We start from the raw sequence: 144179 nt of genomic DNA, 5'->3' as shown, positions 1-144179 counted from the left end.
GTCCAATCCTGGGTTTGTCTAAATGACTTTATGTACTGTGTGTTTGTGTGAGAGTGAGCTACAATTCCTTAGTATGTTACTACACTCTTTGAAAAAAGGGATCCAAAAGCATTCTTCAGCTGTCCCCATAGGAGAACCCTTTTAAGTTCCAGTTAGAACCCTCTGTAAAAAAGGGTTCTACATGGGACCCAAAAGGGTTCTACCTGGAACCACAAAGGGTTATCCTATGGGGACAGCCGAAGAACCCTTTCAGGTTGTAGATAGCATCTTTTTTTTAAGAGTGTAGGGATGTATAGAGACAGTATGGGACTAATTCAAGATGTGGGATGTAAAACACTTGAACACTTGTGTGTTTTTCCAGGAGCAGTATCAGCAGCATTGTCTCCATGTAGTGTAAAGGTTTCTATTATTTTGGGAATGTATTTTCACAAACTAAAGAGATAGTGTGTTGGAGTGTTGAGATTCACGTTTAAAGACTTGGCTACTTGCTGGATCCATCTGTTATGTGTCACGATTGTGCACCATACACACACACACACACACACACACACACACACACACACACACACACACACACACACACACACACACACACACACACACACACACACACACACACACACACACACACACACACACACACACACACACACACACACACACACGCCCTCTGCAGGAGAGAGAGAGCACACTAGCCATGGTGGGGGCCATTAGGCTCCAGTAAAATCAGTGTTTGTTTAATAATGCAACCCCATTAAAGACTGGAGCGGGTCATTACTGTGGTGTGTCAGAAAACCCTACACTCTCGATGTCCTCACAGAATGAGAAAATAATTCATCTGTATCTAAGGCTTGTAATGACCGAGAGTTTCCCCTGAGCCTGGACAGTGTTGAAACTAATCTGAGACCCTGTGTGTTTCTGTTTAACGCTTTAACCCAGCTTTAGGTAATGATGTTTCTGTTTAACGGTTTAACACAGCTTTAGGTAATGATGTTTCTGTTTAACGGTTTAACCCAGCTTTAGGTAATGATGTTTCTGTTTAACGGTTTAACCCAGCTTTAGGTAATGATGTTTCTGTTTAACGGTTTAACCCAGCTTTAGGTAATGATGTTTCTGTTTAACGGTTTAACACAGCTTTAGGTAATGATGTTTCTGTTTAACGGTTTGACACAGCTTTAGGTAATGATGTTTCTATTTAACGGTTTAACACAGCTTTAGGTAATGATGTTTCTGTTTAACGGTTTAACCCAGCTTTAGGTAATGATGTTTCTGTTTAACGGTTTAACCCAGCTTTAGGTAATGATGTTTCTGTTTAACGGTTTAACCCAGCTTTAGGTAATGATGTTTCTGTTTAACGGTTTAACACAGCTTTAGGTAATGATGTTTCTGTTTAACGGTTTAACACAGCTTTAGGTAATGATGTTTCTGTTTAACGGTTTAACCCAGCTTTAGGTAATGATGTTTCTGTTTAACGGTTTAACACAGCTTTAGGTAATGATGTTTCTGTTTAACGGTTTAACACAGCTTTAGGTAATGATGTTTCTGTTTAACGGTTTAACACAGCTTTAGGTAATGATGTTTCTGTTTAACGGTTTAACACAGCTTTAGGTAATGATGTTTCTGTTTAACGGTTTAACACAGCTTTAGGTAATGATGTTTCTATTTAACGGTTTAACACAGCTTTAGGTAATGATGTTTCTATTTAACGGTTTAACACAGCTTTAGGTAATGGTGTTTCTGTTTAACGGTTTAACCCAGCTTTAGGTAATGATGTTTCTGTTTAACGGTTTAACACAGCTTTAGGTAATGATGTTTCTGTTTAACGGTTTAACCCAGCTTTAGGTAATGATGTTTCTGTTTAACGGTTTAACCCAGCTTTAGGTAATGATGTTTCTGTTTAACGGTTTAACCCAGCTTTAGGTAATGGGTGTTTCTGGGGGAAAAGACTCTCTCTCCAAGACCTTCCAATTACACTGACCACATTACTTATACTTTACTGACACACGCGTGCACACTCATGTATCCTTTATTGAGAGAAATACGAGCTGACTGTTATTATAATGCTGGGAGTGGGCCAATAAAAATCTGTCTCCTGTAGGTAAGGGCCTGGCAACACACACACAGACGGACGCACTACACACATAAGCACGCACACACATGTACATACGTAAGCACGCATACATCCACACACACGCAACTCTCTCACACACAGTCTATAGCTTTGCTATAAACATAATTAAATCAATTAAATCCTCTACATTGATATTATTCTCTAAAATACAAGAATAAAAAGGATAAATCATGTTTGAAGTTTGATCTAATTTTAGTTGTATGTGTTCTTCAATGTACTTGTGAGTGCCTGTATACCTTAGTAACTACAGATCAGAGAGAAGAGCGAGACAGTGTGTGTTTGACCGTGACATACCTGTGAGGGCCTATATAAGTGTAGTAACTTTGTGCTGCCAGAGCATTTAAAGGGTTTCCAGATCTGTGACAGTACTACTGTAACTAAAACAAACAAAGTACAGTCCCTCTAATGCAGGCCTGGGCAAAGGCCAGCCCCTGACGCTCTTCAATACGGCCCGCGGAATCATGCTCAGATCACATAAATAATTAGTGATAGTAAAGTTTTGAAAAACATATTTGTTATTCAAATTAAAAGCCCAATGAATACTCGCCTTTGTGTAATGATTTAACTCCCACCGCTTGTGGGCATTTATTTTGAAGGCACTTATAAATAACAACTGAACGAGGACAGACAGTGATTGACAGGCTGACACACGTCATAGTTACAAATAGTAGCTAGCTAGAAATTGTGCAAAAATGAGTTTTTCAAAGATTTCAAAGAAAAGGAAAGTCGACAATGAATGTAGGGTGTTCCAGCAAGAGTGGACGTCGAAATATTTATTTATTGAGATATCAGGTAAAGCTGTGTGCTTAGTGTGCAAAGAGAGCATCGCTGTTTTGAAAGACTACAACTTGTCCTGACACTTCCAGACAAAACATGCAGAGAAATATAGGAATATGTCTTCTGAACAGAGGGCATCGAAAGAGTTGCTTTCTCAGTTGCAGAAGCAGCAAGACTTTTCACAAAACTGCATTCAGCAAATGACGGAATTGCGAGAGCTAGCTATGTACTGTCCTACACAATTGCTAAACATAGCAAGCCATTTGCTGAGGGCGAATTAATTAAATAATGTTTAATTGACTCTGCAGCAATACTTTGCCCCAACAAGAAATAGCTGTTTGAAAATGTTTCCCTGTCAAGACGAACAGTGACACGGCGTGTTGAGGACATCGCAGAGAATATGGAACAACAGTTGAAAGACAAGGTAAAGGATTTCACCTTGGCCCTGGATGAGAGCAGTGATGCACGTGACACGGTGTAATTGTTGATTTTCTTACGAGGCATAACCCCAGACTGTGAAATTACAGAGGAGCTTGCTTCAGTGCAGTCAATGAAGAGCACAACCACAGGGAAATATTTTATTGGAGGAGGATAATAAGTGTGTGGCAAAGCTGGGACTGAGTTTTGAAAGGTTATCCAGTGTGACCACTGATGGGTGCCCAAACTTGACAGGAAAAAACGTTAGCCTTTTGAAAAGGATACAACATCAAGTAGCTGAGCTGAACCCAGATCAGAAAATAATTTTCCTGCATTGCATTATTCATCAGGAGGTGCTCTATAAATGTGTTCTGAAAATGAGCCATGTTGTGGATAGTCACTAAAGTGGTAAACTTTTTAAGAGCAAAATCTTTCAACCACAGATAGTTTGTCTCACTGTTGGAAGAGACCGAGTCGGGTCATGCAGATCTCCCCTTCCACACAAACGTGAGATGGCTGAGTTTGGGGAAGGTGCTTAAAAGGGTGTTGGACCTGAAGTCGGAGATTGCTGAGTTTTTGCAAATGAAAGGAAAATGTGGATTTCCCTCAACTGCAAGATAAAGAATGGTTGGCTGATTTTGCCTTCACTGTGGACATCATGGCCCTCATGAATGAACTGAATTCCAAACTACAAGGGAAGGACCTTTTTGCACATCAGATGTACAGCCTTGTCAAAGCCTTCAAGGGAAAATTACTCATCCTGACCCGCCAAGTAGAAGCCAACAATCTCACCCACCTTCTGACACGACTAGTCTGTTCCCTATCAGATGACCAGTGGGAGAAGTATACATCGCTGCTGCGTGCTTTGAACGGTGAATTTTGAGGATTTCAAAGTGTTGGAAAATGACATGCTGTTGGTTTCCTCTCCTTACAACTTCAATGTGGATAATACTTCTACTGACCTGCAACTTGAGCTGATCGATCTTCAGTCTGATGCAGTGATTGGAGAACTATTCAAAACAATGTCACTGACAAGGTTCTATGCATCCCTCGATGAACAAAACCTTCCAAAGATTAGGAGTTCTGCTCAGAAGATGTTTGTACTGTTTGGGTCAACCTATGTATGTGAACAGAATATAACACGTCAAGGCACAGAATCTCTTACTGACTCTCACCTCTCAGCAATCCTGCACATAACGACGTCAGAAACTGTACCTGACTTCACTGCTCTAGTCAATGCCCATCAGAGAGTTGATTGAGTAGTTTAAATGTAATGTTGAGCGCGCTCTCTCTTTCTTGTGTTTTTGTACCCGTTGACAAGAGTTCTGTCCGTGGTGCTGAATGCACAGTGTACATTTCCCTCCGTGTAGTTCATTGCATGTTTAATAATGAAAATACCTACCAAAAGGAGAACATGGATGTGGTTAATTTCTGTGCATGTTAAAAAAGTAAAATAAGTAGCATATCTGGACGTATTTACAGTAGATATATCTGTCAACACAGTCATACACATGATGTATAATCCTGTAATATGATTCTGGCCTGTGATGGCAAAAATATATTCTAATGTGGCCCTCCATGGAAAATAATTGTCCAGGCCTGCTCTAATGACTGGTTACCCATAATCCATCTGTGTCAGAGAGGTGACGAGCTGATCCTCTCCTCTTCCACCAGGCTGCTCTCCTTTCACATACTCCCTCTCTCCCACTCTCTCTCCTCAGTGACTGGCAGCTCTGATAGGGGGATCATTAATGATCTCATCACATCAGTAGGGCAGAGGAGTAACCTACAGTAGAGAACAGTATCACCTACACACACACACACACTCAGTCAAGTATAACCCACGCAAATGATGACGCATAGTGTGTGTGTGGATCAAATGTTTATGAGGAGTGACAGCTTTCTTAAGCAGTAGAAGACTTACCACAAAAACAGCAGAGGGGACACTGCTGTCATGAGTGTATGTATTTCTGACCCTCTTACCCCCCCCCCCTCTCTCTCTCTCAGGGGAAGGTGAGAAGATGTTTCAGAAAGGAAGTCATATAGAGTCCCTCTTCCTCTGTTTGTTGTTGGTGAGTATCTTTCAAATTACATTACTCCTCCTCCTCTCCTCATCCTCACCCATCTTCAGCAATGAAACAGTGTAACAGATACACAGACGCATGCGTGAACACAAACACACTGAACACACACACTCGTACAGACATAACACTGGCAGAGGTACAGCCAGACTTTAGCAGGTCTTTGCCAGAGGTTGTGAATCATCACAGGTTCCTCCGTGGAGCTCTAAGAGAGCAGTTCTAATCTGGGCCTGAATCTCTCCTGAATCTCTCCTCTCTTCCTCTGATGTTGAAACCTGTTGGCTGTGTGTGTGTATTGGCTGTATTCTCAGGAGTTTAACTTCCCTCAGAGCTCAATTAATGATCCCCACTAAAGCCACTCCTGGAGGGCTGGATTAGAGAGAGCGAGAGAGAGAGAGACCTCTTCCTCATCCCATCTCATCTCTTCCTCCTTCTGCCTCATCCTCCTATCTTCTCTTCTTTCAACCTCTTCCTCACACCTCATCCCATCTCCTCTTCCTCCTTCCACCTCTTCCTCATCCCAACTACTCCCATCTCCTCTTCCTCCTTCCACCTCTTCCTCATCCAACATACAGTACTCCCATCTCCTCACATATCCTCTTCCTCCTTCCACCTCTTCCTCATCCAACATACAGTACTCCCATCTCCTCACATATCCTCTTCCTCCTTCCACCTCTTCCTCATCCCAACTACTCCCATCTCCTCTTCCTCCTTCCACCTCTTCCTCATCCAACATACAGTACTCCCATCTCCTCACATATCCTCTTCCTCCTTCCACCTCTTCCTCATCCAACATACAGTACTCCCATCTCCTCACATATCCTCTTCCTCCTTCCACCTCTTCCTCATCCAACATACAGTACTCCCATCTCCTCACATATCCTCTTCCTCCTTCCACCTCTTCCTCATCCAACATACAGTACTCCCATCTCCTCACATATCCTCCTCCTCCTTCCCCCTCCTCCATACACAGTGTATGACAGCCTCAGACTCACATGTCTTCCTGTCAGATGTCTCAGTTCTCTCCAGCTCCCCAGCTGCTGCTCAGTCTGTCTTGTGTTTGTATAGAGTTTGTCAGTGGTGTAAAGTACTTAAGTAAAAATATGTATATTTTTTACTTTTACTTCACTAGATTCCTTTTACTTCTACTTTTACTTCACTACATTCCTAAATAAAATAATAACTTTTTACTCTACATTTTCCCTGACACCCAAAAGTACTTGTTGTGTTTAGAAAAGGACATTCTTGACCGTGAGCTGGGGAGAGCTGAGTGTGTGCTTGTTTTATTTGGGGGTTCTGATGGATGGATCTGCACAGCAAATCTGTGTGAGGAGAACAGCCAACGGAACACACACACACACACACACACACACACACACACACACACACACACACACACACACACACACACACACACACACACACACACACACACACACACACACACACACACACACACACACACACACAAAGAGCCTGGCAGGCAGGTAGCTAATGGTAAGTAAGTTACTGTATATAATGTTACAGTACACCTATTGTAATTTAAATACGGTATCAAAGCAAGGACTGTGTAATGACACACGGTACAATACCGTAAAATTGACTCTATTGTACTGTAAAACGTAAATGCTACAGCACCCCCCCAACCCAAAACATCTTCCCACAGCCATGATTGAGGGGATTGGGGTTTGTATTTGACTATAATTACATGGGATTGGTGCAAGCAGGTTGGCTGCTAGGTCATGTGTTTCCACATTACAGCATATCAATTCATATGTGGTGATTTATATCACTTCCATTTCTAGAGGCCTAACAAAGGCTTCCAAACTGACTACAGGGAAAAACAGACCAAAATGATATGGCAAAATACTTAACCATTAACAGTTTAAGACTTGCTACCGCTCCAATCTGTCCCTTATATATTTTAAATTGATGGGGCACTACTACTACATACCAGTTAAATCGGTACAGCATTCTCACTAACGGGTGCAACAAATATGCAGGTTGACATTTATTGTCATGAGTCTTTCAGGAGCGATTTACCATTATATTGTAAAAATTCATATAAGCAAAAATGTGCTTTTTGGTCTTAATTTAAGGGTTAGGCATTTGGGTTAGCAGTGTGGTTACGGTTAGGGTTAGTTTTAAAATGAGATTTTAAGACTTTGTGGCTATGCCAGCTAGTGACCACTCTGCAGAGCTGCCACCAGAACAAGATTCATGACGAAAAACGCTAACCTTCAACAAATATAGCCTTTTACAAGGCATGCCTCAAAATATGTTAATGAGCCAGAAACAACAAGACCATGCACCCACTAGTGGTCAAAAGGTTTTTGGCTCCAAAAAGATGGTACGGTACTGTATTCTGTAGGATGGAATTACAGTACCATTCGGAATACAGCAATTATTCTCCTGCCCACAACATTTTCCCACAATGCACCATAATTTAATGTATGCTGCAGTAAAATGTTTCACAGTATTTTACTGTTGATAATACTCCCAATTACCGTATAAATTACAGTTTTCCTTTACGGTGCACAAACAAATGCCCACCAAACACACACACTTCAGCCACTCGATAAATCAATTATATGCACATTTAAACAACTATGGTCAGTCCCTAAGTTCACTCTGGCACACAGCGATTGCGGTTTGGTTAGTATGTTATTGTGTGGGTTGGATGGTGGGAGAGATAGTGATGTAACTCTCTCACTGGCTGACAGATTTAGGGCTACATTAATGACAACGTCTTGATTGGTCTCTGAAAGGTTCCCGGGGGGATTAATATAGTCTCAATGATTTTAATTAGAGTTATTGAAAGCTGTGGTAAAACTAAGTCTACAAGCATAAAGGCTATATACTGAAGAATCCTGTAGTGAGTTGAAGCAGAACAAAAAGATTCATCCTAACCCCTTACACTCGTAGAAATGGGCCTATATGGATAGGGCCGATTTCAAATGTTTCTAACTGAAGAACTATAAAAAGGATATGCATGACCATGTTACCAAAACTTTGGAGATTATGGGGAAATTATCAGACCAAAGGACACAACAGTTCACCTGACACAAGACTGAATCCAAACGTTACACTGTTGATTTTATGTGCATTTTACATTGACTGTGTTTTTCACAGCATTTGTCAATAGCGACATCTGAAAACACTTTGGATAAATTCAATAACATAAAAATATTAATTGAAATTTGGTGCAAAATAGGAAAAAAACTAAGGTTTGAGTGAGAGGTCTAACTGGTGTCTCCAAGTGGCAACACATCTCTCCAAACTGCACAGTTCCTAAATAATGTCAACGCACTTTTATGACTCAAGGAAAGAGCCTTCAACTATAAGGTGCATTTTTGAGCTCTCCTAGCGTTGCCATTGAGGAACTGAAGCAAGCACAAAATATGATCTTACAGTGTTAGGCTTTCAAAAGGCACTTCAGATAAACAGATTGCAATTGTGGTGCGCATAGAATGGGATCATGAGTGCATTCAATTGTGTGTCCTGCGGTTAATTGTCTTCACAATATGACACACAGCCTCATTCTGTTCAGGACAACCCAGGGTATAACACATGTCATCCTTGTAACTGTGGATCAAATATAGAAATCCTAAACATTGATACTGTAAATGACATGAGTTTTGACATGAAGTGCACATTTGGACTCATGGGTTTGTGGTTTGCTTGTATGACATCAAAGCAGTATTTATTCTAATCCCCAACGTCTCATCTGTCAGAACACAGTGACTCCTCTCAATCTACAGCATTTCCCACACTGAGACGACAATAAATGTGCAAAAGCAGCCCAATTAGCGGGAGGGATGGGTGCATCTTCTTGTCGAGCACGGTGCTCAAGTTTATAACGGCTGTCAGTCAAAACCCATACAGCGCTGGGAAGTGGAGAACCCTGAGCTCTGACGTCATGTATAAAATGTTACTGTACAGCAGATGCGTTCCAATTTAGGCGATTATCAATGACAGAATATTCAATTTTCAACCTGCATACGACTGCATATGACAGGGGCTGTGAGTGGAAAGGACTACCGTATAACCAACAACCTGAATAAAAAATACATTTAAGTTTGACTCTGCACGGTTTTATATTTTAACTCTCCCCCCTCTCTCTCAGGTGTCCTGTCCTCCCTGTCTCAGGTCAGAGTACAGTAGTTGTGGAGAGTTTGAGTTCTACAACCAGACCTTCAGTAGCTGCTGGCCCTGCCCCCCATGCCAGCCTGGACAGGAGCCCCACATGGTGAGACACATACACACACTTTTCCCTGTGGTGAAATTACTTGAGTGTCCGTATCGTGTAAACCCTGACCCCTGCTACCTACCTCCCAGCCATACTTATCAGGTAAGACCCGGATGCAGAATGTGTTGAAGTAACAATGTTTATTACAGCAACAGGGGCAAAGGTACAGGACGGCAGACAGGCTCAGGGTCAGGTCAAGCAGAGGTCGGTAATCCAGAGGTGGGGCAAAGGTACAGGACGGCAGTCAGGGTCAGGTCAATCAGAGGTCGGTAATCCAGAGGTGAGGCAAAGGTACAGGACGGCAGGCAGGCTCAGGGTCTGGGCAGGCAGAGTGGTCAGGCAAGGTGGGTACAGGGTCAGGACAGGCAAGGGTCAAAAACCAGGAGGACGAGAAAACAGAGACACAAAACCGCTGGTTGACTTGACAAACAAGACGAACTGGCAACAGACAAACAGAGAACACAGGTATAACTACACAGGGGATAATGGGGAAGATGGGCGACACCTGGAAGGGGGGTGGAGACAATCACAAAGACGGGTGAAACAGATCAGGGTGTGACAATACTCTCTAGTCTGCCTGTCTGCTCAGACCACCCAGGTAGTTTACTTGACTCACTAGTATACACACAGGTACATATGTAGGATCTTAATTTGAGCCAATTTTCAGGAAAATAATCCTGCAGCAACAGGAAGCATTTTTGTAGGGGTTGATACATTTTTCATTAGGGCAAATAAAATCTGACATTTCAAATTGGAAATTAGAAAATTTAGAAGCCTTTTTAAAACTCAAATACACTAGAAGTTTGCATTTCCAAGTTTGCATTCTCTGCAACAAAAGAGTTATCAAATTAAGAGCCTACATCTGTACACCTTCCAGCTCAGAGAGAGTTACCACCTAAATCCCAGTACTGTAAGCCTGTTCAGATTCATAAAGGGGAATGAACAATTTTCACGGTTTGTCACACCATTTAGATTTTTTTCAAAATATTGAAGCCCCGTGGGTAGGAATGGTACAGTAGTCTGTCAGTAACCATGAGTCATCAGTGCCCCGGTCAAACCAAAAAGCACCTCACTGGGCCTTAATATGGAGGAGACGCACGCACGCACGCACGCACGCACGCACACACACACACACACACACACACACACACACACACACACACACACACACACACACACACACACACACACACACACACACACACACCTATAGACTACTTCACAGAACAACTCCAACAGGTGCACACCTTTTCCTCTTAATCTAAACAACAATCCTAACACATGTCTAACTGTTTGAATAGTCCGTTAATTAACCTTCTAAGGTTAAGTGATAGTTATTCAACTCTCCTATCTAATTACAGAAAATGACTATAATGTGACCTTGACAAGTAAGCCTATCATTGCTCATGATTGTCTATTTATGTAAGGACTTATCAAACAGAGCACCAACATCATAACTAACCAGGCATTCAGCTCTGTTCTCATCTCTCGTCTGTGATCAGTAGTAGTAGTTAGTCTGTAATCTAGCCCTGTGCTTTCCCTCTGCCTCCTTATAATCACTGGGATAATCTACACCCACCTGAGAACCCCCCCCCCCCCCAAACACAAACACACACACACACACACACACATACACATACACATACACATACACATACACATACACATACACACATACACATACACACACATCAAACAGAACTCTTTCAACTCCCACACAGACCTGCTGTGATCTGATAGAGCAGATCATTTTACTGCAGTGATACACACTGGTTTACCACAACTATGGAGACTGGAAATCAATTTGATCTGGAGAGTCTGGAGAAGGTTTATATGAACCAACAGAAGTAAAGTCAGCCAGGAGATCTGACACTGGGTTGATCCATCCTGACAGAATCCTACTGATCATTTTATCCAGTTTTTATCAGATGTCACAGTGGATATATTGGAAAAGCCAATAAAGTAGGACGTTGAAGTGAATATAGTGTTTCTGTAGTCTGTAGGACAGGCAGCAGCTTGGCGTCAAGATGGAGATGATGTAACAGTTTTAATAAAGATACGTCAGACACCTGCCTGTCTGTCAGACTGGTTGTTGTCACAGATCCCCCCCTGAGAGTAGTGCATCAGTCTGGGACATCCTCATTCTATACTAGAACATACATTTCCACTACCTCGCCACATCTACTAGACTATACACAGGCGCACACACACACACACACACACACACACACACACACACACACACACACACACACACACACACACACACACACACACACACACACACACACACACACACACACACACACACACACACACACACACACACACACACACACACACACACACACACACACTATAGATGTAGGATCTTAACTTGAGCCAGTTTGCTACAGCAGGAAAATAATCCTGAAGCAACAGGAAATTTGAATTATTATGTGGATTTTAATTAATGGACATTTTTGTGGTGGTTGATGCATCATTCGTGGAAATTACAAACTTTCATTAACCTTTTTAAAACTGAAATACACTATACATTTCACATTTCCTGAATTGCAAATTATCCCGCAACAGGGTGATCAAATGAAGATGCTACATCTGTAGACAAACTACACAAAGATCAGTTCAAAATGACTCATGTCCTGTTCTTGTTAGCGATCACATTTCACGTCTTTAGTCTCAGACTCGGACTGTCAGATCTAGGCTGGGCTCAGCAGAACACAGAAGGCAGCATTAGTATATACACTAACATACTGGTCTATGAACAGCACCACTCGTTTCAAGTGCATTGTATGTGTGTGTATGTGTATGTGTATGTGAGCACAACACATGCATAACACATGTCTAACATTGTTTATGTGTGTTTTGTTGCAGAACTGTGGCTATGGGACTAAGGATGAGGACTATGTGTGTGTGTCTTGTCCGGCGGGGAAGTACTCAAAGGGGAAGTATGAGATCTGCAGGAGACATAAGGACTGTGAAGGTCTGTACCGCGCTACAGTACTCACACCTGGGACACCAGACAGTGACGCAGACTGTGGACCCTGCTTACCTGGGTATGTACACACATACAGACACACACATATACACATACAAACACGCAAGCCTACACACTCTCACTATCAGAGTGTCATTGATAAGACAGGACCACCCCATAGGACATTTGTCCCGCACAACTCCCATATCACACACACAGCCTAGGCTAACCCTCCATTGGCCACGCTACCAGCCTCAATTACCCAGCTGCCATCTGGTCACCCACCAACATGGAGGCAGGAGAAGATATAAATTGTTACAGGACTGATTTAAAGGTCTGATCTCTCTCTCTCTCTCTCTCTCTCTCTCTCTCTCTCTCTCTCTCTCTCTCTCTCTCTCTCTCTCTCTCTCTCTCTCTCTCTCTCTCTCTCTCTCTCTCTCTCTCTCTCTCTCTCTCTCTCTCTCTCTCTCTCTCCACCATATGATATCATTCAGTGATTGGACCACCTCAAAGGCATTCTCTGGTTTCAATTGGGTTTAAAGTCAATATACAGACTGGAGTGTTTTAGCATAACATTACTGGCTGCTTTAATAGCTACTCTCTTTCAGCTGTACTGTATTGGGGGCAGCGATACTGAACACTGTCTGACTGCTGCTGTGATGGAATCGAAATACTAAAATCGTTTTATTAATCTCACGTTTAATGCTTTGTCGGTGTTCTAACCTGGAGATCGGGTGTTGGTGTTTGATTGAATTTGGTTTAATAGTCATCTCTGATTAATGATAGCCTCTCTGAGGAGGACGCCACGCTCTGAAGCAGCTTCCTTTCTCGTCCTCTGTCACAGCTCAGGGCTATATAATACCTTATCTAACCTAATGGTATACAGTATCACTCCTTCCCCTCTGGGCATCAATACAGCAGTCAGTTCAGCCTTTTCACCTCAGCTATTATTGAGACACTTCTCCTGTCAAATACGTACATATTCACACCATATCTAACATCTCTCTGTATATAAGAAGACAATACTAGGTACTGTATCAGTATTGTTCTCTAAAGGTTCTCTCTGTGTTTCCTTTCTGTCAGGTATTACATCCAGGAGAACCGGCCCAGGAACCTGTATGGGATGGTCTGTCACTCGTGTCAGAACGCACCGCGCAACACTAAAGAGTGTACGTTCTACTATACTTTACTACTTCTACAACACAAACACACTGTTTTACAGAATCACGGTCAGCGAGGGACGGAGAGCGATCACTGTAAGGTCAGGTGAGTGAGGGCTGTGGCCAGTTAATGAACACAGACAGACAGACAGACAGACAGAGCACAGTGCGAGGCAGCATGATGTTAACTCGTCAGCGTCTGGAACTGCTTCCTCATGGTAATGCTCAAACCCAGGAATTGTTTTTGTGTCCGTCGCTCAAACCAACACTCACTGGCACATTGTTTTGACCGGAAATGAATATATATGTTATTGTGTAATTTGAATGACTGTGTTTTGAAATATGAAAAGCTCAAACAGATTGGAAGCTGCTATGAGGAGGATGGGAGGGAGGGAAGGAGGGAGGAGGACAGATGAGTGTATACCAACAAACACAAACCTTTTAACAAGTGTCTAATTGTTTCTTCCAGGCAGGGAGTGAGTTAGGGAGGAAGAGAGGGAGGGAGTGAACGTGTGAGGGTACATTTTAATTAAGTGTTTTAAATGAAGTCTTGAAATATGTAGTTGAAGCATAGAGTTACTAGCTCAGGGTCAAGACAGGCTAGCACTCGCCAAGTAATCTGTCAATTACTCCGGCTTCCAGCTCAGTGTGTGTGTGTGTGTGTGTGCGTGTGTGTGTGTGTGTTACCGCTGAGCCCAGCTAGCTCCCAGCATGGCGCGGTGTGATAATTAAAACGTTTGGAGGGCATGAAAAAGATGATTAACATGTTTCTACATGCACTGGGTCTTCTCTTCAACAGCAGCCTGTCATACCACCTCTCCAGGCTATATACATCTATACATATCTATACCACCTCTGTCTGGCCTCTGTTTACCACAATCTACTGTAACAGACTGGGTTTAAACTTTGAACCCAGGTTTGTCTAATGTAACTGCAGCAGTCTCATACAATGATAGACCTCGTCAGTCTGATCTGATCAGTGAATAAATAAAGTCTGAAGCAGCATAAAGATGTCCAAAAGCTTTAGAGGAGATGATGTCTGTCTGTAGGGTTGAACGCCTTGTTCTATTCTGATGTCTGTCTGTAGGGTTGAACGCCTTGGTCTATTCTGACGTCTGTCTGTAGGGTTGAAAGCCTTGGTCTATTCTGACGTCTGTCTGTAGGGTTGAACGCCTTGTTCTATTCTGATGTCTGTCTGTAGGGTTGAACGCCTTGTTCTATTCTGATGTCTGTCTGTAGGGTTGAACGCCTTGTTCTATTCTGATGTCTGTCTGTAGGGTTGAACGCCTTGTTCTATTCTGATGTCTGTCTGTAGGGTTGAACGCCTTGTTCTATTCTGATGTCTGTCTGTAGGGTTGAACGCCTTGTTCTATTCTGATGTCTGTCTGTAGGGTTGAAAGCCTTGTTCTATTCTGATGTCTGTCTGTAGGGTTGAACGCCTTGTTCTATTCTGATGTCTGTCTGTAGGGTTGAACGCCTTGTTCTATTCTGATGTCTGTCTGTAGGGTGAAAGCCTTGGTCTATTCTGATGTCTGTCTGTAGGTTTGAAAGCCTTGGTATATTCTGATGTCTGTCTGTAGGGTTGAAAGCCTTGGTCTATTCTGACGTCTGTCTGTAGGGTTGAAAGCCTTGGTCTATTCTGACGTCTGTCTGTAGGGTTGAAAGCCTTGGTCTATTCTGACGTCTGTCTGTAGGGTTGAAAGCCTTGGTCTATTCTGATGTCTGTCTGTAGGGTTGAAAGCCTTGGTCTATTCTGATGTCTGTCTGTAGGGTTGAAAGCCTTGGTCTATTCTGATGTCTGTCTGTAGGGTTGAAAGCCTTGGTCTATTCTGATGTCTGTCTGTAGGGTTGAAAGCCTTGGTCTATTCTGATGTCTCACTGTAGGAACAATGTGGTCTCAGAGCATTTTGTATGATTCTGTACGTAAATCCGAGACACTCCATTTAGTATGATATGTTACGTTTCGTATAGTTTGTGTTAATTTGTGGAAGTCCATCATGAGATGTTTACGAATTACAATTCATATGATGTTACAAATTTGCTCATACTCTCTCTCTCTCTCTCTCTCTCTCTCGAGAGAGAGAGAGAGAGAGAGAGAGAGAGAGAGAGAGAGAGAGAGAGAGAGAGAGAGAGAGAGAGAGAGAGAGAGAGAGAGAGAGAGAGAGAGAGAGGAGAGGGGAGGGGAGAGAGACCCACTGAGGCGCTGAAGACTATTCTGTAGGGTATAAAGGTTGAGAGGGGCACAGTGTTGTAGACAAATCATCCAATCAAATTGCTTCGTAAACAACAGGTGTGGACTAACAGTGAAATGCTTACTTACAGGCCCTTCCCAACAATGCAGAGAGAAAGAAAATAGAGAAATAATAAAGTAATAATAGATACACAATGAGTAAAGATAACCTGGCTATATACAACGGGTACCAGTACTGAGTCAATGTGCAGGGGAATGAGGTAATTGAGGTTGTAAACAGTAGCAGCAGTGTACGTGACAGGTCAAAAAAGTTTGTTAAAAAAGGGTCAATGCAAATAGTCCGGGTAGTTATTTATTTAACTAACTATTTATCAGACTTATGGCTTGTGGGTAGAAGCTGTTCAGGGTCCTGTTGGTCAGAGACTTGGTGCATCGGTACCGTTTGCCGTGCGGTAGCAGAGAGATCAGTCTATGACTTGGGTGGCTGGAGTCTGTAACAATTTTTAGGGCCTTCTTCTGACACCGCCTGGTATAGAGGTCCTGGATGGCAAGAAGCTCAGCCCCAGTGATGTACCCTCTGTAGCGTCTTGAGGTCGGATGCCAAGCAGTTGCCATAGCTAGCGGTGATGTAGCCAGTCAAGATGCTCTCAATGATGCAGCTGGATAACTTTTTGAGGATCTGAGGGTCCTTGCCAAATCTTTTCAGCCTCCTGGGGGGAAAGAGGTGCTGTCATGCCCTCTTTACGACTGTGTTGGTGTGTTTGGACCATGATAGATCCTTAGTGTGGTGAACACTCGACCTGCTCCACTACAGCCCCGTCGATGTGAATGGGGGCGTGCTCGGCTCTCCGTTTCCTGTAGTCCACGATCAGCTCCTTTGTCTTGCTGACACTGAGGGAGAGGTTGTTGTCCTGGCACCACACTGCCGGGTCTCTGACCTCCTCCCTATAGGCTGTCTCATCATCGTCAGTGATCAGGCCTACCATGCAGTCGTGGGTGAACAGGGAGTACAGGAGGGGACTAAGCACACACCCCTGAGGGGTAAGGCATCATGGGGAACATGGCTTCCCTTAGATTAATTACCTGTGTAGTATCTGTGTAGTAACTGTGTAGTATCTGTGTGTTCCAGGCATGCTTACCAAAGTCCCCAGTGTCTCAACCACCAGTACTACCATGTTCCCTCACCCTCACAAAGACCCCACAGGACAGGGTCACCTAGCAACCGCTCTCATCATTGCCATGTCAACCATCTTCATCATGGCCATCGCCATCGTCCTCATCATCATGTTCTACATCCTCAAAGCCAAGCCCAGCGGACAGGGTAACAATCACACACACTCACATACACACACAGTTTCAGTTGGGTTCCCTCCCTGTGTTAAATGGGACATCAGTGTGCACAGTTACTAAACGTTCTCTCTCTCCATGTGCAGCATGCTGCTCAGGTCAGGTGGTGAAGGCTGTGGAGGCTCAGACCAACAAACAGGAGGACAAGAAAGATGTTCCAGGTGAGACAGTACAACACAGCTATACAAAATGATACCTCAGGGAACAGAGAACCACACGACAGTCAACTAACATAATGTATAGTACCGGCTGGGGCCTCAGACTTAATCTATAGTCTAGTCTATAACTAACATAATGTATAGTACCGGCTGGGGCCTCAGGTTTAATCTATAGTCTAGTCTATAACTAACATAATGTATAGTACCGGCTGGGGCCTCAGGTTTAATCTATAGTCTAGTCTATAACTAACATAATGTATAGTACCGGCTGGGGCCTCAGGTTTAATCTATAGTCTAGTCTATAACTAACATAATGTATAGTACCGGCTGGGGCCTCAGGTTTAATCTATAGTCTAGTCTATAACTAACATAATGTATAGTACCGGCTGGGGCCTCAGGTTTAATCTATAGTCTAGTCTATAACTAACATAATGTATAGTACCGGCTGGGGCCTCAGGTTTAATCTATAGTCTAGTCTATAACTAACATAATGTATAGTACCGGCTGGGGCCTCAGGTTTAATCTATAGTCTAGTCTATAACTAACATAATGTATAGTACCGGCTGGGGCCTCATACTTAATCTATAGTCTAGTCTATAACTAACATAATGTATAGTACCGGCTGGGGCCTCAGGTTTAATCTATAGTCTAGTCTATAACTAACATAATGTATAGTACCGGCTGGGGCCTCAGGTTTAATCTATAGTCTAGTCTATAACTAACATAATGTATAGTACCGGCTGGGGCCTCAGACTTAATCTATAGTCTAGTCTATAACTAACATAATGTATAGTACCGGCTGGGGCCTCAGGTTTAATCTATAGTCTAGTCTATAACTAACATAATGTATAGTACCGGCTGGGGCCTCAGACTTAATCTATAGTCTAGTCTATAACTAACATAATGTATAGTACCGGCTGGGGCCTCATACTTAATCTATAGTCTAGTCTATAACTAACATAATGTATAGTACCGGCTGGGGCCTCAGGTTTAATCTATAGTCTAGTCTATAACTAACATAATGTATAGTACCGGCTGGGGCCTCAGGTTTAATCTATAGTCTAGTCTATAACTAACATAATGTATAGTACCGGCTGGGGCCTCAGACTTAATCTATAGTCTAGTCTATAACTAACATAATGTATAGTACCGGCTGGGGCCTCAGGTTTAATCTATAGTCTAGTCTATAACTAACATAATGTATAGTACCGGCTGGGGCCTCAGGTTTAATCTATAGTCTAGTCTATAACTAACATAATGTATAGTACCGGCTGGGGCCTCAGACTTAATCTATAGTCTAGTCTATAACTAACATAATGTATAGTACCGGCTGGGGCCTCAGGTTTAATCTATAGTCTAGTCTATAACTAACATAATGTATAGTACCGGCTGGGGCCTCAGACTTAATCTATAGTCTAGTCTATAACTAACATAATGTATAGTACCGGCTGGGGCCTCATACTTAATCTATAGTCTAGTCTATAACTAACATAATGTATAGTACCGGCTGGGGCCTCAGGTTTAATCTATAGTCTAGTCTATAACTAACATAATGTATAGTACCGGCTGGGGCCTCAGGTTTAATCTATAGTCTAGTCTATAACTAACATAATGTATAGTACCGGCTGGGGCCTCAGGTTTAATCTATAGTCTAGTCTATAACTAACATAATGTATAGTACCGGCTGGGGCCTCAGGTTTAATCTATAGTCTAGTCTATAACTAACATAATGTATAGTACCGGCTGGGGCCTCATACTTAATCTATAGTCTAGTCTATAACTAACATAATGTATAGTACCGGCTGGGGCCTCAGACTTAATCTATAGTCTAGTCTATAACTAACATAATGTATAGTACCAGCTGGGGCCTCAGACTTAATCTATAGTCTAGTCTATAACTAACATAATGTATAGTACCGGCTGGGGCCTCAGACTTAATCTATAGTCTAGTCTATAACTAACATAATGTATAGTACCAGCTGGGGCCTCAGACTTAATCTATAGTCTAGTCTATAACTAACATAATGTATAGTACCGGCTGGGGCCTCAGGTTTAATCTATAGTCTAGTCTATAACTAACATAATGTATAGTACCGGCTGGGGCCTCAGGTTTAATCTATAGTCTAGTCTATAACTAACATAATGTATAGTACCGGCTGGGGCCTCAGACTTAATCTATAGTCTAGTCTATAACTAACATAATGTATAGTACCGGCTGGGGCCTCAGGTTTAATCTATAGTCTAGTCTATAACTAACATAATGTATAGTACCGGCTGGGGCCTCAGACTTAATCTATAGTCTAGTCTATAACTAACATAATGTATAGTACCGGCTGGGGCCTCAGACTTAATCTATAGTCTAGTCTATAACTAACATAATGTATAGTACCAGCTGGGGCCTCAGGTTTAATCTATAGTCTAGTCTATAACTAACATAATGTATAGTACCGGCTGGGGCCTCAGACTTAATCTATAGTCTAGTCTATAACTAACATAATGTATAGTACCGGCTGAGGCCTCATACTTAATCTATAGTCTAGTCTATAACTAACATAATGTATAGTACCGGCTGGGGCCTCAGGTTTAATCTATAGTCTAGTCTATAACTAACATAATGTATAGTACCGGCTGGGGCCTCAGGTTTAATCTATAGTCTAGTCTATAACTAACATAATGTATAGTACCGGCTGGGGCCTCAGACTTAATCTATAGTCTAGTCTATAACTAACATAATGTATAGTACCGGCTGGGGCCTCAGGTTTAATCTATAGTCTAGTCTATAACTAACATAATGTATAGTACCGGCTGGGGCCTCAGGTTTAATCTATAGTCTAGTCTATAACTAACATAATGTATAGTACCGGCTGGGGCCTCAGGTTTAATCTATAGTCTAGTCTATAACTAACATAATGTATAGTACCGGCTGGGGCCTCAGGTTTAATCTATAGTCTAGTCTATAACTAACATAATGTATAGTACCGGCTGGGGCCTCAGACTTAATCTATAGTCTAGTCTATAACTAACATAATGTATAGTACCGGCTGGGGCCTCATACTTAATCTATAGTCTAGTCTATAACTAACATAATGTATAGTACCGGCTGGGGCCTCAGGTTTAATCTATAGTCTAGTCTATAACTAACATAATGTATAGTACCGGCTGGGGCCTCATACTTAATCTATAGTCTAGTCTATAACTAACATAATGTATAGTACCGGCTGGGGCCTCAGGTTTAATCTATAGTCTAGTCTATAACTAACATAATGTATAGTACCGGCTGGGGCCTCAGGCTTAATCTATAGTCTAGTCTATAACTAACATAATGTATAGTACCGGCTGGGGCCTCAGGTTTAATCTATAGTCTAGTCTATAACTAACATAAAGGCATTCTCATGCGTGGTGTCTGTGGGTTTGACACTGAGTGAGCGCAGCATGGTGGAATGTTTAGATTAGACTGTGGCCCTAGCTCTAGGCTGTCAGTGTCAACAACTCTGAATGAGTTGTTATCTACCTGACAATAATACACCTACTGGCGTCTCACATACTGTAGGCCTACCCTTTTACCTCTGGTATGGTAATAGTTACACATACAGTCCTTTAGGTTTAGAAATCAACCTGTTTAGGCTTGCAAATTAAGAATCAAACATAAGTGTTTTATTCACGAAACTGAATGTATGTTTATATGTTCTAAGTGTATTGGTGAAAGCATACTGTATGTGTGTGTTTATGTATTGGGAAAAGTGTGTGTGCACACGCATGTCTGTGTGTATTGAGTAGCTGTTTCGTAAGTCTCGATGATTGAGATCTCCAGTAGAGCTGGGAACTATGAGTGTCTGTCTGATGTGGCGTCTCTGAGCCATACACCATCTAGGCTGGCAGTGCCAGACATTTACACACTTTAAACTTTGATGTGATTGCATTTGAACACTACAGTCCTGTTAATTGAATTATTTTGAAAATAATGGGACCTCTGTTCCCCTGGTTATTTTGACGATTGTTTCAGACTTTTACCCGCGTTCATGGAACTGTGTGAGAAATAACGTTTGGTAAACAAAACAAAAAAGACAACATACAGACACACACAAACATCAACGACATCACACCTGCCTAGACTAGAGGTAGACCGATTAATCGGAATGGCCGATTAATTAGGGCCGATTTCAAGTTTTCATAACAATCGGTAATCGGCATTTTTGGACACCGATCATGGCAGATTACATTGCACTCCACGAGGAGACTGCGTGGCAGGCTGACTACCTGTTATGCTAGTGCAGCAAGGAGCCATGGTAAGGTGCTAGCTAGCATTAAATGTATCTTATAAAAAACGATCAATCTTAACATAATCACTAGTTAACTACACATGATTGATGATATTACTAGTTTATCTAGCTTGTCCTGCGTTGCATACAATCGATGCGGTGCCTGTTAATTTATCATTGAATCATAGCCTACTTTGCCAAGCGGGTCATTTAAAAAGCGCATTCGCGAAAAAAGCACTGTCGTTGCACCAATGTGTACCTAACCATAAACATCAACGCCTTTTTTAAAATCAATACACAAGTATATATTTTTAAACCTGCATATTTAGTTAATATTGCCTGCTAACATGAATTTCTTTTAACTATGGAAATTGTCACTTCTCTTGTGTTCTGTGCAACAGAGTCAGGGTATATGCAGCAGTTTGGGCCGCCTGGCTCGTTGCGAACTGTGTGAAGACTAGAAGATTATTTCTTCCTAACAAAGACAGGCAACTTCGCCAAACGGGGATGATTTAACAAAAGCGCATTTGCGAAAAAAGCACAATCGTTGCACGAATGTACCTAACCATAAACATCAATGCCTTTCTTAAAATCAATACACAGAAGTATATTTTTTAAAACCTGCATATTTAGTTAAAAGAAATCCAGATGAGCAGGCAATATTAAACTAGGAAAATTGTGTCACTACTCTTGCGTTCATTGCACGCAGAGTCAGGGTATATGCAACAGTTTGGCCCGCCTGGCTCGTTGCGAACTAATTTGCTAGAATTTTACGTAATTATGACATGAAATTGAAGGTTGTGCAATGTAACAGCAATATTTAGACTTATGGATGCCACCCGTTAGATAAAATACGGAACGGTTCCGTATTTCACTGAAAGAATAAACGTTTTGTTTTCGAAATGATAGTTTCCGGATTTGACCATATTAATGACCTAAGGCACGTATTTCTGTGTGTTATTATGTTATAATTAAGTCTATGATTTGATATTTGATAGAGCAGTCTAAACTGAGCAGGGGTAGGCAGCAGCAGGCTCGTAAGCATTCATTCAAACAGCACTTTCGTGCGTTTCCCTGTGCTTCAAGCATTGAGCTGTTTATGATTTCAAGCCTATCAACTCCCGAGATTAGGCTGGTGTAACCAATGTGAAATGGCTAGCTAGTTAGCGGGGTGCGCGCTAATAGCGTTTCAATCGGTGACGTCACTCGCTCTGAGACCTAGAGTTCCAAACTGCCTCTGGAAGCAATGTCAGCACAAGAACTGTTAGTCGGGAGATTCATGAAATGGGTTTCCATGGCCAACCAGTCGCACACAAGCCTAAAATCACCATGCCAATGCCAAGCGTCGGCTGGAGTGGTGTAAAGCTTGCCGCCCTTGGATTCCGGAGCAGTGTAAACGTGTTCTCTGGAGTGATGAAACACGCTTCACCATCTGGCAGTCCGACAGACGAATCTGGGTTTGACGAATGTCAGAAGAACGCTACCTGCCCCAATGCATAGTGCCAACTGTAAAGTTTGGTGGAGGAAGAATAATGGTCTGGGGCTGTTTTTCATGCTTCAGGCTAGGCCCCTTAGTTCCAGTGACGACATTCTAGACGATTCTGTGCTTCCAACCTTATAGCAAAGCGAGGTCCATAAAGAAATGGTTTGTCGACATCAGCGTGGAAGAACTTGACTGGCCTGCACAGAGCCTTAACCTCAACCCCATCGAACACCTTTGGGATGAATTGGAACGCTGACTGTGAGCTTAATGGACTAATCGCCCAACATCAGTGCCCGACCTCACTAATGCTCGTGGCTGAATGGAAGCAAGTCCCCGCAGCAATGTTCCAACATCTAGTGGAAAACCTTCCCAGAAGAGTGGAGGCTGTTATAGCAGCAAAGGCGGGACCAACTCCATATTAATGTCCATGATTTTGGAATGAGATGTTCGAACAGGTGTCCACATACTTTTGCTTGTAGTGTATTTGTTGTTTGTGTCACTTATTAAGCATCCTAATTAAAAAATTGTATAAATTCATTTTTTCTTCATTTCAGACAACGTTGTGATTTTCTCTGAAAAGGATGAATTCGACAAACTCAAACCCACGCCTCCGAAGACGGTGAAAAGGTAAGGTATCATAATCACCAGCGCACATGACACATCAAACACACGCTGAACAGACAAACGCAAAAGATGTGTAATGGTTCCCAATATCGCTCAGATCATGTTTGGGTCTGTCTGTATTTGTTTGTGCGTTTGAGTGTGTTTGTGTGCTTGTCTGCAAGTGTGTTTTTGTGTGTGTGTGTGTGTGTGTGTGTGTGTGTGTGTGTGTGTGTGTGTGTGTGTGTGTGTGTGTGTGTGTGTGTGTGTGTGTGTGTGTGTGTGTGTGTGTGTGTGTGTGTGTGTGTGTGTGTGTGTGTGTGTGTAGGGGTTGACTGGGGGCCTCAGAGACAGAGAGGCTCTTTTATCTGTTTTTCGGGATCTGCCCATAATTAGACTACCACAGGACAAGTCACTGCAGCAGAGCATCGCTGCTAGCCCTTTTAGTGGGGAGACAGTGTATGTGTGTGTGTGTGTTTGTTTGTGCCCCTTGTGTGGGTCATGGAAAAACTAAAGATTTTTCTGAAGCAAAGTGATTCTGGTTTTGGAGGGCAAACTAGCTGAGCACAGATTGGCTCTGGAGGTGGGATGGAGAGGGGGGTGGGGGAGAGATATAGAGAGAGAAAGAGAGAGGGGAGGGTGGGTAGTAGAGAGAGAGGCAAAGAGAAGTGAAGAGAGAGGGGGATAAATACTCTATAGCCCAGCCAAACCCTAAACCCTTCCCTCTCTGTTCTCTCCTCCCATTCCCTCTCTGTCCTTCCCCTCTCTGTTCACTCCTCCCATTCCCTCTCTGTCCTTCCCCTATCTGTCCTCTCCTCCCTTTCCATCTGTCCTTCCCCTATCTGTCCTCTCCTCCCTTTCCCTCTGTCCTTCCCCTCTCTGTCCTCTCCTCCCTTTCCCTCTGTCCTTCCCCTGTCTGTCCTCTCCTCCCTTTCCCTCTGTCCTTCCCCTCTCTGTCCTCTCCTCCCTTTCCCTCTGTCCTTCCCCTCTCTGTCCTCTCCTCCCTTTCCCTCTGTCCTTCCCCTCTCTGTCCTCTCCTCCCTTTCCCTCTGTCCTTCCCCTCTCTGTCCTCTCCCCCTTTCCCTCTGTCCTTCCCCTGTCTGTCCTCTCCTCCCTTTCCCTCTGTCCTTCCCCTGTCTGTCCTCTCCTCCCTTTCCCTCTGTCCTTCCCCTCTCTGTCCTCTCCTCCCTTTCCCTCTGTCCTTCCCCTCTCTGTCCTCTCCTCCCTTTCCCTCTGTCCTTCCCCTCTCTGTCCTCTCCTCTCTTTCCCTCTGCCTCCTTCCCCTCTCTGTTCTCTCCTCCCTTTCCCTCTGTCCTTCCCCTCTCTGTTCTCTCCTCCCTTTCCCTCTGTCCTTCCCCTCTCTGTTCTCTCCTCCCTTTCCCTCTGTCCTTCCCCTCTCTGTCCTCTCCTCCCTTTCCCTCTGTCCTTCCCCTCTCTGTCCTCTCCTCTCTTTCCCTCTGCCTCCTTCCCCTCTCTGTTCTCTCCTCCCTTTCCCTCTGTCCTTCCCCTCTCTGTTCTCTCCTCCCTTTCCCTCTCTCCTTCCCCTCTCTGTTCTCTCCTCCCTTTCCCTCTGCCCTTCCCCTCTATGTTCTCTCCTCCCTTTCCCTCTCTCCTTCCCCTCTCTGTTCTCTCCTCCCTTTCCTTCTCTCTCCTCCCTTTCCCTTTCTTTCCTTCCCCTCTCTGTTCTCTCCTCCCTTTCTGTTTATCTGGCTGTCTGTCTCAACCCCACACTAGCAGACAATGAAGCCTTATTCTTTATGACAGACAGACAGACAGGTATAGCAAGGAGAAGATACATACACATTTACGTAAATATGGGTAGACACAGAGGATGAGTTTGTGTCATACACACAGTATCACAAGTCACATGTAGACACACTGTATATGGTCTGTATGACCTACTCACATCTCATCACACACATTAACATTAGCATTACATCACCTAGCCAGACTCAGCAGTGGTAAACAGTGTGGCTAGCTGCATGCCAGAGGATGTACTAACTCACCGTCTTAGCAGCCTGAGTGGGTGTAGGGTGACTAGGAAACAATGCCTGTGTGTGTGTGTGTGTGTGTGTGTGTGTGTGTGTGTGTGTGTGTGTGTGTGTGTGTGTGTGTGTGTGTGTGTGTGTGTGTGTGTGTGTGTGTGTGTGTGTGTGTGTGTGTGTGTGTGTGTGTGTGTGTGCGTCAGTGAAACATTGCTATTGTGTGCGTATCTCTGAAAATCTTTGTCAACAAGGTGTTTTTGGGAGAACTTCCCAGTCTTACACACACTGTTAATAGAATTCTGTGGATCTGAAGCTAAATATGTAATATAAAACATGAGTCTATTTGCAGTATAATATTAAGGATGAAGCTACAGCACATTACCATAACTAGACACTGCAAAATATCAGTTGAAAGGTCATGAAGACTGTTATTATGCTGACCGATTTTGAGTTTTGACAACTCAACTTGATTTTCTCTCTCCTCCCCAGTGAGAATGATGCATCGTCAGAGAACGAGCAGCTGTTGAGTCGTAGTATGGACAGTGATGAGGAGGCAGCCTTGGAGAGGCAGGGGGCGGCTGATCCTAACCCCAACCTCTGTCTTCTGAACCTGGGCAACAAGCCGGACCTCTGCCTGCTCTCTCTGGGGCTTCTCGACAGGGATAAGACTGGATCCAACCCCACCAGCCCTATCAACGCTAACAACATTAGCAATGGCAATGCTAACATCATCAATAACAACAACTACAACAAGGCTACAGGGGTGAGAGAGAACACAGTCATTCACATCCAACTATGTACTTTAACAATGTATTGCAATGTAATTACTTTATAACCTACTCTACCTTTCACTCTGTCTCTTCCTTCAGATTCAGAGCCGGAGGAAGAAGATCCTGGATCTGTATGCTAGAGCCTGCAGTGTGGCCGAGGGTGAGAACTCATACGTCCACCCCGGGCTTCAGCCCTATGGAACTACCCTTCAACTGTCTATCGAAGGACACTTCTATGCTGGACTCTTGCTACAACACACACATCCCTAACCATCCCTCTCCCTTCCTCTCCCCAGGTCTGAGTCCTACAGAACTACCGTTTGACTGTCTGGAGAAGGCCAGTCGGATGCTGAGCTCCTCCTACAGTAGCGAGGCAGCTGTGGTGAAGACCTGGAGACACCTGGCAGAAAGCTTTGGCCTGAAGAGGGATGAGATCGGAGGGATGAGTGACGGCCTGCAGCTGTTTGAGAGGATCAGTACCGCCGGCTATAGCATCCCAGACCTGCTCACCAGACTGGTGCAGATAGAGAGACTGGATGCTGTGGAGTCACTGTGTTCTGATGTACTGGGAGGAGGAGATACACACACTGTCCCTCTGTCCTCACCGCGCTGTGCAAGCGTCTGACTCACACACACACATGAACACACGTTTATGCACAGATGCAGTACACCCATGTGCACATACCCGCCCGCCCATACATTCACAAACACCCGTACCCCTCCACATGAAGAATGCCAGTAGGCCTTCCTAGATTTCAGATCTCTCTCCTTCTCTTTCGTCTCTCTGTCTCCCTCTGACAATTCACTTTGTGCTGGATGCCTCAACAAAAGCTTTTTATTTAAAAAAAAATATAGATTTTATATAAATTACATTTTGTACATATTAGAATATGAGATTTTGAAAAAGGCATAATGGACCTCTTCTCTGCCAGGATCCCTGTGGCCCCAGATCCCCCCCTCCCCGCTCCTCCAGCGGTCAGCTGCTACCGCTGGCTCTAATTGGTTGACTTGTGGCAGTCTGATCTAATAATGTTGTGGTTTACAGTCAAGACTTTCAGCACCTAATTAACCACTAAAACCAATGAACCAGTAAATACCAGATGCCAGAGACCATTAAAGAGACTGCTTAGCTTATAGACAGACTAGGCCTTCTGCAGCCTGAGAAATGCAGGAAGACAGGACACCAGGAGACCCAGCGCTGCACTACTCTATGGTCAGCCTGGCTCTGATGCTATGCTGGGTGATACCACAGGACGGCAGCCATTTTGTGCCATTCAGCACATATCAGCTAATGGTGATAAGCTCCTAGCTAAAGACATTTCAGGAACAAGAGAATGTGTGTTTGGTTTATATGGTTTAAATGGTGGCTTTCTATACCTCCATGTATATTGGTTCTGTTGAGTGACTGGGGAGGCACAATCCCATCTCTCGGTGTGTCTTCACTGCTCTGGTGTTTCAAGTTAGCCACGTTTAAAGGGTCTGGACTCCGGTAGTGTATATGAATCATAAATGTGCATGTACAATGCTCATCATTTAGCAGGTATCCATAATGGCTTCTTTTAGTTTATCCTTGTTCATTCCAATCCAAACACAGCATCAACGGATGGCTCATAGTTCAGGTAGGTCACTGAATGACAGAAGATGACTGGCTGTATGTAGAGAACCTGGTTCTCTTACCTCAGGATCACAAAGCTCCACAGATTAGACTACAGAAACAAACTCTTTTTCATGGAAACAAACGTAAGTGTATATATAACTTATTATTGTACATACTGTATGCATCAATAAAGAAGTATCAATTTAAAAGTCCATGTTTTAATTTATTTTGATGAAGATAAACAGATAACAGGATATTTTGATGGTTTAACAAAGGTTTTGTCAACAGTTATTCCAATAATAATACCACTTATTTTCCCTCTTGTAGTTAACATAAATGATGTAATGTGTTCTGCGGTCGATCAAACTATTCTGTCAAATAAGAGGAATCTGCTGGAACAGCCAATTACCATAGATTTCCACAGCCGGGCACTGGTGGAAATCTGGTTACTCGATATCTATTTGTGTGAAATCATGACATCAGACCTTGAAGCATCATACTAACCAGGCTCTGCCATGCTAGTCTGTCTGCCAAGATATCACACAGCCATCGTTTGTGATAAATCATGACGTCCATCTCTCTACTGACCTGAGATGTGAGGTGTACAGAGAATAGACGGTCTCCTGTGACTAGGCTGGAGGAGACGTGGATCATCAGATTACAAATAGCTCAGCTAGAGAGAATCCTCCCTGTTTAGGTGTGTGTGTTTCAGGCCCATGAGGGACAGTTATTAGCACTTGGCTTAGCGTGATCGTAGCGAGGTGAGACAGAGAGCTGGACTCCTGAGGGCAGGGAGTGCCAACAAACAGTCAAGCTTCATACAGCTCAGCTAGTTACTGTACCTGCTAACACACACGCGCACACACACACACACCTACCAGTGTGAACACCAACAGATGCTCACTAACACCTAACACAAGAACGCACACACATACACATTTTCCACCATTACATACTTGCTTACTCTTATTCCTCAAACAGGGCTCCAGCTTGTTTCATATCTCTCGTACATCCGATATCTTTATATTTCTAGTACAGTGACATCCTATATCCTAATGTTGGTACAGTAGTATATTATATAATGAAGGCCCGTTGCTGTCTAATCCCAGAGCATGCAGGGAACAATCCAACACTGTGGATGTCATTCATTATTAATCACTGTCAGACAAATATGGGCAACAATGTATTCTCCCCAGCCAACCAAGATATGCAGCAGCATAGAGATAACTATAGGAGGGAAAACATAACCACTACAGTCATTCACCAGATATAGAGCATTCTAGCATGCATGTTGCATAATCCAAACAAGCCTTTATCTGAAAATACAGCACAATGGCAGACAGCTTACATTAAAAGCAAAGGCAGCAGAGGACAGGGCATCTGAGAACTGTGTTAAACTAGTGCTGTATCAACATCTCATTCCAAAATCAGGGTCATTAATATGGAGCTGGTCCCCCTTTGCTGCTATCACAGCCTCCACTCTTCTGGGAAGGCTTTCCACTAGATGTTAGAACATTGCTGCGGGGACTTGCTTCCATTCAGCCACAAGAGCATTAGTGAGGTCGGGCACTGATTTTGGGCGATTAGGCCTGGCTCACCGTCGGCATTGAAATTCATCCCAAAGGTGTTCGATGGGGTTGAGGTCAGTGCTCTGTGCAGGCCAGTCATGTTCTTCCACACCGATCTCAACAAACTATTTCTGTATGGACCTTCGTCTAGAATGTCATTGTATACTGTAACGTTAAGATTTCCCTTCACTAGAACTAAGGGGCCTAGCCCGAACCATAAAAAAACATCCCCAGACTGTTATACCTCCTCCACCAAACTTTACAGTTGGCAATATGCATTCGGGCAGGTAGAGTTCTCCTGGCATCCGCCAAACCCAGATTCGTCCGTCGGACTGTCAGATGGTTAAGCGTGATTCATCACTCCAGAGAACATGTTTCTACTGCTCCAGAGTCCAATGGCAGCAAGCTTTACACCACTCCAGCCGATGCTTGGCATTGCACATGGTGATCTTAGGCTTGTGTGCGGCTGCTCGGGCATAGAAACCCATTTCATGAAGCTCCCGACTAACAGTTATTGTGCTGTTGTTGCTTCCAGAGGCGGTATGGAACTCGGTAGTGAGTGTTGCAACTGAGCACAGACGATTTTTACGAGCTACGCGCTTCAGCGGTCCCGTTCTGTGAGCTTGTGTGACCTACCACTTCACGGCTGAGCCCTTTCCACTTCACAATAACAGCACATACAGTTGACCGGGGCAGCTGTAGCAGGACAGAAATTTGACGAACTGACTTGTTGGAAAGGTGGCATCCTATGACAGTGCCACGTTGAAAGTCACTGAGCTCTTCAGTAAGGCCATTCAACTGCCAATGTTTGTCTAAGGAGATTGCATGGCTATGTGCTCAATTCTATAGTAGCCAAATCCACTAATTTGAAGGGGTGCACATACTTTGTATAAACAGTGTATAAGAAAGTAGAAGTAGAGGGAGGCACTGAATAGTACAGGGAGGTAGAGAGAGCTCAGGACAAGACCCAGTCTCCTTCATTAATAAGGAGTGAATACCCAGGCCAACAGGCCGCTGTGGTCATGCTCGCTCTCTCACCAAGCACTTTGCCAACCACATGGTTCCACTCACAGTACACTCTCTCAGGACTAGATTTACAGTCAAGTACATAACTGATGCACAATGCCTTAACTGCATCACCTTGCTGCCATCTTATGACTCAGCCAACTCAGAGAAATAATATACATTTGGTAGTCTGTAAATTCCAACATCATGGACTGACTTTATATCTGTGGTGAAGCGTAGCCACTAACATTAGACAGGTAAATAATGTTCTCATGAGGTAGACTAGCCAGATTGGAGGCCAGGGAATCTTTAACTGAGTTTCCACTGAGACCTACTCTACTGGGAAACACCAACATAAATTAGAGGGACCGCAGCTCAGGGCCTGACGCTGCGCAGGGGCTGTGTGTGTGTGTGTGTGTGAGAGACATATAGCAGGCCCACTGTGGCCCATAGTGAGTAATGAAAGTCAATAAATCAGTGACAGGTTCTGAAGCAGTAAGTGTTTAGGACTGTTATAGAGCCTTACTAAAGTAACTGGTTCATGCACCCCCACAAGACCGTTCTGCAGCGCTTGCTTGCCAACACCACACACTTATGCAGGACTTTTATTTTGTGAGGTGATGAAGAAACTAAGCAGCAGACCAACATTTTAGAAAAGTCTGTATAATAATAGGCAAACTATCCTATAAACAGTTTGCCTGAAATTCCAAGGTGAACAGGGACCAACACCCTGACGAACCAGCAAAGTTTAAATTATATTTTTTATTCAACATACTGACAAACAGGGCTCTTTACAGAGGAGAGATCTGAAATGTCTGTCAGTGTGATATTCTCCTCACCGTCACCAAACAGAACCATTCTGGACTCGTTAAACACTTCCAGCTTTAGTCCATAACAAACAAACTAGTTTATAGAAAACATATGTGACATAAACTAATGTATTTCACAACTATATGACAGAGAAATCAAACACTGTTTCCCATAATTTCTTCGTTTATTGCTTTTAAAAGCTTCCTAGTGAAATCATCTTTACCTCAGAATGCATGAGACAAACATTATAGCCTCTCCCAACATGATGCTCATTTCATAGCAGATGGTAAACATGTTCAAAACAATGTACAACATATAGGTTAAGATCATATAAAAACATATTACAAAACTAAAGAAAAAGAAAAAGTCACCACCACAATAAGGTTATACGTGTGTGTTATTTCAGATTGAGTAGTATAGAGCTAAGGTTCAATGACAAAAAGGTGAGTGTAGGGTCAGTTGTTCTGTGCATCTCCTGCAGCAGCAGATGAAGAGAGCAGAGCTCAAACAGCCGCCTGTTCTTCCTGTGAAAACCAGAAAACAGAGTATGTAACACTGGGTCTATGAATGATAGTATACCTAGCACCACATGTGCTACAAATGCACCGGATCTTGTAATAAAACGGTCCTATATTCTTTGGTCCTATATTACTAGATATTCTTTGGTCCTATATTACTAGATATTCTTTGGTCCTATATTACTAGATATTCTTTGGTCCAATATTACTAGATATTCTTTGGTCCTATATTACTAGATATTCTTTGGTCCTATATTACTAGATATTCTTTGGTCCTATATTACTAGATATTCTTTGGTCCTATATTACTAGATATTCTTTGGTCCTATATTACTAGATATTCTTTGGTCCTATATTACTAGATATTCTTTGGTCCTATATTACTAGATATTCTTTGGTCCTATATTACTAGATATTCTTTGGTCCTATATTACTAGATATTCTTTGGTCCAATATTACTAGATATTCTTTGGTCCAATATTACTAGATATTCTTTGGTCCAATATTACTAGATATTCTTTGGTCCTATATTACTAGATATTCTTTGGTCCAATATTACCAGATATTCTTTGGTCCAATATTACTAGATATTCTTTGGTCCAATATTACTAGATATTCTTTGGTCCAATATTACTAGATATTCTTTGGTCCAATATTACTAGATATTCTTTGGTCCAATATTACTAGATATTCTTTGGTCCAATATTACTAGATATTCTTTGGTCCAATATTACTAGATATTCTTTGGTCCAATATTACTAGATATTCTTTGGTCCTATATTACTAGATATTCTTTGGTCCTATATTACTAGATATTCTTTGGTCCTATATTACTAGATATTCTTTGGTCCTATATTACTAGATATTCTTTGGTCCAATATTACTAGATATTCTTTGGTCCTATATTGTTAGATATTCTTTGGTCCTATATTACTAGATATTCTTTGGTCCTATATTACTAGATATTCTTTGGTCCTATATTATTAGATATTCTTTTGTCCTATATTATTAGATATTCTTTGGTCCTATATTACTAGATATTCTTTGGTCCTATATTACTAGATATTATTTTGTCCAATATTACTAGATATTCTTTGGTCCTATATTATTAGATATTCTTTGGTCCTATATTATTAGATATTCTTTGGTCCTATATTATTAGATATTCTTTGGTCCTATATTATTAGATATTCTTTGGTCCTATATTACTAGATATTCTTTTGTCCAATATTACTAGATATTCTTTGGTCCTATATTATTAGATATTCTTTGGTCCTATATTATTAGATATTCTTTGGTCCTATATTATTAGATATTCTTTGGTCCTATATTATTAGATATTCTTTGGTCCTATACAGGGTTAAATGGAGGGTTCTGCTGGAAGGTGCTGTGGGTCACCTCTCATCTACAGCCTGACAACATTCATCACAACCTATACAGGAAACCATGACATCATCTACCGACACAATACCCAGGGGTTTCCAACTCCACTAATGGTGGTGTGGGGGGGGGTTCAGGTTTTGGTTCCAACCTTGCAATAACACGCCTGATTTAGCTAATCATGATTCTGAGTCCAGACTGAAGAACATGATCAGTTTGTCTCACCTGATCTTGGAGAGTTTCTGTAGGATGATGGAGAGTTTCTCCAGAAGAGGAAGTTCTAGTCTGGGGTTCTTCACAAGGAGAGCTGCAGTACGGAAGAACTCTTCAGTACTGCAAGCAGACAGGAACTCAGACAGATACCCTGCAGAGAGGAAACACCTAGATAGGTATACAGACTCTGAAGAACCTTACGGTAACTGTTAACTGAAGACGATGTGCGTGATGAAACAACGGAAGCCATTTATTTTATTTGGAGGGAGTGACGTAGGCGGGGGGACCGGTGGGTGATGTGAGCATGGGCGAGAGAGGGTGAACAGGGCGGGACCTAAGTTGGGGAAAGCTGAACTTCCAAATCAAATCAAATCAAATCAAATTTTATTAGTCACATACACATGGTTAGCAGATGTTAATGCGAGTGTAGCGAAATGCTTGTGCTTCTAGTTCCGACAATGCAGTAATAACCAACAGTAATCTAACCTAACAATTCCACACTACTACCTTACACACACACACAAGTGTAAAGGGATAAAGAATATGTACATAAAGATATATGAATGAGTGGTGGTACAGAACGGCATGGCAGATGCAGTAGATGGTATAGAGTACGGTATATACATATGAGATGAGTACTGTAGGGTATGTAAACATAAGTGGCATAGTTTAAAGTGGCTAGTGGTACATGTATTGCATAAAGATGGCAAGATGCAGTAGATGATATAGAGTACAGTATATATACATACAGTGGGGAGAACAAGTATTTGATACACTGCCGATTTTGCAGGTTTTCCTACTTACAAAGAATGTAGAGGTCTGTCATTTTTATCATAGGTACACTTCAACTGTGAGAGACGGAATCTAAAACAAATATCCAGAAAATCACATTGTATGATTTTTAAGTAATTAATTTGCATTTTATTGCATGACATAAGTATTTGATCACCTACCAACCAGTAAGAATTCCGGCTCTCACAGACCTGTTAGTTTTTCTTTAAGAAGCCCTCCTGATTCGTAGCACACTCATTACCTGTATTAACTGCACCTGATTTGAATCTCGTTACCTGTATAAAAGACACCTGTCCACAGAAGCACTCATTCAACCAGACTCCAACCTCTCCACAATGGCCAAGACCAGAGAGCTGTGTAAGGACATCAGGGATAAGATTGTAGACCTGCACAAGGCTGGGATGGGCTACAGGACAATAGGCAAGCAGCTTGGTGAGAAGGCAACAACTGTTGGCTACAATTATTAGAAAATGGAAGAAGTTCAAGATGAACGGTCAATCACCCTCGGTCTGGGGCTCCATGCAAGATCTCACCTCGTGGGGCATGCAATGATCATGAGGAATGGTGAGGGATCAGCCCAGAACTACACAGGCAGGACCTGGTCAATGACCTGAAGAGCAGCTGGGACCACAGTCTCAAAGAAAACCATTAGTAACACACTACGCCGTCATGGATTAAAATCCTGCAGCGCACGCAAGGTCCCCCTGCTCAAGCCAGCGCATGTCCAGGCCCGTCTGAAGTTTGCCAATGACCATCTGGATGATCCAGAGGAGGAACTGGGAGAACGTGTCATGTGGTCTGATGAGACAAAAATAGAGCTTCTTTGGTCATAAACTCCACTCGCCGTGTTTGGAGGAAGAAGAAGGATGAGTACAACCCCATGAACACCATCCCAACCGTGAAGCATGGAGGTGGAAACATCATTCTTTGGGGATGCTTTTCTGCAAAGGGGACAGGACGACTGCACCGTATTGAGGGGAGGATGGATGGGGCCATGTACCGTCGAGATCTTGGACCAACAACCTCCTTCCCTCAGTAAGAGCATTGAAGATGGGTCGTGGCTGGGTACTTCCAGCATGACAACGACCCGAAACACACAGCCAGGGCAACTAAGGAGTGGCTCACGTAAGAAGCATCATCAAGGTCCTGGAGTGGCCTTGCCAGTCTCCAGACCTGAACCCAATAGAAAATCTTTGGAGGGAGCCGAAAGTCCGTATTGCCCAGCGACAGCCCCGAAACCTGAAGGATCTGGAGAAGGTCTGTATGGAGGAGTGGGCCAAAATCCCTGCTGCAGTGTGTGCAAACCTGGTCAAGCCAACTACAGGAAACGTATGATCTCTGTAATTGCAAACTAAGGGTTTCTGTACCAAATATTAAGTTCATGCTTTTGCTGATGTATCAAATACTTATGTCATGCAATAAAATGCAAATAAATTACTTAAAAATCATACAATGTGATTTTCTGGATTTTTGTTTTAGATTCCTTCTCTCACAGTTGAAGTGTACCTATGATAAAAATTACAGACCTCTACATGCTTTGTAAGTAGGAAAACCTGCAAAATCGGCAGTGTATCAAATACTTGTTCTCCCCACTGTATACATATGAGATGGGTAATGTAGGGTATGTAAACATTGTATTAAGTGGCATTGCTTAAAGTGGCTAGTGGTACATTTTTACATAATTTCCATCAATTCCCATTTTTAAAGTGGCTGGAGTTGGGTCAGTATGTTGGCAGCGGCCGCTAAATGTTAGTGGTGGCTGTTTAACAGTCTGATGGCCTTGAGATAGAAGCTGTTTTTCAGTCTCTCGGTCCCTGCTTTGATGCACCTGTACTGACCTCGCCTTCTGGATGATAGCGGGGTGAACAGGCAGTGGCTTGGGTGGTTGTTGTCCTTGATGATCTTTATGGCCTTCCTGTGACATCGGGTGGTGTAGGTGTCCTGGAGGGCAGGTAGTTTGCCCCTGGTGATGCGTTCTGCAGACCTCACTACCCTCTGGAGAGCCTTACGGTTGTGGGCGGAGCAGTTGCCGTACCAGGCGGTGATACAGCCCGACAGGATGCTCTCGATTGTGCATCTGTAGAAGTTTGTGAGTGCTTTTGGTGACAAGCCGAATTTCTTCAGCCTCCTGAGGTTGAAGAGGCGCTGCTGCGCCTTCTTCACAACGCTGTCTGTGTGGGTGGACCAGTTCAGTTTGTCCGTGATGTGTACACCGAGGAACTTAAAACTTTCCACCTTCTCCACTACTGACCCGTCGATGTGGATAGGGGGGTGCTCCCTCTGCTGTTTCCTGAAGTCCACAATCATCTCCTTTGTTTTGTTGACGTTGAGTATGAGGTTATTTTCCTGACACCACACTCCGAGGGCCCTCACCTCCTCCCTGTAGGCCGTCTCGTCGTTGTTGGTGATCAAGCCTACCACTGTAGTGTCATCCGCAAACTTGATGATTGAGTTGGAGGCGTGCATGGCCACGCAGTCGTGGGTGAACAGGGAGTACAGGAGAGGGCTCAGAACGCACCCTTGTGGGGCCCCAGTGTTGAGGATCAGCGGGGTGGAGATGTTGTTACCTACCCTCACCACCTGGGGGCGGCCCGTCAGGAAGTCCAGGACCCAGTTGCACAGGGCGGGGTCGAGACCCAGGGTCTCGAGCTTGATGACGAGTTTGGAGGGTACTATGGTGTTAAATGCTGAGCTGTAATCGATGAACAGCATTCTCACATGGGTATTCCTCTTGTCCAGATGGGTTAGGGCAGTGTGCAGTGTGGTTGCGATTGCGTCGTCTGTGGACCTATTGGGTCGGTAAGCAAATTGGAGTGGGTCTAGGGTGTCCGGTAGGGTGGAGGTGATATGGTCCTTGACTAGTCTCTCAAAGCACTTCATGATGACGGAAGTGAGTGCTACGGGGCGGTAGTCGTTTAGCTCAGTTACCTTAGCTTTCTTGGGAACAGGAACAATGGTGGCCCTCTTGAAGCATGTGGGAACAGCAGACTGGGATAAGGATTGATTGAATATGTCCGTAAACACACCAGCCAGCTGGTCTGCGCATGCTCTGAGGACGCGGCTGGGAATGCCGTCTGGGCCTGCAGCCTTGCGAGGGTTAACACGTTTAAATGTTTTACTCACCTCGGCTGCAGTGAAGGAGAGCCCGCAGGTTTTGGTAGGGGGCCGTGTCAGTGGCACTGTATTGTCCTCAAAGCGGGCAAAAAAGTTGTTTAGCCTGTCTGGGAGCAAGACATCCTGGTCCTCGACGGGGCTGGTTTTCTTTTTGTAATCCGTGATTGACTGTAGACCCTGCCACATACCTCTTGTGTCTGAGCTGTTGAATTTCGACTCGATTTTGTCTCTGTACTGAGACTTAGCCTGTTTGATTGCCTTGCGGAGAGAATAGCTACACTGTTTGTATTCGGTCATGCTTCCGGTCACCTTGCCCTGGTTAAAAGCAGTGGTTCGCGCTTTCAGTTTCACGCGAATGCTGCCGTCAATCCACGGTTTCTGGTTTGGGAATGTTTTTATCGTTGCTGTGGGTACGACATCGTCAATGCGCTTCCTAATGAACTCGCTCACCGAATCAGCATATTCGTCAATATTGTTGTTGGACGCGATGCGGAACATATTCCAATCCGCGTGATCGAAGCAGTCTTGAAGCGTGGATTCAGATTGGTCGGACCAGCGTTGAACAGACCTGAGCGCGGGAGCTTGTTGTTTGAGTTTTTGTTTGTAGGCTGGAATCAACAAAATGGAGTCGTGGTCAGCTTTTCCGAAAGGGGGGCGGGGGAGGGCCTTATAAGCGTCGCGGAAATTAGTATAACAATGGTCTAGTGTTTTTCCAGCCCTGGTAGCACAATCGATATGCTGATAGAATTTAGGGAGTTTTGTTTTTAGATTAGCCTTGTTAAAATCCCCAGCTACGATGAATGCAGCCTCAGGGTGTGTGGTTTCCAGTTTACAAAGAGTCAGATAAAGTTCGTTCAGGGCCATCGATGTGTCTGCTTGGGGGGGAATGTATACGGCTGTGATTATGATTGACGAGAATTCCCTTGGTAGATAATGCGGTCGACATTTGATTGTGAGGAGTTCTAGATCAGGTGAACAGAACGACTTGAGTTCTTGTGTGTTGTTATGATGATCACACCACTTCTCGTTAATCATAAGGCATACCCCCCCGCCCCTCTTCTTACCGGAAAGATGTTTGTTTCTGTCGGCGCGATGCATGAAGAAACCAGCTGGCTGCACCGACTCCGTTAGCGTCCCTTGAGTTAGCCATGTTTCCGTGAAGCAGAGCACGTTGCAATCCCTGATGTCTCTCTGGAATGCTACCCGTGCTCGGATTTCATCAACCTTATTGTCAAGAGACTGGACATTGGCGAGTAGTATGCTAGGGAGTGGAGCGCGATGTGCCCGTCTCCGAAGCCTGACCACGAGACCGCCACGTTTTCCCCTTTTTCGGCGTCGCACAGGGTCGCCGGCTGGGATCAGATCCATTGTATTGTGTGGAAGGCAAAACACTGGATCCGTTTCGGGAAAGTCATATTCCTGGTAGGAACGATGATGAGTTGACGTTAATCGTATGTTCAGTAGTTCCTCCCGACTGTATGTAATGAAACCTAAGATTACCCGGGGTACCGATGTAAGAAATAACACGTAAAAAAACAAAATACTGCATATTTTCCAAGGAACACGAAGCGAGGCAGCCATCTCTTTTCGGCGCCGGAAGTTAGAGCAAATACTCTGTGATATCGCGGCACGATTTACCAATCGAAGCTCACTATAGCTTCCAGCCTCTACTGGATTGGCTATTGTTGCATAGCACTATCTAGCATGCTTGCTAGCACCCACATGAGGGTGAAGCTAGCGTGGCTATTCAAATGATTGATGATAGTTAACAGGCACTGTTACACACAGGCAGACAGACAGTTCCACTGAAGAACCCTACACAGTCCTGTCTACTCTTGTTAACCTGCTCAGTCATCCCATCATCGGGCCTATAACTGTACAACCAGCCTCTGCTGCGAGCAGAATGGATCAGAAACCCAGCTGAAGTGTTCCAGTCGTAGTACAGATGCTAATCAATTCCACTCAGCCAACGAGAGTAAATCTATATGATTTCAGGTCAAGCAGAGTCCATATTGTCAGTGTTAACTCTGTCTTACAGGGAGGCATAGATCTCAGCATGTTTCTCCCAGATAAGTCAAATCAGAGCCAGTCAGGCAGTATGGTAAAAGGCTGGACAGACTACAATCACAACCATAAGTGTACAGTCATGGCCAAAAGTTTTGAGAATGACACAAATATTAATTTCCACAAAGTTTGCTGCTTCAGTGTCTTCAGATATTTTTGTCAGATGTTACTATGGAATACTGAAGTATAATTACAAGCATTTCATAAGTGTCAAAGGCTTTTATTGACAATTACATGAAGTTGATGCAAATAGTCAATATTGACCCTTCTTTTTCAAGACCTCTGCAATCTGCCCTGGCATGCTGTCAATTAACTTCTGGGCCACATCCTGACTGATGGCAGCCCATTCTTGCATAATCAATGCTTGGAGTTTGTCAGAATTTGTGGGTTTTTGTTTGTCCACCCGCCTCTTGAGGATTGAGTTCTCAATGGGATTAAGGTCTGGGGAGTTTCCTGGCCATGGACCCAAAATATTGTTGTTTTGTTCCCCGAGCCACATAGTTATCACTTTTGCCTTATGGCAAGGTGCTCGATCATGCTGGAAAAGGCATTGTTCGTCACCAAACTGTTCCTGGATGGTTGGGAGAAGTTGCTCTCGGAGGATGTGTTGGTACCATTCTTTATTCATGGCTGTGTTCGTAGGCAAAATTGTGAGCGAGCCCACTCCATTGGCTGAGAAGCAACCCCACACATGAACGGTCTCAGGATGCTTTACTGTTGGCATGACACAGGACTGATGGTAGCGCTCACCTTGTCTTCTCCGGACAAGCTTTTTTCCGGATGCCGCAAACAATCGGAAAGGGGGTTCATCAGAGAAAATGACTTTACCCCAGTCCTCAGCAGTCCAATCCCTGTACCTTTTGCAGAATATCAGTCTGTCCCTGATGTTTTTCCTGGAGAGAAGTTGCTTCTTTGCTGCCCTTCTTGACACCAGGCCATCCTCCAAAAGTCTTCGCCTCACTGTGCGTGCAGATGCACTCACACCTGCCTGCTGCCATTCCTGAGCAAGCTCTGTACTGGTGGTGCCCCGATCCCGCAGCTGAATCAACTTTAGGAGACGGTCCTGGCGCTTGCTGGACTTTCTTGGGAGCCCTGAAGCCTTCACAACAATTGAACCGCTCTCGAAGTTCTTGATGATCCGATAAATGGTTGATTTAGGTGCAATCTTACTGCCAGCAATATCCTTGCCTGTGAAGCCCTTTTCGTGAAAAGCAATGATGACGGCACGTGTTTCCGTGCAGGTAACCATGGTTGACAGAGGAAGAGCAATGATTCCAAGCACCACCCTCCTTTTGAGGCTTCCAGTCTGTTATTCGAACTCAATCAGCATGACAGAGTGATCTCCAGCCTTGTCCTCGTCAACACTCACACCTGTGTTAACGAGAGAATCACTGACATGATGTCAGCTGGTCCTTTTGTGGCAGGGCTGAAATGCAGTGGAAATGTTTTTTGGGGATTCAGTTCATTTGCATGGCAAAGAGGGACTTTGCAATTAATCTGATCACTCTTCATAACATTCTGGAGTATATGCAAATTGCCATCATACAAACTGAGGCAGCAGACTTTGTGAAAATGTATATTTGTGTCATTCTCAAAACTTTTGGCCACGACTGTAGAATATGTGACAAAGTCATTGATCCGACATGACACAGTACTTCTCATAACCAACAGAGAACTGCCCCAAAATTCAGCCACATTTCTATTTTTACAGTCAACACATTTTTTATTTTACTAGTTCAGTTGACTGAGAACACATACTCGCACAAAAAAACACATACAAAAATGACCTGGGGGATTCAATTCAAACATTTATTTTCCCTGTGATAGGTTCAATAGGGAATAAAAGAGTAGAGTAATTGTGCGTGAAAAAGCAATCTGCTTTAGAGACAGCCTCATGGTGTTACTGTAGCTACTGTACTTTAGCAGACTGGCAGAGACCCAGGAGGTCCATCCCTGTTACTGTAGCAGAGAGCTAGACACCTCCATCTGGTCCCTAGCCTCTCCTCTCTTCAGGCTCTTTCAGCCTTACTGTATGTGTGACAGGGGAGAGAAACTTCAAACACTATGGGTCAGTGGTAGAACGGTCCATGTCCAGGCTGATTTAGGGGGGAGGGGGTTCTCTTTATGGTCCCCCCTGGTTCTCCCCCTGTCTCTATAGGACACATGGACTGGATTACTGTAATATAGCCTGAGAGAGTTATATGGGGGCTTTGCCTTGGGCACAGACACTAAGCAGGCCTACTGTAGGACAGGACACACACTGGGGAGAGGGTGACCTGCAGGTGTGAACCAGACCTCTGTGTGTGTGTGTGTGTGTGTGTGTGTGTCTGTGACAGACACTATGCAGGCATACTGTATAAAGGCGTCCGCATGCTTCCCATCCAAAACAGTTTGTGTACATACAACATTTTGTGACGTTTTTGTTAGTTTTGTCTTCGGCTGTTTGTGTCACAAAATGTTTTCTTGAGGCAACAGTAGGGGTTCTTCAATTAAGTGTTTGTTGTCATTCAACGAGAGACAGCATGTTTTCATGCAAACATTTTTTCTTGAGAAATACTGCACCAAACATCTTAGGCAAAAACTGTAAAAATCATGACATTTCTTGTGTTATCTTAGATTCATTCAGACCATTTTGAGGAAATGTATACTGGCTATGGCCTCAAGATGGACAAACAGTACTTTTGCCAGTTTTTTCTGATTATTTAAGCGAAAGTCTTAAGGGAGTATGCGAGGCACAGACGTTCACTTTGCCTAGCCGAGTTCTGCTAGGACCAAACCCAACCTAGTATGCAGGCGCCTTAACAGGGCAGCCACAGAGGGGGAATTGAGTTGACCTTCTGGTGTGAACTGCATGAAGGAACCCAGCCATACCGAACTGTACAGGGGTCGAGGAGGCTGCATTGTAGGCAGACACAGCAAGCCTGCAGTAGTACAAGACAGGGGAGGTGTGTGTCAGGCGGTTTAGTGGTGACCTTCAGGTGTGAACCCCAACTCTCCGTCATGGCCTCACTCACACTCACCTCATTACTCCCCTGTAAACCACGCTAATCACCAGCTCTCCCATAAATCATAGTGGGGTGCTGAGATCTCAACCTGCCACACTAGACTTTAGTGGACCAAGAGCTTAGCTCTGCTCAGTGTCTCTCTCACACACACACACACACACACACACACACACACACACACACACACACACACACACACACACACACACACACACACACACACACACACACACACACACACACACACACACACACACACACACACACACACACACACACACACACACACACACACACACACACACACACACACACACTTTGTTCAGTATCAGCCAATGACACAAATTAGTCAAACATAAAGCACATAATTGGAGCATACTGTAACTGTACTGTTATGGAGAGAGTATACTGTGGTGGGAATCTGTGGGGTGTCTCCATACTCATGGGTCTTTGAGCTGCACTGACTGAGGGTGGCAGGTATCTTAGTGGTTAGAGCGTTGGGTCAGTAACCAAGGGTTGCTAGCTCGAATCCCCGAGCAGACCGGGTGAAATCTCTCGATCTGCCCTTGAGCAAGGCACTTAACCAGGGTCGGCGTCAGTGGCCGTGACCCCACTCTCTGAGGGTGTCTCAGGGGGAGTGGGATATGCATTTCACACCACACACAGGTTACCTTTGATTAATAGTGAGAGAAGTAGTGTATCTATACTTACGTGACTCTGTGCTGAGCTGCATTAGGATGTCTACGGGGGTCTGCAGCCCCCCCTTCCCTCCTCGGAGCAGGGCTAGGAGGACAGACACTCCCCCGTACTGAAGAAACAGCCCCCGGACATCCACACACACCAGGTCACTGTGGAGGGAGTCCAACACCTGGGCTAAGATGTCAGCTGGAGGGAAAAGAGGAGTTAGGTCACACAGATAACCTGGACACTGCCACTGAAATCCAACCCCCATCTCTCTGCTACCAACACTTATCCCATCCCAGCTGGAGGCTCACCGAGACATGGGAGATCAGTGAACAGGTCTGTCTAAAGCCCCAGGGATAAATCACACTGGAGCTGACACTCTGAATGTGACCCTGACAAACTGCTGTTCTGCCCTGCATGTCTGCTTGCTCCTCTCTCCCCTAGTCAGAGCCGTACAGACAGGAGTAGTGGATAATGAACAACCCAGTATAAGCAGACAGCGTGAGAGTGGCTAGGAGAGACATCATGGTTACTGAGAAGACATCTTTATGGGGCCTGTGTCACTGATGATCTCCAGATACACAGCACTGTAGTCTGTAACTGGCCTAGCCAGGGGGCTGGAGGGGTACACCAGAACCCCCCTGACCCAAAGCCTGCCTGCCTGCCTCCCTCTCTCTCTGGTCCAAACCCATTAAGGCACTGTATTTCCAGAAAGCTTTGTTTTCTTTACACGACCCAGACCCACAGCATGAACAGCTACGTGCCTCATTCTAACCCCTTCTGTCTGTCTGTGTCTGTGTCTGTCTCTGTCTCTGTCTCTGTCTGTGTCTGTGTCTCTGTCTCTGTCTCTGTCTCTGTCTCTGTCTCTGTCTCTGTCTCTGTCTCTGTCTCTGTCTCTGTCTCTGTCTCTGTCTCTGTCTCTGTCTGTAGACAGGTTTTTATTAGTTCAGATGTTTTTCTGTAGACGGTTAAAAGCTTTTTGAAGCCTGATACCTCAGTCTGACATGGTACCTATTAAAGAACTAAGAAGAAATATTCTTCCTATATGAACAAACCAGTTTCATGTCCATCCAGAGACAGAGCTAAGCCAACCTGGCAGAAAGCTTGCCCTTTGGGGGTTTAGGCCTGGGTTGCTGTTAAGAACTTGCTAACAAATGTATTTGTGAAAAGCACGAAACAAATAACATTTGATTGATTGGGTGATTGATTGATAGCTGCACGGCACTCTATAGAGCACAGTACTACTGTGAGTCACACACTCACTAGAAAGAGACAATTAAATAAACCTGTATTCATACCCAATGGAAAACCACACTGCCCTCTGCTGGGGACTTCACATAACTACACCAAAAATGAATTGACAGACATATCAAAGGATATCCCTTGGATTTAGGAAGAATATAGAATTATTGGATAAGTGTTTGCATTAGACATTGTGTGTATATGTAGTGGTGCAGGGTTTTACCCTGGGTGATGGTCCTGAGGATGATGAGGGAGGAGAGGAGACGTGTGTGGGGACAGAGGCTCCTGTATAGAGAGGGAGGTAGAGGAGGGCCCCTGGTCTTCAGAGGGCCGCTGGGGTCCTGCTGCTGGGTCGGAACCCTGGACACCTCCTCCCCCAGACGCCGCAAAGTGGACGACAGAGCCACCGGCTACATACAGAGACACACGTACCCACAGTTAGTCAGTGGGAGTCCAGCGTTGTGATTATGTTTCTGGCCTTGTGGTTCTCCCTCAACACGTTGCTGTAATGCTACAGCATGAGATTCCAGTTTAAACATCAAATGGTTGCCCTGACACTGCCAGACAAACAAACACACTCCCCGCGTTTCAGTTCTGAGATGCGTTGGATCCGGGATGGCATCCATGCTTGTTGTTGACTATCTGGGCTGGGAGTTTTCATTGAGAACCAGACAGAGATTCTATCCAGTTGGGTCTGAGCCTCTCTCTGTCAGTGCGATGTCTGTTCTCCAGACAGACACACAGCCTGTTCTACATACGACTAATACAACTTGATAACTTCTAATGTACCCCACACTAATTAACCACATACTGGCCAGGCCAGCACAGGACACAGTCCGACACAAGGGATTCAATAACAATGTTTACAGCATGAAAACAAAATTCTACTTTCTTCTCACAGCTGGGAAGAGAATGCATTCTCAGTTTGTGTTGTGTAGTGTTGTGTTGTTGCGTGGTGTTGTGTATTACCTGCATGCTGTTGTCTATCTCTCTCAGGCTCCAGTATATAAACTTGATCAGGGACAGGGTACCAGAGGGGTCTGGTGACGCAGAGGACTGCTGCAGCTGCTCAACCAACAGAGGCAAAACCTAGAGACAGGAGGTCGACAACAACACAATATAAACAAAACATTATAAACTACAAAACACAGGATCAACACAAAGCCTGGGACATCATAACAAGATAAACACATAGCGTAATAAGCCAAAACGACCCCCTGGACTAGTCCAGTTCTCCCACCTTAGAGCACCTGTCGTGGAGAGAGACCACTGGTGACGTGTGCTGCTGACCCTGGGCTGTTCTGCTGTCTCCTGCTACTGGAGGAAACGTCTGTCTGTCTAGAATCCAATCCAATAGCAAAGCCAGCAGCCTGAGAGGGGCGGGACTTACACTACCCTGCAGAATGAGACAACCAGTAACCAGTTTGGTTAGAGTCTGGCTATACTAAATGGTGTGTTTTCCAAACAACCACATTGACAGGAAATTGGACTTTAAAAGGTAGTTAGAAACAACCACCACCACTGTTGATTAGAATAATTACGGTACCAGTCTATGAGTCTTCATCAGGGAGTATGTGTGGGGTTAGGGCTGCATTAGCTACAATCACAGTTAACACAGTAATAACACTAGTAGTCAGTACCCACCGTTCTCAGTGGAAATGCCATATACACACCTTGGCTGGCTTGGAGGTGGCTTTTTTCTCGGGTTTAGAAGGTTTGGACTCAATGGCCTTCTGACAAACGTTCTCTCTCCCTTTCTGTGCCATGGAGTATTCATACTTCCTCTAGAGAGAGAGAGAAAATCACATGTAAATGAACAGACAGTATGTATAGGGGTTGAGGGTCTGAATAACACAGGTCTATTTTGCTTGTTGTGTGTCTTCCTACCTGAAGGTTCTCTAGCCGAGCCTGGACCTTCCTGAACTGGTTCTCCAGACGCTTGTTCTGCTCACTCAGCTCATTCAGCTGAACACAATACAATCATACAACACAAACAGTTAAAACACTTTTACTCAGGGCAACTCACTACACAACGTTCTAACTAAGTGATCAATCAGAACCAGCGCCCTCCTGTGGTCAGTTGAGACAGTCATACAGTACCTTCAGAAAGTATTCACAGTCTTGAGTCAATAAGTATTCAACCTCTTTGTTATGGCAAGTCTAAATAAGATCAGGAGTAAATATTTGCTTAACAAGCCACATAATAAGTGGCATGGACTCACTCTGTATGCAATAATAGTATTTCATTATTTAACTAGGCAAGTCAGTTAAGAACAAATTCTTATTTACAATGGCAGCCTATCCCGGCCAAAAACAGACGACGCTAGGCCAATTGTGCGCCGCCCTATGGGAGTCCAAATCACGACCGGTTGTGACACAGTCCTGGATCGAACCAGGGTCTGTAGTGACGCCTCTAGCACTGAGATGCAGCGCCTTAGACCGCTGCGCCACTCGGGAGCAACATGATTGTTGAATCACTACCTCATCTCTGTACCCCACACATGCAATTATCTGTAAGGTCCCTCAGTTTGAGCAGTGAATATCAAACACAGATTCAACCACAAAGACCAGGGAGGTTTTCCAATGCTTGGTAGATGGGTAAAAAAAAAAAGCATGGTGAAGTTATTAATTACACTTTGGATGGTGTATCAATACACCCAGTCAAAGACACAGGCGTCCTTCCTAACTCACTTGGCGAAGAGGAAGGAAACCAGTCAGGGATTTCACCATGAGGCCAATGGTGACATTAAAACAGTTACAGAGTTTAATGGCTGTGATAGTAGAAAACTGAGGATGGATCAACAGCATTGTAGTTACTCCACAATACTAACATAAAAGTGAAAAAAAGGAAGCCTGTACGGAATAAAAATATTCCAAAACATGCATCCTGTTTGCAACAAGGCACTAAATTATTACTGCAAAAAGTGCGGCAAAGCAATTAACTTTTTGTCCTGAATACAAAGGGTTATGTTTGGGGCAAATCCAATACAACACATTACGGAGTATCACTCTCCATATTTTTAAGCATAGCGGTGGCTGCATCATGTTATGGGAATGCTTGTTATCGTTAAGGACTGTGAAGTTTTTCAGGATAAAAAAAATGTACTGAATGGAACTAAGCACAGGCAAAATCCTAGCAAAAAACCTGGTTCAGTCTGCTTTCGACCAGACACTGGGAGACGAATTCACCTTTCAGCAGGACAATAACCAAATGCCCAATCTATACTGGAGTATATATATACACATATATATATATATATATATATATAATTATTATTTTTCTCTTAGGGGGTTGATCAGGATTATTATTGCAGATAGATTGTAGCTTCCATCAAAGTAATTGTCTGCATCCTTTCCAATCCCATATACATTTTTTGTAAATAAATAATAATAAATATATATATATATATATATATATACACATACACAGTTTAAGTCTGAAGTTTACATACACTTAGATTGGAGTCATTAAAATGTGTTTTTCAACCACTCCACAAATTTCTTCTTATCTACAGTTTTGGCAAGTCGGTTAGGACATCTACTTTGTGCATGACACAAGTAATTTTTCCAACAATTGTTTACAGACAGATTATTTCACTGCATCACAATTCCAGTGGGTCAGAAGTTAAGTGACTTTAAACAGCTTGGAAAATTCCAGAAAATTCCATCATGGCTTTAGAAACTTCTGATAGGCTAATTGACATAATTTGAGTCAATTGGAGGGGTACCTGTGGATGTATTTCAAGGCCTACCTTCAAACTCGGTGCCTCTTTGCTTGACATCATGGGAAAATCAACAGAAATCAGCCAAGACCTCAGAAAATAAATTGCTCCCAAGTCTGGTTCATCCTTGGGAGCAATTTCCAAATGCCTGAAGATACCACGTTCATCTGTACAAACAATAGTACGCAAGTATAAACACCATGGGACCACGCAGCCGTCATACCACTCAGGAAGGAGACGCGTTCTGTCTCCTAGAGATGAATGTATTTTGGTGCGAAAAGTGCAAATCAATCCCAGAACAACAGCAAAGGACCTTGTGAAGATGCTGGAGGAAACCGGTACAAAAGTATCTATATCCACAGTAAAACAGGTCCTATATTGACATAACCTGAAAGCCCGCTCAGCAAGGAAGAAGCCACTGCTCCAAAACCGCCATAAAAAAGCCAGACTACGGTTTGCAACTGCACATGTGGACAAAGATCGTACTTTTCGGAAAATGTCCTCTGGTCTGATGAAACAAAAATAGAACTGTTTGGCCATAATGGCCATCGTTATGTTTGGAGGAAAAAGGGGGAGGCTTGCAAGCCGAAGAACATCATCCCAACCGTGAATCACGGGGGTGGCAGCATCATGTTGTGGGGGTGCTTTGCAGCAGGAGGGACTGGTGCACTTCACAAAATAGATGGCATCATGAGGAAAGGAAAGTTATGTGGATACATTAAAGCAACATCTCAAGACATCAGTCAGGAAGTTAAAGCTTGGTCGCAAATGGGTCCTCCAAATGGACAATGACCCCAAGCATACTTCCAAAGTTGAGGCAAAATGGCTTAAGGACAACAAAGTCAAAGTATTGGAGTGGCCATCACAAAGCCCTGACCTCAATCCCATAGAATATTTGTGGGCAGAACTGAAAAAGCATGTGCGAGCAAGGAGGCCTACAAACCTGACTCAGTTACACTAGCTCTGTCAGGAGGAATGGGCCAAAATTCACCCAACTTATTGTGGGAAGCTTGTGGAAGGCTACCCAAAACGTTTGATCCAAGTTAAACAATTTGAAGGCTATGCTACCAAATACTAAATAAGTGTATGTAAACTTCTGACCCACTGGGAATGTGATGAAAGAAATAAAAGCTGAAATAAATCACTCTACAATTATTCTGTCATTTCACATTCTTAAAATAAAGTGGTGATCCTAACTGACAGGGAATTTTTACTTGGATTAAAAGTCAGGAATTGTGAAAAACTGAGTTTAAATGTATTTGGCTAAGGTGTATGTAAACTTCTGACTTCAACTGTATATACGCACATCACACAGACATACATACCCACATATATATATATTTATATAAATATACATACATATACTGTGCCTTCGGAGAGTATTCAGAACCCTTGACTTTTCCCACATTTTGTTGCGTTACAGCCTGTTTATTTTCCTCATCAATCTACACACAATACCCCATAATGACAAAGCAAAAACAGGTTTTTAGAAAAATACATAAAGAAATTACATTTACATAAGTATTCAGACCCTTTACTCAGTACTTTCTTGAAGCACCTTTGGCAGCGATTACAGCATCGAGTCTTCTTGGGTATGACGCTACAAGCTTGGCACACCTGTATTTGGGGAGTTTCTCCCATTCTTCTCTGTCAGGTTGGCTGGGAACCATCGTTGCACAGCTATTTTCAGGTTTCTCCAGAGATGTTCGATCGGGTTCAATGCAGGAGTGGCTTCGGGACAAGTCTCTGAATGTCCTTGAGAGGCCCAGCCAGAGCACAGACTTGAACCCGATTTTTTACTACATTTGCAAAAATTTTGAAAAACATGTTTTTGCTTTGTTATTATGGGGTATTGTGTGTAGAGTGATGAGGGGGGGAAAACGATTTAATCAATAAGAATAAGGCTGCAACATAACAAAATGTGGTAAGAGTCAAGGGGTCTGAATACTTTCTGAATGCACTGTACAATGGAAGACAGTCACATGACATCATGACACATGATCTTAGGTTAAATGCAGCCAGCTGAAGCAGATGCTTGCCTGTTTCTTCATGTTGTCGTTGAGTTCCTTGATGGAGTTGAAGCTGGACTTTAACCTCTTGTTCTCCCTGGTTCTCTCGCTCAGCTGCTCCTGTAGCTGACTCACCTCCTCACTGCGGCTCTGACGGAATACACAGATGTTCAGAACCGCTAACACAACGCACTTAAAAAAAAACCTGTGAGGAAGAGATCATATTCAACCTTGAGGGATTGCTGAAGATGTGTGTTTACCTCCTCTTGCTGTAGCAGTCTGTTCTCTCTGTCCTGGAGCTGGGCCGACCACTGCAGCTGGCTCAAACGTTCTGCCTGTAGTTGTTGGTAGATGTGCAGCATCTCCTGGTAGACCTGTCCCATCACTGAGGGGCAGGAGGGGGAGAGGACAGGGGAGGACTGCTGCTGCCTCACCCCTTTCTCCCCCCTCACCTCCTCTTCTCTGGCCAGGCCTACGGTGGACTCAGTCTCTCGGGAGCCCAAGGTACGGGCCAGGCTGGAGGGCAGGGTCATATCTGAAACAGAAAAACTCATACACTGTTTTTTTGTCAAGTGTTTTCATTTTGAAGAAAGCAGTATTGGTATGATTAATATGATAAAAAATAATGCATACTCTAGCTTCATCTGTTGAGACATGCTGAATATAAGAAGACCCGACACACACCTGTCTCTGTGTAGTGGATCTGTGTGTCCAGGAGAGAGCTGAAAGTATAGTTCTCACTCAGGTCCTCCTCACTGTCACCCCGACTACAGTCACTGTACAACCTGGGTAAGCAGACAGGGACACATCAGTGGCATATGGTAGCTTGGCCCCATCAATTATAACACAAGGTGTTGGTCTGAAAGAAATGCTGGGAGAAAGACTGACCTGTCTGGAGGGTTGGTGACAGCCTGGAACAGTTCCTGTAAAGCTCTGTTGTAACCTCTCATCTCTCTGGTGGTGGTGCGTCTAGACCTGGGGGACGTCACAACTCTCTGCTGCCCACCATCGTAGTGTCTTCCACTCAGCGCAGGTGCTTTCTGCTCTGTAGATACCTGTCAAAAGGCAATAGTGAGCTATAGCATGTTCAGTCACTGCAACGTACGTGCACAACCTAGTACTAGTAATAACAAGCCAACTAACGTTAGCTAACTATTTAGCTAGCTAACTAAGTCGATAAGAGTTTGCTGGTTTGCTTGTTCTCTTGGTAACGACTCCGAGTGATCCAGCTAGCTAACAAACGAAGTTAGCTAGCTGGAACACTCGGGGTCGTTACCAAGGGAACAATCAAACCTGCTAGCTAAGGCTATCTACCTGGCTAGCTAGTTACTGTAAGCTAGCTAAATATTTAGCTAGTTTGCTTGTTAGATATATACACATTACTAACCCGTTTCCTTTCCAGATATTTCATTTTCAGCCTCTCAACCGTAACGTCCAACTCGCTCTCTGACGATTCGTTGTTCATCTTGAGGTTTCACACAGATCTATTGTTTTTCAACAAACTCCAAAAGCACAGTTAACTTGTTGTCTAATTTGTGTTGTCAGTTTGAATTATGTGCATTTTTCCTAAACCGGAAATGAAAAACCTGCAAATCTGCTGTCATCCTGAGGGCGGCGCCATTACACAATACATACATATACACATACCTATTCTGACATTGTGCTCGTGCTTACAGTGTGAGGGACCGTCACTGCTGTTGTAGCCTTCTGTGCTCAGTGCTGGGATGAATCTATCAACCTGTTCAAGAACCTGTTCCACATTCTGTAAAATAATACACTCACAAAAAAAAAAAAAAAATTAAATCATATAGTGCATGTAGTCTTTGATACGCAGGACATAGTGCATGTTTTGCAACATAAGATATTATATAAACAAGCACCAAATTACACATGCTAATATCGCTACTCAACAACTACTACACACATATACTATTATTAAGATACTGTTAAGACCAGCTATTCCTTGCCTCAGAATGATGTAAAATTGTATTAGTTCCTCACCCAGATGGTATTTAAATGCATATAGGTTAAAGGTGAGATATGATTCATACTGTATGAATCATAACATAACTCATCTTTAGACTGATATAGATACATAAATACCATCTGGGTGTGGAGGGAACCATAGTCTGAGGTAACAGAACCATCAGAGTGGAGGCATGTTCTGTTGGGGAGGCATCATGATGGAACTCTCCATAACACCATGACCCCTCTTTCTTGCATCGTATTCTTTTCAAGAGAACACACTGTATCAAATTAACATTTTGAAACCTTGTCATTGTGTTGTTTATTTCAAAAACAAATCTCCTTACATTTGCCTCACAAACATTGCGCTCTGTACTTACAGTAAGAAAAGCATACATACACTATTCTAAGTTTATGAGTGGGAGTAAAATAATCAGTATTCTAGCACCTCCTCTCTTAATGACACACTCATTAGCCTGCTGTGCCTCTGGATCAGAGCTCTCTGTGCTATGGGTGGATGACAATGGTGGAGCAACTTTCTCAGCTCTCTTTAATGGGCTATAGAGATCTCTGTATTAAGACACAGAATATAAAGTACCCATATGGGATATAACACAAAAGTTGCACTGTAGAAGTGGAATATCTAGCTTATTAACAACACTGATTGAGTATCATAACTTTAATCACTACTTTTGTAGCATCAACAAAAACAATGATCACAACAAATATTGTTAGGAGAATAAGTCAAAACTTTTGATATGTTATATTTCAGATATGTCTACTAGCTTGGGCAGGTTGATAGTTATATAACAGACAGAAACACCATGATCAGCTATTCTAAGACCTTGCAATGATCGAGGCTGATGGTTTAAGTCCAGAGTTTCATCCTACAGTTTAACCAGTTTCTGTCTGTTCATTTAAACATCGTCCCTTCAATGTCATTAAACACCATCCCGACTACAACAGTAACCCAATCAAACATCAAGGAGATGATGACCTCATGGCTCTCTATAAATAGACTCTTATGGATCTGAGGTCCTCTTAACTTTCCTCCAAAGCTCAGCAATGTGCCAGTCCCATTAGACTGACCTGGCTGGAGTGTCCATTATTCTTGGCAGAGTATTACAGGTAATTTCCTCCGGGTAAAGATTTAACGTCTCTTGTGTTTATTCTGTTGATAGTCTCTGATCTCAGGCAGTCACATGCTATCCCGGATCCAACACAACTCTGAACTGAATGGCGTGCACATGCTTGTGTGTGTGTGTGTGTGTGTGCGTGCATGTAACATTACAACAACCTAACATCGTTATTAACCTAGAGAAGTACGAGATAGCCATCCCTGTGACCGGGTATGGTAACTCTTGAAATTCCTTCTGTCACTAAAGATTTACAGTGCCTTCAAAAAGTATTCACACCCCTTGACTTTTTCCACATTTTGTTGTGTTACAAAGTGGGATTAAAATGGATTTCATTGTAATTTTTTGTCAATGATCTACCCCAAATAGTCTATAATGTCAGTGGATAAAAAAAAACATTGGTAAAAACTTTATAAAAAATAAAACACTAATATATCTTGATTAGATAAGTATTCAACCCCCTTAGTTAATACATGTTAGAATCACCTTTGGCAGCAATTACAGCTGGGAGTCTTTCTGGGTCTCTTAAGAGCTTTCCACTCCTGGATTGTACAATATTTGCATGTCATTCTTTTTTCAATTCTTCACGCTCTCTCAAGTTGGATGTTAGTCATTGCTAGACAGCCATTTTTAAGTCTTGCCATAGATTTTCAAGCAGATTGTCACGTTCCTGACCTTATTTCCTTTGTTCAGTCTTGTTTAGTTGGTCAGGATGTGAGCTGGGTGGGCATTCTATGTTATGTGTTTCTATGTTGGGTTTATTGTTTGGCCTAATATGGTTCTCAATCAGAGGCAGGTGTTTGTCATTGTCTCTGATTGGGAACCATATTAAGGTTGACTGTTTTCACTGTTTGTTTGTGGGTGATTGTTGCCGTGTCTGTGTTTGTTCGCCACACGGTACTGTTTTCGTTCGTTTACGTCGTTTTGTATTTTGTCAAGTGTTTTTCGTCTTCGTCTAAATAATTAAAGTATGTATTCAAACCACGCTGCGCTTTGGTCCGATCCTTGCTCCTCCTCAGACGAGGAGGATTACGACGAGCGTTACACAGATTTAAGTCAAAACTGTAACTAGGCCACTCAGGAACATTCAATGTTGTCTTGGTAAGCAACTTCAGGACATCCAGTGCCTTCAGAAAGTATTTACACCCCTGACTTTATCCACATTTTGTTGTGTTACAGCCTGCATTTAGAATGGATTCATATTATATTTTTTGTGGCCTGTACAAAATACTGTCAAAGTTGAATTATGTTTTTAGACATTTTTACAATTTAATAAAAAATTAAAAGCTAAACTGTCTTGAGTCAAAAAGTATATAACCTCTTTATTATGGCAAGCCAAAATAAGTTCAGGAGAAAAAATATACTTAACAAGTCCCATAATAAGTTGCATGGACTCACTCTGTGTACAATAAAGTGCTTATCGTGATTTTTGAATGACTACCTCATCTCTGTACCCCACACATACAATTATCTATAATGTCCCTCAGTTGAGCAGTGAATTTCAAACACAGATTCAACCACAAAGACCAGGGTAGTTTTCCAATGCCTTGCAAAGAATATTGCCTATTGGTAGATGTGTAAAAAAGCAGACATCGAATATCCCTTTGAGAATTGTGAAGTTACTAATTACACTTTGGATGGTGTATCTGTCACGGATCCCTCCGGAATTTTCATTAAGCACACCTGTCCCCTATTCCCACTGACTAGCACTTGTATAAGTGTGCGCTTTGGTTTGGGCTGTCCATTATTGTTCCAATGTCCGTTGGTGCGTGTGAGTACCTGTGCTGTGTGTTTTGGGCTTTTGTGCCATTGTGGATTGCGCAGATGATTACAGGTCTCATCCCGTGTGTTAAACATTGTGCGCATGTGTTATTTATTCGAGGTACTCCTCGCTCTTTTGTTTTGGGTTTCTACCCTGTGTTTTGTTACGTGTTTGTTTGGTCTTCGTTCCCGTGCCTTTACACGGCACGCCGTAATTTGGGCTTAATTTTAAAAAACTATTACGCATTCCTGCGCCTGTCTCCCGAATCTCTTCATACCAACGTGATAGTATCAATACACTCAGTCACAACAAAGACACAGGCATCCTCCAAACTCCAATACCAGAGAGGAAGGAAACTGCTCAGGGATTTCACCTTGAGGCCAATAGTTACTTTTTTTTAAATTATAGAGTTTATTGTTTTTTGGGGAGAAAACTGAGGATGGATCAACAATATTGTAGTTACTCCACAATACTAACCTAATGGACAGAGTGAGGCACTAAAGGAAAAGGGCAAAAAAATGTAATACAAAGAGTTATGTTTGGGGCAAATCCAACACATCACTGAGTACCACTCCTTATATTGTCAAGCATGGTGGTGGCTGCATCTTGTTATGGGTATGCTTGTCATCAGCAAGAATAGGGAGTTGTTTTAGGATGAAAAGAAAACGAAATAGAGCCAAGTACAGGCAAAATCCTAGAGGAAAACCTGGTTGAGTCTGCTTTCCAAGAGACACTAGGAGACAAATTCAGGTTTCAGCAGGACAATAATCTAAAACACAAGGCCAAATATACACTGGAGTTGCTTACCAAGACGCCATTGAATGTTCCTGAGTGGCCTAGTTATAGTTTTGACTTAAATCGACTTGAAAATATATGACTAGACTTGAAAATGACTGTCTAGCAATGATCAACAACCAACTTGACAGAGCTTGAATACTTTTTTTAAGAACGTGCAAATATTGTACAATCCAGGTGTGCAAAGCTCTTAGAGACTCACCCAGAAAGAGTCACTGATGTAATTGCTGCCAAAGTTGATTCTAACATGTATTGACTCAGGGGGTTTATACTTCGTTTGTCATTATGTTTTTTTGTGTGTAGATGTGTGAGAAAAAAATGTAAGTAAAATCCATTTTGAATTCAGGCTATAACACAACAAAATGTGAAATAAGTCAAGGGGTATGAATACTTTCTGAGGGCACTTGTCACGCCCTGATTTGGGTGGGCATTCTATATCCTTTATTTCTATGATTTGTGTTTCTATGTTTTGGCCGGGTATGGTTCTCAATCAGGGACAGCTGTCTATCGTTGTCTCTGATTGGGAATCATACTTAGGCAGTCCTTTTTCCCACCTGTGATTGTAGGTAGTTGACTTTGTTAGTGGCACTATAGCCCTCGGAAGCTTCACGGTCGTTTATTTTGTTTCTTGTTTTGTTGGTGACATTCTATAATAAAAGGAAATGTACGCTTACCACACTGCACTTTGGTCCACTTCTTTCGACGGCCGTGACAGCACTGTAAAGTTAATTTCTTTGCCACATTTTTTGCAGTTTTACTTTAGTGACTTGTTGCAAACAGGATGCATGTTTTGAAATATATGTATTCTGTACAGGCTTACTTTTTTTCACCCTGTCAATTAGTTTAGTATTTTGGAGTAACTACAATGTTGATCCATCCTCAGTTTTCTCCTATCACAGCCATTAAAGTTTCAATATGTACGTTTTTGGGCGACCCGACAAAATGCACATAGAAATGTGAGTTATAGACTGTCATTCTCATTGAAAGCAAACATAAGAAGTGGTAGATCTGTTCTGTGTTCTATTTCTATGCTTCCCGTTCTTAAGTATCGTTTTTGCGTCTTTTACTTTCAGTTATGTACACCAGCTTCAAACAGTTGGAAATATAATATATTTTTAAATATATATAATATAAAAGATTTTTCACAGCAGTTTAGATGTTGCAATGATTCTCTACACTATAAATTGCTTGTTTTGTCACAAACTGAAATTAGGCGAAGTATTAGAATTTTAGCAACCAGGAAATGGTGGAGTGATTTCTGAATATTGTACCTTTAAACTCTGTAACTGTTTTAAAGTCAGCATTGACCTCGTGGTGAAATCACGGTTTCCTTCCTCTCCGGCAACCGAGTTAGGAAGGACGCCTGTATCTTTGTAGTGACTGGGTGTATTGATACGCCCTCCAAACTGTAATTAATAACTTCACCATGCTCAAATGGATATTCAATGTCGTTTTCTACCAATAGATGCCCTTCTTTGCGAGACATTGGAAAACCTCCCTGGTCTTTGTGGTTGAATCTGTGTTTGATATTCACTGTTCAATTTAGGGACCCTACAGATAATTGTATGTGTGAGGTACCTTGGTCTAAATGGGACTCCACCCTGCCTAAATAAAGGTTAAATAAAATACAAATGTGTGTCCTCCCTGCCCGTGTCAGAGGCGAAGCCTACACCTGACCAGTCTCTGGAAGGCCTTCTTAAAGTCTTCGTTGAAGATAGTGTAGATGAGAGGGTTGATAAGGGAGTTGAGGTACCCCAGCCAGGTGAGGAAGTCAGCCAGCTCTATGGAGGTGTTGCAGGAGCCACACGTGTTGACGATCACCTCCTTCAGGAAGAAAGGCATCCAGCAGACCACGAAGGCCCCCAGTATCAGTCCTAACGTAGATGCAGCACGTCGCTCCCTGGTCCCTGAGATACGCTGCCGTCTCAACCCACATTCACGCTCCCGCCTCGACTCGCTCTGGGGACTTTTTACGGCGATGCGCACGCGGTCGCCCTCCGTGGAGGGGTCTGAGTAGGACTTTTCCGGGGGGTTCAGGGTGTCTGGCCTCTGGGGATCTCCGTCAGTGGGGCAGGAGGGGAGGGTGGTTCCGTTGACCATGGAGGAGTGTTGGCTGGCTCTGCTGGCCCCCCTGCGGAGGTACAGAGTCTGAGCTGCTCTGTAGATCTTATAGTAGAGGATGAGGATGAGGAGCAGGGGAATATAGAAGGCTCCCAGGGTGGAGTAGAGGGTAAAGGCGATGTGGTGGTGTATTATCAGACACTGGTCCTCCTCTGGCCCCCCACCATGGTTCCTCCACAGCAGAGGGGGAAGGGATATGAGGACGGACAGGAACCAGACGACGGCGACAGTGATGCCAGCTCGGAGGCCGGTGCGTTTGCGTGAGTACTCCACTGCGTCAGTGATGGCCCAGTAGCGGTCCAGAGCGATGGCTGCCAGGTGGAGGATGGAACAAGTGCAGCAGGTGATGTCAACACTCAGCCAAACATTACACACAGCCTCACCCATCACCCAGCTTTCCCTGAGGATTCAGACAGAATATTGATAGTGATTATGTTTGTGACTGCACTTTATTATTATTTTGATCACAAACTGTATACTTTGATAGCATGTCTTTTAAGCCTATATGGGCATCTGAAAAGCTGCAAGACACTTTATGCTGCAAGACAAATCAATCAATTGTGCAATCCTTTATTGAATCTTTGTAGCTACCTCTGTATGTAGAGGATGCTGAAGGGCATGACCAAGATGGCCACCAGCAGGTCCGTCACCGCCAGAGAGCAGATCAAGTAGTTGGCCGGGTGATGTAACTTTCTGGTTACGATGATGGCTGTGATCACCAGGGAGTTGATAACCATTGTAATGAGAGCGAGCAGGGACAGGGTGAGGGTGAGGATTATTTTACTTGGTGGGGTTATAGAACCCCCATCCCCCTCCCCACCCCCACCCCCCACACCCAGGGAGAAGACCCCCTCTGTACAGTTAGACAAGTCCATCCTAGAGAGGAGAGGAGACAAGAGGAAGATAAGGGTCTGCACCAAGGCTAGCAGTATAGATGAACGATGCGTAAGAGTTTAAAAGGTACTCACACTCAAACCACGTAGAACTTCAGAGAGACCAGGCAGATGATGAATGAAGCATAATCCTCCATAGCTGTATAAGCTGTGTGTACCTTTGTGATGTGTGTTCATTGGTGTGCCCTCTCCAGCAGTAACCTTAGTGTCAGTAGCTTCTTTCTGGTATCTCTGGACTCAACCAATGTCTCACACAGACATCTGGAAAAAGAAAGGGAGGAAAGGAGGGGGAGAGAGAGAGAGAGAGAGAGAGAGAGAGGGCGAGAGAAACAGTCAGTGGAAAAATAATCACCAATGAGAGTCCAGCCGCTGATTTCATAACACCCACCCATCCATCCATCCATCCATCCACCCACCCACACACACACACACACACACACACACACTCCTGATGCGATCTCTGATCAAAGCCGTGACCATCATCACATGCACGCACGCACGCACGCACACAAACAAGCATACACAAGGTGCAATCCCGGATCAAAGGCAGTACAATCTGCACAAAAGCAGACGCTCATCGGTGTGTGTCTGTGTACGTGCGTGTATACTTGTATCTCTGTACTCTAGCTACCACTTATTTGGAGTTGATCAGTTAAGAATTGAAAGGGAATTCAGCAGCTTTCATATGTCCCTAAAGACACTCATCATGGTAATTTCCTTGTTCCATATGATGTACTGTGCTTTATTGTTCATTTACATGGAAATTCATTTTGTGAAGCCAGCATACAAATACACAAAACACAATACACTTTAATACATTCAATATGGAAAACACTGGAAACATAATAATTAATGCACATATACACTGAGTGTACAAAGCATTAGGAACACCTTCCTAATATTGAGTTGCACCCCATTTTGCCCTCAGAACAGCCTTAATTCGTCGGGGCATGGACTCTACAAAGTGTCGAAAGCGTTCCACAGGGATGCTGGCCCATGTTGACTCCAATGCTTCCCACAGTTATGTCAAGTTGGTTGGATGTCCTTTGGGTGGTGGACCATTCTTCATAAACACTGAAAACTGTTGAGCGTGAAAAACCCACCAGCGCTGCAGTTCTTGACACACTCAAACCGGTGTGCCTGGTACCTACTACCATTACCTGTTCAAAGGCACTTCAAAATTTTGTCTTGTCCATTCACCCTCTGATGTCTCAATTGTCTCAAGGCTTAAAAATCCTTCTTTACTTGTCTCCTCTTCATCTACACTAATTGAAGTGGATTTAACAGGTAATATCAATAAGGGTCATAGCTTTCACTTGGATACACATGGTCAGTCTGTTATGGAAAGAGCAGGTGTTCCTAATGTTTTGTACACTCAGTGTAATTATCCAGTCTCTGCGGTCTACTGTCTGACCATGTACTGAGCCTACATCTGTTCGATGTTGTATATTTCTACAGTCAGCTGTGAGAAGTTGTCATAGAACAGTTGTCATAGCAACTCTGACTTTCTTTTTGTGAAGGACGGACTGAAGAAAAGCACAACTCAAGTCAGATAAACTCACACATCATTAAATGCATGCACATGCACGCAAGCACGCACACAAACAGCTGCATAGACCCCTCTCCTGTCTGTCAGCATATCAGCTGTCTGTGAATCTGTTCCTCCAGAGTTGACTCAAAATATAGAATACTTCTACTCATTTAAAGTCAAGGATCAACATGCACTGTAATCTATCTAGTAATGCACTGTATTTACGTATGAAGTGTTTCTCACCAGAGTGGTTCATTTAAACCTGTCAGCTTCAGTCTGTCAGTGTGTGTGTGTGTGTGTTTGTTGATTGACAGTCTTCGGTGAGGCAATCTTCCAGCAGCAGCAAAGGGAGAACCTGCGCCTCCTGCTGCATTCAAGTCTTTCACTTACAGCAATCAGTGGAGCACTACTCAGTCAGAGAGCGATACATGTTTGTGCATGGAGGTTTACAAAGCAGGAAATTATAGGGACCGATACCTGGTGCTGTGTAATTGGAATGCACCCATTTAAACGTCAATCTATGGATTGAAGCGCTAGGACTGGTAGAGTCACTGACATGTCCCTATGGAGATGCAAAGCTGAGTGGGACTATTTTAACAGACTGCAGATTGAACTGGGATTTAAACAGACCTGTTTCAGCCAAGGCTTGGAGAATGCACTAGTGCATCAATCTTTCAAAAATGTCTCCCCTCCCTCTCCCTGCCTCCCCCCATCTGTCCATCCATCCATCCATCCATCCATCCATCCATCCAACCATTAAAAACTGGAATAGACATAAAGCATCTATCTATCTGTCTGTCTGAGGGTGAAATCTTGTTATGTAAGGGACAACCAACAGGCAACAAGAGACAATTGAGTTGGGTGCAAATATTAGGGGTTTTATTTTCTCAAACTTGACGTTGATTACAAAGTAAGAGAAATCAAAACCATAGTGCATACAGAGAACTTAAAGGTCTGTAAATTAATACGAGTTAAACTGTTCTACCACCTCAAACATAGATACATATTTAACTGAGGTCTACACAGTAGAACAGGCACCACTCCACAGGTTAACTCAGGCCATAAGGTAAGCACACAGAATATAAAGGGAATGGCAGGTAGACTTTAATAAAGATACATATAAATGTTGGATAAACAGGATTTTAAGCATTAATATGATCATTAACATGATTAGTCATGCTGAGACCAAGGTCTTTTTACAGATGAGCACTGTATACACATCAATATACAATAAAGGTGTCTATTTGATATTTGAAATGAAGACTATGTGACCCAACATATTTGATCAGACATTAAATGTTTGGTGCAAATGAAAGGATAGGGATATTTAGCTGTGCTACGTGGACATCACTATAGCTGCCTCTTCTTTTTTGTTTATCAATAAAAGTGAAACTAAGCGCATTCAGCAGCTTTCATATGACCCTGAAGAAACTCACCACGATGATTACCTTGTACGATATACCTTATTGTCCGTTTACATGGAAATTCATTTTGTGAAGCCAGCATACAAATTCACAAAAAACAGTACACTATAATACATTCAATATGGAAAACACCGAAAGACAATAATTACTTCACACATAATTATCCAGTCTCTGCGGTCTACTGTCTGACCATGTACTGAGCCTACATCTGTTCTATGTTGTATATTTCTACAGTCAGCTGTGAGAAGCCATTTCAGGGTGCGATAGGTGTGATGCCATTACAGTACATTCCTTCTCCCATTCTGTAGGAAGGAATAAGAACAGTTGTCATAGAAACTCTGACATTCTATTTGTGAAAGATGGATAGAAGAAAAGCACAACTCAAGTCAGATAAACTCACATATCATTAAATACACACAAACACACACACACACACACAGTGAAACATTGCTAAAACGGTGGGTCGTTCCGAAACCTGCAGAGGGGAGGACAGCTCAAAATAATGGCTGGAATGGATAAAATGAAATGGTATCAAACACATGGTTTCCATTCCATTTATTCCTTTCCAGCTATTACTATGAGCCTGTCCTCCCCAATTAAGGTGCCACCAACCTCCTATGACAGTATTATAGTAATGCACTGTATTTATTACTGTCACGATCGTCGTAAGCATACTCAGACCAAAGCACAGCGTGAAATCGGTTCGACATCTTTTATTTGAAGTGAACCGCACAAAAACAATAAAGAATAAACAAAACGTGACGTTCTGGAGTGCTCACAGGCAACAACACAAAAACAAGATCCCACCAAACACAGTGGGGAAATGGCTGCCTAAATATGATCCCCAATTAGAGACAACGATAAACAGCTGCCTCAGATTGGGAACCATACCAGGCCAACATAGAAATAAACAACCTAGATAGGAACACCCCCCTAGTTACACCCCGACCTAACCCAAAATAGAGAATAAACTTATCCTCTGCAGCAGATATAACTCTGGGTCTTCCTTTCCTGTGGCGGTCCTCATGAGAGACAGTTTCATCAAAGCACTTGATGTTTTTTGCGACTGCACTTGAAGAAACTTTGTCTTAAAGTAATGATGGATTGTCGTTTCTCTTTGCTTATTTGAGCTGTTCTTGCCATAATATGGACTTGGTCTTTTACCAGATAGGGCTATCTTCTGTATACGACCCCTACCTTGTCAAAACACAACTGATTTCCTCAAACGCATTAAGAAGGAAAGAAATTCCACAAATGAACTTTTAACAAGGCACACCTGTTAATTGAAATGCATTTCCAGGTGACTAACTCATGAACTTGGTTGAGAGAATGCCAAGAGTGGGCAATGCTGTCATCAAAGTAAAGGGTGGCTACTTTGAAGAATATCAAATATAAAATATATTTGGATTTGTTTAACACTTTTTTGGTTACTACATGATTCCATATGTGTTATTTCATAGTTTTGATGTCTTCACTATTATTCTACAATGTAGAAATGAGTGAAAATAAAGAAAAACCCTTGAATGAGTAGGTGTGTCCAAATAACTGCATGTTGTGTTTCTCACCAGAGTGGTAAATTTAAACTCTGTCTGTCTGTCTGTCTGCCTGTCTGTCTGTCTGTCTGTCTGTCTGTCTGTCTGTCTGTCTGTCTGTCTGTCTGTCTGTCTGTCTGTCTGTCTGTCTGTCTGTCTGTCTGTCTGTCTGTCTGTCTGTCTGTCTGTCTGTCTGTCTGTCTGTCTGTCTGTCTGTCTGTCTGTCTGTCTGTCTGTCTGTCTGTCTGTCTGTCTGTCTGTCTGTCTGTCTGTCTGTCTGTCTGTCTGTCTGTCTGTCTGTCTGTCTGTCTGTCTGTCTGTCTGTCTGTCTGTCTGTCTGTCTGTCTGTCTGTCTGTCTGTCTGTCTGTCTGTCTGTCTGTCTGTCTGTCTGTGTTGTTGATTGACAGTCTTTAGTGAGGCAATCTTCCAGCAGCAGCAAAGGGATAACCTATGCCTCATGCTGCCTTCAAGTCTTTCACTTACAGCAATCATACAGTGGAGCACTGCTCAGTCAGAGAGAGTGACACAATTCTGCATGAGGTTCAAAAGCAGGAAATTATAGGGCTGATACCTGATGCAATATGGTGCCGTACTATATGTCTTTGCTATTTTGTGATTATTTTGGCGTTTATCTTTACTTTTTTGCATTAAATGTATTCACTATCTTTTCTTATGATCAACAAAATCTTTTGAACATTAGATCAGCAGTTACTAATCTTAATTTCAGCTTCAACTCATCTACCCTGGGCTCTTTGTGTACCTCCAATCCAATCTTCGGCTACCCAAGAGGAAATGCCGGCGAAAGAGGCAGGAGAGCTGGTTTCCTGGTGAAACTAAGGTGAAGGGAAAATCAGCCACCTCTTCCCTCCATTCTATTGGCCAACACTGAGTCACTTGATAATAAGATGGATGACCTCCGACAACGGATTTGTTATCAATGGGACTCTCGTGACAGTAACATTCTCTGTTTTTCTGAAACATGGCTTTCGGACAAGATAACCCCCATGGCTATCCAACTTGATGGATTCTCCATTCTCCGAGCAGACAGGTAATTGGATTCAGGAAAATCCCGATGGGTAGGTGTATGTCTCGTCATCAACAACAGATGGTGAACAGACTCTAGCTCAGTAGAAGTCTCAACCTATTGTTCACCCATCTTGGAACACCTGATGGTCAAATACCAACTCTTCTACCTCCTGAGAGAGTTTATCGGTTATCGTGACTGCTGTATAAATTCTACTTCAGGACAACAACAGCAACACCATATAGTTGGCATTTAACGAACTGTACGAGGCTATAAACAAGCAGGAAACCATGCACCTGGACGCTACTTTTCTTTTTGCTGGCGATTTTAAACATTTGCGTAACTAAAACATTTGATGCCCAACTTCTATCAACACGTCTCCTTTTCCACTAGGGGTGATAAAGTCCTAGACCATTGTTATTCAACCCACAAGCTAGCATACAAAGCCCTCCCTCGTTCCCTCTTCGGCAAATCAGATCATGACCCCATACTCCTGCTGTCACGCCCTGATCTGTTTCACCAGTCCTTGTGATTGTCTCCACCTCCCCAGGTGTCACGTGTTTTCCCCGGTGTATTTATCTCCGTGTTTCCTGTCTCTATGTGCCAGTTTCTCTTGTCTTCTCAACCAGTGTGTTTTTCCCGTGCACCTGCTTTTTCTTATCTCTCTTTTGCTAGTCCTCCCGGTTTTGACCCTTGCCTGCCCTGACTCTGAACCCGCCTGCCGGACCTTTCTGCCTGCCCTGACCTCGCGCCTGCCTGCCACTCTGTACCTCCTGGACTCTGACCTGGTTTTGATATTTTGCCTGTCCACGACCATTCTCTTGCCTACCCCTTAGATTATAATAAATATCAGAGACTTGAACCATCTGCCTCCTGTGTCTGCATCTGGGTCTCGCCTTGTACCCTTATACCTGCTTCCTGTTCACAAACAAAAGCACCAGTGATACGCTCCGTAGAGGAATAGTCCTCCAAATCAGAGGCTATGTTGCAGGACTGCTTTGCTAGCGCTGACTGGAATATGTTTCGGGACTCGACAAGCTAACCACCTCTGTCTCTGGCTTTATCAGGAAACAGACAAAAGGACAATATAGGAACAAGGTGGAATCCTATTACCCCGGATCCAATGCTCAACGCATGAAGCAGGGGGCTACAGGCCATTATGGATTACAAAGTTAGACCTAGCCATGATCTGCCCAACGATGCCTCTCTACCAGACGAACTCAATGCAGGACTGGATGATCTCGCTCTCTGAGGCTGACGTGAGTAGGTTTTTAAAACATGTATTTAAAAAACGTATAATTAAACAAATTGATAACAGACTTTCAGCACGCTTATAGGGAAGGACATTCAACAAGCACAGCACTTACACAAATGATTGGCTGAGAGAAATTGATGATAAAAAGATTGCGGGGACTGTTTTGACTTCGGTGAAGCTTTTGACATTATTGATCATAGTCTGCTGCTGAAGAAACGTATGTGTTATGGCTTTACACCCTTTGCTATATTGTGGATAAAGAGTTACCTGTCTATCAGAACAGAGGGTGTTCTTTAATGGAAGCCTCTCCAACATAATCCAGGTAGAACCAGGAATTCCACAGGGCAGTTGTCTAGGCCCCCTACAATTTAACGATTAAAGCCAGTGTGTCTATGTATGTGGATGACTCAAACCTATACATGTCAGCTACTACAGCGACTGAAATGACAGCAACACTTAACAAAGAGCTGCAGTTGATTTCAGAATGGGTGGCAAGGAATAAGTTAGTCCTAAATATTTCTAACTAAAAGCATTGTATTTGGGACAAATCATTCACTAAACCCTAACCTCAACTAAATCTTGTAATGAATAATGTGTAAATTGAGCAAGTTGAGGTGACTAAACTGCTTGCAGTAACCCTGGAATGTAAACTGTCATGGTCAAAACATATTGATACAACAGTAGCTAAGATGGGGAGAAGTCTGTCCATAATGAAGCGCTGCTATCCCTTAACAACACTATCAGCAAGGCAGGTCCTACAGGCCCTAGTTTTGTCGCACCTAGACTACTGTTTAGTCGTGTGGTCAGGTGCCACAAAGAGGGACTTAGGAAAATTACAAATTGCTAAGAACGGGGCAGCACGGCTGGCCCTTAAAAGTACACAGGGAGCTAACATTAATGATATGCATGTCAATCTCTCATTGCTAAAAGTGGAAGAGATTGACTTCATCACTACTTGTTTTTGTAAGAAGTGTTGACAAGCTGAATGCACTGAGCTGTCTGTTTTAAACAACTAGCACACAGCTTGGACACCCATGCATACCCCACAAGACATGTCACCAGAGGTCTCTGCACAATTCCCAAGTCCAAAACAGACTATGGGATGCGCACAGTACTACATAGAGCCATGACTACATGGAACTCTATTCCACATCAGGTAACTAATGCAAGCAGCAGAATCAGATTAAAAAATTAAAAAATTGTAAAAATACACCTTATTGGACAGTGGGGACTGTGAAGAGACACACACAATAAGGTACATACACACGTATACGCACACAAGCGATAGCTCACGCACTCTACACACGTACATTGTAATATTGTTGTATGGTGGTATTGTACATTTTGTATTGTAGATATGTAGTGATGTAATAATGTTATATGATGTACTGTTTATATGTAATGTAAGTGCCTTAATGTGTTTGGACCCCAGGAAGAGTAGCTGCTGCCTTGGCAACAGCTAATGGGGATCCCTAATAAATAAAAATACAAATAGTGCACTCCGAGCTCGTAACTAAGCTCGGGTACCTGGGACTGAACACCTCCCTCTGCAACTGGATTCTGGATTTCCTGATGGACCGACCCCAGGTGGTGAGAGTAGGCAACAACACCACTACCATGCTGAATCTCAACACGCCGTGTGCTTAGCGCCCTACTGTACTCACTGTTTACCAACGACTGTGTGGCCACAACCCCATCCACATTGATGGGGCCGCAGTGTAGAGGGTCAACAACTTCAAGTTCCTTGGTGTTCACATCACTGTGGACTTGACATGGTCCTCTTACACCAGAAAAAGCATGGCAACACCTCTTTACCTTCAGGAGGATGAAACGATTTGGCATGGCACCTCAAAACCTCAGGAATGTTTACAGCTGCACCATTGAGAGCATCCTGACTGGTTGTATCACCGTCTAGTATGGCAACTGCACCACCCACGAACGGAAGGCCATACAGAGGGTGGTATGGATTGGGCAACGCATTACTGAGGGTGATTTCCCAGCCATCCAGAACGTACATGATAGGCGGTGTCTGAGAAAGGTCAGAAAAATTGCCGAAGATTCCAGCCACCCGAGACATGGCCTATTCTCCATGCTCTCGTCCGGCAGACAGTACAGGTGCGTCAAGGCTTAGACCAACAGACTCCTAGACAGCTTTTATCCCCTGGCCATAAGACTGTTAAATGGCAAACAACTACTGCTCTCCCTCTCCCACAGACTATCCACACTGTCTATATGTATGCACATCCACAGGTTTCTACCCACTCAGACACAACCTACGCTGCTGCTAAAATGATTTTTGATTACTCCATTACGCTTCTGTCCATTGATTACTGATTGCAATTAGCATTAGTATTTATCCTGCAACTGATCACTATTACTCCTGTTTACATGTATATTTTACTTCTATATTAGTATATTATTTCTATATTCCTGCTACCAGTCACTTTTTTACATGTATATCCTACTACCAGTCACTTATGTATAAACCCACCTCAACCACTCAAGTACCCTTGCACTGGCACTTGCACTGATCTGTATATACTTGCATTCTCGTGTCTTTATCATAGTTCTTGTGTGCTTAAAAAATATGTTTTCTATAATTATTATTATCACTGCATTGTTGGGAAAGAGCTCTCAAGGTAAAAATGTCACTCTACTGTTTTACACGTTTTGTATCCTGTGCACGTGGTGAATAAACTTTGAATCCTGATGCTGTGTAATTGGAATGCACCCATTTAAACATCACAGTGCCATCTGTTTTGTCACCAAAGCCCCATATACTACCCACCACTGCGAACTGTATGCTCTCGTTGTCTGGCCCTCACTACATCCGTCGCCAAACTCACTGGCTCCAGGTCATCTATAAGTCTTTGCTAGGTAAAGCCCTGCCTTATCTCAGCTCACTGGTCACCATAGCAACACCCACCCGTAGCACGCGCTCCAGCAGGTATATTGCACTGGTCATCCCCAAAGCCAACACTTCCTTTGGCCGCCTTTCCTTACAGTTCTCTGCTGCCAATGACTGGAACGAATTGCAAAAATCTCTAAAGCTGGAGTCACAGCCAACTACCTCATCCCTATATTATTACTTACCCTCTTGCTCTTTTGCACCCCAATATCTCTACTTGCACATCATCATCTGCACATCTATCACTCCAGTATTAATGCTAAATTGTAATTATTTTCGCCTCTAGGACCTATTTATTGCCTACCTCCCTACTCTTCTACATTTGCACACACTGTACAGAGATTTTTTTTATAGTTTTCTTTTCTTTTGTGTTATTGACTGTACGTTTGTTTGTGTAACTCTGTTGTTTTTGTCGCACTGCTTTGCTTTATCTTGGCCAGGTCGCAGTTGTAAAGGAGAACCTGTTCTCAATTGGCCTACCTGGTTAAATAAAGGTGAAATAAAATAAAATAAAAATAAATTGTGGATTGAAGTACTGACGTGTCCTTATGGAGATGCAAAGCTGAGCGTGACTAATTTAACAGGCTGCATGTACAACTGGAATTTTAACAGGCCTGTTTCAGTAGAACCATGTTTAAGTAGAACCTGGACTTAAACACACCGGTTTCGGTTGGATTTTTTGTGCTGAAAAATGTTTTGCCCACGCTACAGATAGCTATATCGATCGCTAATACAGGACTAGTAAAGGCCCAGTGCACTACTTTTGTGACTTTGTTTTAGATGTACTGTATATTATTATAATTGTTTATTTCATTCCGATTGTCCTGAGGGTCTGTATCTATTTATCTGTCTGTGTAGGGATGTACAGTGCCTTCAGAAAGTATTTACACCGCTTGTCTTTGCCTACATTTTGTTTTGTTACAGCCTGAATTTGAGATTTTGTGTCACTGGCCTACACACATTTCCCCATAATGTCAAATTATGTTTTTAGACATTTTTACAAAATAATAAAAAATAAAGCTCAACTGCCTTCAGTCAATAAGTATTCAACCCCTTTGTTATGGCAAGCCTAAATTAGTTCAGGAGTAAAACTTTGCTCTGTGTCCAATAAAAGTGTTTTAACATGATTTTTTTAATGACTACCTCATCTCTGTATCCCACACATACAATTATCTCTAAGGTCCCTCAGTCAAGCAGTGAATTTCAAACACAGATTCAACCAGAAAGACCAGGGAGGTTTTCCAATGCCCCCAAAGAAGGGCATCTACTGGTAGAAAAAGCAGACATTGACTATCCCTTTGAGCATGGTGAAGTATTAATTACATTTTAGATGCTGTATCAATACATCCAGTCACTACAAAGATACAGGCGTCCTTCCTAACTCCGTTGCCGGAGAGGAAGGAAACTGCTCAGGGATTTCACCATGAAGCCAATGGTGACTTTAAAACCGTTAAATAGTTTAATGGCTGAGATAGGAGAAAACTGAAGATGGATCAACAACATTGTAGTTACTCCACAATACCACCCTAAATGCAGAGTGAAAAGAAGGAAGCCTGTACAGAATAAAATTATTCCAAAACATGCATCCTGTTAGCAACAAGGCAGTAAAGTAAAACTGCAAAAAAATGTGGCAAAGAAGTTCACTATGTCCTGAATAAAAAGCTTTATGTTTGGGGCAAATCCAACACAACACACCACCGAGTACCACTCTTCATATTTTAAAGCATGATGGTGGCTGCATCCTGTTATGGGTATGCTTATAATCGGCAAAGACTAAGGATTTTTTAAAGATGAAAATAAACAGAATAGCGCTAAGCGCAGGCAAAATCCTAGAGGGTAACCTGGTCCAATCTGCTTTCCAACAAACACTGGTGTCACACCCTGATCTGTTTCACCTGTCTTTGCGCTTATCTCCACTCCCCTCCAGGTGTCGCCCATCTGCCCCATTATCTACTGTGTATTTATACCTGTGATCTCTGTTTGTTTGTTGCCAGTTCGTCTTGTCTCGTCAAGCCTACCAGCATTTTTTCTGTACTCCTGTTCTCTCTAATCCCTGTTTTCTAGTTCTCCCGGTTTTGACCATTCTGCCTGCCCTGACCCTGTCTGCCGTTCTGTACTTTCGGACTATGTTCTGGATTACTGACCTCTGCCTGCCGTTGACCTGTTGTTTGCCTGCCCCCTGTTTTTGTAATAAACTTGTGTTACTTCGAACTGCCTGCATCTGGGTCTTATCCTGAGGTTTGATAGTACGAACTGGCCATGACTGACCCAGCAGACTCGGACCAGCTCCGCAACAACATCTCCTCAGAAGGAGACACAATTGGGAGACATGAGTAGTTACTTTGAGGTCTTGTGGACTGATTCCAGACATTAGCAGAACACTATGACTGTGCCTTGAATACATTGCTGGAGCAATACATTGCTGGATTATCTGTGAGGCAGCCGACAGTAGCCTCCCAGTCCCCCAGTAACGCTGCAGTCAGTAGTGCGTCTCTTCAGGCCACCCCGGCTTCCCGAGAACCCTGCTTATCTCCTCCGGGAACGCTTTGTTGGAGGGTCAGGATCCTGTCGGGCGTTTCTCTGCCAGCGTTCCCTCATTTTCGAGCTGCAGCCTAACACTAATGTCCGGGAGGGCTCTAGCCCGGGCGACAGCGGTGTGGGAACAACAATCTCCCGTGTGTTTCAGCCTGGAGGACTTTGTGGCTGAGGTGAAAAAGGTTTTTGACTCTCTGTTGTCCGGGAGAGAGTCTGCCGATAGTGCCTGGATCACGGAATCCCTGTTCAACACATTCCTTCATGGATTATAGGAGGAGCTCATCGGATGTGGCAGGGCTTGAAAAATATTACGGACTACAAAGGGAAAACCAGCAACACTGAAGCATGCATGAGAGCACCAGCTGTTCCGGATGACTGTGTGATCATGCTCTCCATAGCTGATGTGAGCTAGACCTTTAAACAGATCAACATTCACAAAGCCGCAGGGCCAGACGGATTACCAGGAAGTGTACTCAAAGCATGCGCGGACCAACTGGCTTCACTTCACAAGTGTCTTCACTGACATTTTTAACCTCTCCCTGACCGAGTCGGTAAAACCTACATGTTTCAAAAAGACCACCATAGTCCCTGTGCCCAAGAAAGCGAAGGTAACCTGCCTAAATGATTACTGCCCCGTAGCACTTACTTCGGTAGCCATGAAAGGCTGGTCATGGCTCACATCAATGCAATCATGCCAGAACCCTAGACACACTCCAATTCGCATACCGCCCCAATAGATCCACAGATGACGCAATCTCAATTGCACTCCACACTGCCCTTTCCTACACCTCCCTCTACAACTGGATCCTGGACTTCCTGACGGTGGTAAGGGTAGGCAACAACACATCTGCCACGCTGATACTCAACACTGGGGCCCCTCAGGTGTGCGTGCTTAGTCCTCTCCTGTACTCCCTGTTCACCCACAATTGCGTAGCCAAGCATGACTCCAACACCATCATTAAATTTGCTGACGACACAACAGTGGTAGGCCTGATCACCAACGAGACAAGCTATAGGGAGGAGGTCAGAGACCAGGGTTGAGAGTATCAAGTTCCTTGGTGTCCACATCACCAACAAACTATCATGGTCCAAACACACCAAAACAGTTGTGAAGAGGGCACGACAATATCTTTACCCCCTCAGGAGACTGAAAAGATTTGGCATGGGTCCCCAGATCCTCAAAAAATTCTACAGCTGCACCATTGAGAGCATCCTGCTCGGTTACATCACCGCCTGGTATGGCAACTGCTCGGCATCTGACCGTAAGGCGCTACAGAGGGTAGTGCGAACAGCCCAGTACATCACTGGGGCCAAGCTTCCTGACATCCAGGACCTATATACTAAGCGGTGTTAAAGGAAGGCCCAAAAAATTGTCAAAGAATCCAGTCACCCAAGTCATAGACAGTTCTCTCTGCTGCCGCACGGGCAAGCGGTACCGGAGCGCCAAGTCTAAGACCAAAAGGCTCCTTAACAGCTTCTTAACAGCTTCAGACTGCTGAACAACAAATCAAATGGCCACCCAGACTATTTGTTTTTACACTGCTGCTACTCGCTGTTTATCATCTATGCATAGTCACTTTACAAATTACCTTGACTAACCTATAGCCCCACATATTGACTCGGTACCAGTACCCCCTGTATATAGCCTCGTTATTGTTTAGTAATTTTCTTGTGTAACTTTTTTTCTTGTGTTATTTTTATTTATTTTTTCACTTTAGTTTATTTATTAAATATTTTCTTAACTCTATTTCTTGAACTGCATTGGTGGGCTTGTAAGTAAGCATTTCACGGTAAGGTCTGCACCTGTTGTATTTGGCATGTGACAAATACAATTTGATTGGAAAGGGCCAATCCTCTATTGAAACAAGAACAAAGCAGACTCCGCCTACCTGCCTCTGTTTTGGTAAAAAGGTGCGGGATGGGCCTGGAGAAATGTAACCGCTCTCAAATTCACAGACAGAGCTATGGATGCAAAGACTGACCATCCAATATATGCTAAATGTTTTTTTAACCATGTTTCAAGGCTATACAGTGTTGTATAAATCTACTTTGGTTTACAAACATTGGAGTAAAACAAGCTTTTATTTGGGGTTATGGTGGGATATGACAGTTGAACTAAGTTTATTGGCATTTCGAAGTTATATTCTTCAAGAATCAATGGGTATATATATCAGTAATTTAAGTACAGTGAGGGAAAAAAGTATTTGATCCCCTGCTGATTTTGTACGTTTGCCCACTGACAAAGAAATGATCAGTCTATAATTTTAATGGTAGGTTTATTTGAACAGTGAGAGACAGAATATCAACAAAAAAATCCAGAAAAACGCATGTCAAAAATGTTATGAATTGATTTGCATTTTAATGAGGGAAATAAGTATTTGACCCCTCTGCAAAACATGACTTAGTACTTGGTGGCAAAACCCTTGTTGGCAATCACAGAGGTCAGACGTTTCTTGTAGTTGGCCACCAGGTTTGCACACATCTCAGGAGGGATTTTGTCCCACTCCTCTTTGCAGATCTTCTTCAAGTCATTAAGGTTTCGAGGCTGACGTTTGGCAACTCGAACCTTCAGCTCCCTCCACAGATTTTCTATGGGATTAAGGTCTGGAGACTGGCTAGGCCACTCCAGGACCTTAATGTGCTTCTTCTTGAGCCACTCCTTTGTTGCCTTGGCCGTGTGTTTTGGGTCATTGTCATGCTGGAATACCCATCCACGACCCATTTTCAATACCCTGGCTGAGGGAAGGAGGTTTTCACCCAAGATTTGACGGTACATGGCCCCGTCCATCGTCCCTTTGATGCGGTGAAGTTGTCCTGTCCCTTTAGCAGAAAAACACCCCCAAAGCATAATGTTTCCACCTCCATGTTTGACGGTGGGGATGGTTTCTTGGGGTCATAGGCAGCATTCCTCCTCCTCCAAACACGGCAAGTTGGGTTGATGCCAAAGAACTCAATTTTGGTCTCATCTGACCACAACACGTTCACCCAGTTGTCCTCTGAATCATTCAGATGTTCATTGGCAAACTTCAGACGGGCATGTATATGTGCTTTCTTGAGCAGGGGGACCTTGCGGGCGCTGCAGGATTTCAGTCCTTCACGGCATAGTGTGTTACCAATTGTTTTCTTGATGACTATGGTCCCAGCTGCCTTGAGATCATTGACAAGATCCTCCTGTGTAGTTCTGGGCTGATTCCTCACCGTTCTCATGATCATTGCAACTCCACGAGGTGAGATCTTGCATGGAGCCCCAGGCTGAGGGAGATTGACAGTTCTTTTGTGTTTCTTCCATTTGCGAATAATCACAGAAACTGTTGTCACCTTCTCACCAAGCTGCTTGGCGATGGTCTTGTAGCCCATTCCAGCCTTGTGTAGGTCTACAATCTTGTCCCTGACATCCTTGGAGAGCTCTTTGGTCTTGGCCATGGTGGAGAGTTTGGAATCTGATTGATTGATTGCTTCTGTGGACAGGTATCTTTTATACAGGTAAGAAACTGAGATTAGGAGCACTCCCTTTAAGAGTGTGCTCCTAATCTCCGTTCGTTACCTGTATGAAAGACACCTGGGAGCCAGAAATCTTTTTGATTGAGAAGGGGTCAAATACTTATTTCCCTCATTAAAATGCAAATCAATTTATAACATTTTTGACATGCATTTTTCTGGATATTTTTGTTGTTATTCTGTCTCTCACTGTTCAAATAAACCTACCATTAAAATTATAGACTGATAATTTCTTTGTCAGTGGGCAAACGTACAAAATCAGCAGGGGATCAAATACTTTTTTCCCTCACTGTAAGTCCAAAAATGGATGTAGCAACTGCAGAATGCTGCTTTAAGGGGAAAGGGCCCTGGAAGAGATCAGTATTCACACCACGTTGCTCTCTGCCACAGGACCTTGGGAGTCATTTAGACCAAAACATTTGAACAGTCACTTAATAGTGAGACCATAGAGGTGCCTTTGGGCTGGCTGGGTGTGTGCTTCACTAAAAACTCAAGAGTAGGATGCCAGGAGAGAGGAGGGGGACAATGCTAAGGTGCTCAAACATTTCAATTTGACTGCAAGATCTTCCTCTAGCAGTCTTTATTTGTTTGAGGACGTAACCTGTCGAGGTATGAAACCTTTTCTGTTCTCTCTTACTCGCCTGACAAAAGAAGAATCCCTTTACTGTTTCATCCTGCTTCCAGACTTTTAGACTAATCATCAGTGTTTAGAAATAAGACATCTGCTGTCTGTCTGGGATAACTGGAACAGAGGAGGTTTGTGGGTAATATCATTAATTGCAGGATCAAAGCTATACACAAACGAGGCAGGAAACACCTCTCTCTTTCGGGTGTATCAAAGACCCTGCTGACCCTTTATGGCATCGATCAACAATGGCTCCCTAATCATGCTGTTTAGTCATGGTTGTCTCTCTCTCTATTTCTCTCTGTCTCTCTTTCTCTCTCTGACAGACAACAGGGTTTGACTGAGATACTGACTTTTAAAAACTCAATATCCTCACTGCCTCTAAGTTTGAGGCTTGCTCTTCTGTACTCTTTAGTTTTTACTATTAAAATATTCCTGCCATTGCCTGAATCTATGATGGATGAATAGTACAAAGTCTGTTTCAGATTCCCCTCCCTCACTCTCTTCCTTTTTCCCTCCCTCTATCCTGCTTCCTCAGCCTCAGTTACAACAGAAAAGACTACAGATGAACTGTTCTCGTCACCAGAGGCAGGGAGGAGATGAAGTCAAGTCACAGTTTGTCAAAACAACATGGTGCCAATCTGTCCTATTCAGTTGGGATGGAAGCCTGGTTCCCCAGTCTCACCTTCCCCAGAGCTCTCCTCTCAAAAGGGGAGACTAGTCTGGGATGTGGGCTGAGGAGCTGTGGAGAGAGTCAACGGGAGGATGGCTCTGAAGCAAAGATTTGCCACACTTTCACCAAGGATTTTCACACAGAGCATGAAAACACACATACACAAGAAATAAGTGCTCTCCCACCACCCCAGATTCACTCCTCTCTCCCTCACTGTTTGTTTTTCTGACAGGCTGAGTGCTGAGGTATCAGTGCATGACTGTCTGCCTGACTTTAATGAGAAAACAGTTGTCAGATAATGTCTGACTCTGAACTGTGCAGCTGCTTAACACTCTTACAGTACTCCCAACATATCTAATTGGTGGCTTGGTAAACCATATTTTCAGAATACACTAAGACTTTTCTGTAATTTCAACAGTAAACACTGTAGAATGCATGGTAAAAAAACCTTAAATGTGTTTTACAGAATTAATGCTACAGATTGAAGTGCATTATGGGTAAAATGCAGAAACATACTGCTAACTGTAATTGGAAGCCTCTTGTAAAAATTACTCTAACATACTGTATTTCTTTACAGTAATAGCTTATGACTACTGTGACTACGCATGCTGCCGGGTGAGACGCATGAAGCTGGTAGGGGCTTACCTTTGTGCACTCAGGGAGTTAACTACTTTGTCTTTTATTAAATCAGAAGACATTATCCTGGGTGACCTAAATTATGATTGGGAAATGCAGGCTTCAGACAATTTAAAAGGCATGTGTGATGATCTAAATCTAACCCAGCTGGTGGCTAAGCCTTGAGATCCTTCAAAGTCAACTCTGATCTTATTTTAATGAATACACCAGAGTTCTACTGGTGTCTTCCCCAAGACATTAAAGACCATTTCCCAGTCGTTTGTGTTAGAGATGTGACAATACAAAAATCAAAGCCTCGTGTAATCACCTAGAGGAACTTTAAAAGCTTAAGTGGACAGGCTTTTTTACATTCTTTATTTTAGTGACATTGATTGCATTTCCGCTATCCCTGAACCTGATTTAGCTTTGAGCCTTTCTGCAGATGTCTTCAATACTATCGTGGATAATCATGCTTCCTTAAAACAAAATAAGGGTTTAAAGGTAGATCGAATGCCTGGTACACTCCAGAATTGTCAGAAGTCACTCGTCAAAGAGATGATGCTTGGGTCAAGTCCAGAAACACAGGCTTAGGCCCGGACTGGCAAGCTTTTAAGCAACTGAAGAATCACTGTGTAAGACAAATCAGAAAGTAATCAGATTTAGCCTATATAACTGCTCTGCGAACCCGGAAACATTTTTGAAAACTATCAAATTGAATTGAACACCATGGGAGACAGAGAGCTGGTTTCAAGTGCAGGGTGCAGCAGGAGTTTATTGTAAAGGACCACAGGAGGAGGCAGGTAGCTGGGTCCAGGGGCAGGCAGAAGGTCATATACAGGGGGTCCAAAAGGGCAACGGTACAGGCAGGGAAAAGGCTAGTAACGTCATCCGGGAGATCAGGCAATAGGTAGACAACAGGACATCCGATGGGCTAAAATACAGGCGGGGAATACGCAAAAGACGTCGTTAGTGAGGCAGGCAAAAACCATTATACACGGGAGGAGTAAATTACAGGACAACCAGTGCTCTGAGAGACATGTGTCACAAAACAAACAATGCTTCACAGTGATGGGGTGCAAAGAACTGAACTAAATAGTGTGTGATAATGACATACAGGTGTGTGAATCACCATTTTATTTCAGTGGGCTATCTTTTTGAAATAACTTCTAAGCCTATTCACAGTGATATTGGGCTGGATGCTGATAGGGGAAACTTGCTGAATTATCAGAAATTATAGTCAAAGCTTTTCTTTTAGGCTATTTACAGAAAAATAAGTCCTGGATGCTTTGTTAGCAATAGACAACAAGAAATCCACAGGGGCCAACCAACTGGATCCCGGTCTGCTTAAGTGTGCAGCGCCCATCATTGTTGGCTCAATAAGCTACAGTTTGTATTTAACATTATCAGGAAATATTCAAAAAAGTATGGAAATCAGCTAATGGGCTGTCACTCCATAAGGGCGAGGATAGTAGTGATCTTAATAATTATCAACCCATTTCAAGGCTTCCTTGTCAAGCAAGGATTTTAGAATCTTTGTTAAATGTACAATTTTGTTCTTTTTTATCAGAGAAATGTATTTTGAATGTAAACCAAGGAGTGTTTAGGCCTGGGCATAGCACTATTACAGCAATCACTTTAGTTGTTAAAGATCTTGTCAATGCTTTAGACACTAAAATGAAATGTGCTGCTTTGTTTGTGGACCTGTCAAAAGCTTTTGAAAAGGTTGATCATGATATTTTATTGAATAAGTTGTCCTCGATAGGCCTGAGCTCCGACACCTGTTCATGGTTTCATGATCATCTTAGTGACAGAACTCAGGCCATCGTGATTGATGGGGTTAAGTCTGAATTTCTTGAAGTACATAAAGGTGTACCACAGGGGTCAATTTTGGGACCAGTTCTCTTGACTATTTATATAAACACCATTGGTCAATCTGTTAGACTGTAAACTTCATCTATATGCAAATTATAGTATTAGGGATGCTATTGCCCCGACTGTTGATCTGGCTGTGTAAAAACTACAGTCATATTTTATAGCCATGCAGGAATCGCTTGCTGATTTTAAAACGTGTGCTTAATATAGGCAAAACGAAATACATGTTATTTTCAAACTCTCGTAAGAATGTTTCAGATGAACTACATGTTCACTCATTAGATGGTTCTCCAATCGAACGTGTTCCCACATAAAATACTTAGGCATTTTGATTGATATGGATTTGACATTTAAAAAACATATAGAGGAGCTGGTTAAGAAGCTAAGTTAAATTAGCTTTTTCTACAGAAACAGATGGCGCCTTTCTCTAGGCAGTAGGGCGCAGATTATTCAGTCAACCTTTTTATTTCTTCTTGATTATGGTGATATTATTCATCAAAGTGCAGCTGCTCCTACTCTTAAACCTTTGGATGCCATCTACCATAGTGCAGTTTTGATACTCATCACTGTATCCTGTATCAAAAGGTTGGCTAGACTTCGCTAAAGACTTGTAGATCTCTACATTACTCCCTTTTTGTTTACAAGGCCCTAATTCATAAACTTCCATGTTATCTAACTTTGATGTTGAAGTATAGACACCTGACTTGCCTAACCCGTTCACAGGATTAGCTACCTCTAGAGGTTCCTAGGGTCTACTCCTAGGGTAAATCTGCTTTTAGTTTTAATGCGTTGTATTGCTGAAACAAAATTCTAAATACATTTAAGATTAATGTTCTGGTGCTGTTCGTGCAATTTCAAATATTGATTTCAAAGAAACTTCTGGTTTAACAGTACATTACTGTAAAGAAGTGCTTTCTTTACAGCAATGTACTGTTAAACCAAAGTTTATTTGGAATTTACAGTAACATACTGTACCTTTATTTTACAGTAACTTACAGTTAACTGGTTGCTAGTAAGTTACCGCAAAAACAAGTTACGTTTTTTTACTATGTCATTTAATTCCACCACACAGAATACAGAATGTCAGGTAGCCTAGTGGTTAGAGTGTTGGGCCAGTAAACTAAAGGTTGCGGGATTGAATCCTTGAGCTGACAAGGTGAAAATCTGTTCCCCGGGCGCCAAAGATGTGGATGTCGATTAAGGAAGCCCTCGCACCCCTCTGATTCAGAGGGTTAAATGCGGAAGACACATTTTAGTTGTACAACTGACTTTTTAGAGCCAAAAACATTGGTCATTAGTGGGTGCATGGTATTGTTGTTTCTGTCTCATTAACATATTTTGAAGCGTGCCTTGTAAGAGGCTACATTTGTTGCACCTGTGAGTGAGAGTTTAACTGATATGTGATAGTAGTGCTCCAACAATTACATGTGTAAAGAGGACAGATTGGAGTGGCAGCAAGACTGACGGACTGTATGAATAGACTGACATATTTTTCTGATTATTTTTTGATTGATTGCTTGATTGCTTTTGTTTTTGTTTGATTGGATGACTATTTGGTTTTCCTAATTTGAATTGATTGATTACTTATTGTTTGAATTGTTTATTATTTGGAATTTTTAATTATGGATAGAATTTAATTGTTTAACATTTTCAACTGTAATGATTTTAGGAAAAAACAAATGAATTGACCTTTAAATGGTTGAGTATTTGCCATGTCCTTGGTCTGTTTGGCACAGTAGTCACTGTATACAGTGCATTCGGAAAGTATTCAGACCCCTTCCCTTTTTCCACATTCTGTTATGTTACAGCTTTTATTTTTTATTTTTTATTATTATTATTTTTTTTTTTTTTTGGGGGGTGGATCAGCTTAATATTGCGGAAAGAATGTTGTTTCCAATGTAATTGTCTGCATCATTTCCAATCCCCCATATTTTTTTGGGTAAATATATATATCCATTCACGTATGCATACATATACACATATATACATACACATACCTACATAGACATACATACTTTTTTTTAAAGAGTATACCTTTATTATTATTCCCTGCAAACCCTACCACCGATCCCCCAATTGGAGTAAACTGATAAACATTTCTGTTTTTACCTTCAATTTATACATCTTATACACATTTACAGACACAGTCTACTTTATAATAGTTCTCTCTTGTTTGTTCTTAGTCCTTCCTCTATTTCTGTTGTCCATCCAGTTTGATTTCCACTTGTAACTGTGCTATTTCACAATAGCTCCGCACCTATACACATTTCACAGATCCCGTATGCCCTACATTGTTTATCTTGTTATTAGTCCCACCCTTCAGCTCCACTCAACCTTTCCCATCTATCTTCCAACATCATCCATTTCGGATTTTTATTTGCCATATATTTTTCAGCTGTGCTGTGATGCTTCACAAAAGATTTGAATCTTCCTATTCTCATAGCTTCCACGGATTGTAAATTAAAAATAAACATTTTTGCTAAAATAATTATTATATTATTGATTGATTGACTATGGCTTTTCAAATCCCCCAGTATTGCTATCTGTAGCGTTAGTTCTACGCAAATGTTGCAATTCTTCAACCATTCCTGGACCTGTGACCAAAAACGAGCTACATGCGGACAATACCAAAATAAATGGTCTAATGACTCTGCCTCCTCACAGCAGAATCTACAGAGCTGAGAAGATTGTATCCCCCATATATATAACATTCTATTAGTTGCAAGAATTTTGTACAATAATTTAAATTGAAAAATTCAAAGTTTTGAATCCGGCGTTGTTTTGCGTATCAATTCATAAACCATGTGCCATGGAATGGGTACATCGAAAATCTCTTCCCAACTATTTTGCAATTTATATGGCACAGCTGTAAGTTTTTTGGTCCTTAAATGAAATTGGTATATGTTTTTATTTATCACACTTTTCTTTAACCATTTATGTTCTTTAATATAAGGCCGACATACAAGTTCCTTACTTTTATCCCCTTCCACCTGCCTCTTCCATTTTTGTGGTAATGCTGCAATTAATTGGTTGTAATTTTGGGTAGAGCAGACATTTCCATATGTCTGTGTTAGCTGCATGTGTGACATTACTCCACCAGTCCTATTTATGATATCATTCACAAAAATTATACCTTTTTTTAAAATTTCTTCGATAAATACAGTTTTTTTTATCAATTACTATATTTGAATTTAACCACAAGATTTGTTGTACTATTTGTTCCGTCCTTTCAGGTGGATTAAACTGAAATTGCAACCAACTTTCTAAGGCTTGTTTAAAAAATAAAGATATTTTGGAGATTATTTCCTTTTCAAGCAACCGAAAGTGAGCAGGTGTAATCTGAATAAAGGGAAAAAGGCCCTTCTTGAACATAGGATGAGACATTCGTACCAATCTACTAGAGAACCAGTTTGGATTTAAGTATAACTTTTGTATGACTGATGCCTTTAGTGAGAGGTCTAATGCTTTAATATTTAATAATTTCTGCCCTCCGAATTCATATTCGTTATATAAATAGGCCCTTTTAATTTTATCTGGCTTGCCGTTCCAAATAAAATTGAATATTTTTTGTTCATATAATTTAAAAAGCAGGTCACTAGGTGTAGGCAAAACCATAAGCAAATAGGTAAACTGTGATATGATTAAAGAGTTAATCAGGGTGATTTTCCCACAAATAGACAGGTATTTTCCTTTCCATGGTAGCAAGATCTTATCTATTTTTGCTAACTTTCTATAAAAATTTATTGGAGTGAGATCATTTCTTTCTTTTGGGATTTGTATACCGAGTATGTCCACATCACCGTCAGACCATTTAATTGGTAAACTACATGGCAATGTAAAATGTGTATTTTTTAGTGATCCAATACGTAATATGGTACATTTATCATAATTTGGTTTTAATCCAGAGAGGATAGCAAATGTATCTAGATCCTCTAAGAGGCCGTGGAGAGATTCTAGTTGTGGTTTTAAAAGAAAACATGAATCATCAGCGTACAATGACACCTTAGTTTTTAGGCCCTGGATTTCTAATCCCTTAATATTAATGTTTGATCTAATTTTAACAGCTAACATTTCGATGGCAATAATAAATAGATATGCCGATAGTGGACAACCTTGTTTTACTCCTCTAGATAGTTTAAAACTTTCTGAGATGTAGCCATTATTTACTATTTTACACCTAGGGTTACTATACATAATTTTTACCCATTTTATAAGAGATTCCCCAAAATTGAAATATTCTAGGCATTTATATATAAACTCCAGTCGTACTTTATCAAAAGCCTTTTCAAAATCAGCTATGAAAACCAGGCCTGGTGTCCCCGATATTTCATAGTGTTCTATTGTTTCCAGTACTTGCCTTATATTATCTCCAATGTATCGTCCATGTAAAAAACCTGTCTGATTAGGATGAATAATATCTGACAAGACTTTTTTTATTCTATGCGCCAAGCATTTTGCTAGGATTTTTGCATCACAACACTGAAGTGTAAGAGGTCTCCAATTTTTTAAATGGACTGGATCTTTATATATACCACTTGGGTCCTGTTTCAGTAATAATGATATCACACCTTCTTGTTGCGTGTCTGATAATCTATCATTTATATAGGAGTGGTTAAAACAAGCTAATAGTGGTCCTTTGAGTATATAAAAAAACTGGTATGCCATCCAGTCCACTGGTATGCCATCCAGTCCTGGAGTTTTCCCATCCTTAAAGGCCCCAATTGCATCAAGTAGTTCCTCCTCTGTAATTAGGCCTTCACATGAGTCTTTCTGTACAGATGTTAATTTTACATTATTATTAGGGAAAAAATCCATACAATTAGTTTCAGTTAGTGGAGATGGAGGAGCCTGAAACGAAAATATATTCTTAAAGTACTTTACTTCCTCTTTCAAAATATCATTTGGTGAATCATGCGTGACTCCATCATTTGTAACAAGTTTTAATACGTTTTTTTTGGTAGCATTTCTATATTGAAGATTGAAAAAGAATTTGGTGCATTTTTCCCCATATTCCATCCAGTTAGCTTTATTTTTGTAATATATTACACTGGATCTTTCTTGAATAAGTTCCTCCATTTCTTTTTGTTTTTCCTCTAACTTATTCTGTGCCTCTATGGTACCGTTTTTATTGTTATCTAACTGTACTGTTAGTCCTTCAATTTCCTTTGTTAATATGGACTCTTTTGATCGAAATTGCTTTTGTTTTATAGATGAGTACTGAATTGCATGGCCTCTAAAGGCACACTTAAAAGTGTCCCATACAATATGGGGATCTGCTGTACCTATGTTATGTCTAAAAAAGTCAGTTATAAATTCTTCTGTCCTAGTTCTAAACAATTTATCATCTAGTAGGCTTTGATTAAATTTCCAATATCCTCGCCCACGTGGAAATTCTGTAAGAGTAATATATATGCCAATTATGTGATGGTCCGACCGCATTCTGTCCCCTATCAAACACTTTTTAACTTTTGGTGCCAGAGAGAATGATATAAGAAAGTAGTCAAGGCGACTAGCTTGATTAAGCCTCCGCCATGTATATCTCACTAGGTCAGGGTATTTAAGTCTCCATATATCCACTAATTCCAATATATCCATGACATTCCTGATTTCCTTAAGTGCCTGAGGGTGATAGTTTGTAGTGTGATTTCCTTTCCGGTCCATAGAGGTATTTAAGACCGTATTAAAATCTCCCACTATAATAATAGAGTCTAGTGTTGCTTGTAGAGTTGATACATTCTTATATATATTGTCAAAGAAGCTTGGATCATCATTATTCGGACCGTATAGGTTAATAAGCCATATATGTTTATTGTCCAATAACATATATATATTTTTTTTTCAATTTAAAGTTTTATTAAGTTTTCAAACAACCAACCAAACACATTCCACATTCACAGATGTGACAGACTTAAAAAAACAACTAATAATAATAATAATAATAATAAAAATAAAAATAAATGTTATATATATATATATACATATATACATACCTACATATACATACATACACACATACACACAAATAATAATTATAACAAAATTTAAAATGTAGAACTTGCAGCAGCACTATCAAGGTTCTTATTTGCTATTTCCAGCCTTAGCTGAGATGACGAGCCAATGATTAGTTTTTAGATTTTACAGCACCTTACACAACACGCATCTGCTCACCTCCCCGATCCCCCCATTCACTCTGTCCAATTTGAGATATAGTGGAGTAGTGGAGACCAGAGTCTATCAAACTTGGGCTGTCTCTTGTGGAGGTCATAAGTGAGCTTTTCAAGAGGGAGAAAGTCAACAATCTGGTCAATCCACATTTTAAATGTAGGAGAGGTACTAGAGGCCCACAATAGAAGGATACATTTCTTAGCAAAGTATGTAATGGTCATGAGCAAATTTTCTCTGTCAGGATCAAGAACAAAGTCCTGCTGGGCATTAAGAAGATAGAGACACGGGGTCATATCAAACTGTACATCTAGTATTTTCTGTGCAGCAGTATGTATAGATTGCCAAAATCTGGCAATCTCTCTACAGCTCCAAAATACATGCATATAGGTTCCACTTTCAGAGGTACATCTTTTACAGTTAGGAGAAATGTCTGTTTTCATTTTATGGAGTCTCAAGGGAGTGTAATAAAATTTGTACAAAAATTTGTAATTCGATTCTTTCATTTTTACATTAGTAGAGGAGCAGTATACCCTGTCGCAAACCTCCGCCCATAACTCATCACTGATAGTCAGACCAAGGTCCTTTTCCCAGATTATTTTCAAAGGAGTAAAGGAGGAGCCTCCTTTCTCAGAAAGGAGTCTATAGATATAGGATATTTTGCCTTTAATGGATTGTGCTGTGACAAGAAGGGTTTCAACTTCGTTCAACTGAGTTCTAAACCTCCTCTTGGAAGTAAATGAGGAGATGACATGTCTAATTTGAAGATATTTTTTAAAAAAATGGGATCTTGGCACATTGAATTCACTGCAGAGCTCTTGAAAGGATTTCAGTGTAGTGGTCTTCTGATGAAATAGGTCTGAAAAGGTCCTGATTCCTAGAGTATGCCAAAGATTAAAGTTGGCATCCCTCAGGGCTTTTGGCAAGTCTGGGTTGCCTACTATAGGCGAGTGAGAGCATATTTGGGAGGAGATGCCCAGGTATTTCTTACAGTCCCTCCACGCTAGTAGGGTGCTGTAAATCACAAATGTTTTGGCTATGTTGCCCACTTCACTAAAGTTATTAATGAATATAGTTGAGCTTAGTGGCAATGAACCACAGGATTGGGCTTCTATCTGGATCCACGTTGACTCTTGTCTGTTTGTGATCCATGTTAGCATGTTGCGGATTTGGGCGGACCAGTAGTACAATTGAAGGGAGGGAAGGGCAAGACCGCCCTTAGATTCAGGTTTCGATAGAGTGGAGAGCTTGATCCTAGGTTTTTTATTGCCCCATATAAATTTGGTGATGCTTTGGTTAATTGTTTTGAAAAAGGAAGCTGGGAGATAGCATGGGAGCATCTGAAATAAATAGTTCAGTCTAGGGAGGATGTTCATACGGATTACATTAATTCTTCCTACTAAGCTAATTGGGAGGGAGATCCAGGTTTGGAGGTTGTTTTTGATTCGATCCAGGAGTGGAAGATAATTCTCCTTGAAAAGCCTATTCAGATCTGGTGTTATGAATATCCCAAGGTATTGAAACCCCTGTGTCTTCCATTGGAATGGGCATAGTGTCTTCATAGAACTGGTGAGTGTAATATTGAGAGGGCAGACAGTGGATTTGTTAAAATTTATCTTATAACCTGAAAACGTGCCATACTGAGCAATTGTGTCTAAAATGGGAGGAAGGGATTTCTCAGGGTTGGATATGTAGAGCAAGACATCATCCGCGTAAAGCGAAATCTTGTGCTGCAGGCCGCATGCAGGAACACCTGTAATACTTGAATTGCTCCTTATCAACTCTGCCAGAGGCTCCGCCCCCAACAAGTAGAGCAGGGGGGATAGCGAGCACCCTTGTCTTGTGCCCCGTCCCAAAGAGAATCTGTCAGAGTTCAGTCCGTTAGTAGTCACCATGGCATTTGGATGAGAGTATAGTGATTTGATCCATTTAATAAAGTTTGGGCCCATATTGAACTTTTCTAAGACTGAGAACAAAAAGCTCCACTCCATCCTGTCGAACGCCTTCTCAGCATCCAGTGAAGCCAGCAGGACAGGGGTCTTCTGTGCGTTTACTTGATCAATAATATCAAAAAGACGGCGAATGTTATCAGAAGAGTATCTGTCTCTAATAAATCCAGTTTGGTCCGCTTTTATTATTTTGGGAAGAAGAGTGTTTAGTCTTTTGGCCAGCAATTTGGTAATTATTTTGTAGTCGAAATCCAACAAGCTTATGGGCCGGAAGGAGGAGCAGGATAGGGGGTCCTTGTCTTTTTTGAGCAACACTGTAATGCGAGCTGTGCGCATTGAGTCTGGGAGAACTCCGTTTTTGCAAAAATCCTCCAGCATTGGCATGAAAATAGGGCTAAGCTGGGGCCAAAAAGCTTTGTAGAACTCTCTGGGGAATCCATCTGGGCCTGGGGACTTGTTAGGTGGCATGGAGGTAATTGCCTCCAGGATCTCCTCAGGAGTGAAGGGGGAGTTGAGATCTTCTTGGTCAGTCTCTGATAGTTTAGGTAGCGAGATTCCCTCTAGGAAGGAGTGGAGTTCTGCTTCTGTGTGTTTTCTCTCAGAGGTATATAGTTTGCAGTAAAAATCATGAAAAGTTAAATTGATATTTTTTGGGTCATATGTGACCTCGTCCTCTGCTGTTCGGATAGCCATAATTGTACGCTCTGACTGCTCTTTTTTTAATTGATAAGCAAGCAATCTACTAGGCCTATTGCTATACTCATGGTATTTCTGTTTAGTAAAGAAAACTTTTTTTTTAATCTCCCGAGTATAGTCCAAATTCAGTTTGGCTTTGGCTGCTTTAAGTTGACTCCAGGAGGTGCTGTCTGTGGATTGTTTATGTACTTTTTCACAGCGTTCCAGCTCCCTCTCCAGATCTAGCCTGTGTGCTTCCATTGCTTTTTTCTTAGAGGAAGCATATGCAATTAGATGACCTCTTAGTGTGGCTTTAGCAGCGTCCCACATTGTGGCCGGAGAAACAGGAGAATCTTTGTTGTCTTGTGTGTAGTTGTCTATCCATGTAGTTACCAATGTATGGAATGCTTCGTTTGATAGCATGGAGGTGTTGAATTTCCAGCTCTTTGACCTCGGGATGTTTTTGCAGAGGTCAAAGCGGAGGTGGACAAAGGCGTGATCCGAAAGCGCTATGGGTCCGATTCTACACGTGGCTGAATTTATGAAACTCTTTGGGATAAAAATGTAATCTATACGGGAGTAGGTGTTATGGACATTAGAGTAGTATGTATAGTCCATAGATGAGCTATTAGTCTCTCTCCAGATATCTATCAGTCCCATCTCTTTAGTAAGAGAGTTCAACATCTTTGCAGATCTAGGATTTGTGGTGGGGACTTGAGATGATTTGTCTAGGGTTGGGTTCAGGGTACAATTAAAATCTCCGGCCAACACTCCAAAGGAAACACAATGCTCATTGAACAGGGTTATCATTTTCGACATAAAAGCAGGAGTATCTGTGTTAGGGGCGTATATGTTTAAGAGAGTAATTGGTTGCCCATACAGTGACCCAGTTATCAAAATAAATCTCCCCTCCGGATCAGATATGTTTTTGTCAATTATGAATGGAACATTCTTATGGATAAGTATGGCTGTGCCTCTACTGTTGGATTTGAAAGATGAGAAATACACCTGTCCCACCCAAGCTCTGCGGAGTTTGGCATGTTCAGCATCACAGAGGTGTGTCTCTTGCAATAGCGCGATGTCTGCTTTTTCCTTTTTTAGAGCACATAGTATCTTTTTCCGTTTTATTGCATGACCTAGACCATGGCAGTTCCATGTCAATAGATTTAAGGTACTAGTCATCGTCATCGAACAGTAATCGAACTTTAGTGCAAGTCATCTCTGGGTAAAGGTGGATAGTAGTTACAGCTGCGTTCACATAAAAGGAAAATAAATGGTTTACATAAAATAACAGTCTCTGAACACCCCAGCCGAGTTCCCAAACAACTCGACATATCCCGTTGGATCTATTACCTCCCCGCTCAGTCACAATTCTGTGTTCCCACAACAACAACAAAAAAACCGGGAACAGTTAGCAACGCACAACGTCTCCCCCTCCCCACCAAAGAAATGCCTCATCCTCTCCGCCCCGCATTGGGTAAATGACAACGTAGCCCCCGTCCAGACCACATTAAAAATGGGAGAAAATAAAATCAATAGCCCAGCCTACATATAGTAGGCCTAGGTTATAATATGGAGCCTATCCCTCTCAGCTAAAGGAACATAAATATAGATTAGACGGCTATAATGACATTTAGCAGGGCGGGTGGGTCTTTGGATATCGGCTATATGTTGTCTTACCTCCTTTAGTAATAATAGTAATCGCATTTAGTCATTGGTCCATTTCTCATTGACCGGGGTTGTCTTTCAAAAAACGTTTTGCCTCTTCGGGAGTTTTGAAGTGTCGCAGGGCTCCTTGGTAAAGAATCCTGAGCTCGTTTGGGTATTTGAATCCCCTAAAGATGCCTCGGTCAATGGAGCATTTCTTCACCTCGTCAAACTCTCGGCGCTTTCGGCGTATTCCAGCTGACAGGTCCTGGAGCAAGATGAGTTTGGCGTTTCCCACTGTAATGGTGTTGGTTTTCGCCGCCTGTAGGACTCGTTCCTTGTCGGTGAATCTCAAGAAACGTATGGTGATTGGGCGCGGTGGTTGTCTGGCTGCTGGTGGGGGCCTCAGTGCTCGGTGAGCTCTCTCGAGTTCTATGGGTCTGTCGGTGGACAGGTGGAGCCACTCGGGAAGTTTGTCTTGCAGGTAGCGGATCAGTGGCATGTTTCCCTCTTCTTTTTCGCCCAGATTTAATAGAACACAATTATTCCTTCGCCCCCTGTTTTCCAGGTCCTCTGTTTTCTCTTCCAGCTGCTCTATTTTTTTTTTAGCATATGCTATTGTTTCCATGGCGTCTGTCAATAAGTTTTCCGTGGATAGGATTCGCCTCTCTGCCTCGTCCAGGCGCCCCGCGTTTATGGTTATCTTGTTGTTTATGTCAGGCAAAGCATTTTCCAGGATTGTCACCTTGCCCCCTATCGCACTGAGCTGAGCGTTAATGGCATCTAGTTTAGTGTTGAGTTCTGTACGTTGGGATCTCAGCTCAGAAAAGATGTCTTCGACAGAGTGCGAGGTTGGCCTTCGTTGGGCCTCGGGGGGGGAACGGGTCCTCTTGCTCCTGGCTAATGGCGCTAGCTTTTTCTGAAGCTAGCTGCTTCTTGGAGGCTTTTTCCGTCGCTAGTGCTCGAGTCCGGGTAAAAATGTCACCTGTAGTGTCGCCTTTTGTAGCCGCCATGACTTTTTGACTAAAGCTAAATGAGTTTAAACTTGAAGTGGAGGTAAGATTAGGAATTGGAAACTACTTGTGCGGAGCTCCTAGTTCATGCGGCCATCTCGTTCAGGGGTCACGTGATCCCTCCCCAATAACATATTTAAAATAATCCATCTACCTTGAGGATCTGTTTGGACAAGTTGCACATTTGGATCAAAGTTAATATTAATTAAAACCATCACCCCTTTTGAATTTCTTTGCCCATGGGAGAAATATATTTCGCCCCCCCAAAAAAAGCCGATACCGATTAAATCGGCCGATTTTTATTTATTTATTTGTAATAATGACAATTACAACAATACTGAATGAACACTTATTTTAACTTAATATAATACATCAATAATATCAATTTAGCCTCAAATAAATAATGAAACATGTTCAATTTGGTTTAAATAATGCAAAAACAAAGTGTTGGAGAAGAAAGTAAAAGTGCAATATGTGCCATGTAAAAAAGCTAACGTTTAAGTTCCTTGCTCAGAACATGAGAACATATGAAAGCTGGTGGTTCCTTTTAACATGAGTCTTCAATATTCCCAGGTAAGAACTTTTAGGTTGTAGTTATTATAGGACTATTTCTCTCTATACCATTTGTATTTCATATAACTTTGACTATTGGATGTTCTTATAGGCACTTTAGTATTGCCAGTGTAACAGTATAGCTTCCGTCCCTCTCCTCGCCCCAACCTGGGCTCGAACCAGGAACACATCGACAACAGCCACCCTCGAAGCATCGTTACCCATCGCTCCACAAAAGCTTGCAGAGCAAGGGGAACAACTACTTCAAGGTCTCAGAGTGAGTTACGTCACCGATTGAAACGCTATTAGCGCGCACCCCACTAACTAGCTAGCCATTTCACATTGGTTACACCAGCCTAATCTCGGGAGTTGATAGGCTTGAAGTCATAAACAGCTCAATGCTTGAAGCACAGGGAAGAGCTGCTGGCAAACGCACAAAAGTGCTGTTTGAATGAATGCTTACGAGCCTGCTGCTGCCTACCCCTGCTCAGTTAGACTGCTCTATCAAATATCAAATCATAGACTTAACTACAGTATAACATAATAACACACAGAAATACGAGCCTTATGTCATTAATATGGTCAAATCCGGAAACTATCATTTCGAGAACAAAACATTTATTCTTTCAGTGAAATACGGAACCGTTACGTATTTTATTTAACGGGTGGCATCCATAAGTCTAAATATTGCTGTTACATTGCACAACCTTCAATGTTATGTCATAATTACGTAAAATTCTGGCAAATTAGATTGCAACGAGCCAGGCGGCACAAACTGTTGCATATACCCTGACTCTGCATGCAATTAACGCAAGAGAAGTGACACAATTTCCCTAGTTTAATATTGCCTGCTAACCTGGATTTCTTTTAACTAAATATGCAGGTTTAAAAAAATATACCTCTGTGTAATGATTTTAAGAAAGGCATTGATGTTTATGGTTAGGTACATTCGTGCAACGATTGTGCTTTTTTCGCAAATGCGCTTTTGTTAAATCATCCCCCGTTTGGCGAAGTTGGTCTTCACACAGTTCGCAACGAGCCGGCGGCCCAAACTGCTGCATATACCCTGACTCTGTAGCACAGAACGCAAGAGAAGTGACACAATTTCCCTAGTTAAAAGAAAATCATGTTAGCAGGAAATATTAACTAAATATGCAGGTTTAAAAATATATACTTGTTTATTGATTTTAAGAAAGGCGTTGATGTTTATGGTTAGGTACACATTGGTGCAACGACAGTGCTTTTTTTGCGAATGCGCTTGTTAAATAACCGTTTGGCAAAGTAGGCTATGATTCAATGATAAATTAACAGGCTCTGCATCGATTATATGCAACGCAGGACAAGCTAGATAAACTAGTAATATCATCAATCATGTGTAGTTAACTAGTGATTATGTTAAGATTGATTGTTTTTTATAAGATACGTTTAATGCTAGCTAGCACCTTACCGTGGCTCTTTGCTGCACTCGCATAACAGGTAGTCAGCCTGCCACGCAGTCTCCTCGTGGAGTGCAATGTAATCGGCCATGATCGGTTTCCAAAAATGCAGATTACCGATTGTTATGAAAATTTGAAATCGGCCATTCCGATTAACTAACCTGTACCACTGCAAATTGACTCGGTACCCCCTGTATATAGCCTAGTTATTGTTATGTACATTTCTTGTTTACTTTTTGATTGATTAGATTTTTTTACTTTAGTTTATTTAGTCAATATTTTATTAACTCTATTTCTTGAACTGTTTTGTTTGTTAAGGGCTTGTAAAAAAGTTTTAACAGTAAGGTCTACCTACACCTGTTGTATTCGGCACATGTGACAAATAAAATTAGATTTGATTTGATTATTAGTCAAGGAATGAAATACATGCTGTACATTTAAAACACCACACATAGCCTACATATCAGTATGTACACACAATATCTAGGTCTAATATATAATTCAGTGCAAATTACATAACAATATATATTAAATGGCTGTGTCTCTTCACAGTCCCCTTTGTGCAGTAAGGTGTTATTTTATCTATTTTTTATTACTGGTTTTATTGCTAGCTTGAGTTACCTGGAGTGGCAGAGTTCCATGTAGTAATGCATATATTTAATACTGTGCGCTTCCTAGTCTCTGGACCTGGGGACTGTGAAGAAACCTCTGGTTGCATGTCTTGTGTTGTACCGATGAGTGTCTGAACTGTGTGTCAACAGCTTGAACAGACAGTTCCGTACCTTCATCATATCAATACCTCGCACAAAGACCAATAGTGATGCAATCAATCTCTCCTCAACTTTGAGCCAGGAGAGACTGACATGCATGTTACTGACACTCCCTCCGTGTACGTCTAAGTGTGATATGTGCTGCTTTGTTTAGGACCAACTGCAATTTACTTATGTCTTTTGCCGCACATGACCACACAGCTGGGCAGTAATCCAGGTGCAACAAAACTAGGGCCTTTAGGACCTGTCTGGTCGACTGAGGTGTCAAGAAGGCAGAGCAACACCCTATCATGGACAGACCTCTTCCCATTTTTGCAACCATTGAGTCTATATGTATAATGCTGTATTGTTTAATGCAATACTGTTTTTCTTACTGTAAATGTTTTTACAGCATCCCTGCTGTAAAGTAAAATCACATTATTTAGCTGGCAACTCTGCTGCCAGTACAATGCTGTAAATTTACAGGGGAAAGTTTTACAGTGTAGCTTCGCCAACACTGGGTTTGGTTTACTTCCCTAGCACTACACAGCTGATTCAAATAACCAACCCATCATCAAGCAAAATGTGCACCCAGGTGGGGCCCCAGGACCGTGTTTGGGAAACCCTGCATTACAGGACTGCTCTGAATGCTTGCTCTCATTAGAAAATGGGTCAAATTAGTAATTAATACAGAAACACACAGCCAGGCTATAAGAATGGGAGGATAGTGGATGAAGGGAAAAGAGGAAGAGGGGAAGAGAGGAAGGGAGGGTTGAGAGGGGGTTGAAGCTTTCCTCTCCCTGCTAGTTAATAACCAGTGACAATCTAAATAGCCGCCTGCACAGGAACTCTATATAAATCACTATGGAATCATTACATGCATAATGCACAGGACCATGAAACAAGACCAGGGACGATCATTTTCAGGGGAAACTGTAGTCAGAAGGTTACTATCTTGGTTTCATTAAAATAATTTCTCAATTTCAAGACAATTAAAAAGAGTCATTTCAGTAGGCTAAAACATAATGCTGTGAATGGAAGGAGAATGGAAGGAAATGGTTCCAAGGCCACCTGCAACTGCCAGCCATTCATTTGGATTCCCGCACATTCAACTTATCTGTTCGGTTGCAAAAATTCACACCTTACGGAAAGTGAAATTATTTAGAATTTGCAATATTATAACGACCGACCGTGAATAAACTCGCAGCATTTCCTCACCTGTGTTCTCAACGGCGATAAAGCTGTCAGTTGTGGGTTGATCTTCTGAATGGTGTCCTCCCGCCTATGTACCGGTGTTTCGTTCCCTGGCCGGGGTTTGTAGGTTTGGGTGTTTGAGCGGGGCGGAGGAGGTAGCGAGGAGGTGATGTATATCATATAGATCTACTCTACACGGCGACTCTCTTTGGTTACTGACGCCCTCACGCCATCCACGAATACGCAATTGGGAGCCCGCACGCGCAAGGGTGGTCCTCCAACATTTAATATCGTGCACCAGCAGCGCTCAATAGCCAGGGAATTGAGCTGTAGTCAGTGCTTTTTTGAGCTCTTAGCATGATTTTTTTCCACACTTTTTGCTATGTAAAAATTCAAAGAAAAGTGATCAAAATTCATTCGAATTGCCTCTTCGTTAATTCTCCTGCCCCCACAAAAAAACGTAATGTGAAAAAGTTGCTTTTCAGCCCGGGCCTAATATTCTAAGTGTTGATTCGGGGTGGGCTGGGCCGGATTTATGATTTGCGCAACATTGTAACCTACGTTTGAGACCAACGGGTGGCGGTGGCTGTGTGAGAAGCGTGCCAGTATCTCTCACATAACTAGAATGAGATTAACTTCATATGATCTCTCACCCTCTCTGCTCTGATAGACATGAGCCTGCAACTCTCATCTCTCCAGCGTTGCACTTCATCATGTGTTTCCTTATAGAATCGCGCGAAGGGCTCTGAAGGAACTGCAGCACCCCTGATGAATGTATATGCATTTGCCAAAGTTATATAATTACCACTGTCTGTTCAGAAACAAATGAAATAATTCAGAATAGCCTACTACACCATGGGAAGGCCTATCATTTAGCCACAGAGGATCTATAGCTTCTTCTTTTTTTAAATAGCCTAGCTGTGGATTGTAGCCAAATAACAAGGCCTGCAGTCGGGAACGCGAGGCAAATCTGTCAGCGAAAAAACAGCATTTAGACAAAACAGGCCTTTAGCCATTTTTCAAATACAATCGAGGGAAAACACAGGTTGGAAAGCAAATGGCTCCTGCTGAAAAGAGAAGACTATGCTGTAGGTTACCAAAATATTTGATCAACTTCCAAATATTGTGTTATAAAGTAAAACAAAAGAGAGGTAAGCTTTTTGTACGAGCGCATCCGGCATCACCAGCAAGTGAGCTGCTCACCATTGGGTGAGTCAGTGAAACTGAAAAGCATTTTTAGGATATAATTTCCTCCTCATATTGTAGTCTACAATATGTCTCCACACCTAGGACTAGGCTATTGATGCATTCAAGACCAGGTCGTTTTTATTCATCTCAGTTTGTCAGTATCAAAGTATTCTGCCATTTCGATCATTTATTTGTGCGGTATTAAAAAGGATTCTGCGCTCACTTTTTGTTCTGGCACCTCCCGATTTTGAAATTATTAAGCACTGGCTATAAGTAGGTAGCCAATCTGCGCGGAACCTGTGTGAAGCTAGCCACAATAACGATTATTTCTGTTTTGCTTCAAAATAAAAGTCCCTTATTGAAAGCGATTCAAACGGATACAAATAGTGGAATCATGCCATATTTGGACTAGATAATGCTAAACAAGGTCGGAATGTTATATAAATTAAACAAAATACAAATTAGTTAATTGCAGTTGAACTCTCACTGTGAATATATTAGACTTTAGTATTGCATGGGGGCCATACTTAGAGTGCAATCAGAAATTGTTCATACCCCTTCATCTTTTCCACATTTTGTTACATTACAGCCTTATTCTAAAATATATATTTTTTATCTCATCAATATACACACAATACCCCATAATGACAAAGCGAAAACAGGTTTTTAGAAATGTTTGCCAATGTATGAAAAAACAACAGAAATACCTTATTTACATAAGTATTCAGACCCTTTGCTATGAGACTCGAAATTGAGCTCAAGTGCATCCTGTTTCCATTGATGATCCTTGAGATGTTTCTACAACTTGATTGGAGTCCACCTGTGGTAAATTCAATTGATTGGACATGATTTGGAAAGGAACACACCTGTCTATATAAGGTCCTACAGTTGACAGTGCATGTCAGAGCAAAAATCAAGCCATGAGGTCAAAGGAATTGTCTGTAGAGTTCCGTGACAGGATTGTGTCAAGGCACAGATCTGGGGAAGGGTACCTAGACATTTCTGCAGCTGAAGGTCCCCTAGAGCACAGTGGCCTCCATCATTCTTAAATGGAAGAAATTTGGAACCACCAAGATTCGTCCTAGAGCTGACGGCCTGGCCAAACTGAGCAATCGGGGGAGGAGGGCCTTGGTCAGGGAGGTGACCAAGAATCCGATGGTCACTCTGACAGAGTTCGTCTGTGGAGATGGGAGAACCTTCCAGAAGGACAGCACTCCACCAATCAGGCCTTTATGGTAGAGTGGCAAAACGGAAGCCACCTCTCAGTAAAAAGCACATGACAGCCCACTTTGAGTTTGCCAAAAGGCACCTAAAGGACTCTCTGACCATGAGAAACAAGATTCTCTGGTCTAATGAAACCAAGATTGAACTCTTTGGCCTGAATGCATAGCGTCACATCTGGAGGAAACCATGCACCGCTCATCAGTTGGCCAATACCAAGAGATTTAAAATCTCAATGAGCCCTTCCTGGTTAAATAAAGGATAAATAACACACTATGGTGAAGCATGGTGGTGGCAGCAACATGCTGTGGGGATGTTTTTCAGCGGCAGGGACTGGGAGACAAGTCAGGATCGAGGGAAAGATGAACAAAGCAAAGTACAGAGAGATCCTTGATGAAAACCTGCTCCAGATCGCTCAGGGCCTCAGACTGGGGAGAAGGTTCATCTTCCAACAGGACAACGACCCTAAGCACACAGCCAAGACAACGCAGGAGTTGCTTTGGGACATGTCCCTGAATGTCCTTGAGTGGCCCAGCCGGAGCCCAGACTTGAATCCGCTCAAACATCTCGGGAGAGACCTGAAAATAGCTGTGCAGCGACGCTCCCCATCCAACCTGACAGAGCTTGAGAGGATCTGCAGAGAAGAATGGGAGAATCTCCCCAAATACAAGTGTGCCAAGCTTGTAGCGTCATATCCAAGGAGACTCAAGGCTGTAATTGCTGCCAAAGGTGCTGTTTTTCCTTTGTCATTATGAGGTATTGTGTGTAGATTGATGAGTAAAAAAAATAATTGTAATTCATAAGGCTGTAATGTAACAAAATGTGGAAAAAGTGAAGGTGTCTGAATACTTTCTGAATGCACTGTATATGCAATGTACAGCCTTACCTATGGATCTTGTGTGCATCAAATGGGGTATCAGCCTACTTACTCAGTGACACCCACAGAACACTACTGTGAAGAGTTTTCACAGATATTAGCATCATAGCACTTATTGCGAGACTTTGAAAATGGTTTGAAATGAGCCACATTAAGCTCACCAGTCAACCAACTATGTATTTAACATTCATATTGCAATGTACAGCCTTACCTATAGATCTTAGGTCCATGAAATGGGGTATCAGCCTACCCAGTGACACCAAAAGATCGGGATCCTCCCGAAGGGGCCCAGGGACTTTTAAAATATTTTTTTTTGCTCACATTAGGGAACTTTAACTGAGGTAAATCACCTCGCTAAACAGCCTATTGTGCGTATTGAACATTCATAATGCAATGTACAGCCTTACCTATGGATATTGGGTCCATGAAACGGAGTATCAACCTACTCAGTGACATCCACAGATTAGAACTATTAAAGGGATACTTCGGGATTATGGCAATGAGGCCCTTTATCTACTTCCCCAGAGTCAGATGAACTCGTGGATACCATTTTTATGTCTCTGCGTGTGGTTTGAAGGAAGTTGCTAACTAGTGCTGGCGTAATGGAATCCATTATCCAAGTATATAAAGGGCCTCATTGCCAAAATCCCGAAGTATCCCTTTAAGAGTTTTCATGCACAATAGCATCATAGCACTTATTGGTGGACTTTGAAACCGGTGTGAAATGAGCCACATTAAGCTCACCAGTAAACCTACTATGTATTGAACATTCATAGTGCAATGTACTTACTGCCTTACCTTATATCCCAGCAATAATGCCATGCATTAAATGTGCAATATGCAGAAAACACTCTGCCATCTCCTGGTTGCTAAAATTCTAATAGTTCACCTAATTTAAGTATATGTGGCAAAACAATCAATGATAGTGTAGAGAATCATTGTACCATCTAAACTGCTGTGAAATATATTTTCATTAACCACAAATATGGACACTTAAGAACCGGACGCATAGAAATAGTGCACATAGAAAATATATACTGCTTATTAGACTTGCTTTCAATGAGAATGACAGATCTATAACTCACATTTCTATGTTAATTTGGTCCGGTCGCCCAAAAAGTTACATATTTCAACTTTAAGCCTGAGAAGAAAACACTTTTTTCTTTTTTTTTCTCAACTTGCCATTGGCTCAACCTTTGGCTCAACTTACCCCAAGGCAAACATTTGGACTAGAGGTCTACCGATTAATCGGATTTGCCTATTTTTTTTTATTTATATATTTTTTGTTACACCTTTATTTAATCTTTATTTAACTAGGCAAGTCAGTTAAGAACACATTCTTATTTTCAATGACGGCCTAGGAACGTTCTGCCTCATTCGGGGGATCCAATCTTGCAACCTTACAGTTAACTAGTCCAATGCTCTAACTCTGATTACATTGCACTCCACGAGGAGCCTGCCTGTTACGCGAATGCAGTAAGCTAAGGTAAATTGCTAGCTAGCATTAAACTTATCTTATAAAAAACAATCAATCAATGACTGTCATTGCTCCAATGTGTACTTAACCATAAACATCAATGCCTTTCTTAAAATCAATACACAAGTATATATTTTTAAACCTGCATATTTAGCTAAAAGAAATCCAGGTTAGCAGGCAATATTAACCAGGTGAAATTATGTCATTTCTCCTGCGTTCATTGCACGCAGAGTCAGGGTATATGCAACAGTTTGGGCCGCCTGGCTCTTTGCGAACTAATTTGCCAGAATTTTACGTAATTATGACATAACATTGAAGGTTGTGCAATGTAACAGGAATATTTCGACCTATAGATTCCACCCGTTAGATACAATACGGAACGGAATAAACGTTTTGTTTTCGAGGTGATAGTTTCCGGATTAGTCAAAGGTATATGGTTTAGAGAGAAATAGTCGACGCGTTTTAATTCCTGTAATAACTTGCGGCTGAACTTGAAAGGGGTTCCTTCGTTATTTTACCGTTCATGTCTTCCATAGAGAATGTCTTGATCTACTTCAAATAAGGTCTGTGTTTCGTGCAGGCTTAAACCGCCTCGACGTTTTGATACCCGTGTAAATCTCACTAGGATAAGGTAACGTTTGTCAACATATTTTCATAAATCCACTCTACAAATTTTTTTATCTTCGCTTATATTTAGCCAATATTGATCAGAGTTACCTTGTCCTATGGATATCTACACGGTTATAAAATTGGCAAGGTGGTGTAAGCCTACACGAAACACAGACCTTATTTTAAGTGAATCTAAAAAATATCCTATGGAATAAATGAAGGAACCGCTTTTCAGATTTTGCTAGAAGGTGTCATGGGAATTATGACTCGCACTTTGGTCGTCAATTCTTACCATGCCCATTATTAAAATAGGATTTCCTGCATATAGAAATGACAGTTTTTGTTTTCAACATTCATCACAGGTAACTTAAACTCTATTTTTATTCAAACAGTTGAGAGTATTTGTCTCCTAAGCAGACTCTTCAGTATCATTGTCACTTCAGAGCTGTGTGTGTGTGTGTATTTATGTATTATATTAAGTTAAAATAAAAGTGTTCATTGTTCATTCAGTATTGTTGCAATTGTCATTATTACAAAAATGTGTGCGTGTGTGTGTGTGTATGATATATATATAAAACATATTTTTTTTTTTTTATAAATCGGCCGATTAATCGGTATCGGCTTTTTTTGTCCTCCAATAATCGGTATCGGTATCGGCGTTGAAAAATCATAATCGGTCGACCTCTAATTTGGACTATATTAGCCCACATGGCTACAAGGATGCACTCATGCTAGGTTTAGGGCCTCATATTGAAGCTTACTCATATTACTCATCGCTTACTCATATTGACTCCAACTGATGTGTAGAACAATCTCCAAATTATGTAAAAAAAATAAAAAAATAAAAATCTACCTTGGTTTAGATACAAGCATCATGAAACCACCAACATAATACATTCATTTGACTTGGTAAAAATCTATTTTTTTGCCTACCACCTTTTCCATATGGTGTCTTCCTTCACAGACTCCATGAAATGATGACCTCTTCCTAAATATTTGGTCAAATTATACATTTTATTGATGGTTTCCTAGAAACAAGGGTGGCTATGTTACATGCACATGTTCATGAGAGTCTCTGTTTTTCATAGATAGCTTTTAATAGTTTGCAGCTCAAAATTCAAAAGCCACTCGCACATCTGAGCTATATTTTTTGCAGGTGCATGGTAACAGTTGAATAAAATGAGAAAATAGAAGGAACCCGCACACTGCTCTTGATAGCATCACTGCTCTTTAATAAGCTGTATGTATCGGCCTCACGGCCTTCGTCAGAAGGTTTCACGGATGCCGTGAGGCCGATACGTAAAGCTTATTAAAGAGCAGTGATGCTATCAAGAGCAGTGTACGGGTTCAACTGCTACTCTCTGTTGTTATCATCTAAGCATAGTCACTTTAATAACTCTACCTACATGTACATATTACCTCAATTACCTCGAATAACCGGTGCCCCCGCACATTGACTCTGTACCAGTACCCCCCTGTATATAGTCTCGCTATTGTATTTTTACTGCTGCTCTTTAATTACTTGTTACTTATTTCTTATCTGTTATTTTTATTCTTTTTTAACTGCATTGCTGGTTAGGGGCTCGTAAGTAAGCATTTCACTGTTGTATTCAGCACATTTGACTAATACAATTTGATTTGATTTGAGTCCCACTTTTTTCTCAATAGTTTGTAGCTCAAACCATTCGGAAAAGACCCGTCCCTGGGCCCCTTCGGGATCCTCCCTTGTCTCACAAACACCACTCTAGCTCAGCCCCCGTTAATCACACAGACTAATGGTTCGTATTTAAGGATGCAGAAGAAATTGATGAATCCAATAGTACGACCCAGACTGCAGCTCAACACACAGTGTTTAAAAGGTGGTAGAAGTCCAAAACGCGCTGGCGTTACGGTGGGACTCATTGGGTTAATGTGGCTCATTTCACACCTGTTTCAAAGACCTGCAATGTGTACTATGACACTAATATTTGTGAAAACTCTTCACAGTTGTGTTCTTTGTGTGTTACTGAGTAGGCTGATACCCCATTTCATGGACCCAAGAGCCATACTGTAGGTAAGGCTGTACATTGCAATATGAATGTCAATACGCACAATAGGCTGTATAGTGAGGTGATTTCCCACAGTTAAAGTTCCCTAATCTGAGCTACGACGCTAATATTTGTGTAAACTCTTCAGAACTGTAATCTGTTGGTGTCACCAGGTAGGCTGATACCACAATTCACAGAACCAACAGTGCATATAAGTATGCCCCCAATGCAATTCTAATAAATCCACACTGCAATTTCAACTAATTGTTGTTATATAACAACATCCCAATCTTGTCCAAATATGGCATGATTCCATTTTAACTATGTTTATTTTGAAAACAAACTGCAAATTCCACTATTGTGGCTACCTGAACACAGGTCTGTGAAGAACAGTGCTTCAGTACTCATTCAACAGCTAGGCATTGTAATTTACATTTGTCATAGCTTTTGTCCAGAGCAATTCACAGCAGTGAATGCATACATTTTCATACTGGTCCCCCATGGGAATTGAACCCAGAACCCTAGTGTTGCAAGCACCATGTCCTACCAACTGAGCCACACAGAATCACCTGCATCAAGCATAGACCATATATATGTAATATATATATATATATATATATATATATATATATATATATATATATATATATATATATATATATATATATATATATATATATATATATATATATATATATATATATATATATATATATATATATATATATATATATATATATATACAGTGGGGAGAACAAGTATTTGATACACTGCCGATATTGCAGGTTTTCCTACTTACAAAGCATGTAGAGGTCTGTCATTTTTATCATAGGTACACTTCAACTGTGAGAGACGGAATCTAAAACAAAAATCCAGAAAATCACATTGTATGATTTTTAAGTAATTAATTTGCATATTATTGCATGACATAAGTATTTGATCACCTACCAACCAGTAAGAATTCCGGCTCTCACAGACCTGTTAGTTTTTCTTTAAGAAGCCCTCCTGTTCTCCACTCATTACCTGTATTAACTGCACCTGTTTGAACTCGTTACCTGTATAAAAGACACCTGTCCACACACTCAATCAAACAGACTCCAACCTCTCCACAATGGCCAAGACCAGAGAGCTGTGTAAGGACATCAGGGATAAATTGTAGACCTGTACAAGGCTGGGATGGGCTACAGGACAATAGCCAAGCAGCTTGGTGAGAAGGCAACAACTGTTGGCACAATTATTAGAAAATGGAAGAAGTTCAAGATGACGGTCAATCACCCTCGGTCTGGGGCTCCATGCAAGATCTCACCTCGTGGGGCATCAATGATCATGAGGAATGTGAGGGATCAGCCCAGAACTACACGGCAGGACCTGGTCAATGACCTGAAGAGAGCTGGGACCACAGTCTCAAAGAAAACCATTAGTAACACACTACGCCGTCATGGATTAAAATCCTGCAGCGCACGCAAGGTCCCCCTGCTCAAGCCAGCGCATGTCCAGGCCCGTCTGAAGTTTGCCAATGACCATCTGGATGATCCAGAGGAGGAATGGGAGAAGGTCATGTGGTCTGATGAGACAAAAATAGAGCTTTTTGCTCTAAATTCCACTCGCCGTGTTTGGAGGAATAGAAGGATGAGTACAACCCCAAGAACACCATCCCAACCGTGAAGCATGGAGGTGGAAACATCATTCTTTGGGGATGCTTTTCTGCAAAGGGGACAGGACGACTGCACCGTATTGAAGGGAGGATGGATGGGGCCATGTATCTCGAGATCTTGACCAACAACCTCCTTCCCTCAGTAAGAGCATTGAAGATGGGTCGTGGCTGGGTCTTCCAGCATGACAACGACCCGAAACACACAGCCAGGGCAACTAAGGAGTGGCTCCGTAAGAAGCATCTCAAGGTCCTGGAGTGGCCTATCCAGTCTCCAGACCTGAACCCAATAGAAAATCTTTGGAGGGAGCCGAAAGTCCGTATTGCCCAGCGACAGCCCCGAAACCTGAAGGATCTGGAGAAGGTCTGTATGGAGGAGTGGGCCAAAATCCCTGCTGCAGTGTGTGCAAACCTGGTCAAGAACTACAGGAAACGTATGATCTCTGTAATTGCAAACTAAGGTTTCTGTACCAAATATTAAGTTCTGCTTTTCTGATGTATCAAATACTTATGTCATGCAATAAAATGCAAATTAATTACTTAAAAATCATACAATATGATTTTCTGGATTTTTGTTTTAGATTCCGTCTCTCACAGTTGAAGTGTACCTATGATAAAAATGACAGACCTCTACATGCTTTGTAAGTAGGAAAACCTGCAAAATTGGCAGTGTATCAAATACTTGTTCTCCCCACTGTATATATATATATATATATATATATATATATGTATGTATGTATGTATATATGTATATATGTATGTATGTATATATATGTATATATGTATGTATACATATATATATGTATGTATATGTATATATACATGTATATATATGTATATGTACAGTGGGGCAAAAAAGTATTTAGTCAGCCACCAATTGTGCAAGTTCTCCCACTTAAAAAGATGAGAGAGGCCTGTAATTTTCATCATAGGTACACTTCAACTATGACAGACAAAATGAGAAAAAAATTCCAGAAAATCACATTGTAGGATTTTTAATGAATTTATTTGCAAATTATGGTGGAAAATAAGTATTTGGTCAATAACAAAAGTTTATCTCAATACTTTGTTATATACCCTTTGTTGGCAATGACAGAGGTCAAACGTTTTCTGTAAGTCTTCACAAGGTTTTCACACACTGTTGCTGGTATTTTGGCCCATTCCTCCATGCAGATCTCCTCTAGAGCAGTGATGTTTTGGGGCTGTCGCTGGGCAACACGGACTTTCAACTCCCTCCAAAGATTTTCTATGGGGTTGAGATCTGGAGACTGGCTAGGCCACTCCAGGACCTTGAAATGCTTCTTACGAAGCCACTCCTTCGTTGCCCGAGCGGTGTGTTTGGGATCATTGTCATGCTGCCCAGCCACGTTTCATCTTCAATGCCCTTGCTGATGGAAGGAGGTTTTCACTCAAAATCTCACGATACATGGCCCCATTCATTCTTTCCTTTACACGGATCAGTCGTCCTGGTCCCTTTGCAGAAAAACAGCCCCAAAGCATGATGTTTCCACCCCCATGCTTCACAGTAGGTATGGTGTTCTTTGGATGCAACTCAGCATTCTTTGTCCTCCAAACACGACGAGTTGAGTTTTTACCAAAAAGTTCTATTTTGGTTTCATCTGACCATATGACATTCTCCCAATCTTCTTCTGGATCATCCAAATGCTCTCTAGCAAACTTCAGACGGGCCTGGACATGTACTGGCTTAAGCAGGGGGACACGTCTGGCACTGCAGGATTTGAGTCCCTGGCGGCGTAGTGTGTTACTGATGGTAGGCTTTGTTACTTTGGTCCCAGCTCTCTGCAGGTCATTCACTAGGTCCCCCCGTGTGGTTCTGGTCCCCCCGTTCTTGTGATCATTTTGACCCCACGGGGTGAGATCTTGCGTGGAGCCCCAGATCGAGGGGGATTATCAGTGGTCTTGTATGTCTTCCATTTCCTAATAATTGCTCCCACAGTTGATGTCTTCAAACCAAGCTGCTTACCTATTGCAGATTCAGTCTTCCCAGCCTGGTGCAGGTCTACAATTTTGTTTCTGGTGTCCTTTGACAGCTCTTTGGTCTTGGCCATAGTGGAGTTTGGAGTGTGACTGTTTGAGGTTGTGGACAGGTGTCTTTTATACTGATAACAAGTTCAAACAGGTGCCATTAATACAGGTAACGAGTGGAGGACAGAGGAGCCTCTTAAAGAAGAAGTTACAGGTCTGTGAGAGCCAGAAATCTTGCTTGTTTGTAGGTGACCAAATACTTATTTTCCACCATAATTTGCAAATAAATTCATAAAAAATCCTACAATGTGATTTTCTGGATTTTTTTTCTCATTTTGTCTGTCATAGTTGAAGTGTACCTATGATGAAAATTACAGGCCTCTCTCATCTTTTTAAGTGGGAGAACTTGCACAATTGGTGGCTGACTAAATACTTTTTTGCCCCACTGTATATATACATGTATATATATATGTATGTATGTATATGTATATATATATGTGTGTATGTATACATATATATATGTATGTATATGTATATATACATGTATATATATATGTATGTATATGTATATATATACAGTATGTATGTATGTACAGTGGGGCAAAAAAGTATTTTGTCAGCCACCAATTGTGCAAGTTCTCCCACTTAAAAAGATGAGAGAGGCCTGTAATTTTCATCATAGGTACACTTCAACTATGACAGACAAAATGAGAAAAGAAATCCAGAAAATCACATTGTAGGATTTTTTATGAATTTATTTGCAAATTATGGTGGAAAATAAGTATTTGGTCACCTACAAACAAGCAAGATTTCTGGCTCTCACAGACCTGTAACTTCTTCTTTAAGAGGCTCCTCTGTCCTCCACTCGTTACCTGTATTAATGGCACCTGTTTGAACTTGTTATCAGTATAAAAGACACCTGTCCACAACCTCAAACAGTCACACTCCAAACTCCACTATGGCCAAGACCAAAGAGCTGTCAAAGGACACCAGAAACAAAATTGTAGACCTGTACCAGGCTGGGAAGACTGAATCTGCAATAGGTAAGCAGCTTGGTTTGAAAAAATCAACTGTGGGAGCAATTATTAGGAAATGGAAGACATACAAGACCACTGATAATCTCCCTCGATCTGGGGCTCCACGCAAGATCTCACCCCGTGGGGTCAAAATGATCACAAGAACGGTGAGCAAAAATCCCAGAACCACACGGGGGGACCTAGTGAATGACCTGCAGAGAGCTGGGACCAAAGTAACAAAGCCTACCATCAGTAACACACTACGCCGCCAGGGACTCAAATCCTGCAGTGCCAGACGTGTCCCCCTGCTTAAGCCAGTACATGTCCAGACCCGTCTGAAGTTTGCTAGAGAGCATTTGGATGATCCAGAAGAAGATTGGGAGAATGTCATATGGTCAGATGAAACCAAAATAGAACTTTTGGTAAAAACTCAACTCGTCGTGTTTGGAGGACAAAGAATGCTGAGTTGCATCCGAAGAACACCATACGTACTGTGAAGCATGGGGGTGGAAACATCATGCTTTGGGGCTGTTTTTCTGCAAAGGGACCAGGACGACTGATCCGTGTAAAGGAAAGAATGAATGGGGCCATGTATCGTGAGATTTTGAGTGAAAACCTCCTTCCATCAGCAAGGGCATTGAAGATGAAACGTGGCTGGATCTTTCAGCATGACAATGATCCCAAACACACCGCCCGGGCAACGAAGGAGTGGCTTCGTAAGAAGCATTTCAAGGTCCTGGAGTGGCCTAGCCAGTCTCCAGATCTCAACCCCATAGAAAATCTTGGAGGGAGTTGAAAGTCTGTGTTGCCCAGCAACAGCCCCAAAACATCACTGCTCTAGAGGAGATCTGCATGGAGGAATGGGCCAAAATACCAGCAACAGTGTGTGAAAACCTTGTGAAGACTTACAGAAAACGTTTGACCTCTGTCATTGCCAACAAAGGGTATATAACAAAGTATTGAGATAAACTTTTGTTATTGACCAAATACTTATTTTCCACCATAATTTGCAAATAAATTCATTAAAAATCCTACAATGTGATTTTCTGGATTTTTTTTTCTCATTTTGTCTGTCATAGTTGAAGTGTACCTATGATGAAAATTACAGGCCTCTCTCATCTTTTTAAGTGGAAGAACTTGAACAATTGGTGGCTGACTAAATACTTTTTTGCCCCACTGTATATGTATATGTATGTATACATCTATATATATGTATGTATATATATATGTATATATATATATATAAATTAAGTAACCATCATAATGTCACTTTTAGCGGCACATGGTTCTACAACACCACCATTACAGATAATGCCTACCAATATGAAAGTACTTGTTTTCTATGGTATCTGTGTTAAGTGGAAATGTTAGGGGAGATGAAAAGGAAGGAAACATGAAGACTGTTGTAGTTAACCTCTAACTGACCTCAGGCAGAACCTGTGCATGAATTATTATTGCCATCAAAATGCAAAGCTGAGATAACAGAGAGAAGTTTGGCAACATGTCAAACTCAACAAAACGAATGGAAACTGCCATTCATACAGATTTACCAGTCAGATCTACAATCAGATATGCTCCAAAATACTTACACGCACGCAAGTGTACACCCACAAAGGAGGTTTGGGCCCAGTGCTTGACTCTGTGGGTGGTAGAGAACATTGCCGCCACACACACGCACACAAACACATCCCAAACAAGTGCACTGCAAATTGTAAAACGTCAGGTGCTAGTTGTTGATTTCAGAACAATGTTTATCCAGTGATGTTATCAGCTCCTGTGCTATTAGAAGGACATGGGACTGGGTGAGGAGGGAACTGGGTGAACGATGATGAGGGGGGAGACAGGGAGATGTTTAGTCTGTGTTGGTCACTGAATCAAGGGCCAGCTGAAGCCACATTTTGTCCTGTCTCGGCTCTGGATGGGCATTGTTGGTTTTACACTGTTTGAACGGGCAGAGTTGGTTTTAACACTGCTTGGTTGGGTGGTGTGTGGATTCAGATGGGCTGTGTTAAGGGCAAATGAAAGAACATCACAGATTCATAATTTTGTCCTCATATGCTCTGTCACAGGCACAGCCCAATGGCCTCTACACTGACCATCACACTATAGACCTTGCAGGGGAAGGGCCATAGTCCTCTGACAGGTGCATGGTGTCACTCTGTCTCTCCTACACAACGCCAGTCCTTCCACTTAAAGTACAGAAAATCACGCTCAGAGATCATGGAGGTGGATGAAGAAAAGACAGGTCTTAAATTGTCTGAACATTATCAACACTAACATGCTAACACTCCCTTGCTAGGTTTGGATACAGAAATGCCCCTCTTAAAATATAATATTCATGGTTCAATGTAGTTACATCTTTCCCTCTGAAATATCAAATTTGATTTTCTCTCCATAACTCCCAATTGAATAAGAAGTGGGCGTAATAGCAAAGTAGGGCATAGAGAGTGCAGAAGTCTAGAAGTCTACCAAAACAATCTGGGCTCTTTCTACAATGACTCATTACTCTGATGAGAACAAGGATGGATTATACAGTTGACTCAATTCCTTTTCAACAAACCCTGCAAAAGTTTCCTTGAATTGTAATAATACAATTCTGATTCTTGCCAGTGAGCTTCAGTCAGTTCTTCAGAGTGTACAGGTGTTCTGAGGTGTTCTGTTCTGTATTTTGTAACAGTCTGGAGATAAGACTATATGAGTCAGAAAGATGGCATCCCTGGCCAGATATTGACGGTACTGAAGGAGTATAATTAATACGGTGCACTGTCTCTGCTAGTCCAATCCACTCTTTACAGCATGCAAATAACAAGCTCTTGATATCAAATAACAAGCTCTAGTTATCAGAGTGCTATTTGGAGTTGTTTTGTTTAGGATACAGTGCATTCAGAAAGTATTCAGACTCCTTGACTTTTTACACATTTTGTTATGTTACAGCCTTATTCTAAAATTGATTAAATTGTTTTTTCCCCCTCATCAATCTACACACAATACATCAACCTCACCAATCTACACTCAAGGCTCCCGAGTGGCGCAGTGGTCTAAGGCACTGCATCTCAGTGCTAAAGGTGTCACTACAGACCTTGGTTTGACCCCGGGCTGTATCACAACTGTAAAATAAGAACTTGTACTTAACTGACTTGCCTATTTAAATAAAAATAAAAAATACCCCATAATGACAAAGCAAAAACTGGTTTCCAAATATATATTAAAAAAATAATGAAATATCACATTTACGTAAGTATTCAGATCCGCAACTTTGTTGAAGCACCTTTGGCAGTGATTACAGCCTTGAGTCTTCTTGGGTATGATGCTACAAACTTGGCAGACCTGTATTTGGGGAGTTTCTCCCATTCTTCTCTGCAGATCTTCTCAAGCTCTGTCAGCCATAGTGGTACGGCGACCCTGGAGAAAATTAGGGTAATGTGACTTGCTCAAGGTGTTCCTGTCACTCTCATCAGATGAGTCCTCATACGACCCATGTGTCTTCTTATCTTTTGTCAGAAGTAACCCTGAAAGTTGAGAAAATATACCTCTCCTTTGGAGTAAAGAACAGAAAACGTCCTGTGTTTAAATATCGTACGATACCTCACCTTAACCGCCCTAAACCATTGTGAATAAGGTAGTAATAGTAATATTGTTTTGAACATGATGAAATATTCATAAATGGAGACACACTGTCGCCAAGCAAACCCTCCCCAGTCGGTCTCAGTGGCCATGGGCGGTATGTTTTCTTATAACCCTGTGAGACCCACGGTAGGAAAAACGCAACGTTTCCGACTCTATATTGCATCCTGTACAGGTCCTAAACTAAAAAACAATGGCAAACACTACATACTCTTTAGACCCACATGTATCTCTTAGTAGTATTTGTTGTGTGTCAGTAGGATTCTTGTGGCATCAGTAGCTTCTGAAACATAAGGAACCTGTCCACTCGTGTGAGACCACGCTAGTCCCCTACACAAGCGCATGTTGTAAGCCATCCATGCAAGTACATGACTTGAGATATAATTTCCTGTCTTCCCCAAGATGAAATGATTATGTAGAAAAAAATGAATAGAGAAAATAACATTGTGAGCCAGAGCTTGAGGTAGTTTTTTAAGTGTTGCAAAAAAAGCCAGAAAGGACAACCAAATCAAAACAAATCAAATTGTATTGCTCATGTACACATGTTTAGCAGATGTTATTGCGGGTGTAGCAAAATGCTTGTGCTTCTAGCTCCGACAGTGCAGTAATATCTAACAGGTAATATCTAACAGTTTCACAACATATACCCAAAATACACGTAAATCTAAGTAAGGAATGGATTAAGAATATATATACATATTCAGTATGTCAGAGCGGCATTGGACTAAGATACATTGACATAGTATGGAGTACAGTATATACAGTTGAAGTCGGAAGTTTACATACACCTCAGACAAATACATTTAAACTCCGTTTTTCACAATTCCTGACTTTTAATCCTAGTAAAAATTCCCTGTCTTAGGTCAGTTAGGATCACCACTTTATTTTAAGAATGTGAAATGTCAGAATAATAGTATAGAGAATGATTTATTTCATCACATTCCCAGTGGGTCCGAAGTTTACATACACTCAATTAGTATTTGGTAGCATTGTCTTTAAATTGTTTAACTTGGGTCAAACGTTTCGGGTAGCCTTCCACAAGTTTCCCACAATAAGTTTGGTGAATTTTGGCCCATTCCTCCTAACAGAGCTGGTATAACTGAGTCAGGTTTGTAGGCCTCCTTGCTCGCACACGCTTTTTCAGGTCTGCCCACAACTTTTCTATGGGATTGAGGTCAGGGCTTTGTGATGGCCACTCCAATACCTTGACTTTGTTGTCCTTAAGCCATTTTGCCACAACTTTGGAAGTCTGCTTGGGGTCATTGTCCATTTGGAAGACCCATTTGCGACCAAGCTTTAACTTCCTGACTGATGTCTTGAGATGTTGCTTCAATATATCCACATAATTTTCCTCCCTCATCTATTTTGAACTGCACCAGTCCCTCCTGCAGCAAAAGCACCCCCACAATATGATGCTGCCACCCCCGTGCTTCACGGTTGGGATGGTGTTCTTCGGCTTGCAAGCCCCCCCCTTTTTCCTCAAAACCTAACAATGGTCATTATGGCCAAACAGTTCTATTTTTGTTTCATCAGACCAGAGGACATTTCTACAAAAAGTATGATCTTTGTCCCCATGTGCAGTTGCAAACCGTAGTCTGGCTTTTTTATGGCGGGTTTGGAGCAGTGGCTTCTTCCTTGCTGAGCGGCCTTTCAGGTTATGTCGATTTTGGACTCGTTTTACTGTGGATATCGATACTTTTGTACCTGTTTCCTCCAGCATCTTCACAAGGTCCTTTGCTGTTGTTCTGGGATTGATTTGCACTTTTCGCACCAAAGTACGTTCATCTCTAGGAGACAGAACGCGTCTCCTTCCTGAGCGGTATGATGGCTGCGTGGATGAACCAGACTTGTGGAGGGCTACAATTTTCTGAGGTCTTCACTGATTTCTTTTGATTTTCCCATGATATCAAACAAAGAGGCACTGAGTTTGAAGGTAGGCCTTGAAATACATCCACAGGTACACCTCCAATTCACTCAAATGATGTCAATTAGACTATCAGAAGCTTCTAAAGCCATGACATCATTTTCTGGAATTTTCCAAGCTGTTTAAAGGCACAGTCAACTTAATGTATGTAAACATCTGATCCACTGGAATTGTGATACAGTGAATTATAAGTGAAATAATCTGTCTGTAAACAATTTTTGGAAAAACTTCTTGTGTCATGCACAAAGTAGATGTCCTAACCGACTTGCCAAAACTGTAGTTTGTTAACAAGAAACTTGTGGAGTGGTTGAAAAACTAGTTTTAATGACTCCAACCTAAGTGTATGTAAACTTCCGACTTCAACTGTACATATGAAATGGGTGATGCATTATTTACAAACAATTAAAGTGACTAAGATACCGTAGAATAGTATAGAGTACAGTTTACACATATGAGATGAGTAATGCAAGATACGGAGACATTATTAGAGTGGCTGGTGATCCATTTCTAAAAGTGGCCAGTGATTCCTAATCTGTCTATAGGCAGCCACCTCTGATGTGCTAGTGATGGCTGTTTAGCAGTCTGATGGCCTTGAGATAGAAGCTGTTTTTCAAATATTACTAAATGTAAGTTAGATGTTCCCCATTCATAGAAAACACTCAAAATAGTTGATCCTTTCAAGAATGTACGTTTTTGATAGCAATATACTAATATTTGGATCGGTCAAGTTGATCAGTTTAGCTATTTCAGACAAAATATAACTTCATTTCAGATTTACAGTTTTACAGTCATCCATGTTGATATGATTTCTATAGAATTTCAGTTTTCTTACTACAAAATGTCACTACAATCAAAGGCCAATGTGGCATTTTTGCAACAATTCCAGAATTTCTTTCTACAAACGTATTATTTTTATTGTCATAATTAGATGCCTATTACAAGTATTTCTGAAGGGTAATTTAAAAAAATCCTAATTTGGATCTATGCTTGCGTCTCAACAGGAATGACCCTTACGAGGGCAAACTCATGGGACTGATCTGGACTCATCTGAACCTGTATAAGCAGAGGTAGAGCCTAATAGTGATGTTTACTGATAATTAAATATCCATAAATGTTTTTAAACTGCAGAAGTCTTGGTGATGTTGTAAAGGTGTGTTGATGTCTCTGTGGTTGAGGACACATCATCATGACACAGAGAGAGACACACAATAATATTATGATGATATAAATAGACACTACCTCTGCAATCCGCGCTGCAGTAGCTAAATAGGATAATAGCTTGGCTCAGTTTGCGCTCCAAAACACACACACACACACACACGCGGCAGTGCGCAGGAACACCCAGACCCACAAATTTCTGTCAAAGGGGAAATGAGTCAGAGAGAAGGCCAACGCCAGTGAGCCCAGCTAGACTCAGACCCCGGCAACAAGGACAGACCAACATGGACCAGACAGAGCCAGATGATGGGGGTGAATGATAATGAGGAAAGAAGTTGCACAAAGAAGCTGCACAATGTGACAGAATCTTTCACCAGCTACTCATTAGATTGATTTGCTGGATACAGTGTTTCATTGTTAGCAAAGCCACATGAATTTGAAGCCTTAAGTCAGGTACATGAATGTGAACACTGTGTGTGTGTGTGTGTGTGTGTGTGTGTGTGTGTGTGTGTGTGTGTGTGTGTGTGTGTGTGTGTGTGTGTGTGTGTGTGTGTGTGTGTGTGTGTGTGTGTGTGTGTGTGTGTGTGTGTGTGTGTGTGTGTGTGTGTGTGTGTGTGTGTGTGTGTGTGTGTGAGACTGTGGTGGGTGTGAGACTGCGGTGGGTGTGTTTGTGTTGTTTACTCACATCCTTGAAGTTCCAGCCAAACTCCCATCTACATTTGGCTTAGATTCTCATCGTAACAAATTAATTAAATGATTTATTGCTGCCTTTCATTGAATTACCTGAGGTGAACCATTTTCCAAAAACATTTGCAAGGGGTACATTCAAGAGGCACAAAATGGCACAAATCGTTAAGAAACAAAGGAGTTTACCAGAGTTCAGTTGCTGCAGCAGTAGCCTACTTCTCCTATCCTGTCTTCTCCTATGCTCTGCTCTCCTTGCCGCCTCGCCTCGCCATCTCTCCTTACCTCTCCCCTCCCCTCCCTGGACAGAGCAGAGCAGACCAGCAGCAGAAGCAGATGTGGAGGCTGGTAACAACAGGATAATGACTCAGATATTCTGCTACTGGAGTGAAATAATTGCTAGTAGATTTATCCCTGGGGGGGGGGGGGGCATAGCACCTGGTCACTTCCTATTCCCTTTTTCCTCACAGGGCAACTGTCTCCACCAGCTAGTGGTGGTCCATGATAGAGGGGAATGGAACCTCACCCTCACGTCTAACTACACTAACATCACTCTGTGGATGGTAAGAATGGAACCTCACCCTCACGTCTGACTACACTAACATCACTCTATGGATGGTAAGAATAGAACCTCACCCGTACGTCTGACTACACTAACATCACTCTGTGGATGGTAAGAATGGAACCTCACCCTCACGTCTGACTACACTAACATCACTCTGTGGATGGTAAGAATGGAACCTCACCCTCACGTCTGACTACACTAACATCACTCTGTGGATGGTAAGAATGGAACCTCACCCTCACGTCTGACTACACTAACATCACTCTGGATGGTAAGAATGGAACCTCACCCTCACGTCTGACTACACTAACATCACTCTATGGATGGTAAGAATGGAACCTCACCCTCACGTCTGACTACACTAACATCACTCTGTGGATGGTAAGAATGGAACCGCACCCTCACGTCTGACTACACTAACATCACTCTGGATGGTAAGAATGGAACCTCACCCTCACGTCTGACTACACTAACATCACTCTGTGGATGGTAAGAATAGAACCTCACCCTCACGTCTGACTACACTAACATCACTCTGTGGATGGTAAGAATGGAACCTCACCCTCACGTCTGACTACACTAACATCACTCTGTGGATGGTAAGAATGGAACCTCACCCTCACGTCTGACTACACTAACATCACTCTGTGGATGGTAAGAATGGAACCTCACCCTCACGTCTGACTACACTAACATCACTCTGTGGATGGTAAGAATAGAACCTCACCCTCACGTCTGACTACACTGACATCACTCTGTGGATGGTAAGAATGGAACCTCACCCTCACGTCTGACTACACTAACATCACTCTGTGGATGGTAAGAATGGAACCTCACCCGTACGTCTGACTACACTGACATCACTCTGTGGATGGTAAGAATGGAACCTCACCCTCACGTCTGACTACACTGACATCACTCTGTGGATGGTAAGAATGGAACCTCACCCTCACGTCTGACTACACTAACATCACTCTGTGGATGGTAAGAATGGAACCTGACTTCTTTGTCCTCCATCATGTAAGTTGCTTTTTTCAAAGAGGTCATGTGTTTCATCTGCTCAGCTACAGTACCAGTCAAAAGTTTGGACACACCTACTCATTCAAGGGTTTTTCTTTATTTTTACTATTTTCAACATTTTAGAATAGTGAAGACATCAAAGCTATGAAATAACACACATGGAATCATGTAGTAACCAAACAAGTGTTAAACAAATCAAAATATATTTTATATTTGACATTCTTCAAAGTAGCCACCCTTTGCCTTCATGACAGCTTTGCACACTCTTGGCATTCTCACAACCAGCTTCTCCTGGAATGCTTTTCCAACAGTCTTGAAGGAGTTCCCACATAAGCTGAGCAGTTGTTGGCTGCTTTTCCTGCACTCTGCGGTCCAACTCATCCCAAACTATATAAATTGGATTGAGGTCGGGTGATTGTGGAGGCCAGGTCATCTGATGCAGCACTCCATCACTCTCTTTCTTGGTCAAATAGCCCTTACACAGCCTGGAGGTGTGTTGGGTCATTGTCCTGTTGAAAAACAAATGATAGTCCCACTAAGCGCAAACCAGATGGGATGGCGTATCGCTGCAGAATGCTGTGGAAGCCAGGCTGGTTGAGTGTGCATTGAGTTCTAAATAAATCACATACAGTGTCACCAGCAAAGCACCCCCACACCTCCTCCTCACGGATGATCTCGGAGAACATCCATTCACCTACTCTATGTCTCACAAAGACACTGCGGTTGGAACCAAAAATCGCAAATTTGGACTCATCAGACCAAAGGACAGATTTCCACCGGTCTAATGTCCATTGCTCGTGTTTCTTGGCCCAAGCAAGTCTCTTCTTATTATTGGTGTCCTTTAATAGTTGTTTCTTTGCAGCAATCTGACCATGGCATGATTCACGCAGTCTCCTCTGAACAGTTGATGTTGAGATGTGTCTGTTACTTGAACTCTGTGAAGCAATTATTTGGGCTTCTTTCTACATATCAATGTAGAAAATAGTAAAAATTAAGAAAAACCCTTGAATGAGCAGGTGTGTCCACATTTTTGACTGGTACAGAATATGAATGACAAATTTAGATATTTAAGACTTGTAGAGTTCAACATGTTTACAGAGATGGGCTGGAAGAAGAGATAGATACAGAGCCATTACAGGAGCTAAAACAAACAGACAGACAGACACTGGGGAATCTAAAGCGATGAAGTCAGACTGATATTTTAGAAAATAAACACCATTGATTTTCTGTCCACTCCCAAGGAGGGCCACAGCTGGGCTGTGATCTGACCTCTATCAGTGGACAGAGATACCGTGTGCATGTGTGTGGCGGGAATGTTCTCTACCACCCACAGAGACGAGCACAGGGCCAATAGTTTGTGACTACTAGGCCAATAGTTGATGTGAATCATGTTTGATGGTCAGCAGGCAGTGGGGATTACGCAAGTTCTCCCCTCTCCCCTCCCTTCCCCTCCCCTCTCCTATACTTAATCTGTGTTAGTCATTAGTGTGGTGTTAGCAGGAAGTCTAGTGGACACAGGAAACTCATGGGTGATATTATACACTTAACATCTCGGCAGTCACAGACGTCTGTAAAAAGGATTTCTCCAATGTCATACAAGAAGACGCACAGAAAAATGTTTTTCAGCTAATCAAAACTTTAAAACTCTCCACATTCATTATGCTATGATCTCAGTGGGGGACCAAACAATCCTGGTGTGTGTGTGCACGTAACCCCAGCAATCATGCGTCTTTGTTTTACACTGGGGGCTTGACAAAATAAGGAACAAAGACTTTGCTCACACTAAAAATCTGTGCTAATTTATTAGAGTCTGGCTGTTGCAACCAGACATTGGTTGTAGCAGACTGTTACCTGTATGAACTGTGGTCTGCTGGGTCTCTGGGAGGGACTGGCCGGGTTATTATAGTGCTACATACTGCTACTGATTACGTCAGTCCATGGAAAACAAAGCTCAAAAAGCCTTCTTCTACTGATTACATCAGTAAAAGGAAAACAAAGTTCAAAAATATTTCTGAACCGTGGAATTCAGCTTAAACAGGATGGATGCATGTTAATGAACTGGATTAGCAGTGGCTATAACCAGAGAGGAAGAGGCGAAGCAAGAGGGTTTACTCCGTCCAAAATTTGTCCATGAAAAAATATCCACGAAGTGAAGAATTTTTGTATGGAGGTCAATGAGAGTGTCAAATTTGGTCAACAAAAAATGTAATTGCTAATTTTCTACGTGAGGCTTATTTGATCGAATAGAAGTTTCCTAATGGTTATGCTGTTACGAATGCACTGATAAACGTGGACGCACGTGGCATTTTGGCAAAAAAAAAAAAAGTTGTGCCTGTTGTTCATACGAGTAACTGTAACGACTGTCTTCGTCCTCCTCATCTGACGAGGAGAAACGAGAAGGATCGGAGGACCAATGCGCAGCGTGGTACGTATCTATATTTATTTGAATACTTTTCAATTATGAACAAAACAATAAACAGACGAAAACCAACGAAGCTACAGTCCCGAACTAGTGAACACAGACAAAACAGGAACACAGGAACAGGAACAATCACCCACAAAACACACTACAAAACAAGCTACCTAAATATGGTTCCCAATCAGAGACAATGACTAACACCTGCCACTGATTGAGAACCATATCAGGCCAAACAAGAAACCCCACATAGAAACAGAAAACATAGACTGCCCACCCCAACTCACGCCCTGACCATACTAAAACAAAGAAAAACCAGAAGAACTATGGTCAGAACGTGACAGTAACTGACTTCTCATTGGCTTGAATGTTTCCACCTGATCTTGCCTCTTCAAGCCTGCCTTCCGTCTTTGAGGACATGTATTTCCATTGTTAGAGCTGATCATCGAAATAATAGATAATCTTTGCTATAACCTTATTAGCTGGGTCCTGTCCCATTGGGCACAGACATCAGTTTTGATTGATTTGTAAACTAATGTGTAAACTAACATTAATTCAAAGTGAAATCAACAAAAATGTTAATCATCTCATTAGATTTAGGGTAAAATTCCTGAAATTCTTTGACGTTTTAGCAAATCCATCAGTTTTCCATGTTGTTTCAAGGTCATCACATAAAACATCCCTTTTTCAGGACCCTGTCTTTCAAAGATAATTTGCAAAAATCCAAATAACTTCACAGATCTTCATTATTAAGGGTTTTAACACTGTTTCCCATGCTTGTTCAATGAACCATAAACAATTAATGAACATGCACCTGTGGAACGGTCGTTAAGACACTAACAGCTTGCAGACGGTAGGCAATTAAGGTCACAGTTATGAAAACTTAGGACACTAAAGACGCCTTTCTACTGACTCTGAAAAACACCAAAAGAAAGATGCCCAGGGTCCCTGCTCATCTGTGTGAACGTGCCTTAGGCATGCTGCAAGGAGGCATGAGGACTGCAGATGTGGCCAGGGCAATAAATTGCAATGTCCGTACTGTGAGACGCCTAAGATAGTGCTACAGGGAGGCAGGACGGACAGCTGATCATCCTCGCAGTGGCAGACCACATGTAACAACACCTGCACAGGATCGGTACATCCGAACATCACACCTGCGGGACAGGTACAGGATGGCAACAACAACTGCCCGAGTTACACCAGGAATGCATAATCCCTCCATCAGTGCTCAGACTGTCCGCAATAGGCTGAGAGAGGCTGGACTGGGGGCTTGTAGGCCTGTTGTAAGGCAGGTCCTCACCAGACATCACCGGCCGGCAACAACGTCGCCTATGGGCACAAACCCACTGTTGCTGGACCAGACTGGACTGGCAAAAAGTGCTCTTCACTGACAAGTCGCAGTTTTGTCTCACCAGGGGTGATGGTCGGATTCGCGTTTATCGTCGAAGGAATGAGCGTTACACCGAGGCCTGTACTCTGGAGCGGGATCGATTTGAAGGTGGAGGCTCCGTCATGGTTTGGGGCGGTGTGTCACAGCATCATCAGACTGAGCTTGTTGTCATTACAGGCAATCTCAACGCTGTGCGTTACAGGGAAGACATCCTCCTCCCTCATGTGGTACCCTCCCTGCAGGATCAGCTTGACATGACCCTCCAGCATGACAATGCCACCATAAATACTGCTTGTTCTGTGTGTGATTTCCTGCAAGACATGAATGTCATTGTTCTGCCATGGCCGGCGAAGAGCCTGGATCTCAATCCGATTGAGCACGTCTGGGAGCTGTTGGATCGGAGGGTGAGGGCTAGGGCCATTCCCCCCAGAAATGTCCGGGAACTTGCAGGTGCCTTGGGGGAAGAGTGGGGTAACATCTCACAGCAAGAACTGGCAAACCTGGTGCAGTCCATGAGTAGGAGATGCACTGCAGTACTTAATGTAGCTGGTGACCACACCAGATACTGACTGTTACTTTGATTTTGACCCCCCCCCCCCCTTGTTCAGGGACACATTATTCCATTTCTGTTAGTCACATGTCTGTGGAACTTTTCAGTTTGTCTCAGTTGTTGAATCTTGTTATGTTCATACAAATATTTACACATGTTACGTTTTCTGAAAATAAGCGCAGTTGACAGTGAGAGGATGTTTCTTTTTTTTCTGAGTTTATAATTGTTTTGTGAGCGAAAACAACATTGATTCAGGGTCGTTCTTGAATTGTGGTTGCATTTGCCATGAAAAACACTTTAAAATGACAAATAGTTACACATCATACATGTTTTTGTTTATAGTGAACTGTTAATCAATGATAAATTGTAATGCAAGTCCTTTACACTGTATATTTAGACATTGTATAAAGTTCTATGGGTAAGCAAATTGGCTGGTCCCAGTAGTGATGTGTAGAGTTGTAGTGACATGTTTTGGGGATTTATATACAGTACCAGTCAAATGTTTGGTCACACCTACTTATTCAGGGGTTGTTCTTTATTTTTACTATTCATTGTAGAATAATAGTGAAGACATCAAAACAATGATATTGTCACGTTCGTCATAACGAGGAGACCAAGGCGCAGAGTGAGATGAATACATTCTTCTTTATTTAAACGAAGAACACTAAACAAAACGAACGTGACGCTATAAACACGAGTGCTGACATGCAACTACACATAGACAATAACCCACAAAACCAAAATGGAAAATGGCAACCTAAATAGGATCCCCAATCAGAGACAACGATAAACAGCTGTCTCTGATTGGGAACCAATTCAGGCCACCATAGACCTACATTACCTAGACAATACCAAAAACCCATAGATATACAAAAAACCCTAGACAAGTCAAAAACACACATACCACCCTCGTCACACCCTGACCTAACCAAAATAATAAAGAAAACAAAGATAACTAAGGTCAGGGCGTGACAGATATACACATATGGAATCATGTAGTAACCAAAAAAGTGGTCGGGTGACTTGCCTAGTTAAATAAAAGTTAAATAAAAAATTGGAAAACAATACCTTGTCACAACACAACTGATTGGCTCAAACGAATTAAGAAGGAAAGAAATTCCACAAATTAACTTTTAACAAGGCACACAAGTTAACTTCTCTGGGATATGTGGGACGGTAGCGTCCCACTTGGCCAAAAGCCAGAAAAAATGTAGCGCGCCAAATTCAAAGGTATTACTATAAAAATCAATCTTTCATGAAATCACACATGAAAGACACAAAATTAAAGGTACACATGTTGTGAATCCAGCCAATATGTCTGATTTCAAAAAGGATTTACGGCGAAAGCACACAAAACGATTACGTTAGCTCAGTACATAGCCACAGAAAAACACAGCCATTTTCCCAGCAAAAGATAGTAGTCACAAAAAGCAGAAATAGAGATAAAATGAATCACTAACCTTTGATGATCTTCATCAGATGACACTCATAGGACATCATGTTACACAATACATTTATGTTTTTTTTCGAAAATGTGCATATTTATATCCACAAATCTCGGTTTACATTGGCGCCATGTTCAGAAATGCCTCCAAAATATCCGGAGAAATTGCAGAGAGCCACATCAAATAACAGAAATACTCATCATAAACTTTGATGAAAGATACATGTTTTACATAGAATTAAAGATACACTTGTTCTTAATGCAAAAGCTGTGTCAGATTTCAAAAAAACTTCGTAAAAAGCACACCATGCAATAATCTGAGACGGCGCTCAAAAATAACAACATTTCTCCGCCATGTTGGAGTCAACAGAAATACAAAATTACATCATAAATATTCCCTTCCCTTACCTTTGATCATCTTCATCAGAATGCACTCCCAGGAGTCCTAGTTCCACGATAAATCGTTTTGTTCGATAATGTCCATTACTTATGTCTAAGTAGCTACTTTTGCTAGCATGTTTAGTGCACATGTCCAAACGCTCACGCAGATGCAGGCGAACTCGGACGAAAACTTCAAAAAGTTATATAACAGGTCGAATAAACTGGTCAAACTAAGTAGAGATTCAAAAAATTTTTTTAAAAAAAATAATAAAAAAATAAAATAAAAAAGTAGAGATTCAATCTTCAGGATGTTGTTATCATATATATCCAATAACGTTCCAACCGGAGCATTCCTTCATGTCTGTAGAAGTTATGGAACACAAGGCGATATCATGAGGAAAGCGCATGACCAGGAACTGGCATTCTGCCAGACCAATGACTGAAACACCTCCCATCCGGCCCCACATCACACTAGAGGCTTCATTCCACGTTCTACAGACTGTTGACATCTAGTGGAAGGCGTGGGAAGTGCAAACAGATCCATATCTTACAGGGAATTGAATAGGCGATGAGTTGAACATTGACCAGTCTCAGAATTCTCACTTCCTTTTTGGATTATTTCTCAGGTTTTGCCTGCCATATGAGTTCTGTTATACTCACAGACATCATTCAAACAGTTTTAGAAACTTCAGAGTGTTTTATATCCAATAGTAATAATAATATGCATATATTAGCATCTGGGACAGAGTAGGAGGCAGTTCACTATGGGAACGCAATTCACCCAAAAGTGAAAATGCTGCCCCCTTTATCAAAGAAGTTAACTGAAATGCATTCCAGGTGACTAACTCATGAAGCTGGTTGAGAGAATGCCAAGTGTGGTCAAAGCTGTCATCAAGGCAAAGGGTGGCTACTTTAAAGAATCTCAAATATAAAATATAGTTTGATTTGTTTAACACATTTTTGGTTGATACATGATTCCATGTGTTATTTTCTAGTGTTGATGTCTTCACTATTATTCTACAATGTAGAAAATAGTAAAATAACTAAAAACCCTTGAATGAGTAGGTGTGTCCAAACTTTTGACTGGTACTGTAGTATACTGTATATAGATATATGATTTTTAATGCTATAAAGTGAACAAAAGTATTTATTTTATTGTATAGATCAATAAAACAAAGAAGGCTATACAATACCTATTTTCTTTACCAATATAATGTGTGACCCTCAGTTTTATGTAATTGGTATTACCTCCTTGAAAATCACTCATGACAAAGATATGCAACGACCTTGAGCATTCTCTCCAGTGGTGAACTGTTATCGGGGAGAGGTCTAAAGTAAAATGATTTGCTTATCACACGTTTAAGTATGTCATAATATGAGGATTATATTTATAAATTGGTGTCTAAATCAAAAAACGTCACTTGGTGTTAAACTAAAATAATACTGTTGGCAAAATGGTTAATCGTATCACTTAGTAAATTATTTTTAAAGGATAGATGACCTTAGATTTGAGCATTTGTGGCCATTTCAGAACATGTATTTAACGTTTCTCATTGGTCAAACCATCATTGGTGTTACTAGTCCTACTGGTGGCAGAATGTTATCATAATGGTAAACATTATTTAAAGTCATCACGCTGCCATATTAGTTGATTTAGAATGGGAAAATGGACCCAAATAGCCTACATTTATATAAATACAAATAAAAAGAAACCCGAAATACCCAAGCTCACAGTTGGCTCTACTGACGGTGTGTTTGCGAGATGCTGGACAAAAGTATTTTTTAAAGTTCCTGCGACACCTGCCGTGTTTCCAGACATCTCCGAAAACAAACAAAAAAAGACTCTCGAAGAATGAGTGCACAACTGATAAATAGTCGCTTATAGATATCCAAGTCAGTCATGTGGCTAGCTGCCGGCAGAGACTTCTATTGCACTGCAGTAACGTTGAAGAGCTCTGGCTAGGATTACTTAGCCAGCTAGAAGGATGAAGTAAGAAGCTAAAGTTAAACAAAGCCTACCTCAACAGGAGCAAAAAATACGCTACAAAGTTCTCATAATAACTTTGCGTTACAAATTGTAGGCTACTGAGACAGACGATGTGGCGATCAGTGGTTGGCACCCACCTATACCTCTATGCCCTTCTCCCAACCTATACCCCCTCCTTCCACTCCTCCTCTGCTGGTCTATTTGTCATCCCCCCTCCCATTCCGCCATGTGTGCCTGGGTCTTCAGCTTTCCCCATAGGAGAACCCTTTAAAGAACCCTTTTGGGTTCCAGGTAGAACCTTCTGTGGAAAAGGTTCTGCATGGAACCCAAAACAGTTCTACCTGGAACCAAAAAGGGTTCTCCTATGGGGAAAGCCAAAGAACCGCTTTGGAACCCTTTTTTCTAAAAGTGTAGCATACTATACTACATACTGTAGCGTCTGCTAAATGACTTAAATGTAAATGTTTAGTACTTACTATAGAATGTTGTAGTATACTGTAGAATACTATAGTAAATACTACAGTATTATATAAAAAACAGTAGTAAAAACAACAGATATTTCAGCAAAAACACTATAGTCCACATAAACAAGATTTTTAAAACTATAGTAAATACTACAGTATTTAATTTGCATATACCTTGCCCATTCGCCTCCCCATATCCCAATTTGTGCCACCCGTAAGTGAGAAACCTACATGCCAAGAATAGACCATATATTGTGTTCCTTACCAGTTATAGAAAAGATCAGAACCTCTGAACACTCCATTCAGAACCCAGTCCTACATACCTACAGGTTTTGGAACCCTAGTTCTTTTTGTATTTCTCCAGTTGGTTTCCTCAAGGAGAAAGACCCCGACTTCCATGTCAAAGAAAATCAAATAAAAACACTTTAGTAAATACTACAGTAATGTCCCAAAACACTACAGTAAATACTACAGTATTTATACTATAGTAAACTGTGGACTTCGCAAAAACACTACAGTAAATACTACATAAAAGTCTGCAAAAATACTACGGTGAATACTATAGTATACACTATAGTAAACACTATAGTATTTTTTCATGTGGGTATAGCCTTGCGTCTATGATTGACTCTGTCCTACCCCCCTTTCTGTGCCTTCCCATTTCCCTATGCATCCCGATGTGTCCCCCCAACCTAAACCCTTACCCTAAAACATATCTGTATCTTATTCCCAACCGTACCCCCTAAACCTAAACCCTTACCCTAAAACAGATCTGTATCCTATTCCCAACCCTACCCCCAAACCTAAATCCTTACCCTAAAACATAGCTGTATCCTATTCCCAACCCTACCCCCTAAACCTAAACCCTTACCCTAAAACAGATCTGTATCCTATTCCCAACCCTACTCCCTAAACCCTTACCCTTACCCTAAACCGGGTCTGTATCCTATTCCCAACCCTACCCCCTAAACCTAAACCCTTACCCTAAAACAGATCTGTATCCTATTCCCAACCCTACCCCCAAACCTAAATCCTTACCCTAAACCGGGTCTGTATCCTATTCCCAACCCTACCCCCAAACCTAAATCCTTACCCTAAAACATAGCTGTATCCTATTCCCAACCCTACCCCCTAAACCTAAACCCTTACCCTAAAACAGATCTGTATCCTATTCCCAACCCTACTCCCTAAACCTAAACCCTTACCCTAAACCGGGTCTGTATCCTATTCCCAACTCTACCCCCTAAACCTTTACCCTAAAACAGATCTGTATCCTATTCCCAACCCTACCCCCTAAACCTAAACCCTTACCCTAAACCATGTCTGTATCCTATTCCCAACCCTACCCTCTAAACCTAAACCCTTACGCTAAAACAGATCTGTATCCTATTCCCAAACCTACCCCCTAAATCTAAACCCTTACCCTAAAACAGATCTGTATCCTATTTCCAACACTACCCCCTAAACCTTTACCCTAAAACAGATCTGTATCCTATTCCCAACCCTACCCCCTAAACCTTTACCCTTAAACAGATCTGTATCCTATTCCCAACCCTACCCCCTAAACCTTTACCCTAAAACAGATCTGTATCCTATTCCCAACCCTACCCCCTAAACCTTTACCCTAAACCAGGTTCGAATCCTCTACCCAACCGCTCCCTCCTCTTCTTATCTGTCCTGTTCGCCTTGTCCTTTGTCTTTAAATTGCGCTTTTGATTGATGCACTTGATTTTATGATTTTATGTAGGCCTACTTTAATGTACAATGTCCTTGAGTGTCTTGAAAGGCATCTGAAAAATAAAATGTATTATGATTATTTTATTATTATTAAGGATGGATCAGTGCAGTTTGAGGCTGTTTCACGTCTCTGATCAGAAACTCTCCTCTCTGTCCACCACCCCATTAGTCCCGTAAACCTGACCCTAGGCAAAAATAACATTGATACATTGTCCTCCTGGTCTCTGTCTGAAAGAACCAGCCTGTTCAAATGAGCCCAGCCCAGGCCAACAGTATCAGCACTGGACCATTTAAAAGAGCTGATCAAAGCCCTGTCCCTAATTATCATCCCCAGCCTGACCAGTATAAAGACCCAGTCCTTCCATCCCCGGTCCCTGGTCTGAATCAAAAAGCTATCACCTGTCCTGTAATTAGTTTGCTGTGCATGTTGACTTGCCAGGTTTCCTCCAGACGTGATGCTTGGCATTCAGGCCAAACAGTTCAATCTTGGATTCATCAGACCAGAGAATCTTGTTTCTCAAAGTCTTTAGGTGCCTTTTTAGCAAACTCCAAGCGATCTGTCATGTGCCTTTTAATGAGTGGCTTCTGTCTGGCCACTCTACCATAAAGGCCTGATTGGTAGAGTGCTGGAGAGATGGTTGTCCTTCCGGAAGGTTCTCCCATCTCCACAGAAGAACACTGGAGCTCTGTCAGAGTGACCATCAGGTTCTTGGTCACCTCCCTGACCAAGGCTCTTCTCCCCCGATTGCACAGTTTGGCTGGGTGGCCAGCTCTAGGAGTCTTGGTGGTTCCAAACTTCTTCAATTTAAGAATGATGGAGGCCACTGTGTTATTGGGGACCTTCAATGCTGCAGTCATTTTGGTACCCTTCCCCCAACACAATCATGTCTCAGAGCTCTACAGACAATTCCTTCCACCTCATGGCTACGTTTTTGCTCTGACATGCACTGTCAACTGTGGGACCTTAAATAGACAGGTGTGTGCCTTTCCAAATCAAGTCCAATCAATTGAATTTACCACAGGTGGACCAATGATCTCAAGGATGATCAAGGGAAACAGGATGCACCTGAGATCAATTTGAATCTCTTAGCAAAGGGTCTGAATAGTTACAGTTGAAGTCAGAAGTTTACATACACTTAGGTTGGAGTCATTAAAACTCATTTTTCAACCACTCCACACATTTCTTGTTAACAAACTATAGTTTTGGCAAGTCGGTTAGGACATTTACTTTGTGCATGACATAAGTAATTTTTCCAACAATTGTTTACAGACAGACTATTTCACCTATAATTCACTGTATCACAATTCCAGTGGGTCAGAAGTTTACATACACTAAGTTGACTGTGCCTTTAAACAGCTTGGAAAATTCCAGAAATTTATGTCATGGCTTTAGAATCTTCTGATAGGCTAATCAAAAGAAATCAGCCAAGACCTCAGAAAAACATTTGTAGACCTCCACAAGTCTGGTTCATCCTTGGGAGCAATTTCCAAATGCCTGAAGGTACCACGTTCATCTGTACAAACAATAGTACGCAAGTATAAACACCATGGGACCACGCAGCCATCATACCGCTCAGGAAGGCGACGCGTTCTGTCTCCTAGAGATGAACGTACTTTGGTGCGAAAAGTGCAAATCAATCCCAGAACAACAGCAAAGGACCTTGTGAAGATGCTGGAGGAAACAGGTACAAAAGTATCTATATCCACAGTAAAACGAGTCCTATATTGACATAACCTGAAAGGCCGCTCAGCAAGGAAGAAGCCACTGCTCCAAACCCGCCATAAAAAAATCCAGACTACCGTTTGCAACTGCACATGGGGACAAAGATCATACTTTTTGGAGAAATGTCCTCTGGTCTGATGAAACAAAAATGGAACTGTTTGGCAATAATGACCATCGTTATGTTTGGAGGAAAAAGGGGGACGCTTGCAAGCCGAAGAACACCATCCCAACCATGAAGCACAGGGGTGGCAGCATCATATTGTGGGGGTGATTTTGCTGCAGGAGGGACTGGTGCAGTTCACAAAATAGATGGCATCATGAGGGAGGAAAATTATGTGGATATATTGAAGCAACATCTCAAGACATCAGTCAGGAAGTTAAAGCTTGGTCACAAATGGGTCTTCCAAATGGACAATGACCCCAAGCATACTTCCAAAGTTGTGTCAAAATGGCTTAAGGACAACAAAGTCAAGGTATTGGAGTGGCCAACACAAAGCCCTGACCTCAATCCCATAGAAAAGTTGTGGGCAGACCTGAAAAAGCGTGTGCGAGCAAGGAGGCCTACAAACCTGACTCAGTTATACCAGCTCTGTTAGGAGGAATGGGCCAAAATTCACCAAACTTATTGTGGGAAACTTGTGGAAGGCTACCCGAAACCCAACCCAAGTTAAACAATTTAAAGACAATGCTACCAAATACTAATTGAGTGTATGTAAACTTCTGATCCACTGGGGATCAAATCAAATCAAATCAAATGTTATTTGTCACATACACATGGTTAGCAGATGTTAATGCGAATGTAGCGAAATGCTTGTGCTTCTAGTTCCGACCATGCAGTAATATCTAACAAGTAATCTAACAATTTCACAACAACTACATTATACACACAAGTGTAAAGGAATTAACAAAATATGTACATAAAATTATATGAATGAGCGATGGCCGAACGGCATAGGCAAGATGCAGTAGATGGTATAGAGTACAGTATTTACATATGAGATGAGTAATGTAGGGTATGTAAACATTATATAAAGTGGCATTGTTTAAAGTGGCTAGTGATACATTTATTACATACATTTTTCATTATTAAAGTGGCTAGAGATGAATCAGTATGTTGGCAGCAGCCACTCAATGTTAGTGATGGCTGTTTAACAGTCTGATGGCCTTGAGATAGAAGCTGTTTTTCAGTCTCTCGGTCCCCGCTTTGATGCACCTGTACTGACCTCACCTTCTGGATGATAGCGGGGTGAACAGGCAGTGGCTCGGGCGGTTGTTGTCCTTGATGATCTTTTTGGCCTTCCTGTGACATCGGGTGGTGTAGGTGTCCTGGAGGGCAGGTAGTTTGCCCCCGGTGATGCGTTGTGCAGACCTCACTACCCTCTGGAGAGCCTTACGGTTGTGAGCGGAGCAGTTGCCGTACCAGGCGGTGATGCAGCCCGACAGGATGCTCTCGATTGTGCATCTGTAAAAGTTTGTGAGTGTTTTTGGTGACAAGCCGAATTTCTTCAGCTTCCTGAGGTTGAAGAGGCGCTGCTGCGCCTTCTTCTCCACTCTGTCTGTGTGGGTGGACCATTTCAGTTTGTCCGTGATGTGTACGCCGAGGAACTTAAAACCTTCCACCTTCTCTACTACTGTCCCGTCGATGTGGATAGGTGGCTGCGCCTTCTGCTGTTTCCTGAAGTCCACGATCATCTCCTTTGTTTTGTTGACATTGAGTGTGAGGTTATTTTCCTGACACCACACTCCGAGGGCCCTCACCTCCTCCCTGTAGGCCGTCTCGTCGTTGTTGGTAATCAAGCCTAACACTGTAGTGTCATCTGCAATCTTGATGATTGAGTTGGAGGCGTGCATGGCCACGCAGTCATGGGTGAACAGGGAGTACAGGAGAGGGCTGAGAACGCCCTTGTGGGGCCCCAGTGTTGAGGATCAGCGGGGTGGAGATGTTGTTACCTACCCTCACCACCTGGGGGCGGCACGTCAGGAAGTCCAGGACCCAGTTGCACAGGGTGGGGTCGAGACCCAGGGTCTCGAGCTTAATGACGAGTTTGGAGGTTACTATGGTGTTAAATGCTGAGCTGTAGTCGATGAACAGCATTCTTACATAGGTATTCCTCTTGTCCAGATGGGTTAGGGCAGTGTGCAGTGTGATTGCGATTGCGTTGTCTGTGGACCTATTGGGGTGGTAAGCAAATTGGAGTGGGTCTAGGGTGTCAGGTAGGGTGGAGGTGATATGGTCCTTGACTAGTCTCTCAAAGCACTTCATGATGATGGAAGTGAGTGCTACAGGGCGATAGTCATTTAGCTCAGTTACCTTCGCTTTCTTGGGAAGAGGAACAATGGTGGCCCTCTTGATGCATGTGGGAACAGCAGACTGGGATAAGGATTGATTGAATATGTCCGTAAACACACCAGCCAGCTGGTCTGCGCATGCTCTGAGGACGCGGCTGGGGATGCCGTCTGGGCCGGCAGCCTTGCGAGGGTTTACACGTTTAAATGTTTTACTCACATTGGCTGCAGTGAAGGAGAGCCCGCAGGTTTTGGTAGCGGGCCGTGTCAGTGGCACTGTGTTGTCCTCAAAGCGAGCAAAGAAGTTGTTTAGTTTGTCTGGGAGCAAGACATCGTGGTCCGCGACGGGGCTGGTTTTCCTTTTGTAGTCCGTGATTGACTGTAGACCCTGCCACATACCTCTCGTGCCTGAGCCGTTGAATTGTGACTCTACTTTGTCTATACTGACGCTTAGCTTGTTTGATTGCCTTGCGGAGGGAATAGCTACACTGTTTGTATTCGGTCATGTTTCCGGTCACCTTGCCCTGATTAAAAGCAGTGGTTCGCGCTTTCAGTTTTTGCGTGAATGCTGCCATCAATCCACGGTTTCTGGTTGGGGAATGTTTTAATAGACGCTGTGGGTACAACATCACCGATGCACTTGCTAATAAACTCTCTCACCGAATCAGCGTATTCATCAATGTTATTGTCCGACACTATGCGGAACATATCCCAGTCCACGTGATCGAAGCAATCTTGAAGCGTGGAATCCGATTGTTCGGACCAGCGTTGAACAGACCTGAGCACGGTCGCTTCCTGTTTTAGTTTCTGTCTATAGGCTAGGAGCAACAAAATGGAGTCGTGGTCAGATTTTCCGAAAGGGCTTTATATGCGTCGCGTAAGTTAGAATAACAATGATCCAAGGTTTTGCCAGCCTGGGTCGCACATTCGATATGCTGATAAAATGATAACATTTAGGGAGCCTTGTTTTCAGATTAGCCTTGTTAAAATCCCCAGTTACAATAAATGCAGCCTCAGGATATGTGGTTTCCAGTTTACATAGAGTTAAATAAAGTTATTTCAGGGCCGTCGATGTGTCTGATTGGGGCGGGATATACACGACTGTGATTATGATCGAAGAGAATTCTCTTGGCAGATAATGCGGTCGCATTTGATTGTAAGGAATTCTAGGTCAGGTGAACAAAAGGACTTGAGTTCCTGTATGTTTTTATGATCACACCACATCTCGTTAATCATAAGGCATACACCCCCGGCCTTCTTCTTACCAGAGACATGTTTGTTTCTGTCGGCGCAATGCGTGAAGAAGCCGGGTGGCTGTACCGACTCTGATGACGTATCCCGAGTGAGCCATGTTTCCGTGAAACAAAGAACGTTACAATCTCTGATGTCTCTCTGGAAGGGAACCCTTGCTCGAATTTTGTCTACCTTGTTGTCAAGAGACTGGACATTGGCGAGTAGTATGCTCGGGAGTGGTGCGCGATGAGCCCGTCTACGGAGCCTGACCAGAAGACCGCTCCCTCTGCCCCTTCTGCGGCGCCGTTGTTTTGGGTTTACGGCTGGGATCTGATCCATTGTCCTGGGTGGTGGACCAAACAGAGGATCCGCTTCGGGAAAGTCGTATTCCTGGTCGTAATGTTGGTGAGTTGACGTTGCTCTTATATCCAATAGTTCCTCCCGACTGTATGTAATAAAACGTAATATTTCCTGAGGTAGCAATGTAAGAAATAACACATAAAAAAACAAAATACTACATAGTTTCCTAGGAACGCGAAGCGAGGCGGCCATCTCTGTCGGCGCCAGCCATCTCCGCCGGCCATGTGATGAAAGAAATAAAAGCTGAAATAAATCATTCTCTACTATTATTTCGACAGTCCACATTCTTAAAATAAAGTGGTGATCCTAATTGACCTAAGACAGGGACTTTTTACTAGGATTAAATGTCAGGAATTGTGAAAAACTGAGTTTAAATGTATTTGGCTAAGGTGTATGTAAACTTCCGACTTCAACTGTATGTAGTGATGATACTATTGACATATGTAGTGATGATACTATTGATATATGTAGTGATGATACTATTAACATATGTAGTGATGATACTATTGACATATGTAGTGATGATACTATTGATATATGTAGTGATGATACTATTGACATATGTAGTGATGATACTATTGACATATGTAGTAATGATACTATTAACATATGTAGTGATGATACTATTGACATATGTAGTGATGATACTATTGACATATGTAGTGATGATACTATTAACATATGTAGTGATGATACTATTAACATATGTAGTGATGATACTATTGATATATGTAGTGATGATACTATTGACATATGTAGTGATGATACTATTGACATATGTAGTAATTATACTATTAACATATGTAGTGATGATACTATTGACATATGTAGTGATGATTTATTAACATATGTAGTAATGATACTATTGACATATGTAGTGATGATACTATTGATATATGTAGTGATGATACTATTAACATATGTAGTGATGATACTATTGATATATGTAGTGATGATACTATTAACATATGTAGTGATGATACTATTGACATATGTAGTGATGATTTATTAACATATGTAGTGATGATACTATTAACATATGTAGTAATGATACTATTAACATATGTAGTGATGATACTATTGACATATGTAGTAATGATACTATTAACATATGTAGTGATGATACTATTAACATATGTAGTGATGATACTATTGACATATGTAGTAATGATACTATTAACATATGTAGTGATGATACTATTGACATATGTAGTGATGATACTATTGACATATGTAGTGATGATACTATTGACATATGTAGTGATGATACTATTGACATATGTAGTGATGATACTATTGACATATGTAGTGATGATACTATTAACATATGTAGTGATGATACTATTGATATATGTAGTGATGATACTATTGACATATGTAGTGATGATACTATTGACATATGTAGTGATGATTTATTAACATATGTAGTGATGATACTATTGACATATGTAGTAATGATACTATTAACATATGTAGTGATGATACTATTGATATATGTAGTGATGATACTATTAACATATGTAGTGATGATACTATTGACATATGTAGTGATGATTTATTAACATATGTAGTGATGATACTATTAACATATGTAGTGATGATACTATTGACATATGTAGTGATGATTTATTAACATATGTAGTGATGATACTATTGACATATGTAGTGATGATACTATTAACATATGTAGTGATGATACTATTGACATATGTAGTGATGATACTATTGACATATGTAGTGATGATACTATTAACATATGTAGTGATGATACTATTAACATATGTAGTGATGATACTATTAACATATGTAGTGATGATACTATTAACATATGTAGTGATGATACTATTAACATATGTAGTGATGATACTATTAACATATGTAGTGATGATACTATTAACATATGTAGTGATGATACTATTAACATATGTAGTGATGATACTATTAACATATGTAGTGATGATACTATTAACATATGTAGTGATGATACTATTAACATATGTAGTGATGATACTATTAACATATGTAGTGATGATACTATTAACATATGTAGTGATGATACTATTGACATATGTAGTGATGATTTATTAACATATGTAGTGATGATACTATTGACATATGTAGTGATGATACTATTAACATATGTAGTGATGATACTATTGACATATGTAGTGATGATACTATTAACATATGTAGTGATGATACTATTAACATATGTAGTGATGATACTATTGACATATGTAGTGATGATACTATTAACATATGTAGTGATGATACTATTAACATATGTAGTGATGATACTATTGACATATGTAGTGATGATACTATTAACATATGTAGTGATGATACTATTAACATATGTAGTGATGATACTATTAACATATGTAGTGATGATACTATTAACATATGTAGTGATGATACTATTGATATATGTAGTGATGATACTATTAACATATGTAGTGATGATACTATTGACATATGTAGTGATGATTTATTAACATATGTAGTGATGATACTATTGACATATGTAGTGATGATACTATTGACATATGTAGTGATGATTTATTAACATATGTAGTGATGATACTATTAACATATGTAGTGATGATACTATTGACATATGTAGTGATGATACTATTGACATATGTAGTGATGATACTATTGACATATGTAGTGATGATTTATTAACATATGTAGTGATGATACTATTAACATATGTAGTGATGATACTATTGACATATGTAGTGATGATACTATTGATATATGTAGTGATGATACTATTGACATATGTAGTGATGATACTATTGACATATGTAGTGATGATACTATTGGCATATGTAGTGATGATACTATTGATATATGTAGTGATGATACTATTGACATATGTAGTGATGATACTATTAACATATGTAGTGATGATACTATTAACATATGTAGTGATGATACTATTAACATATGTAGTGATGATACTATTGACATATGTAGTGATGATACTATTGACATATGTAGTGATGATACTATTGACATATGTAGTGATGATACTATTTACATACAGTGGGGAGAACAAGTATTTGATACACTGCCGATTTTGCAGGTTTTCCTACTTACAAAGCATGTAGAGGTCTGTCATTTTTATCATAGGTACACTTCAACTGTGAGAGACGGAATCTAAAACAAAAATCCAGAAAATCACATTGTATGATTTTTAAGTAATTCATTTGCATTTTATTGCATGACATAAGTATTTGATCACCTACCAACCAGTAAGAATTCCGGCTCTCACAGACCTATTCGTTTTTCTTTAAGAAGCCCTCCTGTTCTCCACTCATTACCTGTATTAACTGCACCTGTTTGAACTCGTTACCTGTATAAAAGACACCTGTCCACACACTCAATCAAACAGACTCCAACCTCTCCACAATGGCCAAGACCAGAGAGCTGTGTAAGGACATCAGGGATAAATTGTAGACCTGTACAAGGCTGGGATGGGCTACAGGACAATAGCCAAGCAGCTTGGTGAGAAGGCAACAACTGTTGGCACAATTATTAGAAAATGGAAGAAGTTCAAGATGACGGTCAATCACCCTCGGTCTGGGGCTCCATGCAAGATCTCACCTCGTGGGGCATCAATGATCATGAGGAATGTGAGGGATCAGCCCAGAATGTACTGTAGTGTGCCTTTTTACAGTAGCACTCATGACTATTCTGTCTTTACAAATGTTACTCTAGCAAAGCTTGAAATGGAATAAGATGGGAATATCTGTTCCCTATAGAGTCTTGTGCTCACAACATTCAACCATATTATACAAATAGCAAAGAAATAGAGAGATACCCAGAGAGAGAGAAACAAAGTGATTGAGAGAGAGAGAGAGAAGGGAGAGACCCAGAGAGACCCAGCTAGAGAGAATATTAAATAACCCATTTCTCTGTCCTCTGTGCTGGCTGGAGAATTTGGAGAGCCCTCCTGAGACCTGTCCACCTGAGCATATACCTGTGTAGCCGAGAGGAGAGGGGGACCAGCCAAGCAGAGCAGCTTTTACCTGTACAGGGAAGAAAAGAGAAGTCAGCACCTGAGTGCCTACCTGCAAATGGCTATGAGGCGAGGAGAGGGGAGGGGAGGAGAGCAGTGCAAGCAGAGGAGAGGAGAGAGAAGGAGAGGAGAGAGGAGAGCAGAGGAGAAGAGAGGATAGCAGCGGATAGGAGAGGAGAGGGAAGAAGAGAGGCGTGGAGTGGAAATAAGGAGAGGAGAGATGATGAGAGAAGAAGAGAGAGCAGAGCCAGAGGAAGTCTATCTACTTGATCCTGTCCAGTTAGCAAGGAGGTTGTGTGATCATTGTGATGTCATGCAAGGTGTTCAGCTCGGACTCCTTCACCACCCTGGCAGGAGACTCCCTGCCACTCCTCCTTCACCACGCCTGCGCTGCCGACTGCTTGCTCTCCTCCGCCTCCACACACACACACACACACACACACACACACACACACACACACACACACACACACACACACACACACACACACACACACACACACACACACACACACACACACACACACACACACACACACACACACACACACACACACACACACACACACACACACACACAACATGATGTCCACAGGTAACCTCTCACCCCCACCGCCTACCTGAGAATGGCTAAGAGGAGAGGAGAGGGTAGGGGAGGAGAGCAGAGGAGAGAGAAGGAGAACGGAGAAGAGAGGAGAGCCGAGGAGAGAGAAGGAGAAGAGAGGGGAGGGGAGGGGAGAGAAGGAGAGGGGGGGAGAGGAGGAGAAGAGAGGAGAGCAGAGGAGAGCAGAAGGAGAAGAGAGGGGAGGGGAGGGGAGAGAAGGAGAGGGGGGAGAGGAGAGGAGGAGAAGAGAGGAGAGCAGAGGAAAGCAGAAGAGAGGGAAGGAGAGTGGAGAGGTGAGAGAGAAGGAGAGGAGAAAAGAGGAGAGCAGAAGAGAGGGAAGGAGAGAGGAGAGGAGAGAAGAGCAGAACTGAGGAAGTCTATCTACTTGATCCTGTCTAGGTAGCATGGAGGTTGTGTGATCATTGTGATGTCATGCCAGGCGTTCAGCTCTGACGCCTTCACCACGCCTACGCTGCTGACTGCCTGCCCTCCTCCACCTCCACACACAACATGGTGTCTGCAGGTAGCCTCTCACCCCCACCCCAAACCCATAACCTCTGAGTCCTAACCTCTGATTGGATTGAAACACACTTGTCTCTCTAAACCATTTCCATACTTCTAACAGTGGTGTTTGGTCATGTTCTCTGTGCTTTGCAATCTGGGCTGCAGAGTGACAGAAATGTATGAACTTACACCCTCACACTGGCACGCTCATGCGCATACACACATGCATGCACATGCACACACATGACAGCTGAGGATGACGATTTGAACAGTAATGCTTGCACAGTTTATCATAAGATTCAGTCAGCATTCTGATTAACAGCCTGCTACCATTGAACAGACTGAAGCCTCCATTCAGACAGTGATGTGAATGGTGTATTCTCTTTCCTATTGGAATTTTTGGAAGCAGTGGAAGCATTTTTTTTACAGGCCTATAATATATCCATCCTGTCTGAGTGTTTCAATCCAATCTAATGTGAGCCAAAGTACATCAGGCAGGGAAGGAGAAATTCCATAGACAAGTAGTCGTTTGTTTAAATGCATTTAAATTATGTAAATGTGTCTAATCAGCTCATTGTCCCTGCTGTGTCTGTCTGTAGATAATTATTACTGTAGTATGTAGTGTAATTAGACTTCACCAGAAGAACACAACACCTGCTGATTGAGATTAAATGTTCTGTCCATTGTCATTGAAAATGAGCCCACACTATGCGGAATGTAATTAACTAAATCAACACTACAGCTTCTACAATAAAGAATGGAAACCAAGCACAATTCTATCGGTATCACTCAATGCAGTTTCTTTCAGAAACAGGTGTACCCGTGGGCACTTAAAAATATTATTTTATGGGTACAACAAAAAGCCATGTCTAAACTGATTTAAGGTCTCTCTCCCTCACTCCCCCTCTGATGATGATGGTGATGATGATTATGATGATGAAGGTTTCCTCCCTAGCTCAGAAGATGCTGTCTGACCGTATATCTCAGACCAGAATCCTCCAGACCTGCAGCGTCCCGCAACCCAACATGGTTAACGGAGCAAACACACTGCAAAGTACACACACGATGGCGTCTGATTGGCGTAGCAGTCGGGCGTAGCCAGCCTCAGCCCGGTTAATTCCTGCCAGTCTGCACAGCACGATATCAACCCAGAGCATATCGGACTACTTTTTCTTTACCACATCTCCAGATTCCTACCGCAAGCTCTGAAACTTTACTCCGGATCATCGCAGCTAGCTAGCTGCTATCCGAGTGGCTACTCCTGGCTAACGTCTCTGTCCCGAAGCAAGCACCAGTTAGCCTGCAGCTGGCCTCGAGCTAGGCCCATCTCCCGGCTAGCCGAAGAGATCCATCAGACAATTCCTGGGTTTCAATACCTCTTTTGCCAATTGGCCTGGACCCTTTGCTGCCGACACGGAGCCCCGCCGATCCATCACGACTGGTCTGCCAACGTAACCGTCCGAGGGGGTTTCAACAGGCTCTTCCGTTGCGACGTCACCCTGAGGCCCATCTGCTAGCCTGCTATCCCCGGCCTGCTAGCTGTCTGAATTGCCGTGTCTCCAGCTCGCCTAGCTACTCGCTGGACCCTATGATCACTCGGCTACACATGCCTCTCCCTAATGTCAATATACCTTGTCTATTGCTGTTTTGGTTAGTGATTTTTGTGTTATTTCACTGTAGAGCCTCCGGCCCTGCTCAATATGCCTTAGCTAGCCCTTTTATTCCACCCCCCACACATGCGGTGACCTCACCTGGCTTAAATGGTGCCTCTAGAGACAAAACCTCTCTCATTGTCACTCAATGCCTAGGTTTACCTCCACTGTACTCACATCCTACCATACCCTTGTCTGTACATTATGCCTTGAATCTATTCTTCCGCGCCCAGAAATCTGCTCCTTTAATTCTCTGTTTCGAACGCACTAGACGACCAGTTCTTTTAGCCTTTAGTCGTACTCTTATCCTACACCTCCAGTAGGATAACTCCAATGGTGATGTAGAGATTAACCCTGCAACCCCCAGCATCACTCCCATTCCCCAGGCACTCTCATTTGTTGACTTGTGTAACCATAAAAGCCTTGGTTTCATGCATGTTAACATTAGAAGCCTCCTCATCTAAGTTTGTTTTATTCACTGCTTAAGCACACTCAGCCAACCCTGATGTCCTAGCCGTGTCTGAATCCTGGCTTAGGAAGGCCACCAAAAATCCTGAAATTTCCATCCTTAACTATAACATTTTCCGACAAGATAGAACTGCCAAAGGGGGCGGAGTTGCAATCTACTGCAGAGTTCTGTCATACTATCCAGGTCTGTGCCCAAACAATTCGAGCTTATACTTTTAAAAATCCACCTTTCCAGAAACAAGTCTCTCACCGTTGCCGCTTGTTATAGACTCCCTTCAACCCCCAGCTGTGCCCTGGACACCATATGTGAATTGATCGCCCCCCATCTATCTTCAGAGTTCGTAATGTTAGGTGACCTAAACTGGGACATGCTTAAAACTTCTTGTGAATAGGGGGCGCTGTTTTCACTTTGGTAAAAAATTGTGCCCAATTTAAACGGCCTCGTATTCTATTCTAGATCGTACAATATGCATATTATTATTACTATTGGATAGAAAACACTCTCAAGTTTCTAAAACTGTTTGAATTATATCTGTGAGTAAAACAGAACTCATTTGGCAGCAAACTTCCAGACAGGAAGTGAAAAATCTGAAAACGATGCTCTGTTCCAGGGCCTGCCTATTCAATTGCCTAATATTTATGGATTTGAATGCACTGCATACGCCTTCCACTAGATGTCAACAGGCAGTGGAAGGTGGAATGGGGTGTCTAGCTTGATCTGAGGTCGAACAAGAGCTCTTGGAATGACGTGACCAGAATTTCCTTTCTCTACCTAGGTGCGGGAAGGACATCAACATTGGCTTCTGAAAAGCGTTCGGTATACACGGTGGATATCTCCGGCTCTGATTTTATTTGATAGATGTGATAAAAATATCATAAAGTAGTTTTTTTCAACCGAGTTGTATCAGTTTATTCAACGTTTATTGCGACTTTTGGAATTTTCCTTTCTTTGCGTCAGGAGAAGATGGGCATGTTCGCACCACATGGCTAGCTAAGGTTGCTAATTCGACAGGAGAAAAGGACATTCTAAAACCAAACAACGATTTATTCTGGACTTAGGACTCCTTGTACAAGATTCTGATGGAAGCTCAGCAAAAGTAAGAACAATTTATGATTTTATTTCGTATTTCTGTGGAAAATGTTGAGTCCTATTTTCCGCCCTTTTTGCGAGCGCTGTCTCGCTATAACGTAAGCTGTTTGTTATGGTAAAGTTATTTTTAAAAATCTAACACGGCGGTTGCATTAAGAACTAGTGTATCTTTCATTTGCTGTCCAACATGTATTTTTTAGTAAAGTTTATGATGAGTTCTTTGGTCAGATTAGGTGAGTGTCCAAACTAGCTTCGGACAATTTGGTGAATCGATGCTACATATTCACAATGTATAACCACGGTTTGCAGCTCAAAATATGCAAATTTTCGAACAAAACATAAGTGTATTGTATAACCTGATGTTATAAGACTGTCATCTGATGAAGTTGGTCAAGGTTAGTGATTAATTTTATATCTTTTGCTGGTTTTTGCGATCGCTACCTTTTGCTGCTGATTACATTTACATTTACATTTAAGTCATTTAGCAGACGCTCTTATCCAGAGCGACTTACAAATTGGTGCATTCACCTTATGATATCCAGTGGAACAACCACTTTACAATAGTGCATCTAACTCTTTTAAGGGGGGGGGGGGGGTTAGAAGGATTACTTTATCCTATCCTAGGTATTCCTTAAAGAGGTGGGGTTTCAGGTGTCTCCGGAAGGTGGTGATTGACTCCGCTGACCTGGCGTCGTGAGGGAGTTTGTTCCACCATTGGGGTGCCAGAGCAACGAACAGTTTTGACTGAGCTGAGCGGGAACTGTACTTCCTCAGAGGTAGGGAGGCGAGCAGGCCAGAGGTGGATGAACGCAGTGCCCTTGTTTGGGTGTAGGGCCTGATCAGAGCCTGAAGGTACGGAGGTGCCGTTCCCCTCACAGCTCCGTAGGCAAGCACCATGGTCTTGTAGCGGATGCGAGCTTCAACTGGAAGCCAGTGGAGAGAGCGGAGGAGCGGGGTGACGTGAGAGAACTTGGGAAGGTTGAACAACAGACGGGCTGCGGCGTTCTGGATGAGTTGTAGGGGTTTAATGGCACAGGCAGGGAGCACAGCCAACAGCGAATTGCAGTAATCCAGACGGGAGATGACAAGTGCCTGGATTAGGACCTGCGCCGCTTCCTGTGTGAGGCAGGGTCGTACTCTGCGAATGTTGTAGAGCATGAACCTACAGGAACGGGTCACCGCCTTGATGTTAGTTGAGAACGACAGGGTGTTGTCCAGGATCACGCCAAGGTTCTCAGCACTCTGGGAGGAGGACACAATGGAGTTGTCAACCGTGATGGCGAGATCATGGAACGGGCAGTCCTTCCCCGGGAGGAAGAGCAGCTCTGTCTTGCCGAGGTTCAGCTTGAGGTGGTGATCCGTCATCCACACTGATATGTCTGCCAGACATGCAGAGATGCGATTCACCACCTGGTTATCAGAAGGGGGAAAGGAGAAGATTAATTGTGTGTCGTCTGCATAGCAATGATAGGAGAGACCATGTGAGGATATGACAGAGCCAAGTGACTTGGTGTATAGCGAGAATAGGAGAGGGCCTAGAACAGAGCCCTGGGGGACACCAGTGGTGAGAGCATGTGGTGCGGAGACAGATTCTCGCCACGCCACCTGGTAGGAGCGACCTGTCAGGTAGGACGCAATCCAAGCGTGGGCCGCGCCGGAGATGCCCAACTCGGAGAGGGTGGAGAGGAGGATCTGATGGTTCACAGTATCAAAGGCAGCCGATAGGTCTAGAAGGATGAGAGCAGAGGAGAGAGAGTTAGCTTTAGCAGTGCGGAGCGCCTCCGTGACACAGAGAAGAGCAGTCTCAGTTGAATGACTAGTCTTGAAACCTGACTGATTTGGATCAAGAAGGTCATTCTGAGAGAGATAGCAGGAGAGCTGGCCAAGGACGGCACGTTCAAGAGTTTTGGAGAGAAAAGAAAGAAGGGATACTGGTCTGTAGTTGTTAACATCGGAGGGATCGAGTGTAGGTTTTTTCAGAAGGGGTGCAACTCTCGCTCTCTTGAAGACGGAAGGGACGTAGCCAGCGGTCAAGGATGAGTTGATGAGCGAGGTGAGGTAAGGGAGAAGGTCTCCGGAAATGGTCTGGAGAAGAGAGGAGGGGATAGGGTCAAGCGGGCAGGTTGTTGGGCGGCCGGCCGTCACAAGACGCGAGATTTCATCTGGAGAGAGATGGGAGAAAGAGGTCAAAGCACAGGGTAGGGCAGTGTGAGCAGAACCAGCGGTGTCGTTTGACTTAGCAAACGAGGATCGGATGTCGTCGACCTTCTTTTCAAAATGGTTGACGAAAATCTTATTGACTAAAATGATAGTTGGCTAGCTGGTTAGCTAGCAGTGTTGCTAGCAGTGTTGACTAGGTAGGAGAACGGCGGCGCTAGCTAACGGCGGCGCTAGCTAACCTCGATAATTACTCGATAATTACTCTAAACTACACAATTATCTTAGATACAAAGACAGCAAAGACAACTATGTAGCTAGCTAACTAACACTACACTAATCAAGTCGTTCCGTAGTCGTTCCGTAGTCTACACTAATCAAGTCGTTCCGTTGTAATGTAAATGATAATCGACCTGGCCATCGACCTGGCCAAGGCTTTCGACTCTGTCAATCACCATATTCTTATCGGCAGACTCAGTAGCCTCGGTTTTTCTAATGACTGCCTTGCCTGGTTCACCAACTACTTTGCAGACAGAGTTCAGTGTGTCAAATCGGAGGGCATGTTGTCCGGTCCTCTGGCAGTCTCTATGGGGGTACCACAGGGTTCAATTCTCGGGCCGACTCTTTTCTCTGTATACATCAATGATGTTGCTCTTACTGCGGGCGATTCCCTGATCCACCTCTACGCAGACGACACCATTCTATATACTTCCGGCCCTTCCTTGGACACTGTGCTATCTAACCTCCAAACGAGCTTCAATGCCATACAACACTCCTTCCGTGGCCTCCAACTGCTCTTAAACGCTAGTAAAACCAAATGCATGCTTTTCAACCGTTCGCTGCCTGCACCCGCACGCCCGACTAGCATCACCACCCTGGACGGTTCCGACCTAGAATATGTGGACATTTATAAGTACCTAGGTGTCTGGCTAGACTGCAAACTCTCCTTCCAGACTCATATCAAACATCTCCAATCCAAAATCAAATCAAGAATCGGCTTTTTATTCCGCAACAAAGCCTCCTTCACTCACGCCGCCAAACTTACCCTAGTAAAACTGACTATCCTACCGATCCTCGACTTCGGCGATGTCATCTACAAAATAGCTTCCAATACTCTACTCAGCAAACTGGATGCAGTTTATCACAGTGCCATTCGTTTTGTTACTAAAGCACCTTATACGACCCACCACTGCGACCTGTATGCCCTAGTCGGCTGGCCCTCGCTACATGTTCGTCGTCAGACCCACTGGCTCCAGGTCATCTACAAGGCTATGCTAGGTAAAGTGCCGCCTTATCTCAGTTCACTGGTCACGATGGCTACACCCACCCGCAGCACGCGCTCCAGCAGGTGTATCTCACTGATCATCCCTAAAGCCAAAACCTCATTTGGACGCCTTTCCTTCCAGTTCTCTGCTGCCTGCGACTGGAACGAATTGCAAAAATCTCTGAAGTTGGAGACTTTTATCTCCCTCAACAACTTTAAAAATCTGCTATCCGAGCAGCTAACCGATCGCTGCAGCTGTACATAGTCCATCTGTAAACTACCCACCCAATTTACCTACCTCACCCCCCATACTGCTTTTATTTATTTACTTTTCTGCTCTTTTGCACACCAGTATCTCTTCTTGCACATGATCATCTGATGATTTATCACTCCAGTGTTAATCTGCTAAATTGTAATTATTCGATTTATTGCCTACCTCATGCCTTTTGCACACATTGTATATAGATTCTCTTTTTTTCTACCATGTTATTGACTTGTTTATTGTTTACTCAATGTGTAACTCTGTGTTGTCTGTTCACACTGCTATGCTTTATCTTGGCCAGGTCGCAGTTGCAAATGAGAACTTGTTCTCAACTAGCCTACCTGGTTAAATAAAGGTGAAATAAAAAAATAAAAAATAAAAATAAAATAAAAAATATGCATTTGTGTGTTTGGCTATTGTGGTAAGCTAATATAATGCTATATTGTGTTTTCGCTGTAAAACACTTAAAATATTGGCTGGATTCACAAGATGTTTATCTTTCATTTGCTGTACACCATGTATTTTTCAGATGAGTATTTAGGTATTTCACGTTGCTCTCTGTAATTATTCTGGCTGCTTTGGTGATATTTTTGATGGTAGCTGCAATGTAAAACTATGATTTATACCTCAAATATGCACATTTTCGAACAAAACATACATTTATTGTATAACATGTTATAACATGTCATCTGTCAGACTGTCATCTGATGAAGTTGTTTCTTGGTTAGTGACTAATTATATCTCTATTTGGTCGGTTTTGTGATAGCTACCTATGCGGTAGAAAAATTGTGAAAATATGCGGTTGAGTCTTTTGCTATTGTGGTTAGCTAATAGAAATACATATTGTGTTTTCGCTGTAAAACATTTTAAAAATCGGAAATTATGGCTGGATTCACAAGATGTTTATCTTTCATTTGCTGTATTGGACTTGTGATTTCATGAAAATTATATTATATGATATCCCTGTCGCGTTAGGCTAGGCTATGCTAGTCAGCTTTTTTGATGAGGAGGATCCCGGATCCGGGAGAGAGAAGCGGTAGAGGTTTTAACACCCCGGCCGTCCTACAATCTAAGCTAGATGCCCTCAATCTCACACAAATTATCAAGGAACCTACCAGGTACAACCCTACATCTGTAACCATGGGCACCCTCTTAGATATCATCCTGACCAACTTGCCCTCTAAATACACCTCTGCTGTCTTCAACCAGGACCTCAGCGATCACTGCCTCATTGCCTGCGTGCGTAATGGTTCCGCGGTAAAACGACCACTGTCAAACACTCCCTAAAACACTTCAGCGAGCA

At 42.2% G+C, this 144179-nt stretch overlaps 3 protein-coding genes across 3 annotated transcripts in view; 1 reads left to right on the top strand and 2 right to left on the bottom strand.

Moving 5' to 3' along the window:
• LOC139546570 (tumor necrosis factor receptor superfamily member EDAR-like) overlaps positions 1 to 28394 on the top strand; it is a 42026-nt gene extending 13632 nt beyond the window's left edge. Inside the window, exons 2-11 of the mRNA XM_071355107.1 lie at positions 5333 to 5397; positions 9533 to 9655; positions 12530 to 12711; positions 13716 to 13801; positions 17113 to 17304; positions 17417 to 17491; positions 23785 to 23857; positions 26305 to 26578; positions 26685 to 26745; positions 26882 to 28394. Of these exons, the coding sequence (XP_071211208.1) occupies positions 5347 to 5397; positions 9533 to 9655; positions 12530 to 12711; positions 13716 to 13801; positions 17113 to 17304; positions 17417 to 17491; positions 23785 to 23857; positions 26305 to 26578; positions 26685 to 26745; positions 26882 to 27210 (1446 nt within the window). The 5' untranslated portion in view covers positions 5333 to 5346 and the 3' untranslated portion in view covers positions 27211 to 28394. The remainder of the gene's footprint in view (positions 1 to 5332; positions 5398 to 9532; positions 9656 to 12529; positions 12712 to 13715; positions 13802 to 17112; positions 17305 to 17416; positions 17492 to 23784; positions 23858 to 26304; positions 26579 to 26684; positions 26746 to 26881) is intronic.
• A 3104-nt stretch (positions 28395 to 31498) lies between these two features.
• On the bottom strand, positions 31499 to 51916 carry LOC139546569 (coiled-coil domain-containing protein 138-like). Its single transcript, XM_071355106.1, has 13 exons — positions 51696 to 51916; positions 51197 to 51363; positions 50993 to 51093; positions 50569 to 50843; positions 50339 to 50458; positions 46465 to 46542; positions 46251 to 46361; positions 45818 to 45973; positions 45547 to 45666; positions 44801 to 44987; positions 43363 to 43536; positions 33689 to 33827; positions 31499 to 32089 (listed from the first exon to the last, which is right to left on the bottom strand). Exons 1-13 carry the CDS (start codon positions 51771 to 51773, stop codon positions 31963 to 31965), a joined length of 1833 nt encoding a protein of 610 aa, XP_071211207.1. The 5' UTR covers positions 51774 to 51916; the 3' UTR covers positions 31499 to 31962.
• A 652-nt stretch (positions 51917 to 52568) lies between these two features.
• Positions 52569 to 94211, bottom strand: LOC139546568 (5-hydroxytryptamine receptor 1F-like). Its single transcript, XM_071355105.1, has 4 exons — positions 93875 to 94211; positions 59056 to 59241; positions 58679 to 58963; positions 52569 to 58487 (listed from the first exon to the last, which is right to left on the bottom strand). Exons 3-4 carry the CDS (start codon positions 58960 to 58962, stop codon positions 57620 to 57622), a joined length of 1152 nt encoding a protein of 383 aa, XP_071211206.1. The 5' UTR covers position 58963; positions 59056 to 59241; positions 93875 to 94211; the 3' UTR covers positions 52569 to 57619.
• Positions 94212 to 144179: the final 49968 nt, after the last annotated feature.

This window comes from Salvelinus alpinus, chromosome 20 (genome assembly GCF_045679555.1).
Source record: "Salvelinus alpinus chromosome 20, SLU_Salpinus.1, whole genome shotgun sequence".
NCBI classification, from domain to species: domain Eukaryota; kingdom Metazoa; phylum Chordata; class Actinopteri; order Salmoniformes; family Salmonidae; genus Salvelinus; species Salvelinus alpinus.
Note: the sequence above shows the minus strand (reverse complement) of the source record. Positions and strands in the feature narration are given on the sequence as shown.

What these genes read in the sequence shown, in the direction of transcription:
- LOC139546568 (XM_071355105.1), bottom strand. Translation starts at nt 58,962, where the DNA reads ATGGACTTGTCTAACTGTACAGAGGGGGTCTTCTCCCTGGGTGTGGGG. An exon ending in AGCATCCTCTACATACAGAG is followed by an intron (nt 58,488 to 58,678) that starts GTAGCTACAAAG and finishes CTGAATCCTCAG; the next exon opens with GGAAAGCTGGGTGATGGGTG.
- LOC139546569 (XM_071355106.1), bottom strand. Translation starts at nt 51,773, where the DNA reads ATGAACAACGAATCGTCAGAGAGCGAGTTGGACGTTACGGTTGAGAGG. An exon ending in CCACCTCCAAGCCAGCCAAG is followed by an intron (nt 45,974 to 46,250) that starts GTGTGTATATGG and finishes CTCATTCTGCAG; the next exon opens with GGTAGTGTAAGTCCCGCCCC. An exon ending in AGATAGACAACAGCATGCAG is followed by an intron (nt 44,988 to 45,546) that starts GTAATACACAAC and finishes CTCTGTATGTAG; the next exon opens with CCGGTGGCTCTGTCGTCCAC.